This window comes from Fistularia commersonii, chromosome 13 (assembly GCF_037954325.1).
Source record: "Fistularia commersonii isolate RoL2024-O1a breed Wild chromosome 13, RoL_Fcom_v1.0, whole genome shotgun sequence".
NCBI classification, from domain to species: Eukaryota; Metazoa; Chordata; class Actinopteri; order Syngnathiformes; family Fistulariidae; genus Fistularia; species Fistularia commersonii.
The window spans coordinates 14,046,918-14,191,096 of record NC_141296.1 but is presented as its reverse complement, the minus strand read 5'-3'; the positions used below and the strand labels follow the sequence as shown (position 1 = coordinate 14,191,096).

At 41.6% G+C, this 144,179-nt stretch overlaps 1 protein-coding gene and 1 non-coding gene across 2 annotated transcripts; both read left to right on the top strand.

Moving 5' to 3' along the window:
• Window positions 1-45,312: 45,312 nt before the first annotated feature.
• On the top strand, window positions 45,313-98,054 carry ankrd50 (ankyrin repeat domain 50). The gene is made up of 4 exons (XM_086158245.1): window positions 45,313-45,606; window positions 47,352-48,404; window positions 67,375-67,607; window positions 92,949-98,054. The coding sequence occupies exons 2-4, from the start codon at window positions 47,899-47,901 to the stop codon at window positions 96,488-96,490; spliced, it is 4,281 nt and encodes a 1,426-aa protein (XP_086014371.1). The 5' UTR covers window positions 45,313-45,606; window positions 47,352-47,898; the 3' UTR covers window positions 96,491-98,054.
• On the top strand, window positions 51,942-52,056 carry LOC147227963 (U6atac minor spliceosomal RNA). Its single transcript, XR_015107065.1, has one exon. It is a non-coding gene; the product is annotated as a U6atac minor spliceosomal RNA (small nuclear RNA).
• Window positions 98,055-144,179: the final 46,125 nt, after the last annotated feature.

The following is a 144,179-nucleotide window of genomic DNA, read 5'->3' as shown; positions in this document are numbered from 1 at the left end:
AGCGTCTTCGAATTGCCCGGCAGGAGAAATAAGGATTTGAACCGCCAATCTTCTAATTGGAGGGAAATCCGTGCTTCCATCTGAGCCGCCCCGAAACTTACTTGTCCTCTGTCATTTGGAAAATAGAAAAAAAAAAAAATATGAGGTATTATCATCACCGGCGCTCCAAAAGCAGGAAAAAAAAATAGTAGGATTTTTAACTGTTCATTTAATTTATATGTATTCATTATGTCATTATTTTGATTTGATAGATTAATAAAAAAAAGTTTAAAGATACCTGAAAATGAAATGAGAAACAGCCTTAATATTATGAAATCATAAAGTAGTAAAAAATAATCAAAAAAATAGTTGGATTGATAACTGTCTACATATTTAATTTGTATTTATTATTTATTTATTTTGATTTGATAGATAAAAAAATAAAGGGATATATGAAAATGAAAATAGAAACAGCCTTAATATCAAATAATCATAAAGTATTAAAAAATAACAAAAAAAAGTAGCAGGATTGTTAACCGTTTACATATTTTATTTGTATTTATTGTTATTTATTTTGATTTGATAGATTAAAAAAAAAGTTTAACGATAGTTGAAAATGAAATCAGAAATAGCCTTGATATAAAATAATCATAAAGTATTGAAAAGAAAAATAGCAGGATTGTTAACTGCTTACTCATTTTAATTGCACTTAGGATTTGTTTATTTTGATTTGATAGATTAAAAAAAGATATATCAAAATGAAATTAGAATATAACGTTAAATTAATATTTTTAATATATATTTAATATTATATATTATTAATATTAAATCATCACAAAGTAGTAAAAAATAATCAAAAAAAATTCTCCTGTGGTTTGTTGACATGATCCATGTCAAAGCACAGTATAATCTGACCCCGCCATCAGCATCCCTTCCACTTCTCACTCAACCTTGTATCGAGACGCTGTCATTTGGTCGTTGTTTTGACTAAAGTGGCTCGGATTCCCTCTGAGGAGACATAACTCTCTCTGACATCCTGGAACCTCAAGGGAAAGCCTCGAGTCCGTTCTTTACAAAACAACAACGTCCCGCCTTGCCGGCGATAAACGCAAATGAAAAAAAAAAAAGAAAAGGAAAACTGTTGAGCGTTTGAAAAACAGGGTTATTGATAGTCCTCTCGCACAAACTCCGCCACAAGGGGAGCTTTTGTTTTGCAGCTCGGATCACAACAGCTCAGGAGACGGACCAGCGGGAGGCCTATCAGCACAGAGTGTCAGTTAACACACCGTCATAATAAGAACTCCGACCTTAACAGCCCTCTTTCAGTCGCAGTTCGTGCCGTTGAATCGGTTTCGAGACCTCAATGTTTTCTTTCCGGCGGGTTGGGGTTAAGGGTTTGTTTTTATTTATTTTTTGTTTCAGGGGCGGCGATAAAATAGAGCATCTTCCGCCCCGATCAATACAGATGCTCCTTTTGTTTTGTTTTGTGAAACCTTGTCCAAGTCTGATCCTCCGTTAGCTGGAAATCTACTTCCTGTCACGACAACACTTGTTTCCTCCGTCTTTCATTCATTTCGCCCGTGGTAAAAGCAGCGCACGACATTAAACAAGAGTAATATTTGACTAATTTCACCAGTATAATAATAAAAAAGGACATTTGACTGTATTTGCTTATAATTTGTTCATGATTTTTTGATGTTTTTTTTTTTTTTTTATTACATGATTAAACTCCCTTATACTGCAAGCTTTTCATTGGCTGCCTAACCGCACGTCTTTTGCTGCGTTCACATGAAATCTGTCCTGCAAAAAATGGATGACGCCTTCAGGACAACGTGGGGAAAAAAAGGACTGTGGTAAGGCAGCCGTATAAGAGGAAACCAGCGCAAATAACATAAATGAAGATATTTTGCGATGACAATTCGTCACCTGGCTCCTGGCCACTAAAATGCCACCTGGTTTTTCAACCTTATTACATGTGAATGTGACAGAGAAGATAACTTCCATGTGTTTGACATGAGAAGTAAACAAAATACAAAATGTGATGTAATGGGACATTGTTCAGTACCGCGGTATTTTTACTAATTTCCTTTTTTAGCTAAATGCTGTTCTTATGCTAATTTTTTTCTAGAACTTAAACTACATTCCCCTATGAAACAACTGAAAATGGATTAATTGTTGTGTGGTGGATTTGCAAGAGTTAATCCATTCCTGACTAACCAAAACAAAAGCCTTCAAGTCATTCAATGCTCTGTATAGCCTAGAAACCTTATTTTCTCTACTGAGGACTCTTGTCTTTTCTAAAAATCAACCGATATTCCGAAAATTTTGCAGGAAAACCATGACTTTTGCATGTTTTTTTTTTTTACAGAAGACAGCTGTTACTAAAGTGAACCACCGTTATGTATAAGATTAGAATATAATCTCCTGAGTAACACAAAAGTATGTCTATAGATTGTCTGAAAGAACAACATGACCTTCAGCTGCATCACTATTGGTTTGTCAGAAAATTAAGTAAAAAAAAAGAAATCTCTTGGACGTCATAGATTTTGACAGAAGTGCATGCTATCCACTTTGAGCTGCGGTGGAATTTTACAGAATTTCCACCAGAGCTGTGTTTAGTATAAAGACGGAGCTTTGTCCGGGGCGGCGGGTGGGAGTCCTTTTCCACCACATATGCTCATATTTCTCCTTGGGCTGCAGAAAATGATTCCAAGGTGGAGAGTCTTAGAGTAATTTCGCTGCAACATGCCGAGGATTTGAATATGAAACGGAGACTGATGCGCAAAATCAGTCGCTTATTACCGAGCTTCGCACCAATAGATGCTTTCGTACATTATAGAATTTCCCCGACATTCTCCTACTTCTTTTCCAAAGATGTTCCTCCCTCACTTTCCGGCAGTTCAGCCAGAGTTGCACGTGCTCTCTTCGGGCCTTCGCAGTCCGGAGAGACCGTAAAAATAGAAACTGCGCAGCCTGCAATTATACTATCTAAAGCATTGAAATATGGGCATCAGGAGAGACGGGTGAGACCGATCGCAATCTGCATAAACAGGCATGAAAGCGAGGCGGCGACTTGTATGCTCTCAGCGAGATCCGACAGAAAGCGAGGGGCGATTTCGTTCGGTCGGGAAAGAAAATGTTTGTTTGGAGTAAACAGGGAGAGACAAAGCACACTCAACCGACGTATCACCTTTCAATCTATCACTTTGCATTTCAGGAAAAAAAAAAAAACATACGTCTTCATTCCTTGAGGTAGTGGTGTCATATTCATTTTATTCATTTTATATACCGAAACTGCTTCTTCGTGTTCCATTGTCTCCCGACCGCGAAAAAAAAAAAAAAAAAAAAACATAACCATAAATACATAAATACAGGCTGAAGCTGCGACGAGCGTCCGGCTTGTGCGTAACCGCCGTGTCCCGGGTCAAGCGGAGGAGCATTTCACGCCGCAGCGGCACATCAGGTCACCGCAAGGGAGGATTTCAGACACATAATTGTGGAAAGGACATTTTGAGCGAGAAAGAAAAAGAAAACCCCTCGTGCGATATAAATACAAGGTTTAAATTATCACAACCTCAGTCCTAAAATTGCAACTTTTTTGAGTTTATATATCATCATGTAAGCTGGGTTGTAATTTTGACTTTGCCATGTTTTTTTTTTGTTTGTTTTTTTTCATTGAATTTTAGTTCTGCATTTGATCATTTTAACCCCCCCTCCACACACATACTCAAAAAAAAAAAAAGAAAAGAGGATTCCAGCTGGTGAATTAGCGGTCATTATGTCATATCCAATTTAAAAAGATAAAAAGTGCAGGACATGACGGCGTCCTGTCTGCATGCATTCCAGATCCAGAATATTTCCAGCTTCACTAATGTGACACATGTTTCTTTTAAGGTCAATTGTCACGGGATCTTGTTGCGCTAATATGAAAATGTCACTTCAGTCAGGAAGCAGATTCAGAAAGCTGCCATTTACAATCACGACAGTGTGTCAATTATGGGAAAATATGAAGTATAAGTTCCTGTAAGGGTTGCACGGCTTGCTAGCAAATGCTAGTAAAAGGCTTTTACCTGCTCCCCGTTTCACTCTGAAAGCTGGAAGGAGAAAGTGACGTCATCCTCTTCTCACAGCTTGTTCACGACACGTCATCTGCGCTGAACTTTTAATATTTTCGCAAGGTGTGTGTGAACTTTATTTTTTTGTCGAAATCTTCTCTTAGCTCTGGACGTCATTTTCTTACCTTGAAGATTCGCAAGTCTTATCGATTCGAACTGAAGAAGCCTCTCGGACGTGGGTGACCGGTGATGCAATTAAAAAAAACAAAAACGTCTTTTTCATGATATTCTAATATTTTGAGATAGGATTTTTGACTTTACTTAAGATGTAAGCCATAATCAGCAATATTAAAATAATTCAAGGCTTGCAATATTTCAGTAAATTTGTATTGAATCCAGAATGTATGACATTTTTGTTTTTGTAATTGCATTACAGAAGATAAAGAACTTTATCACAATATTCTAATTTTCTGAGACAGTCCTGTATAAGTATATAAGGTAAATGTAAATAGATCAAAATAAAGTGAAGCAGCAATAAGGCACCAGCAATAAGGCACCTTAAATAATTTTTATTATTATTATTATTATTACTATCAATACTTTTGGTTGATATGGTACGAGCTGGGGTGTTTTGCCCACAGCTCCACCATCCATTCCTCTTTCTTGGCGCTGCAAACTGATCAGGATGTTCTTCGCTGTTCCCGTTCATGTAAACAAAAACCGGCAAAGCTGGCAATATCTCTCTGGTGATTGTTTGTCAACAAGATTTCCTTTCCGGTTTTGTCGAAGGCAACTGTTGGTTGTTGATTCAGTATTCGGGGTGACGTAACGCTAAGACTTGCAATTTTGTCAAATACGTTAGATATTGTTGCAAGCCCTAAGACTTGAGCTACAACTGCGTTAGGACTTAAGACCACACTACAAGCTCACACTTGACTACAATGACATGCCCTACAACTCTTTCCTTACTTTTTCCTTCAGATTGCCAGTTTTAAGTCTGCGACTGGAAAATTATAAGGTGTAAGCCCAGCATTCAGATGGCTTCCCGGCTCTTTTAAGATGAGAAAAACTAAATAAGCGCCACATCATATCTTAATAGTCAAAATATTGTCAGACTAAAATGGTCCACAGTTAATCCCACATAAGTGTTACTTGCTTTGAATACTACATTTTTCTGACTACTTTAACTTTTATTCTCTGTTTAACATAAAATCCATTTGAGCTAGCCAACATGCTTGTTACACATTGTAACATTGACATTACATTTTTAATGAAACAATCAGAAAATACTCTTCAATTTGACCAATTAGCCTGACATGCTTATTTCATAAAAGATTTGTCCTTGCAAAATTAGCTCAACAGGATATATAATTGCAATCAAACATTAATACAATAACAATGCAGAAGTGCCGGCACACTAACTCTGACTCTTACAAATGAATTCCAGCAATCTGGCATCTTTGGCCAAGATGAGACGCGAGAAACTTTTAAAATGGTTACTTTTTTGAATTGAGTTTGGTTGAGACGGCCCTGCAGAGGCGAACAGGTACGAACATAAGTGCGCCCCTTCTTTGAGGTGGTTCCGTGTACTTTCGTAAACATCTTTGCAGAATGTACAGAACGTCTCATCTGTCAGTTCCTGTCAGAGCACATGTCGTCTGTTTCGCAATCGGAAAACAGACGACAGAAATCCTGGAGGAAGCGAAAGCAGCGGCTTCAGCTGCACCAGTTGACCTCAGTCTGCTGCCCAGCCTCCTCTCTTTCGGTCTCTCTCTCTAATGGAGACTCTTGGCACCTCTCCTTCCTCCCCTGCACATTATTTTTCCACACTCTCTTGTGTTTGCGGTCGCTATGAAGAAAAAAAAAACAACCTACATCTCCCCGACGTCAAGTTATCGGGCTTTAACGAATTACAGACTTGTTCTGAAATTACATCTTGGAGTTTAAAACATAAACAGGGGGCGACGGAAGCCCATTGGAGGCCTAATTCAATTAGGAAATACACATATGGAAATTAAAATGTAATTACGCAACGGCATTTTATTTTTCCGCTCGTGTATGCATTAATTTTAAATACTACTAAATTAAAGAAAGGAATGAAAGTGCAATCCTCCAGGTTCATTCTTAGTTTGACAGCCACAGCTGGGTTTTACAGACTTATAATCTTCATTCCAATATGCAAATCAAAACATTAATTAATCAATGCGCGATTAATTTTAAATGATTTAGCGACATAATTGAAGTGAAACCCCAATTCTCAAGATGTAGTTTACATAATCCTACAAATAGCAGTTGACTCACATTTTTATATGCTTCACTTGCTCATTACTTGGGACTGTTTGTTTATTTATATATATATATATATATATATATATTTTTTAATGTTGTCCTAAAATGCTAATTGTGGCAGCAAATTAAATAAATGTCAAAGGCCACTTCATTTATTATTCTGTGATTTTCTGTAAACTTTCCATCTTCATTTTTATTTGAATTTAAATCTAATTCACTGTTAATGAAAATGATTGTAACACGGCTTTCATCATGTTTAATTTTCTTTCATCTAAGTTAAAATCTAAATATTGTCCCCAGATACAGCTCAGCGAGATTTTCAGATAAACTGAATCAATTGTCAAACAAGTTTTTGACTTTCATTTCAGCTTATTCACAGAATGCTCCAATAACTCCATTAAAATGCAAATATAGAAATTAAAACAGTGCTGATTTACATTCCAATTTGTATTCATTTAGCACTGGTCCCCTTTAGGGCCTCTTCAACTTTTAATACGATGGCAAAAATTAAACAGGCAACAAATGAAAGCAAAAAACAACATTAAGTAGTTCAATAACAAACCGGTGATAACATCCCAAATATTAGAGCACGCCAGAGACAATCAACTGGTTTTAAGGGGGTATACGTCATTAAAATGACGAGCATGTTCAAAATGAAATGAATTTCCATCTTTATGTTTACTTTAACAACACACAAACTCCAATGTGAAAATGAAAAAGTGTGTCAATGTGGACACTTACTGCCTTTGGACCTAAAAAGGTCCACTCTTCCTTTCCGGCAGCCGTGAATGCTGACAAAATAATCTCAAATTGACAAGTAAGAAGTTCTGGAAAAGGTGGATGTATACGTGTTATGAGCTGAAACCCATAAAATGGTCAATTTTTCACATTTATAGTGTGTTTTATTTGATCTAGCATTATCTTTGAATGTCTACATGAGCCACAATCCTGCAGGATGTTAACGCCACAAATGTATCCAATCAATTCTGTTGTGTCATGTGACACTGACCAGCTTTCAGACAGCAAAGTGATTGCTGTATTTCTGCTCGCATGGCAGTAACTCTGCTATAGAGGGCAGTACCTCTGCTTGCGATTGGCAGTAGCTTGGCTACCGAGGGCAGTAGGCGTTTGAAAGGGCAGAGGCTCTACTTGTGTAGCAAGTAGCCATGGTACCGGGGCAATGGCCTCGGTACGGACAATACTACCTCTACTAACAGCAACTTTGATAGCGAGAGCATTACCTTTGCCAGCAAGGACAGGAGTTCTGCAAGAGAGCGAGTATCCACTAGAGAGGACAATAGCTCTGCTAGCAAAAGTAGGAGCTCGGCTAGAGAGGGAGCACCGCCCTAGAAAGGGCAGTAGCTCTGCTAGCGAGGGCAGTAGCTCTGCTAGTAAGGGCAGGAGCTCTGCCAGAGAGGTAGTACCTCCACTAGAGAGGACAACAGCTCTGCTAGCAAGAGTGGGAGCTCTGCTGGAGAGGGAGTACCTCCACTTGAGAGGAGAGTAAGTCTGCTAGCGAGGGCAGTAGCTTTGGTAGCAAGGGCAGGAGCTCTGCTAGAGCGGGAGTACCTCCACTAGAGAGGTCAGTAACTCATTTAGAGATGGCGGTAGCTCTGCTAGCAAGGGCAGGAGCTGTGCTAGAGAGGGACTAGCTCCACCAGAGAGGACAGTAGCTCTGACAGTGAGGGCAGTAGCTTTGCTAGCAAGGGCTGGAGCTCTGCTAGAGAGGGAGTAACTCTGCTAGCGAGGGCAGTAACTCATCTAGATGGCAGTAGCTCTGCTAGCAAGGGCAGGAGCTGTGCTAGAGAGGGAGTAACTCCGCTAGCGAGGGCAGTATCTTGGCTAGGAAGGACAGTAGCTTTGCATTTGCACATTTACATGATCAGGATTCAATATTTTACCACATCCTTTTATCTTGGAGTGTCCCATTTTCTATCGTCTCCCCGTATTTGAGAAAATGTCTATAGATGCTTTTCTCGGGTCACCGACTCTCGGTCTTAGTGGTCCAGAAGTTCATGACCTCTTAATCAAAGAGTCCACCAGACGGGATCCTGCATTCAAAGCACACAATAACAACCCATCTCTGAGAGGAACATTTCTATGGACGTTCCTCCAATTAACTTATTTATGAGCAAGACAGTCTCTTTCCTCAGGCACCTGCGATGCCGTTCCAGACTGTGACTGTCAGCCTGAGTGGCCTCCATTCCAGCCTGCTGTGAGCGTGCATGAGAAACACTTGTAAATTTTCACAGCATCATTTCTGAAACGTCCCCTGGCCTTGGAGTCCAGACAACCCTTCAGCACTGGGGGGGCACAAGAGTCGAGCTAGACAAGGTTTTTTTTGTTTGTTTCCAAGAAGTTTTCTCAGGATGTTGATATTCCCCTTATCAACACTCGTTCTCAGAGAAAAAAAAACAAAAAAACATAACAAACAAACTGGAAAAAGTAAAAGTTTTCACGAAGCTCCAGTCAGCAAAACTTTGCTGACAAGTTTCAGAAGGATTTCTTTGTCAGATTCTTCGTTCCTTTCACATATATAACGCTAGTACATTTAAATAAAATTCGGAACTTGTCGTCGAACTCCAAGCTATATAAAGTAAAACTCTCCATGTCCTGCTATTGTAGTGCTGAAAATATGCAACTGGCTGCAAGTTAGAAATAAGAATACTGTTTGTTTCTTACTGGAAAGAAACAGAGAAAGAAAAATAAGGCAGTATATGTGACAGCAACTGCTCAAACTTATATCGGATGAAGTTCAGAGTTTGGAGGAATTTTAATCACAAGAGGTTCAGCCCAAATCTGTATGCTGTAAGTTGAGGAGTCAAGAAAAACATGCTAACAAACAAACAATCACAATAACATTTAAAATAGAAAAACAAATGCATTAAAGGAAATAGTATTCACTGATTATAACTGTTTCTTCAAAATGCGTCTGATAGAAATTATTATTATTATAGATGCTGTTCTTGTTTTAAATGAGTGCACTTATTATTTACCTTATTTTGAAATTTCTAGACATATTTTTTTAACATTTCTTGATGATTTGAAAATTAATATCTTTTTTGTTTATAATTTCTTGCTGATTTATTTATGTATTTATTCATTTATGTTTTTTTTTTGTTTGTTTTTTTTACAGACAGGGGTCAACTTTTCAACATTTTATGATCCAATCTTAACTATTCCCAACATTTTTCATTTTTCCTTTTCTTCCTGCAGTCTGAAAATTACACACACACACACACACACACACACACGCACACGTGCGCACACACACCCATATATAAACTACAGGTGTGCCCAAACTTTCGCTGACATGTCTTGTCAGCAGAAATAAGGTTGTTTTTTTTTCTTTTTTCAGGATATCTTCACTACCCATAAATAAAATACACAGATTGTATAACTCCACACCACATGCACTAATGCCCCCTTCGTTCTGTCGCAGAAAATACTCGATGGCAAAAACAAAAAGCAGCGGCGGCGGCGGCAGCGGCGGCGGCGGCAGCGGCGACGTGTTCTTCTTTTTCCGGGAAGTAAGTGCCAAGACAAATTTGTTCCCACTCTGCAGCGGGACACGCTGTGAATCTGGCATTCACTCCTGGCCCAGAAAACACACACAGGGAGATGCATCGCTTCACATTTTTCAGCAACCCGACCAGAGACATAACTGTTGGCACGTACATATGCGCGTGTGTGTGTGTGTGCGTGCATTCATTTGTGTATGTGTGTGTGTGTGTTTGCGTGTGTGTTCCAAACATCCTTTTCTGAAAAATGTTGTGTCTCTTCCTGTTGCCCTACTTCTGTCGAGAGGGTTAGCAAACGGGCAGAATACACACACACACACACACACACACACAGGCCTGTTGCTTGCTGTCCACATCCAACTTTCAAACAAGAATGTCAGATTATAAACAGCATCCTGGATCCATATTAAAAATCTCCCTAAAGTTTTTTCCAAACGCCTTGGATTCACCACGTAGCGCGATCGGCGCGCGGGCCAAGCAGAGATTTCCACAGGCCTGGCGATGATGTCACGGAATGTGCTAGATTTCTGGATAAATGCTGTTTTTGTTCATATTTACGTGGTATCGTTCTTTACGGGATCATCTCGGATTTATTTTGTTTATTGTGGTGTTTATGAAAGGCTGCTACGCAGTCCAAATGAGTGAAGTAGGTAAAGAAAAATGCCAAGAAGTTTGGGGGGAAAAGGAAAAATCATTCTCATTCTGCTGTTTCTCTAAAGTATATTTCCCCGAGGAGAGTTTCCAGTTGACCCTCATGACCTTCAAGACCACTTGACATGGGAACCATGTTTCAGTCCAAGCCTCCTCAAATGGGCTCTTTAAATTTCCTTTTTTTCACTTGGTTTTGTCAAATACATACATAAAATTTCAACTAGAAACCCTATGAATCATTTAAAAAATGTTGATTTTTTTATATATAGACACTTTTCACACTGAGGGCAGTTTTCAAGTAGGACTTATTTTTTTATTTTTATTTTTTTACTGTTTATACAATTTTCAACTATCATTTATTATTGTTAAGTTTTACTTGTAACTCTGGCACAACAATTTCCTTTGGGATAAATAAAGTTGTTCTTATTCTTATTCTTATTCTTATTCTTATTCTTATTCTTATTCTTATTCTTATTCTTATTCTTATTCTTATTCTTATTCTTATTCTTATTCTTATTCTTATTCTTATTCTTATTCTTATTCTTATTCTTATTCTTATTATTCTTATTCTTATTCTTATAAGATATAGAGAACTCAAATTATGATGTCTTTCGACAACATCTCAGGGTCACAAGGGAGGACACACAAATCAGTGATCTGTTCTGTCGGTTCCAAATACGAGACACACACACACACACACACATACACACACACACACACACGACAACACACACTCTGCTGTGACAACAAACAGAAATGACATTCATGTATGTGCAGAACCGACGTACAAGGTGAACAGAGGCCTGATGTAACGTCCCCGCGTGAGGACAGTGGAATTCATCCGATTCATCTCAACTAATAGTAATTGGTTTTGTTTGCTTTGCTTTCACTCTGCATTTTGTCAAAAAGAAAAAAATCCTCCCAATAATATCATGTGGTTGCAACAGTTACTGGCCTGTAGCGGCAGAGCATCTCCAAGCATCTCTAAGCGAGAAAACAAAAGAGAGAACTGTTGGTCTATTGGACAGTAAAAAGTAGGGAAATGTCTTTTACTTGCTTTTTCAATGAGTTTTAAAACCTTAAGGCAGCACTGTTCATTAAACATTAAAACCACAACTGCAGCTGAACACACAGGACGAACAAAAGATCGGCTTAAAGCAGCAATTTTCATTTTGTCCTCGCACGCCAGTGGCGGAAGACGCCATGTTAGCGGCTTGATACGCGAGGGGGACGCTAAATAAAATGAGCCGGATGAAATGAAGGCAGGATGCAGCCTGTGGCGTCGCCTACCGAGCTGCCGTGATCAGTTTTGGTGTGACCGTTACACAAATCGTCCCCTACTGAAGACTTTGTCAGATAAAAGATAACCGGAAGCTAAAAAAACCCCGGTTTCCCTGGAGGGTAATTCCACCCCACACCTGAAGACATTCCTCAGGTAATCCTGGTTCTATTAAGCCGGCAAAAAAATCCTTTGTGATACAACTTTAAAACTCCTTGTCTCAATCACTTGCGCGATGGGTTTTTGTTTTCACGCGTCGCTGCTTTTTAAAGCCAACATTTGCGAAGCCCCCCCCCGTTGCCGAGACGATTTTTTTTTTTTTTTTTTTTTTTTTTTTGCTCCGACTGAACGATAAGGGCTTCACTCCCACATTTGTTTTGCAGCCTGAGATATTTTGGCTGCCGTTGCGACAAATCAGCGTTTGCTGCGGGAGTTCGGCGCATCATTATCAGTACTTTCCCCAACACAGATTTGTTTCGGGTCGGGTTTCTTTCGCCCCGGTCTGAAACGGTTTTAAAAGAAAAGGAAATGAGGATGAAGTAGCAGCATAAACCCCCTCTTGGACTCCAACCCCTCCTCTGACACTCCAGCTTGCCTTGCAGGACCCCGGTTGAAAACCTAATTACTCATGTCTGTGGGAGACGGACACATTTGGCCGGTCAGCAACAAACAGGAGGAGATTTCGAGGCTCTGCAGACCGAACTGCAAAGCATCCTGGGACAAAATTGCACCTGTCATGGGACCCCCTAACGGCTTGTCCTGCTCTTGTTATACAGCAATGCGAGACTCCGCCCATTAGCAGGCCAATGACACAGTTGACTTGCCAGTGTATGCCGAAGACTCAAGGGGGGGTTTGTGTGTGTGTGTGTGTGTGTGTGTGTGTGTGTGTGATCTTACCAAGCGTCATGCTTCTGTTTAGAGCATTAAAGCTGTCACTTCAACCTGCTGCACCCTTTGAGCCTGAAACTCATTTATGTGCTTCTCCTCCTTCCCTCCACCTGTCTTTTCATTTAACCTCATGTTGCCGTAGTTACTTTCCCAACAGTGCATCCAATAATATTCTTGAAATAATTTTAAAAATGATGGCGATAAATTGCTTAATGTTAACTTAATGAGGAACAACGTGGAAAATATTTGAATACATATACAGGAATGTCTCAGAAAATTAGAATATTGTGATAAAGTTTTTTATCTTCTGTAATGCAATTAAAAAAACAAAAATTTCTTTTTCATGATATTCTAATATTTTGAGATAGGATTTTTGGGTTTTCTTAAGCCATAATCAGCAATATTAAAATAATAAAAGGCTTGCAATATTTCAGTTGATTTGTAATGAATCCAGAATGTGTGACATTTTTGTTTTTGTAATTGCATTACAGAAGATAAAGAACTTTATCACAATATTCTAATTTTCTCAGACAGTTGTGTAAATGTCTAAAATGTTACTGAGGAAGGCAATGAAAAGGAAATGGTCTAAAAAGAAATAAAAAATCAAAAATAAAATAAAAAGCAGCAAGAAAATACCAAAGATGTCATTTGAAATAGTTCTCCAGAAACATCTACAGCACATTAGAAAAATCAAACTATTATTTCAGACCACAAAAAACATTAAATTAAACAGGAATTAGGAAAAAAAATAATGATGATGTGGATGAAGAAATAACAATAATAATAATATTTTTAAAGAATCTAATCCTTTTACGATATTTGAGATCACAAATAAATACATTTTCCCCGCGTAGCACGAACAGCCACTTTGTCGAATCTAATTGAAAGTGAGCCCAGCTTGAACATAAATTTACAAAATGTGACATCTTGCAGCCGCTGCCGAAGCGGTTGTTATGCCCAGTGTAAATTTCCAGTGTCAACACGTGGATTAACGAGAAATCTGAGGACTATATATTCAAATATATATACACACATATATATATATATATATATATATTGGTAGAATGTACTAGTAAAGTTCCAGAATCAGCATCAACCCTACTTGCAGGGTTGCCAGATTAGCGTGCCAATTTCCAGTCTTTCTGTATTCGGTTTCGAGACAACCTATTTTCTTTAGACCGAACTACAACCCAACTGTCTACATTAATCTGCTCACGACGAGATCTGCGGATTATCTGGATCCACCCAGGCTGTAACTTTTGGGGAAGAAAAATTTTCTGTTGAGTGTCTGACACTTCTGGAATTTGACTGCAAATATCGTTCCATATCTACATATAGATGTTATAGAAGGTAATTCTGGAGTATGAAGTTTCAAGAGGATTTGCAAAAAAAAGGTCATCCTTGAAAATAAAATGCAAAAAAAGGGGGAAATGGGATCAGAGTTGACAAATATCTGGAAAAAATTTTACTTACCCATGAGATCAAAATTGTGCATGTACTGTATGTGGATGACACCCTCACAAATTAGGCTATTTTACAAATACGCATCTTTAATCCCTTTTTTTTTGGTTTATTTGTTTCCCTTTTTAATCTTGTTCTCTGTCCATATATATTTGTTCCAACTGCCCATCAAAAATTGTGTCTATGGTGTTCTCTCTGGTGAAGTAGTCACAAAAAAATATATATAATTTCTAAATTTGGTTGGCTGTCCAACTCATTTTTATCATACATTTTTCAATGACATCATCCATAATACAAAATCATTTAACCATCATTCAGCTGGATAGAAACGGTTGATGTTTCTGCCCCATAATGTCAAGTTGACCGGACAGGAGATTTCAGAATTCTTTATCTCGTGTGCAGAGGTATTTGACTTCTTGTTAAATGTTGCTCAAAATATCGGCAATTCTCCCTTTGATTTCCTCATCACATCTTTTCTGTGAAGGCTCTCCTCTCTTATGCAGATAAACAAGGTTATCTGGCTGGTTATCTTGGCTTCCGTTTCCATGCTGAACTCCTTCCATGTGAACTTTGTTCACGATCTTTTTCACTTTCCACGAGGAGAACCACGTCATCAGCATACAGCAAGTTCCCGCTGATGTTGATGCCTTTGAAATTGTACGGGTTTCTAAAGATCTTTTTGTCAACAATCGTCTGTCAAGCAGCACAGCGGCTCTTTGTGTCAGGTTAATTTTCAAATCAGCTTCAGATCTCTCCTAATTTATCCAATGTACCTCATGCACCCTTGTGTGATCGAGCCGGTAAATGCTCTCTTACAATCAATGAAACGTGTACACATGTTTAGTCCCATACATACTTGACATTTTGGTCACAGATTGAACAACTAGCCCTCATTTTTACCATCGTAGATCAGCCCAACTTTTTTCTCTGTTTACTCTTCAATCTCTTTTTTCATGTCATTAATGTAATTTTTAATTTTTAATTTTTAATTTTTAATTTTTAATTTTTAATTTTTAATTTTTAATTTTTAATTTTTAATTTTTAATTTTTAATTTTGATTTAATTTTGATTTAATTTTTTTTTTATTTTTTATTTTTTTTTATTTTTATTCGCAAGTCTACTACTTTGTCAGTCAGGTAGCCCAGTGATGCAAGAAGGTTCCCAGGTTCGAGTCCAACGAGGGGTCGTTCTGTGTGGAGTTTGTATGTTCTTCCTGTGTTTGCATGGGTCTCCAATGGCGCCGATGGGTTCATCGGAGAGCCTAAATTGCCCAGACATATGAAAGCATGCTTAAAGGCTGCTCGTCTCTACATGCGGATCCCGTGATCAACTGCCGACCGGTCTGGGGTGAACTGGTCTGGACCGATAACAGCTGGAACAGGCTCAAGCCACCCCACGACCCGGACTGCGGGATAAATGCTATACATAATGGATGAATGTTTGGTCAGCCATCTTTCCTTCCACCGACGCCTGTTGACATTTAAAGCAGATTTTTGTATTAATGTAACATTTACTACTAAAGCGCTGAAAAACAAGCCTGTCTTTGTCAGTAATCTTCCACCGAGTTTGGACCACATGAACACTCCCACCCCCTGAAACCCTTTCCATATTGTAGGAAACTGGGTCAAACTACTTTTCCCAGTTTTTGTTTTCTTTTATTGCAAACCTGACAACCATGTATTTAATGCAGGTACTGGCATAGCACTGCAAACTCTCATTCTTTCAGAATTTGTGTGTTCTCTGGCAAAAAATAATACTGAGGACGGGAGGTGGAGCCAAATGGTCCCGGTTCGCCTCTTTGGCAAGTTATTTCGCCACTAACTGCTCCATTGGATGAGACGCTCAGGATTTTGCAGCAGGGTTTTCTGCGTCTGCGAGATTGAGACAAATTTTGACTGGTGTCTGGGATTTGTCTTTGTCATTATTGTTAGCAACATTACTCGTTTGCTACCCGCAGGCCTCATTCGAGGATGTGACAGAAAGTAGCAGGAAAAGACATTTAATTACAGTATAATGAGGAGTCTCTCTGCAGCAGGTCCTGATACTAAAGCGGACAATCTCAGAGACTTTATTTTTTTGAATAAATTAACTTGCTCAGTTTGAGATACAATCTTAAGGGGACACCGCCAATGAGGAAATACCCATTTGAGGGCATCGGAATCCGCTTTGTTTACCCCACACAGAGAACACCAGTGATGCTGAGGTCGTCCATCCCAGAACTCCATGTCGTAACAACCCGAAAAAGTTAAAAAAAAAACTTCCCGGGATGATGTCAATTATTTTCACAAGTACATCTTGTTTGGGTCAATTGAATCAATAGGTCTCCCCTCATGTGGCCGTCCTTGTCTACTCAACATACCATGTAGACTCCACCTTCCCAGGGGTAAACAAACATACATGCAACCCACTCCACAAAAAAAATGTCTGAAATGGTTTGGGTTAAAATTGAAGTCAATGCAATTATTCTTTTACTCGTGTGGTTTCGCTCAAAATCTAAATCTTTTCATCACTAAATCACCAGAATCACCGTTTTTTGTTGTTGTTGTTTTTTTTTTTGTAAGAGGTGTAACAATAATTGTTATCATTTAATTACAAAAGTTTGATTTCAAGATACTTCTGAATGGGGATAAGAAACTCAAAACGTGATAGATCTGATGGTTGGACCAATTATGAAAATTAGTTTTCGCTCTTAGGGAAGAATGAAGCCAAATAACAAGCATTTGAATAATTGACTTCAAATTTTGCACAACATCCATTGATGAAAAGACACACCTGAAGACGGGGACAGTTCTCACCCCTTTTCGATCAGTTCCATGACAATGAAGCAAACACAATTGGTGACGTCAATGTCCAAATAAAATCTAATTTCCCCTGCTTTGGTTTGATTCCACCTCCGTGGACCATGTGATGTTCAAGCCGCATCATCTTGGGACATTGTTTTTTGAGAACATATACAACTACAGCTATTCTTTGCTTTTTTTTTAATGGATTTCATCATCGGTCGGTTGATACTCCCACTGCTTCCAGTCGGGAGTTTGAGGAATTTCTACATTTTCAGCAGCAGTAAGCTCTCGTTTTTTCCCGATCTAATTTGTTCTCAGTGTCTCTAGATGTCTTTCAGCAAAACTTCATGTCAACACTGTGTTAGAGGGTGTGAATTGATTCACACAGACACACATACACACACCCCTGCATACACACACTCACACACAAACACACACACACTGATAGCCTAACATTGTTTGTCTCCGGCGTCCAACAATGACGTCTTTATAACCGTCAGATAGTCCACATGCCTTGCAGGGCAGCAATATTTCATATTCCAAGTGAGTCACATGACCTCCCGCCCTGTTCTCGCGGCTCCAAACCGACCTACTGGGAACGTCTCACAAGAATCTCATCTTTTTTTTTGTCCTTTGTGTTCCATTTGGTTTAAATTTTAAATCCTGCTTAGAATGCCCACATTAATGTTTCAAGTTGTGTTTTCCTCCTGATTATTAACAAAGGAAAATGCTGAACGATTAGTTTTGACAGTTGCGTGGCCTAAATAAATGATTCTGATTCTGATTCTGAGGTGTGTAATCGTGCATATGTGTGTGTGTGTGTGTGTGTGTGTGTGTGTGTGTGTGTGTGTTTGTATGTGGAAGGGTAGTTATCATTAGGCAGGTTATATAATCATAAGTCATCCAGGTGGCGAAACCTTCATATAAATTTATTGTCATTTGAAATTTAATATCATTTAAAAATAGTCTTTTTGCAAAAATATCTAAAAATGTCAAACATGACATTTTATCAGCTGACTATATTATTTATCTCAATTTATATTCATGTTTATTTATTGACAGCATTCTTTGATATCTCTTAAAAATAATAAAAATGCAAAAATGATTAATATTAAGAAAATTGCATCATTTATTTTCTGCAGTGTATCTATACAGTATAATATATAAACAGTTTGTCCAAGTCGACAAAATATATTTCTCATATGATGGACTGAGTTACATTTTCAGATTTATTTCTGTTGTCTCTTTTTTGTGAAGTGATAAACAGCTGATTAGTTATTTGATTAATTGAATTTGAAGTCACGATTCCAATCAGGACTTTTCTTTACCAGCCTCTGGAGCAGTATAAGTTTCTTAGAAATCCTTTACCGAGCAATGATTTCAATCAAGTATGCAATTAGACTATATTGATTACCAAAGTCCCTTCCTTATTTCTATTGATCCATTAATCACTTTGTCTATTAGAGATCCAAACGACAAATGGAGTTATTTTTAACTCACACACCAGTTTTATCTTTCACAATGGATGCTTTGATCGTTCACATGTCCAGAAGAACTTATTATTCTAAGAATCACGGAGGATAAAACGCTGTTCTTGGAAACATTCTGCACCATCCCAGCTGCTACCATCTTTAAAAGCCATAAACCGATAAGCATGAATGCAGCTGGCGTCAGAGTTTCGCACAGGAAATAAAAAAAAAAAAAATCCAAAAAAATCCCACACAAAAATCTTTTGATTGTGAAAACCCAAGGCAAAATGCCAGCTTGGCGAGGGGGGGCACAGATGGCTCCTTTGGCTCGGGGTCGCGACACGGATTATATTCGCTAATCTTGTTAAGATTCAAATAAAAAGTTTGTATTACTCTTTTTTTCCCCCCCCCAAAAAAAGCTGTTTTTGACCAGAGGGCCGTTTCCAAGCTTTCCAGCCAAGGGGTTCATTTTTGAAATAAACAAAAATCATGTTAAATTGCTGAGAAACACTGTATGTATACTTTTACATGTCAGGCTAATTTAATCCAGACAGAATTTGATTTCTGTCTCCTTCTTTGATAACTTTTGATGCACAGAGATCTAATGGGTGTCGCCCAGCGCGACAAGCTAATGCTCCGCTACTTGGTACTTTTTGTAGTATCTTCTCCGGTGAGGTTCCAAGAGAGCAAAGCAGTTACTAAAACACAAAACACCAAACTACCAGACACTCATTGGTCAGGGAATGTGGTCACTGAGCGCTGCACTTTACACAAGAATCACAACCACCGTTCTCAAATTAAAAAGTCCTGCAAGAGCGCTACATATTAGCGTGGCTGATGTCACATCTCGTCACCTTTCGTGGCTCTTTGCTTGCATTGTGCGACAAAAGCCAGAGTCCGAGCAGCGAGGAATCCATCTCTTCCATGTCTACTGTGTTGTGTTGTGTTTAAATCATGTTATGTTTAAATGACGTTGCATTTAGATGTTGTCACGGCAGGTGATGTGAAGTTTAGTGAGGCAATAAGTAACGGAGAAACATCCAAGCCCCGTTGAGTCGAGTCGTGTCTGTGCTGTGTGATTTAAAAAAAATATGTTATAAAAGACATGGGAAAAAAAAACAAAATGAAAAAAAAAAAAAAAATGGAAAAATAACCTGTGACAGAACGAATCAGAATGAGGAACAAATGACCCAACAACCATTCAGTCGAACACCACTTTGGAGATCAACTGTTCAAAGTTCAAGAACACATGATGACGAGTGAATCAGAGAAAAGGAACCAGAAAGAGGAAAAAACATTTAGAATAAGGGAACAAATGGCAAATCAGAATAAAAGAAGATGTCACAGAGGAACTGTTTTTCCCAGCATTGGAACATTTGACAGAACAACAAGTTGAGTAAGGAAAAGGTGGACGACCAGCCAAATCATAGAAATAGAACCCATGAAAGGAACAAATGACACAACAACCAATCAGGGTAAAGGAACGGAATACAGAATAGCCAATCAGAGAAAAATAACCTCAAGAGTGACAACGGTTTTTCACAATTAAAGGTTTAAGCTTGGGCTTGTTCATCTATTGAGTCAATAAACGTCACTGGCAGCCATCTTGTGTTTGTAAAGATCCATTAGAGAAGGGAGGTTGGTCAATGCCATGTCGAGCTTTCGGGAGACTCTTTTTGGCAAAAGAGAGAGACGGAAAGCACTGTAGATGGAAATCAAGCTGACATCAACAAGACAGAAGACTTCCTGGGGACAAAACAGGAAAAAACAGGTCCTGAGATTGTCGGTTAGTCGCAAGAAAGGTGATGCAGGGAACAAAAAGTTCTGTGTTCTCCATCTCGGTTCACTTCCTATCAAAAAATAAAAAAAAGGAGAGGATTGAGAGTCAATGCAGATCCTTCCGGTGCATCATTTATTTCCCAAGGAATCAGCCTTCTAACACGGGGAGGCGGGAGAGGGGGATTCGTTGAGAGTTTTAAATCACCTCTGACGCCTCCGCTCTTTTTGCTGTTATCTTTTGAGTTATCATGACTTTTCAACAGACTTGAACATTTATCACTGCTCCAAAAAAAAAAAAAAAAAAAAAAAAAATGAAAGGAAACCTTCTTCTCGGCTGCATTGCTCATATTGTACTTACTTTTCATCTGAAAATGAGAGTCAGTCACAAACACACACACACTCATCCATGCTACATTAGCAGATGGTGTATTGATAAAGGCCAGAAATGGCTCTGTATCCTTCTGTTCAGCTTCCAAATTTCCAAATTTGTCTGGACACTTTAGGTGTGTTTTGTCACTCAGTTGAGATCTTTTCTTGAAGGATTGTAATGTTTGTGAAAAAAGGTAAAACTGTTGGTTGAAAAAAAGTCTTCCAATTGCTTGTTCAGCTTTTATTGACTGATTGTGTTCCCTTTTGCAGACGATGTCATTTTGTTAGCGTAATCACCATTCTAAATATTTTTGCAGGAAATGGGGTGATGGTGGGGCTGGTTATGGTTGAGGATGCAAAGTAGTCAGGATATGAGTAAATCAGTGCTCTGTCCTCCACGGGTTGGACGCCAATCGATGTTCAGACCCCTTTGAACTTGGGGTTGCACGACTAAAAGATATCGGTGGCGAACATGAGCTTCTCCTCCGGTGACTTGAGCTTAGCATTGACAATATAGGTAGAAATACATGGAAAGGAGTCATCTAAGGTGGTCCCTGGTAAAGAACCACTTGGGGATCCTATGTTAGTTGATTAGCCACCAGGAGGTGCCATGGTCCACCCAGAAGAGGCTGATGGGATTGTAAATCCCACCTGACCTGGGTTCACCAGGAGTAGCTTGTTCGAGGTCACTGGGGTCTGAGCACATCGATTCAAACCTCCTGCCACCGCAGCCCAATGATTCAACAATGATTCAATTTATTCATCCATGATCCTTCATCGACAGTCTCAGTCAAAGGATAATGTTCAAAAATTCAATAAATAGAAATCTCCAGGTATTTATTTTACCTTCAATATCTCAGGTTTTGTAGGTTTTACCGAAATCTCAGTTTATCTTCTGATTATTCTCCTCTATTGTTAAATCTAGAAAGTCTTTAGCTGTCAAACCATCTCGAGTTGCATCTCCACAGTGTGTTAACCGTGTCGGGGGAAACATGGAAATCAAACCTGATAATCTCATACCAGATCGGTCGGGGCTCGGGTTAACGACCGCCATTGGTACTCGTGACCTACAGGGTACCAATGGAAACTGGGCTACTGTAGGTCAAAGAAGGAAAGGAAGAAGGCGTGTTCAGAAGCAGAGAGAGAAGAGGAAAGGCAAAAGTCTGTGACTGAGAGCAGGGACTTTGAATATAGGGATGATGACAGAAAAAGGTAGAGTTGGTTGACATGATGCAGGGGAAGGAAAGTGGATATACTGTGTGTCCAGGAGACCAGGTGGAAAGGTAGTAAGTCTAGAAGTTTAGGAGCAGGATTTAAGTTGTGCTATCATAGCACTGACATGAAGTGAAATGAAGTTGGAGTTATCTTGAAGAAGGAGTTTGTTAGGAATGTTCTGGAGGTGAAAAGAATGTCAGATAGACTTATGAGTCTTAAACTGGAAATTGAAGATGTGAGGCTCAATGTTGTTAGTGGCTATCAATGTTGTTAGTGGCTATGCCCCGCAGGTGGGATGTGAGTTAGAGGAGAAGAAATTCTGGAATGAGTTAGAGGAAGTGTGGAATACCACCAGAGATGAGGGTGGTAATTGGTGCAGACTTCAATGGGCATGTTGGTGAAGGCAATAGAGGGGGATGAAGAAGTGATTGGCAGATTTGGTATACAGGATATGAACCCAGAGGGACAGATGGTGGTAGACTTTGCAAAAAGGATGGAAATGGCTGTAATGAGCCCTTTTATCCAGAAAAGACAAGTACATACTTATAAGAGTGGAGGTAGGAGCATGCCATCTTGTATCGACGAGGTAACCTGAAAGAGATCAGTGACTGCAAAGTAGTTGTAGGTGAGAGTGTAGCCAGACAGCATAGGATGGTGGTTTGTAGGATGACTCTGATGACAAAGCAGATCAAGAGGACAAAGGCAGAGCAGAGGACAAAGCGGTGGAAGCTGAAAAGGAAGGAGTGTTGCATGGTTTTCAGGAAAGAGTTGAGAAAGGCTCTGGGTTGTCAGGGAGAGCTTCCAGATGACTGGAGAACTACAGTTAATATTATGGAGGTGAAAGGAAGGAGAGTACTCCGTGTATCATCTGGAAGGAAAGTAGATAACGAGACTTGTTGGTGGAATGAGGTAGTGTAGGAGTATAAACAGAGAAAGCGAAGAAGAAGTGGTACACTGAGGGGACTGAAGATAACAGACAGGAATACAGGGAGATACAACGTAAGGTAAAGATAGAGGTAGCAAAGGCAAAACAAAGGGTGTACAATGACTTGTATGCTCGGTTGGACAGTAAGGAGGTAGAGAATGATCTATACAGGTTGGCGAAACAGAGAGATAAAGCTGGACATGATGTACAACAGGTCCGGGTGATTAAGGATACAGAGGGAAATGTATTGACAGATGATAGAAGAGTGATGAGAAGATTGGAAGGGTGCTTTGAAGAACTGAATGTTGAGAACAATGAAAGAGAAGGAAGGATAGAAGAGGGGACTATTGTAGACCACAAAGGAGCAGAGATTAGTAAAAGCGAATTGAGGAAGGCATTGAAGAGATTGAAGAGTGGAAAGGCAACTGGTCCTGATGATATACCCGTGAAGGTGTTGAAGTGTCGAGGAGTGGCAGCAGTAGTGTTTCTGACTAGATTATTCAACAGGATCTTAGAGAGTGAGAAGTTGCCTTCAGATTGGAGACGAAGCAGTATGGCTTCATGCCTAGAAAGAGTACTGCAGATGCAGTATTTGCATTGAGAACGGTAATAGAGAAGTACAGAGAAGGCCAGAGGGAGCTGCATTGTGTTTTTGTAGACTTAGAAAAAGCATATGACAGGGTGCCAAGAGCGGAACTCTGGTTTTGTATGAGGAAGTCTGGAGTAGCAGAGAAGTATGTTAGACTGGTGCAGGACATGTATGCTAGCTGTGAGACAGTGGTCCGGTGTGCTGTAGGAGTAACAGAGAAGTTCAAGGTGGAGGTGGTACTCCATCAGGGATCGGCTCTGGGTCTCGTCTTGTTTGCAGTTGTAATGGACAGGCTGATGGATGAGGTTAGACAGGAACCTCCATGGACCACGATGTTTGCTCATGACATTGTGATCTGCAGTGAGAGCAGAGAACAGGTTGAGGAAACTCTAGAAAGTTGGAGGTATGCTCTGGAAAGGAGAGGAATTAAAGCTCCTCTCCAAGACAGAAAATATGTGTGTGAATGAGAGGAACCCGGGTGGTACCGTAAGGCAGGTACAGGGAGTGGAGATCAAGAAGCTAGATGATTTCAGGTACATGGGGTCAACAGTCCAGAGCAACGGAGAGTGTGGAAGAGAGGGAAAGAGACGGGTTCAAGCAGGTTGGAATGGGTGGAGAAATGTGTCAAGAGTACTATGCGATCAGCTAGAATGAAAGGAAAGGTGTGCAAGACACTGGTGAGACCAGTGATACTGTGTGGTCTGGAAAGAGTAACGATGAAAAGACAGGAAGCAGAGATAGATATGATGAGGTTCTTTTTGGAAGTGAAGAGGATGGATAGGATCAGGAATGGAAAATCAGACTAACGGCACATGTTAGGTGTTTTGGAGGGAAGGTCAGTGAAGCCAGACTGAGATGGTTTGGACATGTACAGAGGAGGGATGGAGAATATATTGGTAGACGGATGCTGGAATTGGAGCTGCTAGGCAGGAGGTCTCCAGGAAGACCAAAGAGAAGATTTATGGACATAGTGAGGGAGGAGGATACAGAGAATAGGTCTCGATGGAGAAGGTTGATTCGCTGTGGAGACCCCTGAAGGTAAAAGCCGAAAGGAGAAGACAATTTCAAAGGTGCATGTGATGTAGACTATTACTGATGAGGTCATTTAAGGTAAGCTTTTCACAGGCCCAATCATTAACTGCAGCTCCACATGAGGTATGATTACATATTCAATCATCAATGGGCCAATAACTAAGTAATAAAACCTTCATACGAAAAAAGACAATGTCAGAGTTTAATTTATCATGGTCAGTTTCAACTGCACTCTTCTGTCTTTTCAGTTTAGGATGCAAAAATGTTCTCCATCCGCTAAAGAACAACGCAGCCTTATCTTTACCGCTTCGTAAAAAAGGGCACCTTATTATTGAAACCTTCTCTTCGCTTGAGCTCCCATCCTTTATCAATTTGAAAACGGATAGAAAGCTTGTGCCAAAAATACAACTGGATTAGTAAATGTATATGACCTTTCAGCGAACAAAAGGGTTTGAGCAGAAAATGCCCAAAATTCTGATTGCAATGAACTCTTTGGACTGCGACATCATATATTCTCTGAAACACTGGGCACAGACCTGAATGCAATGCTGAGTGTACAAGTCCTGTGGTGGATCCCCATCCCTCCACTGATGACCAGTTCTTGCTCGGGGCGGCCCTTGAGCCCGAGGACCTGAATATCCATTGATGTATTGACTGATTGAGCTATTGTTATTGATCAGGCCATAGGTCATATACTCAATTGCTCAATGCAGATGATAAACTCATTTTTGGTTATGTTTTTTTTTTTATGTATTCGGAGTGCCAGTGTAACATATCTGGGTCTCTCCTTGTCCTTTTTTGCCTTTAAGAAGAGTTTGCCCTGAAAAATATGAATTCAGTCATTATTAGTTGACAAACTCTGTGAGAAAAAGTAAACTTTTTCTTTCTTTCTTCTTTTTTTTTTCTTTCCACAAACACTCCTGGAGTTTTACAGCAAAACATTTTGGCAGCTCCCTGCAAATCCAATACCATGAGACTGCAAAAAAAATAATAATCATCTAATTGATGCATTTCACCTCAGACAGAACTGACATGTGAAGGCATTTTTTTTTGCCAAGCCACTGGCTCCCTGTGAAAACAATGAGATCACATCATATCTTGGATTATTATAATCTGCTGTACCTTGTATTTCTCCGTGTTTCATTATATACTTGGACTGATGCACCGTAGAGAGTACAAGTCTGGCTCTACACAAGTAAAAAAGCTTATTTTTGAGAACAGCAGAAATGTCTGAGCTGCAAACCTCCACGCTACAAATAATGCATTTTGATAGTTGAAATGAACGGCACTCATGGCCTGTTTGGTCTTCTGGTGACTAATAGATAAGCGATAGAAAGAAGAATTGCTATATTTGTGCATGTTTACCCGCCAATTAAGGAAAAGAGCATTATATTCCAAGCTTTTTGTGGTCAGATAAACATGAACTCAGAATCATGGCGAGAAAATGTCATGTTTTTCGCTAGCTTCACCCTTAATAGGCACCAATATGAGGGTAAGATGCAGGAATTGCTATAAAACAGATAATGCACCCAATCTCTTGACACTGCCGCTCCCTCCTGGAACCACCAACAGCCAAGATGATAGTGATCGGTTTCAGGGAACAAACAAGCTTGGTGGAGGTAAATGCTAAAAAAAAAACGTGGACTATCGTATTAAACTTCAGTGTAATTTAGTGCTATTTGTTTTAAAATGGCCCGGTCTTGGACCCGATTGGTTACAATTTTGCATTTTCCCCATGCTTGCGACGGTTGTCTCCAGGTTCTTCCTCCCACAGTCCATACCAGCCCATACCAGTCACAACGTTGGTGGGGATGAGAGAGTGAGTGGTCTCTTTATTTAACTCAGTGGTCGACAGGTGACCAGTCCAGGTTAAAACCCGCCTCTTACCCAGTGACAGCTGGGATTAACCCCCCATGACCCTGTGAGAGGGACAATGAATAACTGTGTCTCAATCCAGGGCACAGAGCTACTCAAGAAGTTCAATCTAAGTTAATACAGTATTATTGAATTTTTAGAACACCTTGGCTATATATTTTTTTATTTTTCTGAAGGTCGATGCAATATTTTTTTTTAAATCACCAAAAATGGTATTTCATTTGATTATCTCAAGCCAAGGTGTCCCCGAAGAACATTGCATCCGGGTTCTTTTCCCTCCCGCAGCCCTTAGCCCCTGAGATTTACGGGAACTGGAAATCGATCCTTGGATTCCGAGCCACATTGAGCGAGATCTCATGGAAGTGACACACCGAATTAAAACATTGATGCCACAGTTTCCACAAGAAATCTTGGGTTCCACGCGAGGCGTCAGCGCAATAACTAACGCCCAAATTAATCTGTAAAGGAGAAGCTGTACTGTCTGGATTTATTCGGCGGAGTGAAATCAATCTTGTAGATTAACCCCAGGACTTATTGTCAGGCACTAGAAGACTCTGAATTTACCTCCTGGGAGGAAATAAGACACTCTTTATGTGAATGTCCATCGGTGTCGACAGTGAGCGTAGTAAAATGAAACAAAATCCCCTCGCTGTCATCTGGAGCTAAGATTAATGGAAATTATCATTACAGATTATTCTATTAAAAAGACCACGCTGGAGTTGCAGGAAGTACCAGACTGCTGTGGATCTTGGTGCAGAGGTTCCAGAATCTCAGGATTACCTTTCCTTGACCATGTTTACACAGTTTGCGCTAACCAACGACTTGAGTTTCGTTTCACACTGGCAATGTGGACTCCGATATTTGCTGGAATCTCGATACATTTTTAAACAAATGTAACCGTGATTATCATTCTCCAGTTTTTATTGTCAGCACTGTGATGCAGAAACTCAAAAAAATGTGAATTGACTTCTGTTTTAACTATAAAAAGACATTAAAATGATAAAAAAAGCCTGTTTTTCTGCTTTGTTGTTCAAATATTGATGAGGAATTGCTGGGATATCAGAATGAAGCCAGGCATCACATCTTTATTACTGTTGAAGACACTACGTTTATTTTCACCGATATATCATAAGACAGCTTAAAAGCTAGAAGCGAGGAATTAAAAATGTAACTTTATCATTCTAAATTTCCTTTAAGCATTCCGTCTCACACACTTTGTCGGGAAAAGCTTTAAAATTCAAGCTCGGCTCAGTGGCAGGGGGGCTACTGAACCGTTTTTTCATATGCTGACGCCACGGATCCCGCCGCCCGTCGGCCGGCTCATCGGCCTCAGCAGCGTGAAGAGGCCCTTGATTTGTTCAGCGCTTCTTCTTCTGCGACGCGGAGTCTTTACGAGGCGTTTTACAGCGTCCGTATACTTAACTCGGCCTCCACTTGCCCCCCGTCTGAACCTCCTGCAAGTTGCTGGTCATTAAGTCACAAAATTAGTCCGAGTGGAAGCGAAAGAGAGGGAAAAAAAAAGTTTAACAGCCTCCGAACAGAGCGCGATGACCTCTGAACTCCCGTTGCCGCAGCACACTTGAGTGCGTGTGTGTGTGAGAGTGTGTGACAGCCAGGGGTTAACCAAAGAATGTGCGCGGGCCTACTGGAACCCGGGATAATTGAGCCATTTGTTGCAAGGTCACCGCAGAGCAAACCCCGCCCCCGAAAACCCCCCCCCGAAAAAAACCCATGTCACCGGCAGCCTTGACCAGCAGACTGAGAGCAGCTTTATAGAAAAAAAGCCAAAACCGCTGTTTATTATCCAGGTTTAACTTATTTTAATCATCTATTCCCGATTTTTCCAGCTGATCAATAAGCCGATCGATCCGTGAAGACCTGCGGATATTTCACTTTTCTTTATTTTGATGCAAAAGTAGAGCAACAGCATATTAGGAAGAAATAATGACATGTTGTTACTTGAATGGCGTTGTTCAATAATTAAAAATAAGTGTCAATTATGATTATGAATGCTTCTTTTTGATCCTTTCCTTTCCATTTCAACATGTTAGTAAACACCGTTCAGTTTAGGATTTTTCCAGGCATAATTACAAATAAATTCCTGTTTCCCACCAGAATTTTTTTATCAGTATTTTTTCATGATAGTTTATGTCTATGAATATGTCTATGTCTATGTCTATGTCTATGTCTATGTCTATGTCTATGTATATGTATATGTATATGTATATGTATATGTATATGTATATGTATATGTATATGTATATGTATATGTATATGTATATGTATTGAATGGAATTTGATTTTTTTTTGTCACAACTTAATTTCTTAGCTGTATTATAGCACATCAGTAAAATAATGAATATAGCATTTTATCTCATTTATCAAAATCCTGGTCTGCTTGCTTTTATTCTGAAATTCCAGCCACCATTTGTACAATGGAGCAGAAGATTAGACTATTAATCTTTTTTTTTTTTTTTTTTTTTGCGGCAAAACCAAATAATGACAATTGTTTTAAGAATCTTTTGTGAAAAGATGATAATTAGTCACTCAGCAGCAGATCCTGACACCAAGGTGGATAAAGGTACATATCGTGCTTCAACATCTGAACCCTATTGAAGCCATTTGGGCTTTGTGACCCTACTCATTATTCATTTAAAAAATGTGTTTTTTATTAAATGGACCTTCACTCAAATGAATAATAAAACCACTAGCCAAAAGCTTAATTTGGATCATATATGTTTCCTTATGCATTAATATCAGTAGAGTTCAGTCGTATCCCACCAAACTGTACTTTTGTTTTTATCCAATTGAATCACTTTGGTACGCTCCATTCTGCAGCTGCAAGGCATTATTATATTCATTTATTTGTGTATTTTAAACACCTACCATTTGAAAGAGAGAAAATTTCAACGGTAAAAATGCAAATGTCATTTGTGAGTTCCGTGCAAAGACGACAGAAGGGTTCAGTCGGATACTGTTGTGCAAAGAGGAAGTGGTGGGACATCACACTAATTGACTTTACGGCCTCTTCCGAACACAAAGTGGAGCTCCAGCTGAGAGTGTGTGTCCTCCAAACAACAAATTCCACGCTCGTAAACACACACACTGGACAGCTCCATCCAAACACGGCAAGAAATGTGTATTGGAGGCCAATAAAACGATAGAACCGGACGACTGGAAAGAATGAGAGTTCCTTCATTTCTAAAGATAATTTTTGATTTGACTTTATTATTTTTTGTTTGTGAAGGAGTTCCATATTTTGACCTCAGCGAGACGCTATAATCTAAAACAAGATTATTACACTCGGACAAGGATGCAGCAAGTTTTCAAGACGTTTCAAAACAAAATATTTTCTTTTTAGTATCCAGAGGTAAAAAAGGTCCGCCATCGGATGTGAACATTCTCGGCAACGAAACGTTTTTATTGTATAAATACCTTTGAATGTCGACAAAGTGAAAACATAATGTGAAGTGTGTCATGTTTTGATAATATGTTTCTTTGGAAATGGGCCTGGTTCGAGTCTGTTAACATTTTATTTTCCATTTTTTGATCCACTTTTTTTTTTTTTTTTGGGCCTTGGGATTCCAACTTTAGTTTCTTTTTTTTTTCTTTTTTCGTCCGGGAGCTTTGTCTCAAATCTCCCCTTCCTCCGTCAAGCATTAGGACAGCTGGCATCTCTCAGGTTCCACATTTTCTTCAGCATTCCAACTTCAATATAAATTAAAAGTGACAAAAAAAGGAAAATCCTCCAAATGACTGTTCACATCTGTCCACAGTTAACCTCAGTACATTTTACCAGGCGATACTGATCTACTGTAACCACAGCGGCACGGTGCCGCTGCAGCGTTACGCGTTTACTCACAATTCCAACACAGATAAACCAGAGTTCTAACAAAAAACTTAATTTTTTTCGGTATTTGATATTTGAGACCAAGATTTAAGTTTCCATTTAAACATGTGAGTTAGTAAACACCGTTCAGTTTAGGATTTTTCCTGGCATCATTACAAATAAACTTCCTGTTTCTCACCAGAATTTTTTATCAGTATTTTTTCATGATAGTTTATGTATATGTATATGTATATGTATATGTATATGTATATGTATATGTATATGTATATGTATATGTATATGTATATGTATATGTATATGTATATGTATATGTATTGAATGGAATTTGAATTTTTTTTGTCACATCTTTTAATTTCTTAGTTGTATTATAGTGCATCAGTAAAATAATTGATATAGCGTTTTATCTCATTTATCAATATCCTGGGCTGCTTGCTTTTATTCTGAAATTCCAGCCACCATTTGCACAATGGAGCAGAAGATTTGACTGTTTATCTTTTTTTTTTTTTTTTTTTTTTTTTTTGCAGCAAAACCAAATAACGGTAATTGTTTTAATAATCTTTTATGACAAGATGATAAGTAGTCACTCAGCAGCAGAGCCTGACACCAAGGTGGATAAAGGTACATATCGTGCTTCAACATCTGAACCCCATTGAAGCCATTTGGGCTTTATGACCCTACTCATCATTCATTTAAAAAGTGTTTTTTTATTTAATGGGCCTTCACTCAAACAAATAGTAAAATCACAAGCCAAATGCTTAATTTGGATCATATATGTTGATTCTTTCTATAAAACCAGCTCAATTCAGAGGAGTCGTTAGCCAAGCAAGCTACATATAGGGGGATTATTGGATTCGGAGCAGATGAACAGATTCCAGGAAATAATTCCCAACTAATAATATTCTGAATGTTGCTATGCTGAGTGAATGAAATAGCTCTGCATAGTCCCAAACCTAACGACGGATTAGTTACTCAGACACAGATCAAACCTAATCCTGCGCAAAACAGAAATTTGTATGAAGATTCTCCGTTTGATATTCCACTTAATCTGGGATCAGGATTATATCGCATCTGGGAAACAACAAACTGCAGTGACCCTAGAACTAAGCCAATAAGAGGCGGCCAGCTAATAGTCTTAGCCAAATAGTTAATGTTCAGCGACTGAAACGGGACAGACTTACAACTCCAGCCCAACTGGAAGGAGTTGTGTTGAGTAACTTTGGTTCTATTATGATGGAATGCCATCATAGTAGGAATACCGGAATACCAGAAACAACACTTTTTCATTACTTGGTCAAAAACCAACATCTAACAGATGTCTTGGAGCATCATGTGTGCACATCCCTGACCCTCCATTATTTCATGTTTGTTTTTGGGGGGGGGGCTTGTTTCTGGTACTCCAGTGGTTGGAAATGAATATGAATATCAATATTTATATGCTTGACAATATTTATATGCTTGACAAGTGTTTTTGTTCATTTTCAGTACTTTTACCTTCTTTACTTAAAAAGGCTTGGATAATCTGGTTAAACTGCATTAATCCAGACCCATCAGTGCATATCCTCGTATCTTCAGCCTGTGTTTTTGGTCTTGTCGCACTTTTTCTTGCAGCAGGGATATTCTCAATCTCATTCGGGGCCGGAAAACAAATTCGTCTTGAATACCCTTAAACAAATGAAAAAAAAAAAAAATCACAGCAAAGACAAAAAAAAAAAAATCCTTCGAATATCCATGACAAAACATTCAAAATGGGTCTTTTTTTTCTTTTAATACGGACAACAAATGTAGGCGTCAAGGTATCGCTGGCAGTGAAGTCAGTGACGGATCAAGAATCAGCCCTGAGAAGAAAAAAAATGGTTATGCAGTGTATACATGGGATGTTGTGTTACGCCACCTCTCTTTCTACACACACACACACACACACACCCCATCCCCAGGGACATAAATTTTTCAGTGTGTTGTTGTTAGTTCCAGTCTGCTGGGTCGTGGCTCAGCACACGCACGCACTGGTTTCTCTACTAGACACACGGGATCATGACCTGAGTGGAAAAAAGTCAATATAAGCAAACTGGATTAATGATCTTATAACTGTGCCCAAGTGTCTTTTTGGGGTGAATTAAAATTTGGAAAATAGTAGTGTTGAAAAGAGTTGTGTGTTTTCCTTTGACCCATTCCAAAAGCAGGAGCACTTTGACCTCTAACGCCCCTCTGATCGATTCATCCTGTCAGGCGGCAGATGTTTGTGCACGATGGTTTCGACCGTCACTCCCAATAACCAACCATCTTCGTTCGTTGCCGCAAAGCAGAAAATAGTGGTTTAGTCTCTTTGTTCCAGCCAAAGTTGGACATTCTTGAGTTTATAAACAAGTAAATACACCAACTGCGTGTTCATAATGCCATGAACATGTTTTGATTTGTAAGTGATCTCTCTTTTGTCACCCTCCAGAAGGGCTATCGACCTTTTTTGAAACCCAACTTCATGTTTATTCATTCATTCTCGGTAGCGGCGGCCGATCCCGGCTGACATTTGGCCGAGAGACAGGGCTTAACTGTCAATCACAGGGCCGCATACAGAGTTATCCAATCGATGGCATTCTTCTTCCTGTTTACATCTGCGTGAAAATGGGCTCAAGGTCATGTGATGGGCTCCTTGACACATATCTGTATACATATAATATAATAAGTCTGATATTTCATTGGAATGTAATCAGAGAGTTCCAGACAATGATATTTTTTAGCAACTCGTGAGTACAAGACGTTGCAGAAATTGGAGGGTTGGCAGTTCAAGTCCCAGCTCACGGTTCAATCTACAGATCTTGTCTGGATGCTTAAGTGTCGTTCTGGAAGACACCGAATTGCCCAATTGCTCCTACTAGGGTGAATTGGTGAATATGATCCAGTGTAAAGCGCTTTGAAACTGCAAAGTGTGTGATTTACGTCTTAGTCTTTGGCAGGGGTCTCAAACTCATTTTGGTCCGGGGGCCTAATTTGATGTCCAGGGGGCCAGAGCAGTAAAATCATTACCTAGAAGTTCAAAGTTTTCCTTTATTTTAGTGTAAAGGAGATCAATAAGTAAATTCTAAAAATATTTATATGTAATGAACTGTTCAATAAAAAAATACATGGCGAATTAATATTAAAAATGAATATTAAAAAAAAAGAAATTGATGAAATTACACCTTGAAACTATTGTTGAGCTAAAAGAGAAAATCTTGTCACGGTGGGAAAATTTGCTGCTAGAATTTCTTAGAAAATTGACTGGTAGCATGTATAAGAGGAGGTATAATGTTTACAAGGTTAACCCTCTCAGGCTCAAATTAAGTTGTAGTTGCAGGAAAAATCTGATATTTGGCTGTCGCAAATCTGCAACATCTGCCTGGAGAGGGTTATTAATGATGGCTATTCTGGTTGATAAATCAATCTTTTTAATTTTGGCCATTTTTGGGGGGGTATCGTTTTTGTAGTTTTTATAGAAATAAGAAAAGATCCTTCACCAGATGTTTTTTCAATAAAAAATCATTTCATTTTCAAATTTTGAAGGAAAAAATACATTGCTAAATTTTAATTTTTTCTTTGCCTTTTTTTTTTCTTTTTTTTTTTTTGTGAGAAAAAACGCACGAGCTGCACTAACACAAAGATATGATTTCAGGCAGGGGGCCACAAAATATTGTTCCAAGGGCCGCAAATTGGCCCGCCGGCTGCGAGTCTGAGACCCCTGGTCTATGGTAAATTTTTCACCTTCCATATGCAATTGTTGGATTTATACTCTTCGATTACAACAAGAAGTACTCCACACCACTGGGCCGTGCCTGGCAGCTTAATAAACACCAACATGACACACAAATGGCGCAGAACACCCGGCACTTCTGCTGAAGTTCATGTTCTTAGAAGTCCCAGCTATATGTGATAACGTAATATCGATTCCAACCAAAATAAAAATGCACTGTCACTAGCTGGCGGCTAATGTTAGCATCTGCCATCCTGCAATTCTGCGAAGTTCACCGCAACCCAGAAACTCCTATATTTATCATCACCTTCATTTGAACGCACACAACTGTGTTGTCCACTGTTCGCTGTCATGGTTAAACCAAGAGCTCAGGAATCGAACCACTTTGTAATCATGTAGGACTTTTTTTGTTTTGTTGTACGGTACAAAACCGTCATCATTGCACAATTACATGGTCGTTCAGATCATTTGTGGGGTTTTTTTTCCTTCTCCGAAGCATTTTGGCGTCAAGCCGGTTTGAAACGACCCCAGTTAAAAGAAAAAAGAAAGAGAGAAGCAATTTTATTTTATTTTGAAATTCAAAACTCAGCAGAGCGGGAAACCCGTCTTCCTCATCTTTCCAGAATTGACATCCAATTGACAAAAACCAGGTCACTCAGCAGTGGTGAGATTTTGTAAATAACTCCGGTTTATCTTTTTTAACAAGGAGTAACGCCCAACAAGATATGTTATAAATTGTTTTAATTTTTTAGGAGGCTGGATTTAATTGCTTCTCCAAAACACAGCCCTACCAACATTTCATCCATATGTGCTTGTTTTTTGCTTCTTAAGCATTAAACATCTTGAATAAATTAGAGGCTTTACAGCAGATGTATTTCCTGCAGTCAGTGGAACCAGAAGTTAAGAGCTTCTCTCTTTGTCTGCACACACGTCATGTTTCCCCCCTTAAACCCGAAGATATGCCACCGAATGCCTGACATATTTAGCGCCATCTGACTCTGATATTAAGAGACCTGTGATATTACAAAACAATTTTCCGCTTTCGAATCCCACACGGTCCCGGTAGCCTTGAAAATGCCAGGTGGCTTCGGGCCTCTCTGCCACCACAGAACGACGGGGTGGTTTGAAAATCGACACGTACCGGAAAAAAAAAAGAAAGCTGAAACAAAGATACGTTTCGGGGCTGGTACAATTTTTAACGGAAAGAATGATCCAATGGTGTGCCCACGCCGGAGGACGGCGGCGACTGAAGAGCGAGACTTGTCTCACACAGAACTAGCCTTATGAATAAAGCTAAATCAAATCATAGACGTAATCAGTTGTGTCCTATTTTTTTTTCTTTTGTGAAAAGTTGGTTTTTACCCACGTCATTTGTCTCTGGAACGGATTACAAAGAGATATTGTAAAAAAAAAAAGGAAGATTAACTGATTAAAAGCCTTTGGCAAAAGCTTCTGTTCCTCAGTCTGTCAAGTAAAATTGGCTTGTTATCTTTTTTTAAGTAAAGTCAGAATAGCGTAGATGTTTGTTTTAGCATTCATGTTTTTGTAAAATATATTCTAAACTAATAAATGGATATGAAGTTCTTACAGTTCTTTAAGACACACGCTAACCCATATGAGTGTTTTAAATCGCAAAACATCAGTTTTGTGTTTCCGGGAAACCCTTAATTTCAAGCCCTTTTCTTGCTGTTGCTCCATCTGAGGTTACCAGGGTGATATTTCCAGAAAATCTGGAGGAGAGTCTGGCGGTGGCCGATCAGCTCTCGGCGGCATTTTTCCCCCCCTCACTCTTTGGTCTTTTATAGAAAACTTGGAGTTCATTTTCTGAACTGGCAGCCTCTCTTTTGACTCGCTTGGTATTTTTAATAGGGGTTGTTATCTCATTTTTTTTTTTCTTAAACAGCTTTGCAGAGCTGAACAGCAAAAATGGAGCACATTTCTCAAGGCGATACTCATTCATTCATCCAATATCTATATACCACTGATTCTGCAAGTCGGGGTTGCGGGGTCACTGAAGCCTATCCCGGCTGCCACTGGGGCAGAGGCGAGGTCCACCTAGTCAATCATACGGTCACGTGTAGAGATATACAACCGTTCGTGCACATCTGGGCAGAAAGGCTCTTGGATGGAATCAAACGAGGGACCAAAGAAATATTCTCAAAAATAAATATGCCCACTAAACAGTGGCAAGCACGACCAAAAGCTGCAGGCTAGGTTTAATCACTCGGCATATCGCCACAGAAACTTATCACGCGTTTGAATTATCGCTGCACTCCGTGACCCTGAACATGCACGCATTCATGAGAAATACTCTCATATGTCCAGATGGTGCAACACACACACACACACACACACACACACACACTCACTCAGAGAATATTCATGCACCAACAGCGCTGTCCGATCGTGTGATTGCAAATTAATGCTTTCAGGCCCGTGGCTTTGGGTTCCATGATTACCAATTACGTTTCACTCAGCCTCCATTCAGAGTCCAAGTAGAGTGCGGCTGCATGAGTTATCAGAGTCGGTGTCTCCGTTGTTCATTATTACCACATTATCATTCTGGACGCTGAAATATTGATTCTGCATGTCGCTGCGCACAAGTCGCACCAATCACGTGACGCTAGATTTGGGATTTAAAGATGCGCATGGACATTGTAAAGGGCAGCGGCTGATCTTTTTTTGGGTTTCTTGACAGCATTGTGTGGATCGTCACTCTGCATGACAAACTGTACCCTTTTAGGACAAACTCAGACGTTCGCCTTTCAGATGTATCTGCGCGTGCACACATACTGGACTGTCTCAGAAAATTAGAATATTATGATAAAGTTCTTTATCTTTTGTGATGCGATCACAAAAACAAAAATGTCCTACATTCTGGAGTCATTACAAATCAACTGAAATATTTCAAGCCTTTTAGTATTTTAATATCGCTGATGATGGCTTACATCTTAGAAAACTCAAAAATCCTATCTCAAAATATTAGAATATCATGAAAAAGTAATTTTAGTTTTTTTTAATTGCATTACAGAAGATAAAGAACTTTATCACAATATTCTAATTTTCTGAGACAGTCCTGTACACACACACACACACACACACACACACACACACACACACACACACACACACACACACATTCATTTACCTCTGTGATACGGAATACAAGGGAACAAAACTGCCCCCAGTATTCGGAGATGCTTGCGTGTGTTAAGCTACAAGCTGGAGGCTATTTCACCATTAAAGATAAACATATCTATATATTTTCCATTGTCCATTTCCTTCCTTGAGTGATAGAGTGAACTACCTAAGGTGTTCTTGACGCGGTACAGATTTATCCTGGTGATCTTCTCCGGCTCGGCAGCAACAGGTAGTTAAGAAACACCCTCGGGCTCAAAGTTCCGGCACGCATGGTCCCAACTTGGCGGGGCAGTGTCGAATGTTTGAAACAGAGCTTGGTCAGCTTCAGGCACTTTGAAAAGAGAACATGCAATTGTGTACCGGCGCATAAAGTGTTTTGATTTACACGCTTGCGACTAGAGAACATGTATCATTCACACATGTATGACTAACGGTTTACTTTCCCACTGCTATATATCAGACAACACCCTGGACCAGTCACCCGTCAATCACAGAGCCACATATAGAGACATTCGACCAACACAGACTGGAACATATACGGACTACGGAAATCGGACCGGGGTCCATCCAGCTGTAAGGCGGAAGTGCGAACCACTGCGCCCTGCGAAGAAATTCTGAAAAAGTGACCTCGGGATAAAAGTTTTCCAGGCCAGAGGGTGGCGGTGGTTTGTATCTGTAATTTCCCCAATGACTACAAACTGGGTGTGAAAAAAATAAATTTCATGACATCCTTGAAACTGGTGCGTGTAATGGAGAATATAGCAGACGAACAACAACAGGGAAACACATTTTCACACTGTAAATATGACAACAAGCACTTTGAATCTTGAATCTTGAAAAGAAAATGGGGCTAGGGTTGGTAGGATCAGACAAAGATGACGCTGATCTCTAGTGGTGCACCTCTAATGAAATGATCCGCCTCCTTTCTCATTTTTGTTTCTCTCCGCGTGCACCGCCGGCCTCACCGAGGCATATCAGCCGACTGTTGATTCCTTCAATCGGCCGGAAAAGCCGCCATCATGGGGCCGGCCTGCAAGACACATAGCAAGCAGAAGCAAGAACAGCAATAAAACACCGTCATAATCTGCGTGTCCATTTGAAACCAATCTGATGGTTACTCAACACAGAACCTGTCTATAGGTACTTAACGTCCGGGACATTTTATCCCACGACAGCAGGGAGGTAGATCTAATCCGGTTGCCACCTGGGCTGTCTCTGAGTTCTCTACCGGACCTGCCTGGATTCTTGGTCGTTCCCAGACGGTCCAAAAATAATCTGCAGGTTCATTTAAGACTCTGAATACTGGATGTCTTTATACGTGCCATTGTGACGATCCAGGTTCTCACCCAGTGTTAACTGGTACTGGCTCAAGCCCCAATAGCTGCACAAATTCAGCACAGCTGTCAGTGGGGAAGTGAATCAACCTCCTCCATCTAACCGTATTCTCTGTATTCTCTACACCAATTTAATACACGTCCTCTTTCATTGCATCTATAAATCTTCTCTTTAGCCTTCCTCTAGGCCTCCTACCTGGTAGCTCCAACCTCAGCATCCCTCTACCAATATATTCACTATCCCTCTTCTGTACATGACGAACCACCTCAGTCTGACTCCGCTGATCGTCTCTCCAAAACATCTAACTTATGCTGTCCCTCTGATCTTATCCATCCTCGTCGCTCCCAAAGAGAACCCAAACATCTTCATCTCCGCTACTTCATGTTTCCATCTTCCCTCAATGCAACTTTCCCTAAACCGTACAGCATCATTGGCCCATTGGTCCTTGTATACAGTTTATACAGTACCTTGTTTACTTTTCACGGTTTCGCTACTTCACGGATTTGCATCGTGCCTTGTGTTCTGCATTCTGATTGGCTAAAAAGTCACTTCGCTTCTTCTCTACCTGTGCGTCAATAACATTGCAGTTTACGTAAAACAGCTTGCCAAATTTACATTACGTACGTGCAAATTATCTTGCAATTTCCAGTTTCTCTAAAACCCATAACGTTGACAAAACGCTCCGGACCGACAAAAGCCCCTGCGGCAGGGCCCAAAAGGCAGCGGAAGATGCTATCTATCGCAGATAAAGTTAAACTTCCGGACATGCTAAGGGAAGGTAAAAGCTATGCGGCTGTAGGTCGGCATTACGGAATTAATGAATCTTCCGTTCGTTCCATAAAGAAGGAAGAAAAAAACATAAGGACGACAGCAGCGATAAGTTTCGCAGCAGCAATGAGGTCGCGGTGGGCGTTGCTAATCTTCGCAATTTGAAGCCTTCTGTTCACATCGATGATTAAAATTATTATTTGACAGTACAGCACAGAAGTTATTTGTTGAAAAAAACGTTTCTAAAGTACAGCACTTTTATTTGTGAAACAAATGATTGAGCTTGTAAAATGGTTTGTTCTTCCTTTTCAATGTATAATAGAGTATTTAATTGTATAATAATTGTAAAAAAAATAAAGGTTTCTACTTCACGGATTTTGCCTATCACGGGTTCTTTTTGGAACGTAACCCCCGCGAAAAACAAGGTATACTGTACCTTTTCCTTTTGGCAAGTGCGCTCAAGAGTAAATTCACCTTAAAAACGTTGAGTTACTGCTTATTTATAGCTCTAAGGTTTGCCTCTCGTTTGAGCTTTGATATATTTATAATTTTATTGTGTCAGAATAGGACAGGAGATCCATGATGATGATATGCTGGATTCCATTCTGAACAGTCACGCCGAGTGGATATAGAGGAAAATCCAACTATCGCCTTTCAGCTTGATTTGAATTTGGATTGGATTTTGAGACTTTTTCTTGACATTTGAAATGAAATTTGTCCATTAGGTCAGAAATGTTTACAAATGTTGACTCTGGGCAGGTTGAGTTGTAAACATTTTCTGCCAAAATCGGAATCCAAGGAGGTAAATAGAAAACAATCTGGAGCAGCTTCATGATAATAAAACTATAGCGTGTATAAGAAGTGACTGCAGGCCAGGACTTAATATCTTACTGGCTGCTGCTCTCCGGTTTAACTAAACACTTAAAACTGTTCCCTCAAAGGATTCTACGTTCCTCTTGATGGAAACAGTGGTGTCAGCATTATGCAAAACCTAGCCCTACATTTGCACAGACATGCTAGCTCATGATTGTCAGCTAGCTAAAATGCTATGGGTCTTAACATTGGGAGTGAATACATGAATCTAAAGATGCAGCGAGCGTGCCAAAATGAAAGCCGGTTTAAAACATCCGACTATTCTTAAAGTTGATTTTCTTTGGTTTTTTTTTTAACTGTCACCTCCAGTCAGCACTGTGAGCGATATGCCTCGGTTTCCACCAAAACACTGGTCAGAAGTTAACAGCTAACTAATATGTAAGTGGCTCCAAAAATGGAAAATGATCGGAGGCGTAAACACCGGGGTGTAAAGACACACTGTAAACAATCATGTCTAACGTTATAATGTGACCAGTCAGTCAATTGAAATTTCAAGTGTGCTACAAGAAGAGCCTCCATTTTCTTTTCTCTCATGTTACTCCGGAGCCGAGGCAGACTTAGGGGGGGAAAAAAGGAGACGACACGGGCCAGTCCAGCTCAATTTTCTCTAAAGTGCACCCCGGCCAAACCCCAATCACCCGACGTGCGTCACTGCAGTCTTAATAACACGTGTGGAGAATATTTTTGAATGTTCATAAAAGAATAATCACATTCGTCCCCCCGATTCCAACCCCAACCTTGGAGGACTCCGACTTGGACCGCTCGCATCCAGACGAGCTGCAGAGGCAGAACAGCTCGCTGTCAGTTGGACGGACCCCCGACCCATCCGATGTGAAAGGTAGGCGTAAACGACAACACGTAGCGCTGTGGCCTTCCGGAGGGAGGTTTGGGGGGCCGCTAACTCAGACGATCGTCGATGCTGCAACCGACGGCCGCTTGAGAGTCCGTGCACATGAAGAAGAACAAGAAGGTGAGGTGCAGGAACAGCTGGAGAACATTAGAGCGTCAAGATATAAATCATGGCTCTTTCCTTAAAGAGCATGTGATTTTATTACATTTTTTTACTATCCATCTTCAGCCACAGTGCGGGTAGATTTATAGATAAGAAATACTTGTGCAAAGAGATGGGTGAGAGATTTTACCAACATGCGTGTTTCATTTGTTGATCGAGGATCTGACAGTGCTTTGATTGCTTCTGTGTTATCAAACACCAATCCATCAATATAAATTTCTGCTGGTTGTATTGCGTCGAAGATAAAGCTCTCGGCCGATGGTTAGCAGGTTCCCCGGTTGGATCGGACTGGGTTTGTTTGTGCGGGATCTCCGAGTTCTCCGCCCGGCCACCCGAGTTCTCTTCAGGTTCTCCGTCTTCCCCTCCCTGTTCAAGCAGTCCCTGGGTTCATTGAGGATACTAAATTGTCTGTAGGTTTGAATGAGAGGGCAGACGGTTTGACGTCTCTGTTTGTGGCCCTGTGATTGACAAGTGACCCCTCAAGGTCAAACCATCTCACCCAAATGTCAGCTTGAATTGGCTCCTGCTGCATTGGGACTGGTTGATAGAGAATGAATGAATAAACATAAAGTCAAATAAATGGCATTCAGTGTTTCTGCCACGCTAAGCTAACGCCCTCCAAACTATGCAGGCTTGAGTAAAAAATATTTTTCCCGTTAACATTTCCCAGTGGTGACCATACAACCTCAGTTGATTTTGATATGACTGTTTATTTGTGCATCCGGCTTTCATTCTCCCGAGAAGGTAAGAGAGAAAATACAAAACCAGCAGAACGAGAACAATAAATTCCTCAAATTACTCCTCTTTTCTGATGCCGTTCATCGGTAAAATAATATTTTTTGGATATTTTTCCATCTCTATCTCAACGTTTTAGTTTTGTTTTCTTTCCTATTAGAACTTCTTTGTAGAGCTCTGAGAAGAGGTTAATTGGAGTCGAAAGACATTACATTTTGGAAAGAGTCAGAATATCCTTTTTTTTTATCATTAGCATTAATTTCTCAGAAATTATTAGTCACATTGCTTCACAAAATCATCAACAGAGTTGACATCTCTTAATATATAGAGGGTTTTTTAACTGTTTGTGTCTCAGTGGCCATCTGAGTTCTAACAGTATGCCTCCAGCTAATATATATATATTTTTTTTAATTTGTTTTCTCAGAAACATATTGGGAGATGGAAGGAGGATGAAGTATGCAGGGGGGAAGTCTTTCAATCAGTATTGTTGTAATTACTCCGGAAGGCTGGTCGCTATATAGATAAGTTTATCTCTTCTCTGCGTTTGAAGACTTCACCTCTGCAGCCCGCCACTCCCCTCCACACACACACACACACACACACACACACACACACCTCCAACTTCGAGCCACTCCCCTGCTTCTATCTGTGGACATCGGCAACACACTGGACTCGATGAAGCTGCTTCTGATTCAAGGTGACAGTGACTGCTGGTTGCGTCTGGTGTTTTGGTTCCCATTCCTTTCGCTTCCATTACAGCAGCCTTTGATAAACATCTGTCACAGTTATTCTTCTGGAATATCTCAAATGGATCTCATTTGTTTGTGTAACAGTATAATGAAGAAGGTGGGAGCCTTTTGCCTGAATAAAAACTATAACTGACTCTTGTTTCTGAACCCCTTCCCCCTGAGACCATGCCACTCTGTATTTAATTCATTTATAATTTATAAATACATATTTGAATAAATACACAAAAATACATAAGAAAACGTGTACAGATACAAGCAGAAACAAGTACTAAACCTTTTTTCGCTGAATAGTTTTCTCTATCACACAATTTTAACCTGTGAGGAGAGACAAGGCATAAAGTGTTGAGTTGTAATATCTGAGCCCAAAGTACTAAAATTACTAGAATAAATTTGTATTCTGCAAGAACATTGTAATATTTCAATGAAAGAATACAAGTAGCCGGAAGACTTCTTGTTACGAAAATACTGGACAGCATCTTGGAATTTTATGTAAATACTAATTCAATCCAAATACATTATTTTAGTTATATTTACTGAATTTGATAGATTATTTGTAATTTGAAATACAAAAAAAACATATAATTTCATCAAAATAAAATAATAGGTCAAGAAAAAAATATATCAAATTATCATTCATTGAATGGAAAAGCTCAGTATGACTACTCATGTTGTTAAAAGGATAAAACATGAATAAAAATGATAAGGGGTTTCACAGAAGTTTCAAGTTTTTTTGTGGAAAAAAAAAAAATCCTTATATTGACTCTTTAGGGTCACTGACATTCTGTCTTGACCGATTATCGTTCAATGAAATAGTCTTCAATAACCTGAAATAACGCTTGATTATACTATATGACAACATCTAAGTGAGGCGACTATACAAGCTTTTCCCTCCAGTAAAAAAACACAATGCTGCGCAGGACGGCCTCTGCGGTGTCTAGGACGAAGAAGGAGAAACGTCAGCAGCACTGCCACTCATCTCCACCTGCTGAGGAGGAGCTCCTCGGGGGGATGATGAAGAAGCTGTTTGGCCAGCAGCTTCTGGTTTGATCAAACAGCATCAACCACCAAGACAAAAAATAAAAAAATAAAATGCCTCTAGGCCTGGAGGCAGAAGGAAAAAAAAGGAAATAAAATATAAAAGACACCCTCAAGGAACCGGCAATTCTAAAAAATGCTATTTTTACTTTTTCTGCTTCTGTACTTTTTTCCCTCCTGTAAGACTTTTACTGATGAATGTCACATCAAACCGGGTTTTTACTCTGAGCTCAACTGCATTTCAAACAGGCTGAGAAATTTTCAAAAATGCCAAGAGACACCCAAGACTAAATATTTTTTTTTCCCTGTGTAACTTACTTATTTTCGAAAGCTTTCAAAAATTCCACCGTATTATCAGCTAAATAACTGAAGATGCCTATTTCTGATGACATGTTCTCTCTTCATCTGGAGGAGTGAGATGAGGTGGCTCGGGCATCTGGTTAGAAAGCCTCCCCGCTGAGGTCGTGCGGGCTTTTCCTATGAAAAAGAGACCATATCTGCAAAAATAATAATAATATCCATCCGTCGTCTGCCGCTTATCCTGCACTCAGGGTTGCAGGGGATGCTGGACAAGAGACGGGGTACACACTGGACTGGTTGCATGTCAATCGCGGGGCTACATATACAGAAAACCATTTCCTCACTCACTCGAGGCAATTTTCCCATTTTTTTTCCAATTAACCTGCTGCATTTGGACTGTGGCAGGGGAAACCGGAGGAAACCCACACAGACAAGGAGAAATCTCCACACAGAAAGGTCCACTTGTTGTAATCGAACCATCGTGCTGTGAGGCCGAAGCAACCACTGCCCCGTCGTGCCACGCAATAATATAATAAATATTCATATATACCGGTATATTGTATATTGTAAATATTGTGGTGTTTTTAGTCAGGGAAACACCTGGGTAACGGTGGGTAAACGTGTGCTCAATGAGCAATAGCTGTTGTTGGTCACAGCCACGCCGAACAAGCCTGCAATATAACTAACTGTTCCTGCACAATTCCAGGTAAAAAAAAATACAGAATTCAATGTACCGAAAACCACACCCACATCATTCCCAGCGACCCCAAAATCACACAGAAAACAAGCATCAACATAACCCCCAACATCCGTGACTCTCTACAATATATATCTTTTACTATGCATTGTAATCTTGGATTACCCGTGTAAAACCACTTTTTTCTAATTTTATTTTAAAACTGGGTCAAAAACTGAAGGGTACAAGAGGTGATAATAATATTATAGTCATAATAATGAGGGTATTAATAGAGTGCTTTCCATCACAGTGCTGTATAAGAAAGAAAAATACAAAAGAGAGATAATAAAATAATAATAAAAAATACTCAGTCATTGTCTGATCCGCTTATCTTGCAGTCAGCGCCGTGAATGGAGGAATATATTAATGTAACTTTTGTTATTCATCATAGTGGCGGTAGAGATAACAACAACAACAACAACAACAACAACAAAGGTTCTGCTTAACGGCGTGAAGGATCCGGTTGGAATCCACCAGGGAGACTTTCTGCGTGGTTTTCCTCCCACAGTCCAAAGATCACGCAAAAGATGAAGTGACAAAAATGGGAAAATTAACCTTGTGACTGAACGTTTTTGTCTCCATATGTGGTCCCGGCGACCTGCTCCAGGATGAACCCCGTCTCTCGCTCGATGGCAGCCGGGATAGGCCTCATCATTCCCCGCGACCCAGAGCGGGGGATAAGCGGTGGATAAAAACAACTTCGACAGATCGGCGGGATCAGTTCCACGCATTTCGGCTTCACAACTTCATTTCCCAGCAACCCCCGCATCTCTCTTTGCCGTGTGCTCCCGCATGCAGCTGGAGGTGGGAGTGGGAGTGGGAGTGGGTGTGGGAGCGGGGAGGGGGGGGATCTCCAGCTCCGGGAGGCGGTGAGAGTCAGTCGGCTTCACCGCGGAGCAGTGAGCGCGTCGGGCGACAGGCGGAGCCGAAGGCGACCGAGGACCAACCTCGACTCAAAGAAAATACATGAGCGAAACTCGGACGCCGAATTTCGAGTGAGGACCGGCGCCGGTCGAAACGGTCGACGGTGGTTTAAAACGCAACAAACCTTTGTCAATATTATACATTTTTTCAACAACTTGGGACCGAGAAAGGGTGTGTTGACCGGGGGGGACTCGGCGACCACCGACCCCCTTCCTCTTCTTTTTCGTCTCCTAAAACAACAAACACCAAGACGAATCCAAAAGAGGTGAGTAAATCGTTTGGAGAAAAACCTTGTATGAAATAGCAGAACCTTCTTAAATTCACCCAATTGAAGTTGAAGGAACAGTTGTGTTAGCTTGACATGCTACATTTGTTTTGAAGCCAAATGCGTGCGGTTGTTAGCTTCTCCGCACGGAGGGTTTATTTTCAAAATACAAGAAGCCGCCGGTTGGTGCACCATTGAAATGGGTGAGGTTTGTTTGGACGCACAAAAGACTTCTCAGTCGTTTATTCGTCCCCCCTCACACGAACACATGCTGACCCTTTACGGATCGGGCGTTTAAAATGCAAAACCCCGTGTAGAGAGGAAGGGGAAACCACGGTGGAAATGAAGCGTTGCTTCTGCAAAGGCTTGCACAAAGTAACAAGACAGCCGTATATGTGTGTGTATGTATGTGTGTGTGTGTGTGTTTCTCCTGGCTGCGTTTGGTTTGCGCCACGCAGGGGTTAAATGTGATAAAACTGCAGTTGGAAAAAAAAAAATTAAAATTCAAAAAGGGGGCTTGAATCCAAATTGAGGTCCCTGAATGGCACATTCGGTAGGGCAGTTAGATTCAGTTTAAAAAAAAAAAAATAAGACCTTTCCATGCAAATGAGTCCTTTGAGGGCAGGAAGGGGTTTCCTCCGATCCCCCCCTGCAACACACACACACACACACACACACACACACACACACACAAATACACACTTCTCTGCAGCTCAGGACGGATGTGAACTGTTAGATTTAAAGCCGCATAGGAAGGATGTGTAGCTTGGGGGGGGCATCAGTGTGATGGACTAGAGAATCAGGAGGATGCGTTGCCAGCAATGTCGTCGCAAGGGAAGGTACCTGATACAGTCTGTGCAGGATAAGATTAGCTTAGGCCAACAATTGTGGGCTGGTAACATTTGAAAAAGATTGAAGAAGAAGGGGGCAGCATGCATCAAGAACTGTAGCGGTGAAGAAGCGACTCCTCTTCATGTGGGCGGATGTGTTACACTTATATCATCCCGCCAGTTTCTGTCCTGCAGTATTTCAGCGTCTCCAGTTTTGCTGAAAAACTCCCAAATCCATTTCCTTGTTCTCTTGATACATTTTTCATATGCAATATTACATTTCGACAAATTGACTCAATCATGACTGATGCTGATGAAATATCACAACGTAAAATGCTACTGACAACATCCAGATCATTTTATTTTTCTTTTTTCTGTGTGTATTTTAAAAACTGTGTTAATATACTCTACAATCAGTGGATTGACACGGTCATCTTTGTAGGTGAAAAAAACAAAAACAAAACAAAGAATCAGCAAAATATTTCCAAAAATCTGTTTAAAAGAAACACCAATAATTAAAATACAACTGGAAGGTCCAAAATCTACCCCCTTCCCCCTAAAATATTGAAAAAAAAATGGTGCGGACAGTAATAAATAAAATAGCATGGAATTGAAGGAAATTCCCCAATAAATGGGATAAAAAAATGTTAGAATTAAAAGTTTGATCAAGGCTGCATTCATCTTTATTTGTTTTTTTAATTTTTTGAATTTCAACAATTTGTTTGGTTTTACTTGTACTTGCAAGTGTTGTCTATGGATACCAGGCCTCTGCCCAGTGTAATGTAATATATATGTGTAATATATATATATATATATATATATATATATATATATATATAATTAGCCAGCAGTTGAGCAGTTTGAAGTTGCATGTTCTACCCCACCTGGGCTCTCATGTCTGTTTCTGTTTTTCAGGGGAAACGCCATGCTGTGAATCGTATTAGTGGAGATATTGACTCCATGCTGGCGACCGTGCCCGTGTAATGGAAACACGCCTCGGTCGCCCCCGGTAGTGTCTCAAATGCATCGGTCGAAATATATCAGCAGCGCCCATGGCTAATTGCAATGAGCGGGGTCTCGCCGGTGGGCACGCTCCAGAGTCAGTCGCCCTGCCGCTCCAAGAGCCATGCTAAAGCAGTGCACGGGCAACAGCGAGGGGCACTGGGTTCATGCAAAGGGAAAACCGTGGACATAAGCTGGAAAATCTGTGGTGTGGGCCTCATTTTAGATTCCCCCTCATTTTTCTGAATTTTGACCTAGATACTCGCCCTGCACCTTCTCCTTTTTTTTAAGCTTTTGTTTTTCTGAAGCGGAAGTGCAGCCTGTCTTCTGAGAGGGCGCTGCCGCCATCTGACATCATGGATGTTTGAAATTTATTGCCCCGGCCCTCGTTGGAGTTGAAAAATGTGAGCGATGAAGGGACCCGTGTGAAGAGGAGGAACAGGTGGAAGAGCAGATCAAAATGGCACAAACCAGTTTGCTGCAAGGAAAGCGCTTTTACTGTCGGGAATGGGTCTTCCATAAGATCCAGCACTGCCTGCAGGAGAAAACCAACAGCTTGAGCGGAGTCACCGGCACTCCCAGCAAGCAGCCCCCGCCGCTGCCTGCGGGGGGAGCATCAAACCCGGGCGGCCTTACAACGGGCTCTGCCAAAACGGGGAGCTCCTGGGGTGTGCTTCTGGTAGGAGGTCCAGGGAGCGGGAAAACAGCCCTTTGCTCTGAGCTGCTGTGGCCCACGTCCACGCAGGGGGCCCACCGGGGTCTGCCCCAGCAGAGCCTGGCCTTCCATTTCTGCCGCGCCGACGACTCGGACACGCTGTGCGCCGGCGGCTTCATCCGAGGACTGGTGGCTCAGATCTGCCGCAGCGGGCTGCTGCCCGGGTACGAGGAGAAGGTGCGCGACCCAGCTGTGCAGGGAGCTCTGCAGCCCGGCGAGTGTGAGAGGAACCCCAACGAGGCTTTCAAGAGGTAGGCGCACACACACACACACACACACACGCAAATGCACGTCCTTCATACATCCGCAGGATTTCACCTCCAGAGTTACCCGCCTATCAGTCTCTGAACAATCACCGGAGTGACAGGAAATTAATCCACACTTGTGTCTCTTAATTAAATGCTTTTTAATTATTAAAATTAACCCTTGCATTTGGGGGCCATTCAGTCAGCCAGTAAACCATAAGCAACACAAATAAGAGGAAACTAATCAAAATGCCAATAATATATATCCATCTGTCTCTGCACAAAAAGTATTCTTGCATTCTTTCCGGTCCAATTTAACACAGTGCGTGCGTGCGCGGGCGAACGTTCGCGCGTGCCTTTGTTTGTGTGGTTAAAATAATAGTGTTGGCTTTGAAAAAACATGATGTTCTCAAATCTGCTCATTGAGAAGGGTTTGTGTTTCCGCAGCTCTTGGCTTCGGTTGTAAAATCACGCGGTTTTTGCCTTTTATTATCCACCTTTCAGGTGGGTCCAGAAACTGCCTGAAATATAGGAATTTGCTCTGCCTGCAAGAATAAAATGCAAAAAGCCATCCCCCTCTCCGCTCCACCTCCTGACCCTGAATCACCCCTCCCCCATTTTTTTTTTTTTTTTTTTTTACTGCTGCTCACACTCATTGCACAGCCCCACCTCAGCAGCGTCGCTATTTATTTGATGTCATGCTTGTGTTGGTTTTCCCCCCTGGTGTGGCATCCTGGGTGGGAATGTCCCCACGTGCCTTCCGATACATGAAACATCTTGATATTTTTTTGAGCTACTGTTGAGCTCCTATGGTTAGAACCAGTTAAAGTGCGCATGCATGTGAACGCATGTAATATGTATCTAATATCTTTTTGCTTGTTTTGATTTGAAAAGTCTTACACTCCACTTCTCACATTTCCTTGAAAAAAAATACCCGGTGGTTTTAAAGGAGGGTAAAGTTCAGTAAAAAAATCTACCTGAAAGAGGTGGCTTAAAACCAATTTGTAAACCTATCTAAAAATCAGCCATGAACTATGAAACAAATAAAACATCAAAACACCCCAACCCAAAAGACATGATCAGAAATTTTGAAATCAAAAACTGAAAATCCATCCAAAAACCGAAGCTCAAAAAAAGCAGGGAATGACTTACTTTTGAGAAACATTAAAATGAGAGAAAAATAGCCCCCTTGGATGAACTGTGAGTTTCCCCCGTGTATTTCATCAGAGATGCAGGCATGGCGCTACGCAACACGGTGAAATGGAAATTAAAATGTCTGTATTTGTGTTTTTACCGGGGTGAGGCTCCGCCCTCCCGTGAACTGCATCTGACTCAGCAGCTGACCTGAGTGACTCCGCCGCAGAGCGATAAAGTTGACATGTGAAAAGAGGGCTCGGCAGGCTTGTGGATGTACAGCGCCCTGCCCGGGCATGCTACGCGATCAAGATGGACTGTTATTATAGGCACAGGCACTAAAAGGCGTGCGTGTGTGTGTGTATGTGGATGACTCGCATGGCTCATCTGTGCAGGCCAGGTCAACCAGTTCTGTGCGACGCAGTCAGGAATGCTGTGCCGAACGCACGCACGTTTTCCCGTTCGGCCATCTGGTGACGCTTATTGCACCATCTCCACATCACACTCGAGAGGGAGAGAGGCGGAGAGGAGGAGGGAGAGGGAGGCGGAGACGGAGGGGGGTGCGAAAGTAGGTCAAACGTTCAGCAAGGTAAATCATTTTTTAAACACTCGCCAGAGTCAACAGCTCAAGCCCTGTTCCTTCCCCGAGGAAGCCAGCGCCAGTCATGTCATCTGCTGGCAATCGTGCGGCCGCCACCGACGACTGCGGATTGACCCTCTCAGATAAAAAAGCGGGTTATCGCAGAGACGCGAACGACGACTGAACCCGACAAGGACGCCCTGCTCGCTTCAGCTCCGCTGTGTCACACAAAATGCTTCGATGATTATTTTTTTCTTCCGCGTCAACTTTGCCTCACCGGAGCGTCCCGTCGTGCCGGGGAACCTCGGGCCTTCAGTCTCCGAGCGACGAGGACGCGAGGCCTTCTCCCGATTGAGGTGTTTTTTTTTTTTTTTGTTTCGGAGCCGGGTGAGCGCTCCGCTGGATGCCTTATCGCCATCCCAGGTGTAAACGCACCCTGGCCGCCGATGCACACAAGTAATCTCTGCGGCTCCTCCGATGTCCTAGATGCTATCTTGTTTCAGGAAGCAGAGTGTGCCGGCTGGTTCTGGCAGTGACATGAAAGGAATACAGCTTTTGTTATTTTTCCAATGTTCTAAGACCCAATTTATATCAGACATAAAAAAATTCAGAGTGGGCGGGCTTAGCTTTGCTGGAAGACTTTAAGGCCCAAGCTTGGTTTTATTTAGTAAAGAATTATGTTCGACACATTTTGGGGAGCTTTTGACCCCCCCGCACCCCGCACCCCCGTCCAGCTGCGCCTCTTAAATGTTAGCTAGTGAGTGCATGCAAGAGGCCCTGCCAAATTCTTTAGTCAAAGACAAACAACTGTGTTTGCTGATAGTAATCGCGGGTCGTGTGTTAATACAGAGAAACTGGTTCAGACGCAGGTTTACGTACAACTGGATCTGAACCTCACCATCAAGAAAACCTTGTCTTTACCTAATTTTTTTTTTTTTTGAATGTACAATCTTTCAGGGATTTTAGTTTGATTTTTTTTTTTTTTTCCTCCCTTTGTGTTTTAAACCTAACCTTTTTTTAACCACACACAGTAGATAAAGCTCAATGTGGTTTGTAAAAAAAAGGTTCATATGCATATATTTATAAATGTGTATATATACACACGTGTATATATATATATATATATATATATATATGTACACGTGTGTATATATACACACACACACACACACACGAGAGAGAGAGAAAGAGAGAGATTGTTAAACAGGGGAAATACAACATTAAATATGGTAGTTATACATTTTTAGCTTTCTTCTAATAGTATTTGTATAGCTTCCGTTGGGCCAGCACGGCTCCCTCAATGATTTCAAAGGGTGCGTTATTGATTTTCTTCTGTTTCCTGAACACTCCCAATAATTTTTTTACCTCCGCTTTGTGATATAAGTTTTAAGAAAGGGACCATAAAACCACTTGAAATATCTCTGCGGCTTCTGGCCAGTGCAGGAGTTGGACTTATAGAGCTTGAATGTGACAGCTCAACTCTCCTCTGCGGCTTTTGGATTCCGGGAGTGAATTTCCCCTTTGTTTTCTCTGCACCCCATACTGGTATAGAGCAACCACCAGCCAAAAGATGAGCCAAGACCATAAAGAATTAGATTTGGAAAAAGAAAACGGAAACTGAGATTATGGTAAAGATACAAGGATGCAGATAATTAGTTCAATAGTGGAGGCATTATAATCCCATAAACCACCATGAATTGCACGATCCACCCCTTAATCTTTTGCAAAAGATACCTTTTCTCTAATTTCAATTTCCAATACAAACTTATTGTCTAATACTAGTCGCTTCACAAGTTTATGTGATGTAAACGTTTGCAAAGATTTTCTATTTTTTTTTCGAATAGCGTGAAGATTACCATTTCCCTTGGCAGGGATGGAGGCGTTTCTGGACTCCCAACACATATAGTAAAGTTAATGCATTGCCACGGACTTCAGGGTATTTTTGACAGAAAAAAAGAGAAAAAATTGGCGGCACAGTGTCATGGTGGTTAGCACTTAAACCTCAGAGCACAAAGGCCCATGGTTTGAATCTCCATGTTCTCCTCCTGCCTGCTTAGGTTCTCTCCGGGTTCTCTGTCCATCGACCAAAAAAGTCATAAGGTTCATTAAGGCTCTAAATTGTGTCTTTATGTGTGAATGAGAGAGTGAAGAGTGAGATGTCTCTGCATGTGGGGCCGTGATTGACAGCTGAGCGGTCCAGGCTGTCCATAGTCCGCTGGCTAGCGTCAGGCTCTTTGTTTATCCATGAAGAATGAATGAAATTTACTGCCTGCATGCTAGCTGATGTTTGCAGCGGTTGGAGACGCTGCCGTTAGTCTTTTGGATTGTGGCTAATGTGTTTCTTCTGTGACATCACTCAAGCCTGAGGCCTTAGTATTCCATTATTTACATTTTTTCAGCTTGTGGAAAGACTGCCGTGGACAGTCTTTATAGCTAAAAATGGTAGTCTCGATTCATAAAAGTAATTCAGTGTCTCAGAACCTCTTTTTAAAACAAATTGTGCAATTATTGTTAAAATTTCAGTGCCAGATAACAAGACAACATGTGATAAATGTGTGCCCGGAGCATTTCGGAGATGTCCACCTGGCTAAAACTGATGGGCCTTTGCTCTGCAGGCGGCCATTTGCTCTGCTGTTATAGCAACGCATCACCTATCTTTACTTTGAAGAAGTGTCTCGCAAGGTCAATTTAATTTAGAAGTGATAAGACGGTTTCTTCGGTCCTGAAGGAGCTGACTGAATGTGTTAGAAAACACGTTGTTGGAGTTAACGTAAGGGGCTCCCGGTGTAATTTGCCGATGATGCAATCCATCTGGTGGCTTATCCACTTACAGTTCCTTTCTTCTACAAGCTAAATTCCTCCACAAATCCAAAATGAATAAATGAATTTACCTATTTATTTTCATTTTTAAATTGACTAGCAAGCCCCACTCGACAGGAGGTCACCCCAGCAGTGCCCTCTTTTGTTCTCCTGGGTTCAATATAATTTACCTCCTTTTGTCCTGTGCCACAGTGTATCAAACAGTTTTTATGACTAATTTTATGACTAAATATTTCCAACACCTGATGAGTAAATATTATTGCAGCAGTATCCATCCATGATTGGATGAACTCTCTGTGACTTCCTCCTCCTTTTTGTCAGTTATCCATGCGATAGTAAATATGTTGATTATGTATATTTTTTACGTGAAGAGAAAATGGTTTCCATAACTAGTTTCCATTAAATTTCACAGAAATGTTTGTAGAGCCTCCCATCTAGCTCACCCCCCCACAAAGGAGTAAGTTGCATTAGGAATAGATGCATTCTGGGTCCTGGCAGTTCCTGGCAAAACTTTTGAGCTTCTCCCTGGAGCGAGACAGCTTGAATTTTTACCGGTAATGTTTGGAGATCATAAAGACCCTAAGAACAGAGCACTGGTCTGAAGAGAAAAGTCTACAGTAAAGTAACATTACGACATTTCCAGGGCCACATATTGGCCAAGGTTGATTTGGCTCATAGCTGCACTTTTTAAGATTGTTAAAAAAAAAAGCTTGACTCTGTTGTTTGTTTAAACCTTTAAACATTCAGTTTTACCAACTGCAAAAAAATGAAAAGGAAAACTTAATCCAAAAAAGAGAGAGGCAGTGCTCTACAGTTTTAGACGTTCTTGTCACTTCAGGTTGACCGCATTATACTCAAATTTAGCTCAATATCTCTGAAAGAATAATACATAATACAGTGTAATACATTAATTTGTTCATTTAACCGACTTTTTTTTCCCTCGTTTAACATTTATGTTACAGTGTCCAAAGGGATTGTACAATTTCTGTGGTGGATTACAATGCCGATAGCTTTCTCTACTGTTGTGCTGTTTGATCTTTACAAATCCTGGGTTTTACAAGCTTAACTGTCATTTAAAGTCCCAGTTACAACCTTACAAGCCCTGCATTCGGTTACTCTTTATGGTTCAGTCTTGACACTGGAGGAGGGGCTTCCTAGTTGTGACATCACAGGGAATCTAAAAAACTGAATAGCTTGGGAAATGGCACAATTTCAAAACATCCAGCTCCCAGAAAACAGAATGGATTGGCTTATTTACCTATTTGTATAGAGCACGGATTGCCTAATGCCCAAATATGGACTTGATACTTTGGAATTGGCAAAATAAATTGCACATCTCCTTGCAACATGGTTCATCGTCGTCATAGCCAATATTTCCATCCCCCCACTCCAACTCAAGGTTGTTTTCCTTCTTACACTGCGGTAGTACTTTCTCAAAGTATGTAACTGTATAACAGTAAGTTGGGATGCCAGACCACATAAGGCCATGAGCCACACTTCCCCAGATAAAAAGACGCTCTCAGTATCTTTATATACAAGCAGACAAACGCGATACTTAGACTCTTCAGTGTCACAGCTATTAGTTATCTTAAGGACTCTAATGCCTCAGTGACTCTGAGGCTTTTTTATTACTTATAAAACCAATACACACCACCCTAGCATTTGTCACATCTGCATTGTCTCGCCTTCATCGAAGGCCACCGCGCTGTTTTGACTGGAGCTCCCCAGTTTTTAATGATTCATTGTGTTTCGAGCAGCCAGCCTCCAGCCTTCAAACACGCCTCATTCTTTTTCCTTCAGGACAAAAGGGTTGGCTTCGAATAGGTGGAATTAACCCGCCCGGGTGGGTCAAACAAATTCCAGCAGGTTTGTTTTTGCTGATGGGACTAAAAAAGTGCATTTAGTGAAGGTGCTATTTTATGCCGTTCTGCTGTTTGGGCTATGCTGCGCAGAGCAGCTTCAGTTTCAGCCAGACAACTTACTGCTGCATTTTGGAGTCGTGGCCTTGGTCACAGATTTAAATCTGACAACACGTGTAGGTATGACATGGGAGGGAATGATGGATCTGACCACAGAGATCCTTCAAGAAAAGACCGTCGCCTTTAGCGGCATCTGCACCGAATAGTTCAGTCAAAAACCTTTTCTGTTGCCTTGTTAAAGAGGATTGTTGATAATTCAGATAAACAGTCACCAGAACAGAAGTCTTGTCATAGTTTGGTCTGATTGTCCTTCAGTAAACATAAATCCTAATGCTGGTTTCCAGTGTCTGGCTTCAGGTCAGAATCTGGATAAACTTTATTTATCCCCCGAGGGGCAATTGGGGAAATTGAGTCTGCAGGGAGTTCTAAATTGCAAAGCAGAACATTTAAAAAAAAAAAGAAAAAGAAAAAGAAAAATTGAACTGAAAAGCAGAGGTGTCGTTAACCTTTTAAAGAGAACAACTATTGTTACTTTGGCAGTAAAACTATAATTTAACCTTTTGTTTAACCTCTTTTATTTGCTTATTTATTGATTTATTTCTGATTCTGGCCAGAATTCAAACCTATGCATGATTCATTTTTAACCAAATGAGATTTTTTTTTTCCTTTCCATTTTTTTTTAGAAGGTTGGTCAGGGAGGTCCTGGTCTCATTTTCTCTTTCTTTTGACTTTGACTGTTACTCAGAGGGCGGCCCGAGTTATTGGGGTTAAGGGACTCCAAATGAAAGCTGCCTGTACCTTTCATGTGGTGCACAACAGTGGAAAGCTTGCTGAAGATTAGGGCCCATGTTTATTAAAAAAAGGGTTCAGAGTATGACGCATCAACTCCAATTGAGCAAATGAGGAGAAGCAGCAGCTCTGGTGCCGCTGCAGCGATGACTCAGCACTCTGAGGCTAGTCTCCTGTCTCCATTCTGCTGGGGAATGGTGTGTGTGTGTGTGTGTGTGTGTGTGTGTGTGTGTGTGTGTGTGTGTGTGTGTGTGTGTGTGTGTGTGTGTGTGTGTGTGTGTGTGTGTGTGTGCGCGCGCGCTTGTTTCTCTATGAACATGCATGCCTATGTTATTTCCCCATCTAATAAATTGAGCATTGTAACGTGGCCATTTTTACTTTCAGAACATTGAGTCAGTGTTTAGGATGTAATAAAATAACACATTAATGAGTGTGTGGTTCTGCAAAGTCTGAAATAGAAGCGATTCAGTCATTTGAGATAGTAAACTATGTTTGGTGAATGTTTGGTTAGAGATCCATTACTTAAGCATAAAAAAACCAAAAGGGTCAAATTGTTACCAGTCTTCTGTGATAATTAATAGACCACAATCAAATAACGGGTTTAGATATCAGAAGTGACGCACCAACAGCAGTTCTCCTGGTTAGCTGACTGCAGCCCAGCTGTGCTGATTTTTTTTTATTTTATTATTTATTTATTTTTTTCAAATTATCGTCATTTCCGGGCTCTTTGGCGCACCTGAATATAAGCAGCACTGGCTAAAAATAAACAAATATAGTACACATATAAAGGCTACATTTGTCTATAAGCCACAGGTGTCCATGTTGAACATGAGGTTTACACGGAAAGATGTTACACAGACATATTTTTTAACTTTTCGTGATATTACATACCGGTAACATCCAATTATAAGTACTGGAAATACTTTTCTCCGAACAGTGCCTGTAACACTGCTGACGAAAATGATGAATAATAAATAACACAAGGAAAAGTCCATCCATCCATTTTCTATCCCTGCCTAATCCTACTCCAGCTGATCTTCCTCCTGCTCTCTAAAACCATTAAAATCAGTGCGGGATTGAACAGCCTCAGAATTTCACCATAATGGTATTGGTCCAATGTTACGAAGCAAAATGTTTTGGCAGCATGAACCTCGTTCGCCCCCCAAAAATCCATAAATTAGCTGCATCATTGTTTAAACACTAGTGTTCAAAGCGTGTGAAAAAAGTAGCGGCTTGCAGTCTGGAATTTCCGGTATTTGCAATTGCCTGTTTTTCTGCAAGATTTCTTTAATGGACAAAGGACTATGGTCTGTTACTGTTTGTAAAAGGTGGTGCTAAACTGCTCTAGTGCTAAAAATCAAGCCTTAGATGCTATGCCGCTTACTTGAGAGAAAACACCAATCGATTTGTTTTGGATTTGTTTTTTTTTTTTTCGGAGCAAGACGGTTGAGCTGGATGCTTTGTGATTTCTATTCTTAGTCCCAAGTAGTAATGACCTTAAAAGTGGTGAGCTGATTTGGTGGAGCCAGATGGTTAAAGAGTGTAAAGTGGCTGCTGCAGAATCCAGTCTTGAAATGTTGTCTCTTAACTCCAACTCTGTTCGCGTTTCTAACATTGGATACCGGAGGTTGCAGGAAAAGAAGCAGAAAAGAAAGGGTTTCCCGGATAGGACATCTTTTTGGTTTGTTGACTGGCAGACAGGCATTGATAGTGTTGATACTGCTGCCTGTTGTTAATGTTGCTCCGATATAACATAAAGAATAAATCAACGCCGCTAACCTGCTCCACTGGGCCTATGCACTCATATCATGATTAAAGTACTTCCCGTTGCTGACTGCTGCAATTAATTTTTCAACAGTCTATTTGTGCCTAAGATTTAATGCCGAAAAAACCGATCACACTTTGGCAGCAGTGTTTCCCTCTACACGGGAATCGAGCATCCACGGCAAAACTTGACTCCCCCCCCCCCCCCCCCCCCCCCTCCCCCGATCTCTTTTTTTTCCAACATGCAAACAAATAGAGCCGCGCTGCACAATGCTTTCTTTGTTCACACAAATCTTTTGAATTGGACTAAAGCGGGATACATAATCCTGTTTGGCAGCCAAAAGACACCTCGCAGGTTTACCAGTCAGCATTGGAAGCGATGACAAAACCCTTTGTGTTTTTGTGTGTATAACTCTGTATCTTGAGGTTCATGAGCACGTGGGCAGACAGCAGTATGTCTGGCGTCCAGGGTGTGAGGAGCCGTGAGTGTGCTCTTTAAGACAAACTGCGGCGGTGGGGCTGGGATGGGGGGGAGGGGGGTGAAATTTCAGATTCCCTTGACAGTATTGGGTGGCAGGCCAGGAATGCTCACCTCGTCTGGGCCGGGAAGAGCCCCAGGGATTTGGAATAGTTATCCGAGGTATGCGTGCTGGCCAAAGATGAAGCGTGCGACGTGTTTACACTTTTTGCAGGTTTCATTAGCATGGTAAACACTTGATTGATGAGTGAAAAAAATAGCTGGCTATGATACACAGAAATACCAGGCTCCAGCTTGATAAATTGTTGAGAGGTTATTCAAATATTTTCTGATTTACTTAACAGACAATCTGAATATGTCATGTACATTTGAGCCCCACCAGTTCTGGATATCAGGTATACCTTTATACTGTATAATAAATAAAAGGACATTGGTACTATGGGTGTAATTTACATGGCAAGATTTAATTGCGTCTTCTGTCGGACTCATTGATGCCGACCAAATGTAGCCCCTTTCGCAAAGAAGGAACCTTAGACAGTTCGTAGAACCCTTTCAGGAAGTAGGTTGTTTCTTCGTGCATTTGGACAGCGAGGGGGCCAGGGACCCTGGACCCATATTTCTATTGTTCCATAGTTAACGCACATGACGTAGCTACTTGGTAATTGACTATAAGGCCATAATGAGAAACTTCTTGCAGCCCGCCATTTTTAAAAACTACCATTGTACTTGTGAAAATGGACTTCTTCTTCATACTGGCTTTTTTTAGCATGTGGCTTTAGCTTAAGATACACATCACAGATGCTTGTCACACTCGTATCTACTATTGTCCCTCGCTGCTTGTGTGAATGCATAACTGAAAAGTTCCCCTGGCTGTGGACATTGCCCCAGAGAGAATTTTGAACTGGGCAGTTCTTAGAACTTTTCCGTTTGAAAGCAACTAAGGAGTTGGCTTTAAATGGTTTTCTTACCTGAGATTTTCCATACAATGTAAAATCAGTATTTTCCAATATGATTAGAATTTGTAATCAGTAAGCTGCACTCATCTACACCCAACGTCATAATAACTTCAGGGTCTGCAGGGCACCTGATGAAATAAATGCAACAATAAGTGAAAAGGTAATTTAGACAAACAAGCATCTTCGAAAGGTTATCAGTATTACTTTGGTACTGAAGTGATCACCGGGCATCCCAGCAGCGGCTATCCGGTGGAGATGACAGGGGAAGGTTGGACCCGCCAGCTGCAGGCCACACCTCCAGCCCCAAAACAATATAATGACTGTATGTTCCCAATCCCATGACAGTGTCCGTTGTCGCACAGCATCACAAGACTCAGCTGGAGTTGTTGTTTGCCGCTCATTACTCCGATCAAAGGGAAAACAAAGGGTTGCTTTTATGTGGAGGTCACTTTGAATCGTTCCTTTCGCCCTCTCGACCACCTTCAGATAGGGCCGGCGATGTCTCGCAGGCGAACAGGGGGTTATCTGCCCGGGATCTTGTGCAGAATCGATCGCGCCAATCCATTAAGTGAAGATCCGATTCTCATCGTCTGGCGCTACCAGACAATGTTTTTGCCGGCCTGTTATGCCACGGTAAGCATGTTGGCATCAGTGGCCGGACTAAGATCTGGTTGCAGTTGTACCGTGGTGCAGTTTAAAACAGTAAACCGGCACTTATGACTTACTGTGGTGCCACAAGCAGAGTGATTCATCGTTTTTATACGCCAAACAAATGTATTCCTTACGTGCAGAACAAAATTTTAAAATCACACAGAAACTGAAAGCAAACATAATTCTTAAGTCGTGTGACACTCCAGCTTCAAGACGACCAGAGAAACCATTAACATGAGCGAAAAAGAAGAGAAAAATGAGGACCAGATGAAGATTACATGAAGGATTTGGCGGAGCAATATTGTGGAAAATATTTTGCAACTTCTAAGCCTTCACATTTAAACATTAGATAATTTCTCAAGCATTTCTTTATGGTTTAATATCCTTAATGTACTTTGAAATAGATACATTCTACAGATAGATAGTTCAACAGAACTCTGAAAAAAGAATATGTATTTAAAGAGTATAAAAAGACCACAAAAAGCTGAACGTTTCCTTCAAATCATTTTCAAAGAAAAAAAAATGGCTTTTCATTTTTGCTAGTTCCCAGGAAAACTAAGCATATGGGTGCTTTTTAGAAAATATCTCTAAATGATTCTGAGAAAGGATTGTGATATGTCTTCATTAAAAGACAACCCCCCTCAGCCTTATTGCACAACTGCTATCTTTAAACAATAATAATCATTTGGTGTTGATTTTATGCTCCTCCTTAGGGAAATAAAAGTGATGTCTGGCCGACTCAAGTCATTTCATTAAATTCATTTAAAACCCCATTTCTGCATTTTGAAAAGAACCCCTTATTCTCCAATGCATGGCTGCCATCCAAGGCGGGGTGTTATTATTATTATTATTGATGATAGCACCCCGCCTATTATTATTATTATTGAAAATAATAATAATAATGATAATATTAACTGTTATTAGTATTGTTTAAAAAAAGAAGAAACATGCCCTTGGCACAGCATTCGTTTTCTGTGTCAAATTCAAACATTTTAAAAAGGGTTACACCCTGAGCTTGATTAAGGCTCACAGAAGCCTTACTAATGATTTTATTTATTTATTGATTTTTATAAACTGTCAGATACATTTGGGAGGAACTGAGAAAAAGCTGCCTATCTCACCCCGGACGAGCCAGTGCATGAGTCAGCTGTTTGCAACAAGATGCTGAAAAAGCTTTCTCCCAGCCAAATGAAAAGACAGGTGTCTTCTAATAAAAGGGGCTATTTGTTTTTGGCGGAGAGATTCCTTAGTGTCAATCTTTGCAACAAAGATGTCTGACTGTCAGGGAGAATATAGAGGTGGAGAAAAAGAGAAAAACATCCAGAAACCTGATTTTGATGTCATTCACAAGACTTCTTGTTCGTGATACCACGTAAATACTGATACATCAAATTTGATACGCAAATTTTAATCTCATTTATATGATGGGACTGAAATAATACAAAAAAAAATCTTTTTAATATAATATAGTATACAGTGATCCCTCTCTATAACGCGGTTTACTTTTCACGGTTTTGCTACTTCACGGATTTGCATCGTGCATCGTGCTCTGCATTCTGATTGGCTAAAAAGTCACTCCGCTTCTTCTCTACCTGTGCGTCAATAACATTGCAGTTTAATATGTCCACGTACGTAAAACAGCTTGCCAAATTCACATTACGTACGTGCAAATTCTCTTGCAATACGAGTTTCTCTGAAACCCATAATGTTGACAAAACGCTCTGGACCGACAAAAGCACCTGCGGCAGGGCCCAAAAGGCAGCGGAAGATGCTATCTATCGCAGATAAAGTTAAACTTCCGGACATGCTAAGGGAAGGTAAAAGCTATGCGGCTGTAGGTCGGCATTACGGAATTAATGAATCTTCCGTTCGTTCCATAAAGAAGGAAGAAAAAAACATAAAGACGACAGCAGCAATGTATAATAGAGTATTATATTGAATAATAATTCCCCCCAAAAATTAAGGTTTCTACTTCACGGATTTTGCCTATCACCGGTTCTTTTTGTAACATAACCCCCCCCGAAAAACAAGGGTATACCGTATACTATATAATATATAACCTAATCCTTTTCACTCATTAATCATCAGTTGGAGTGAGTTTGCCACTCATTGAACTTCGTACATTAATAGAATTGCTGAGGATGAAGAACTATGTTTTTGTAGCCCCTGCTGTATTTTGGACAGTTTGGATATTTGGCTTGAATTCCAGGCCCCTGTTCCCACTGTTTTGTAAATTTGTAACTACCTGGCCCGGTTCCCAGCGCTGCCCTTTCACTTTCTGACATCTTCACCAAAACGTCACGATGAACGCCTCCCGCTGCATGCCATGGCAACGCCGATGTTCGCTGTGGTGGCACACAACAGATGGGGAGTGTATGACTTGCGTTTCCCACCCCGCCCCTCTTCCTTCTTCAAGTCTTACATAGCAGTTGGTGCTAACCTGGGCATATGTTGATGTACTTGGACAAAAATCAAAAAGCCAGTCCTGATACCTTGGATCGCTGTGTGTCGTCCAATTGCATTTTCCCTGTGACAAAAGCCTCTTCTTCTTGCGCCAATTTCTTCTACATCTTCCATCACCCCTCGTTGGTGGGCCTTGTCTTTTGACTCAGTGGTAGCCCCTTAACGGGACAAGTTGTTGAGAAGAGTGGCTCTTTGTTTTGCTCGCTTGATGCCATCAAGGGTTTTTACCGCGGCCTCAGATGCAGACCTTCACACAGAGCCGCCCCTTCCTTTTAGCAAAGCTCCTGGACGGTGTGGGCTTTGGGTGACAGAGGGGATCATGGAAGGCTTCATGAGGAAGAGTAGCTCGGTAATTATTGGAACGCAGTTTGTAGGGATTTGGCCACCTGGTATGGCTGAGTAAGATTGAATACTAGTAGGTAGCTGGGTTGTGGTCTTAGAAAAAGATTACATCATGATTTTTAGAACACGGTCTGGACCTATGGAGCTGTAGGACTGTTTCTTTTGAACATAATATCCCAAGTCATGCTCCTTGAAAAAAAATGAATAGATATCTATTGTTGCAGCTTTTTTTTGTTTCCGTTTATCTTTCATTCTTTTCTTGTTTTGTTCCCCAACTAATTTTCTTGTTCCTACTTAAAATTTTGCGCACCAGTGGGGTCATTGATTGTAGTAAATATCACAGTGATATTTTTGGCCATTAATCCCAGGAACTGGATGGAGAATTTAGTGTTCATTTTTAGGTAATGCCTTGCCACTTTTAAGGGGTTGTGGATTCTTCAGCTAAATTGTGATACGTTGAAATTCTTCTTCTTCTTCCTCTTTCGGCTTTTCCCTTCAGGGGTCACCACAGCGATCAACTTTCTCCATCTAACCCTATTCTCTGTATCCTCCTCTCTCACACCAACTACCTTCATATCTTCTCTCACTACGTCCATAAATCTTCTCTTTGGTCTCCTCCAGACCTCTTGCCTGGCAGCTCCAATTCCAGCACCCGTCTACCAATATATTCTCTATCCCTCCTCTGTACATGACCGAACCATCTCAGTCTGGCTTCTCTGACCTTCTCTCCAAAACATCTAACATGTGCTGTTCCTCTGATAGACTCATTCCTGATTCTATCCATCCTGGTCACTCCCAAAGAGAACCTTAACATCTTCATCTCTGAAACCTCTGGTTCTGCCTCCTGTCTCTTCGTCAGTGTAACAGTTTCTTGTCCATACATCATCGCTGGTCTCGCCACTGTCTTGTACACCTTTCCTTTCATTCTGGACGATAGTCTTCTATCACATAGTACCCCTAACACTTTTCTCCACCCATTCCAACCTGTTTGGACCCGTCTCTTCACCTCTTTTCCAAACTCTCCGTTGCTCTCAATTGTTGACCCCAAGTACCTGAAATCCTCCAGCTTCTTGATCTCCACTCCCTATAGCCTCACCGTTCCACCCAGGTTCCTCTCATTCACACACATATATTCTGTCTTGCGGCGACTAACTTTCATTCCTCTCCTTTCCAGAGCATACCTCCACCTCTCTAGATTTTCCTCTACCTGTTGTCTGCTCTCACTACAGATCACAATGTCATCTGCAAACATCATGGTCCATGGAGATTCCTGTCTCACCTTATCTGTCAGCCTGTCCATCACCATTGCGAACAAGAAGGGGCTCAGAGCTGATCCCTGATGGAGTCCCACCTCCACCTTGAACTTCTCTGTTACCCCTACAGCACACCGTACCAGTGTCTCACAGCTAGCATACATGTCCTGCACCAGTGTAACATATTTCTCTGCCACTCCATACTTCCCCATACAATACCAGAGCTCCTCTCTTGGCACCCTGTCATATGCTTTTTCTAGGTCTACAAAAACACAATGCAGCTCCCTCCGTACTTCTCTGTTCGCAATCTTAATGCAAATTCTGCATCTATAGTACCCTTTCTTGGCTTGAAGTTGAGTTCTGCTCTCAGTCTAGTGTCTGCTACTCCTTCCACCTGTTGAAATATAGGAGAAAAAATGCATCGGAATATTCTTATATTCATTTCCCTACATGTAACACATTTTTAGTTTCAAGGTTTTTAAAAAATACAGTTTAAAATTCTATTTCTCTATCCAGAGCTAGACCAAAGTAAACATTGTTATGTAAAATGTGCAAACCAGCCTCCTTCAAACAGGAGACTTTGTGGGAAGGCTTTAGGTATCCAGCAGAGATCTTGTCTGTGTGTTTCGTCTCAGCTCCTTCTCCTCCTCCTGAGCCATTAGCTCAAGGATATTGAACTCGGAGTAACATGCAAGAATAAATGGAGGATGTTGGGGGGGAAAAAAAAAAAAAAGGTTTGGGAGCCACAGGGTTAGTGACAGGCTGTTGAGCATCCAAAGAAAGTCTCATTAAAAAAGCATTTTAGTGTTTCATGACAAAGCTTACAAGCAATGTCAGTTCCATTAAGGAAGAGCGGTAATTAAAGAGCCTATCCCATCATCCGGAAGGTGACCGATTTTATCTGCACCACAGTTACTCTGGAAGGGATCCCGTCTCTTGAACCAAGTTTTCATATCGATTAATTGATTCATTCAACCTCCTTTGTAAATGCTTAATTAACCCTGAGCCCCCTATTAAAACGTCACTGACCGAATATCTCTTGATCCATTATCCTTGGAAGTTTAGCAGGCGCAGATTTCAAGAATCGCAATGGCATTTTCCCCTCCATCTGACGGCCGATGTCACATGATCGGCAGCGTCACAGCTGAGCCAGGACTCCACAGAATATGAATGGAAGTCGTGTCAGACCAGCACTTTACCATTAGCAGAAGTTAGCGCCGGCGTGGCGCAAGAGGTAGAGCAGCTTTCTTTGGAACTGAACAAGTATCGCTGAGGAGGAAAAATGAACCGCTAGCTGCTGCGCTGGTGGACGCTCATGGGTCATCCATGATGGGTTAATTGCAGAGAACATATTTCCCCACAAGGAATTAATAAAGGCTAAATCATTATTATTATTGTTTTTTATTAAAAGTATTGCTCATTGAGTATGTGTTTTGTTTTCTTTTTTTTCTTTTTAAACTTGATCCCAGGTGTTTAATGTGATTAGATAGCAGTCCCTTTTTTTTCTTTCAGTTCTATTAGAGCGAACCAAAGCTATCAAAATATAGCTGAAATCGTATTGTTGCACAGATGCAAAAACAACTGCGGACTACAAGTCCTACATTATGATAAGTCAAAAAGATTTAACCACAAGTGGCTGTGCCTGTTCAATAAAAGATAACTAAAATATTTTTCGATCATTTTATATTTTCAATATTATTTATACTCAGCATAATGTTGTTTTGAAGTATTGAGTTCATGATGATGACTTGCTATTTGCTATCAAGTTATTTTCTTGATCGCATTCCATCACATTTTGACATTGTGGTATCCTGTCAGTTGTGCTTGATGCAGTCTGTTAAACAACCTATCTAGATCATCACATGGTGCTTCTGTAAATATTTGTTTCTTTTAAATCATTGAAACTGATGCTGCAGAATAATGTCTTCATTTCTTAATATATTTTTTTTTTTTTTTGTTAATTCATATTTTTTGTTCTGATCTCAGCACAAATAATGATCCCGTTGAATTATTATCTATGTCTGTATCTGCTCCTGATATTTTCACGGGTGCAGATAATTTGCAGCCGGCCCTGTGAATGGATGCAATTTGGGCTGGATAGAATCTTATTTAAAAAATGCCCGCTCTTTCCTCCGATTGAGACCGATGAGCGGAGAATGGTCCATCCTGAGGAAATCTCCGTTAACAATGACCGTGTGTCCATGCAGCTCATCAAACAAACCGTTAAATCAGATTAATCCTGGAGTAGAGCCGTGCCACATGAAGGGTGACATTTGAAAACTCTGTCATGGCAATCATGCTTTGGTTAGCTTCATTAGCCGTTGAATATCTGCACCATTACAAAGCAGAAACTCCTGTGAATTGAATGGAGCTTAATCACATGCGAAAGCGTTATTTTGATATGTATATTGTTAGCTAGCAAATCTCAATTTATCTCGTTAGGTAAAATAGGCCTCAGAATTCCACTGAGAAATACAAGTAAACGGCTCCTCCGTTTCACTTTCTTAAAAAGAGGCATTTGGAGATAATTCCTGCTCTGCTGCCTGAAATGTAAAATAAAGCATCGGCACGTTTTTTTTTTCTTTTAGAGTTTTAACAACTATTCTCAGTGATCTGTTTTCGTTAAAGATTTAAAAAGAATTTAGAGATGGAGGAGTGTATAACAAACACTGACCATTAATTCAGCGGAGGTGACAGTCAGCGCTGTGGGATGTCAGACGACAAATATTGAGCGTGAATAAATTCCACTCAAAATCTCCTGTCTCTCATCTTCCCACATGAAAGATATAGCGGAACCTGTCACACCTTCTATATGCCAAAAAATTCGTTTCATGGCAGTATTCCAAGCTTACTTGGATCTATGACAGGTCGGAATTATTATTGCTAAAAAGATTTGAGGTCCTTGGTCTATTTAGTTTTACTTCACAGCAAGTCGGAAATCTTAGAGCTTTGAAACTGAGACCATGATTTTTGGCTTTGAGAAACACTGCTCAGCATTTTTGGTTTTATTTATGTTACTAATGCATTCTTTATTTTATAAATTTATGACAAGTGTAGCAAAAGGCCTTTTTTCTTGTTTCTTCAATTTTGACCTGAGGAAGATCCAGATATATTTAGCAATAAACCTGGTTTTCAAATAGTGGGCAGGCTTTGCCTCTTTTAATAGCAACTGTGTTTGATGTTCTTTCATTTTCTGTCTGTCTGTCTGACTGTGTTTTTATTCAATCTCTTATTCTCACAGATGCAAGACAGATAACAAATTTACTTGTTCATGACTTCATCATGTGTTTATTACGTAAAAGCTCCAATTAAGAGGGGAGCGTCAGGTCAGGCCAGTGTTTAATAGGTTTAAAGTATTGATTAGACTATGATTGCATGATAGTGCGACCGGTAGGTTATTTCTGCTGCTGTGATGAGGTGAACTATAGAGATGTAACTGGAGCTGAACACCGGAGTAATCGCCCTCTTTCAAGGAATCAATAAGTTAATCAACGGCAGATCAATGGCTCGTCACAAAGAAACGAAACACCTGTCGGACACTAGAAAGTGCACTTGTGTTTTATTTGGGAGGACTCGACCATCCTACCCTGCATTTTGTCAGCAGTTCTCATCTGCTTTGAAGCACCGAGTTAGCTTGACCTTTAAAGGCCAAATGCCTCATTACGAAAATCATCAAACAATTTGGGAAATGAGCCCTGGGTGGCAGGATGACAGAGGTTTCTGTTTTTTGAATAATGCTGTTTCCTTTGAATATGTCCGAAGCTGCGCCGCGCCTTCAGACCGGCCGTTTGTGTTTCAGTGCGCTTGTCCTCCATCTGTCCCGCCAGGTGTGTCCTGCTGCCCCTTCTGAGCGTGAAGCCTCCCCACCAAGCTCTTTTCCTGCTGGTGGACTCCATCGATGAGGGGTGCCAGCTGGGCGAGGGGGAGCAAAGGTCCTCCCCCGGCTCCCCCAGGACCATCGCCGAGCTCCTGGCCAGCCATCATGAGTTCCTGCCTCCTTGGCTGCTGCTCATCTGCTCGGCCCGAAGGCAGAACAAGGCCATCACCAAACTCTTCACAGGTGAGCTTCATGAAGAACATCAGACTTGCAATTCATTAGGCTGTAACTTTATTTTACCCTCTGATATTATCTTCCGTACCTCCAAGGGAATTCATTTATTTATTCGTTTTTTTATTGATTGGTTGATTGGTAAGCCAGATATTCATCCAGATACAGAATGTTACAATGTAACAGGTAACACGCACACATTAATACACAAATTAAAGAAACACAGACAGACTGAGACAGACTTACTTGTTTACATTATTTGAAGCCCCAACTATCCATGAGGGTTTGGCACTAGCCAGGTGTTGCGATCGCTGAAGCACATGCAGAGGAATTCCCAACTAACATGTGCATCATGTTGATGTGTAGGAATTGGGAAGGGCTTTGGGAATCAAAACAGAGAGTGGCAAGTAGAAGCGTCTCTATAGTGACTATTCCAATGAAGGCAACAGCACTAGCTAGCGACATGAACATCAATGAATTTAGAGGCAGTCCTTCTTGATGATTTTGTCTTATGAAAAGCTTTGAACCTTGACAAATGGAGTTGAAAAAACATTGTTTTCAACTAAGGCGGCACAAATACCGGTAAGAGCTACCGGTACATAGGGTACCTTATTGTGAATGCACTATGTTTTGGGAGTGAATGGAGTTGTCAGGGCGTTGGTTTTTATTCTATTAATGTAGTTTGATTGACTGACTTATCTGACTGTAATGTTGACATTCCCTTTAGCGCAGCTTCATCTCGTGCATGCATAACGCAACCCAAGCCACTCCAGTAGTTTCTATTCTATGCGCCTTATAATGCGGTGCACCTTATATATGAACACAGTTTTAAAACAGGCCATTCATTGAAGGTGCGCCTTATAATCCAATGCGCTTTATAGTGCGGAAAATACGGCATATATGTGTGTATGTGTACATAAATTTAGATATGTGTGTGTGTGTGTGTGTGTGTGTGTGTGTGTGTGTGTGTGTGCGTCTCTCGATTCATTGGAAGTAAAGATTTGTCCTGTGTCAACAGTTTATGGCATTAATATATGGTATAATTATCCAATTACCAAATACGCCTACGAAACTGTCTGGCAGGTTTAATTTGCCAGCACCTAGCAAAAACATCAACAACCCAATTGCTTTACTATGTTTCCGGGAGGCATTTTCTGTAAAACGAATCAGTTTTTATCAAAAATAATTTGGACGTCGTTTTCATACCAGAGCTGACTGACGTGAGAAGACAGTTTGACGTATAAGGCAGTGTTTGCTCTTGTCAGCCGAGCTCTGTGCTCATTTCACTCGCTGACATGGCTCCCTTTTCTGTCAAGGCCGCTGGAATACTACAGAGGCGAGAGCCTGCAAACATCAAGACATGCCTGAAGAGATTAAACTCACTACTGCAGACCCCTGTAATCGCTGCAGCGCCTCCTGTGACATCGTGCCGTACCAGCTGCTATTATCTCCCTGTCAGGCCAGGAGCCCACTTTGTGGTGATGAGCTGGCGTTGCATTAATCAAGGACCAACGCAATGGGAGGAGTTCTCCTCTGTGGCCCGCGCTGCTCTCCGTGTACGTCTGCCATTCCAAAACCACGGAATGCGGGAGCTTGTCGTGGCATCCGCTTTTCGTGTAGTCTTTACGTAATATCATTTTGTTTCTGTATTGCCAAGGGTCTACTTTCATCTAGCTTCTAATGCATTGACCAAACTGGTTGATCGGATTTAACCCATCAACCTATGATAGATTTTTTTTTTTCTGCACTCTGAACAAGACATTCGTTAATTCTCAGTTGGATTTAGAGCTTGCTGAAGGTGGATTTTTTTGGGGGGTGGAGTTTGGAGGTAAAAAGGGCAAAATCAAATATTTGCTCTTCTTACAGCTACATTCTCTGGCGCTGATTTCGTTAAGCTAATAGTTTTGAATTGTTGAATAGTCTGTTGCAATGGACAGCCAATTCAGAAACCAGACTTTCAGGTGGTATGGTTGTTTGGAACACATTTGCGTCAGAAACAGTCAATGTCGTAAGAACGATGTTAGTCAGAAGACTGAAATCACTCACAACCGTTGAGTGACGATCAATATCGAGACGTCTTCTGTCCCCATGGGAACGTAACAACAAAGTGATCAGGTACATCACGTCTAAACTGTTAACCAGGAGCATTTTAACAATACCCAACTATATGCTGTTAGTTACATAGCTAAAAGGCTTATTGTCTACGTATATCATTATGGGATCTGTTAGGGCTCAATTTGAAATTTATAGCAAAATAAGACATAATCAGATTGTAAAAAGTAAATGTTCTATATTTCCTTCTTTGCAATTTCTCTCTGCTGCTCTTGTGAATTTAACCAGAATCGTTGTTGGGTTTCTCTCCCTTCTCTCTGAGGGAGACAGGCACTCACTCCATATCAAAGTATATTCATTAGCAGAGTCTCACTCCCAGAATACTGATTGGGTATTATTTTGTTCTTCAAAGACGACCTAAAGATCCTGCTTTTGTGCAAATCAATCATCACACATAGCGGTTTCTGTCCTGATGTTGAAGTATTACACAAGTCTCCCTCAGCTCATAGCCTACTCCCTGCATGACCTCCCTGGAAGTTCCTTTTTTTAAACTACATCTAACTCATTTATGAAAGGTGATTCCATCTACTATGCAATACGTTCAAATTATTTTTATATTTTCCACAGTTTGCAATTCAACTAGTCCCCACATTGTCAATTAATTAATCATAAAGTTTAGATGATAATGTTGAGGCAGTCGGCCCTCAACTCAAATCAAGTTTTTTTTTGTTTTTTTTTTAATCTGTTAAGTGTTTTGCATTACTGTTGGCGTCAAGTAGTAATGCACAAGGGTATCACCTGAACTTTGTAAAAGTGATAGGACCTTAAAGAAGCGCTAAATGGATAAAAGGATTTTGTGTCAAGAAAACTATACCATCACATGTATTTGATAAGCAAAAGAAACAAAACCAGTCCTTCCAATGGAATATGCCTCCCAATGTGGCTGGACTTTGTGACATATAACACAAACGTGGTGTTCTTTGCACTGACAGGCTTCAGAGGCAGTGTTTGGCATTCATTGGTTATTTCGCACTCTGGTGTTTGTTCAGTAGTTTCCCCACGATGTTCTGCAGGTGTGCTAAAATGAAGTCAAAGTGCGTGGGCACTCTTTTTTTTTTTTGTTTTGTTTTACACGGGGCGGCTTTCAAATGCAAATGAAGAAGTTTGTCAGTGCACTCATCTAGAATAGCCCTTGGATGAGTTGGGTCTGTTACCATCCAGTGTGTTTATATGTGAGTCATTTAGGTTGTTGGTTGAACTCCAAACGTGTAAAAAAATTGACAACTCCAGCCGGATACAGATTACTGCTTTAGAGAAAGCAAAAATCAATTGTATGCAAGGCACAGATCTTATTTAGTGAGTTCATGCATTTTTTTTTTTTTTTTTCTTTTTCCAGATTAAAGCAACTCAATGTTCGGTCGCTTGTAAAGCAAGAACTAACCTCTGTTACCTCTTTGAATAATTGCATGCTTGGTTATTCATACTGCTGGATATATTTGTGGGTGTTGAAATATTATAAAATGAAGTAAGTTGAAAAAAGGGGGAAACAGCTTAGACTGCAGTTGAAATGATGGTGTAGTATATAAGTCGATCATTTGGTTTGGATTGGAAAGCAAACTGAAATATGTTATCGTGGTGTGGATCATTATTTCTGTCTCATAACTGTTGGTTGAAAGTGTTCTTCACAAAATACATTTGCAAAGAATGTATAAGGTTGATTCCTTGAGGACTTGATGCCCAGTAAGCCTGACTTAGTCATTGCAGAGACCTAATGAGCCTTTTCAAGATATAACATGAGTCCTGGATTCAGTTATTTAAAATTGCATGGGCCACAAAGTCTTTGCGTTTTAGCATTGATTAGCTTGCAGATTATATCTCTTCAGACTTTATCGTTTATAGTTTTGCTCAATACTAAGTCTCTTTTTCTGTCAAACAGCAAAAAAGCTAACACCAGTCTTAAAGGGCCAAAAGATCCGTCTTTGTCAGATTAGTTAGGTTCAACCTCTTGGATCCACTTAGTTATTGAAGACCCTCAGGGGCTTCATGGACCACGAGTGGAGCTTTTAGTCTCAAGCGCTCTCCTGAATTGGGTGCCGTTTGTTTATCGACAATGTGTGATTTCACAAAGCAGTTGAGTGTCCGTATTATCAGAGCAGCTGTGTCCAGTTAGAAGAGTCGCCATGTGTTCACGCCTCAATCCAACCCTGCGCCCGAAAAGTAGGTTGTAAATGATTGTTTGCTGTGTTTGGGACTGAGCAGGCCTTAACGTGTAGGTGTCACGGCGCTGTAAGTGTCGTCGGGATGAGTGATTTGCATCGGAGGTGGGGGGAGATCAGGACTTTCAGTCTTTTGTGGGTGTCATCCAATTTAACAAACCAACTGCGATGCAAGCTGCCCATTTCATAATCACAAAGACAAGCCAACCCACGCTTTCCTCCGACATCAAACCACCCCCACGTGCGCGCCCATCATTGATGAAAGGTGCTGAATCACCCATGACGGTACCGCGTGAAACATCCCCATTGTGCTTTCCAAAAACTTTTAGCCCACCAGAATCACAGATACGTTTTATATTTGATTTCCTGTCTGCGGTAAATTGCATGAACTCACATTATATTGTCATGGTACATTCTGGTGTGCAGCATCTGTTGGTTTGTCTGGTTCTGAGCAGAACGATGCCAGTTGTGATGAGCAAATTTCACGAAAGTTGGTAAAGTGTTACCAGTGTAAACAAGAGCCAAATCTGGACTACAATAGCTGGAACCTGTATTGATGTAGACACTATAGCCTGTTGTAGTTGTCCGTGTATGTCATGCTTTTATAAGTATTGCTGTGTTGTATGTTTACATTTTATTACGCCGATAGGAAATATCAAGAAAATCTGTAGATATTACGCAGACATTCCCATATGTCAGCATGGACGTCAGGGTCACAGATCTGAATGGGTGAGGTTTTGGTGTACCGTCGTCTCAGCGCCCCTCTGCTTTACTCTTTGAGCATCATTCTCTTTATACTAGAATGGGCAAACAGTAGCTATTTTCCCTTGTTTTTTACTGCTTCGCATCAGGTTTCCTTCTTCAAACCTCTTTGATGGTAGCACAGCTTTTGACATGCTGATATTCCAATCAACCACCAGATATGGGAGGGGATGAGTCTCCTCTTTTCAACGGGGGAACGCGGCCAAGAAAACAAGCCTCCTTCTGAACAGAGCAGCAACCCAAATCATATATCAGATGTGATGCCACCATTAGAAAGAACTGAAGGGCATATGGTAATTGTTGTTTTTTTTTTTTTTTTCTTTTGGCGGAATTGCCTGTGTGGCCCTCTCTGTGAACATACTGTTCTAGATTTTATTCTTTGTGTCGCGGCATTTCACTGGATGCCTTTGAGTTTGTTCATTGAAATGCATCCACGGGCCTACAATAAGCCTTTTTCCTTTGCCAAAGCTTTTAGCCACAACTGTTTTGTCTAGTTTCAGACTTCCTCTTTTAGTCCAACACTGGAAATTCTTCAACAATACTAGCTTTTTGTCCCGCTCAGTGACTGATGGAGATGTGCACACAAACGCACTCACCCACTTACGGTGCCCACCATTAGGTCGCATGGTGTTTTAGGAGTATACCACTATGTGAATGCTCCTTATTCATACTGCAATGGACCTAAAATAGACCAAAGGATTTCGGAGTATCACACTGAGGCCAAGAGTCCTCTAAAAATACCCTCCATGTTGTTTACAAGTCTGAGATGGCAATGACCTGCCAAGTGACTCCACTTTCATGCTGTATTAGAGGCCAACTCCTTTTTTTATACAAGTGGCCTATTTCTTTTGGGGTGGAGGTTGTGTGGCTTTCCAAGTCAAAATTGGTCTGGGAGGATGTGAAGTTTGTGGTTCTATGAATATAATGTTGATAAACTTAGAGGAATAACCTTTTTTGGATAAAGGTAGAGAGGAAGCAAAGTGTCTGCATACCAAACCTGTGCAAAAACAAAAGCCCAACTAAGACTCCAATTTTTAGAATTGAAATCCTCATATTTGGTGAAGTTCTTTGTTCTGTAAAGTAGAAAAGCAAAAGTCATTAGACTGCACTGAACAGTAGAACAAATATTCAGAGTCTGAGATCCCAGTGGCTGATACATGCGGCTGGAACTGTAACACACAAAAAAAGCATCATAGGCCTCGATCAACATTTGAGTAGTTCATTAAATACACACATTACAAATAGTAACTAAGTTAATTTAAAAAAAAAAAAGGACAAACATGACTTTCCATAGACCATTTGCCACAGGTAAACCTCTCCCGCGCACTCTGTGGTCGGCCATTGTTATAGACAGACTTTGCTTTGGCGACCAAATAATAAGCAATGAAAACACAGAGAATAATGAGAATCAAAAGACAATTATGATCTGTTGCTGAAAAGTACTCATGGAGCAAAATGGCAGGATAAAGGTTTGATTTTATCACCTACATTTCTGCATTGACATTTGAGCTGCACTGATATGTCATTGCAGTGCAGCTACTTTCTCTAAGGACCAGACGCAACCAGATATCAGGTATCAAGTCCACGGGATGTCGCACAGATGTCATATTTTAGCTTGAGTTGCACGTTTTTGTTTGAGGTCAAATCTTGCATCTGAACATGGCGTTTTCAAACCGTACACTCCGTCGATGTTTAAACGGTGTTCCCTTGAACATCGTCGACACTGGAATGTCTTATGTTCGTGAAGGCCAATATTCTATATCCGTATACAATCAGTTTCAGTCTCCGTATTGCCACATATTTACTGAGGTAAACCTATTTGGCTGTATCTGCGAAAGCCTTTCTAAACACACTGATGCATTAAAGAGGCTCTTTAAAGGATCCTTTTTGTTGTGATTAAGTGACCAAAGTATGTGTTGTCTCAGCTTCGTGTTTACTTCTACTAGCCGACTCTGATATGTCACATCTGTGTTAGTTGTAATGTTTCTTTCCCTTTAAAAGAGATTACATTTCCCCCCACAGGAGTAAAAAGCCTGAATTCCTCTTTTCTTGTACAACTGTTATTCATTGTGTCTGTCTCGGGCTGGAATGTGCTTTGGGAAGTTTTCAACACCTCTGAGACCGAGCAGGAAGAAGGAGGCATTCTGACTTTTGCAGCCTCACTCGCATCCGCTTGGCTCAGGGCCTCACGGACAAAGACCGTTCTGTTAGAATGCAGAACCTTTTTTATTTTTTTTCCTCTCTTAACTGCAGAGTATCTCGCTGGCTGACTCACATTATATGATCACTCGGTTCTGATTAAGCCTCGGTGTTTCCTGTAGTCAATTGGACCTGGTCCGATTCTGTCTCGAGATCTAAATAAGCGCCAGAGCTGCGCTGAAAACGGAGTCAGCCGGTAGCGGCGCCGCCTCCTTGTGCCCCGAGTGGCAAAAGATCTATGGAGAAAATGTTGCTTTCCCTCTGCTCACCGCCTCTTTCTGCTGTGCTACTGTAAGGCCATGATAGGGGTAGCAGAGTGGAAACACTTAGGCAGCGATTTTGGTCGGGAGCTGGGCAGACTGTGTGCCAATTTAACAAGGCCGCCGGCAGAGCAGTGGGAAGGGGAAAGAGAGGGCGGTATGGAGGTGGGAGATGGGGGTTGGGCTTTCAAATAGAAACAGCCTTCCAGACAAGTGTTATTTTTTTTTTTTATCTAGCCTCATTCCTCTGCCTCATCGCTCAGCATGGAACACGTACACACTGGCAACGAAGGTGATCGTTTCTCAACTGATTACATGACCAGTGATGAACAGACCCCGCAGTTGCATCCACTGTTGTGGTTTTGAGACTCTTTGTTCTTTTGTTGCCTTTATTAAAAGCGACTGTATTACCATGCCCTCATCAGTAGTCCCTTTAAAGAAAGAAGAAAAAAAAAAAAGACTCATTTGAATCAGAAGTCCCACGCAACAATTGATGCAGACAATTAGTTTTTTTTCCATCCCCTGTAGGCATCACTGAACTGTAAATAGCCTTCATCTGCCCAATGATGTTCATAGCGTACAGTTGTCAAATTCATTGTTTTTCCAGTATAAACAATGTGATGTCTCTCCTAGGGGCAGCGTAGTGTACTACACCGAGTATATCAGCCTGTCAGAAACGTCCAACAGGGTTTTTTTTTTTTGTCTTCATATAATAAAATCCTTGTATGGACAGGCTGAACTGGGGTTTGGTTGAAGCATCAGTAACACATTCGCACTCCCGTGCCAGCTGAATGGACACACTGAGAGACCTTGGCTCTGGTGATTATGCGCCGGCAAAACACAAGATGCAGGCGGTACACTTTATACTAATGAAAAATGACACAGTATGTAGGGTTCCCATCCTTGAAACCAGTGGACCAATTTTCTAGTCATGGAAAACACATGGAAAATGACATTTCCAAAAAAAATTAACAAAAGCTTAATGTCCTGAAAAATTTAGTGTTGTCCAAGAAATTATTTAAACATTGTCCAATTTTCCTACGAGAGTTTCCGTAGCTGATGACATTGCCATTTGAAAGGCCACATTTTTGTGAGGGATCATATTAACATTCCAGTGTTAACTTTTATGGCAAGGGGGATTTGAATACTACTTACGGGGAGGAAAAGGAAATCAGTGTATAACTCACTTTGAGAAATAAGTATTCATTTTCACAAAGTTCCCCAGGACAACCAGTGTTCTTCAAATTCTCATGACAGAATGGCCAGACTTCTTTCGAGAAAGACCTTTGGAACGATAGATTCTGGAAACATTTAGCTCTCGCAAAAAGTGCGAGAACCTCGGAATCTGATCCGGTCCTTTTAAATTCGGATTTTATCATGTTTCTGTTTTTTTTATACAGTCAGTTTGGGCAGGGCCAGGCCTTGTTCTGGGTTTGTTTTTTTTTTTGCATCATGGTGAGCGCCCCCTCCTGCAAAATAGGACAAACAAGCACTGACAGGCTACAGAATAACAAGAAGTCTCTGTATTAGTTCTCAGTGGTTGAAGGCCAAAGTTTCTTTTATTTAGTAGGTGCAACAAAAAAAGAGAGTTGTTGAGCTTTTTGTGTGAGTGACAGCAAGTGGGTTGTGAAAAACGTTGTGTCAAATCAACGTCTTTCACTTTGAAGCAGCAGGACGAAAATAAGAGAAAACCCGATCGTGTTCCACTAACTGAGGATTGAGTAGAATAGATTTTCACCTCCCACCGATCGACAAAGTTACACTTCATAGTCTGCCTTTGCCCGAGGAAGATCCCGTTGGAGTCCGTAAAATATTTGAATCCGAAATCTATTCACTTTGATGCTCACTTGTATCCAGCCTATTTTTTGTCAGGATGTACAGCTTCAGGGTCTCTTATCTTACCAACTTTCTCGGCAAAATCTTCGGATGCTACAGTTTGTGTCTTGATCGGGCAGTAGGATGGCTCTCTCCTGTTTGTCTTTGAAAAGTTGTGAGTTGAGGGTATCCTAAGAATGTTTAGATGTTTTTTTTTATTATTAGTTGGAATATTTAATTCATTTTGTCCTCTCACAAGTCTGAGTCTACCTCGATTTTGGATTAGTTTTGTCTCTGCTTATAAGTGCGGAGAAAACACATTTTTTCAGACCGGTTAATATCTCTTGTTGGCATTATGGCTGATGCAATATGTGGACATGTTGCTCAATCAAATCATTTGTCTTATTTATACTTGATTTTATATATACTACTCTATAATCAATCCTACTCCATAATCTTTCCATGGGTTCCCAGGCAATTGCAGTATCACTGGTTGGGAATCGGTTTAGTGGTTAAAACATGACTATTATGTACTCGGTTCACATCTGGAACCTTTGTTATATGTCGCTCTCCATCGTTTTTATTTCCTCTCATCTCTTTACTGTTGACTGTAAAATGAAGACATAAAACATGGAGGGAAAAATAATTATTAACCTCGGAAGAAAGAGAGGACTAAAGATTATATCAGTCTATATGCACGCTTTCAGATCTAGCTGTTTTACAAGCAAGACCTTGATCTTAAAGAGATCTCTGCAGAGCTAAAAGACATTTGTAGCGATGGAAGATAATCTGATTCTGCGGTATATTATAATTCTTGTATCTCTCCCCCCTCTGTGGTTGAATCTCAATATTCATCTGCCGATACTTGAGGGATATACGTACAACGATACATGCCAAATTATTGCACAACGGGAAAAATAAACCTCATGCAAGCAATACCCATGTGGTTATGAGGCTATAAGTTCTGTGTTCCAGCCTCAATTGTGAGTCAGAGATTCGCTGGTAAAAAGTGATAATCATACAAAACAGACTTAAAACACCTCTCTGGCAGAGGTCGTCTCTACCGAGCCCATTTGTCTTTTTAGAATGACAATTGACATAACAAATGAATGCAGCGGTTGCCATTGGCAATAATTGATTGATCTGTAATGGCTTGAGTTGATACTCACTGTTGCTGGTTGGTGCCTCCCCAAAGACTGCAGTTCCAGGACTGCAGTCCTTAGACCACAATTCTGTCATGACATGTGACCCTTCTTTGTTCTCAAGTTGTGACGCTTTGTCAAAAAATGCCCCCCGGTGAGTAACGGTTGTTCTATTTTAGGCAACCGAGTAGTTTTATCGCCCCCTAAACCTCAGCCAAGAACTTGGCTTACACCAAACTTGAGTGAATTAAAGTAGTTCTGTCGCGCAAAACTGCGAAGTAGCAATTATTAGTCAGTCGTACGTCTCGTCACAGCACCGGTCTACCGGACTAACTACTGTTTCTGGTCGTCTTGGACCCTTCAGCAAGCTATTATTGGATCTGTAACCGTTTACAAGTTGCAGTAGAGTCGGCTCAACAAATTTTGAACTCCGTGTTAATAAGTGAAAGTCAACAGCTGTCATTGTCTTCGAGAACCTCAATGTCAGCTTTTGAGGGGCTCAGCGACGCGTTTATCATACGTTACATTCGCTGACACATCGTTCTTGTGAAGCGGGGTTTGTTTGCTGAGTGAACACGATGAATCCTTCCTTCTGCGTTGGTCTAAAATGTCTTTTACAGACAGGCTTTGTGGTGTCCGCATGCTTCCCGTTGCCTCTGGCTGTGACGCGAAATGACACCACATCTCACTTTGTGCTGCTGCTTCATCACCGGCAAGCCATGAACTGTCAGCAACTGCCTTTCCCATAAAATCAGCAGCAGGAGAGAGTGGAAACTGCACACACAAACTGCCCCACTGTCACGCAACACGGGAAATGAGGCTCCCCTCTCGACCGATCATAATATCGAGAAATGGGTTTTAAATTTCCGATGACTGACGTCTTTTTTTGCGTCGGGAAATAATCTCCCGAGAAAGAATAATGATGACTGGCTTTCTGCGCCAGGTTCCCGCACTTTGGACGCCGAGCAAAAAGCAAACAGGAGAAGGAGGTGAATGGAGGATGGAGCGGTCGTCCATTTTTTAACTGCAAGTCGATGTAGCTATTGTAGCGGTCTGTAACCAGAGCTGCGAAAGATAAGAACTCCCTTAAATCACCTTCATGCCACAGGAGCTTGTAATAGATTAATTTGTTCAATTAAAACCTGCGTTATTTATCTTTATAGTCTTAGCTCTCCTTCTTGGTCGCAAACAGTATCGGGCAGTTAGTGGAAAGAAAAAAATCAGGTTATATAAATAGCTGCACACACACACACACACACACACACACACACTCACTAGACATAGAGGCCAATCAGTAATGAGTCACAGCTGTAATTAAGATGCTAATATGCCCCTCCTCTCCCCCAGTGAGGGAAATGTTACAAAAGCGTGTGGCCACTTAGAGAACCGGCACATACTGCAAGGCTTTTTCGGCCACAAATACGATTCTTCCACTTTCTGATTAGATCTGACCAGTTCTGGGCTTCTGGAGATGTTTCTGGTAGGAAAGGAAAAAGGGTTTTGATATTGATGGAGGAACTGATATTCTTGATGCACTGAGCACGCAGTTTCTGTCAGCGAGATGTTTCATAAGCACAAGTTGTCATTGCGTGAAATGTTCCAGTAACTATCTTCTATTTCTGTCTCTGCTGATATTTTCAGCCTTATTAAAAGTTGTCATTGTGGACTTAATAGCAGCATATCGAAAAATCTATACACAAGATGTTAGTGCAATGGAAAAACAATGTTTGGATTTTATGATGTGTCCAGTTTTACATGCCGTTGTTTTTGAGGATGTGAGTTTTTCAACAACACACCCCCAAACTGTGCCGAATCAAATATTAATATACCAAAAAAAGGTGGTCATCCAGGTTGGTACTTAATGAGATGTGCCCAAATATAAATGATAGCTCTCTAAAGTTTTCTCTTTGGTCTGCACAGCTGCTGGTATCACATTGATGTGCTTTCCTCGCACGTGTATCTCTACATAAATAATTTTGTCTTTGCAAATGTCACAACATGTTGTTGGATCGACACGAGACCGCTAGTTGATCGCGTGACTCTGAATTCCGTGTTTTCCTTTCCTATCGTCGGGGAGAGTTTGGCCCGCCCCAGAAAAGACCCCGACCGCATCCTCCGCTGCCCCTTGCCCGTCTTGAATGAGGCTTTCTTCGCCCGAACTGTCAAGACACAGACCTGATTTACCGGCAGCCGTCACAAAGGCAAAAGATTTGGCCCGTTCCACAGTGCGCGCCCTCCTCCCGCACTCAAAGTGACTCTTTGTGCCGGGGCCCGCCAGTGAATCTCAGTCGCGGCACCCCCTTAAAAGGTCAACAAATCTCCTTACATCCCCCTGCGCAGGTTTTATTTTATTTACCTTTGTAGGCGATTTCTTTGCCGCAGCTGTGAGACCCGTGAGATCTTCTGGCCAGCTGACAAGACAAACAGTCGTAAAGCAGCCAGGTCGGTTTATATCTGCTGGATGGTGGAATGTTACCCCACTGGTGACAAAAATGGCTCGGCAGACTGAGGCCCACCTGTGTGTCCCTTCCCGCTGGCCAAAGTTGATGTCAAATGGGGGATTTTTTTTCTCCATGTCTATTTTTTCTGATTATTTTGAAAATTAATATGAATTACAAGGAAATACAGTATTGAGGCTTATTGAAAACCAATTTTCATCTTTAATATCTTCAAGAGTAGCAATGCAACTGAAGACCTGGGAAATCACTGGAAACCGTTAAATGGTAAATGGTCTCAAAATGCACTATAAGACACTTTGCGCAAGTAGGCATTCAAACATTCACTCACACACACACACACACACACACACACACACACACACACACACACACGGCTGCCAGCAGAGCTGACATGCAAGGGGTTACCCAGGTTCACTGTCTTGTCCAAGACTGGTGGAGCTGGGGATTGAACCACCAACCTTCAGATTGGAAGGACACCCACTCCATCAACAAGTCACAGCGACCCGATATAGAATTTAACAATTGATTTAACCTCAAAATTAGCAGGAATTTTTCAAATAGTTTGTCTGAAATTTGTCTGAAGAATTCCACATGAAAACACCTTCAAGAGAATCAGCAAAACTGGATTTTTAAAATTAAATTTTCACATTTAGAATTAATATATTTTAGAGGTCAGATCAGTGATCTTGTGTCAGATTTCAATAAATATTTATTAGAGCAGCTGCGCCTTTCACTTCATCAAGGTGATGAAGTGAAAGTCAAGATTAAACCGCTCCGCATTATGCTGGAAATTCCATATTGTGATTTGTATCTATCAAAAATCAAAGTTCCGAATGGGTTAGGCTTTGGCATTGCATTCATATTTTCCGCCTCACCACCCAACTTTTATCTCAAAACCCAAAATAATGAAACCCTTGAAATCTTAATTTTATTGCGAAACAACTTAATGAAATCCCGTGTCCTCTCTTTGCTTTCACCACAGATGATGTCACTGCCTCTGTAACAAAAGCTTTATTTAATCGTCCTCCAGACCCCCGTCTACGCTGATAGAAACACAGACGAGTTGATTTATGTCCGTACTCATGGATGAGATGTCGTCTGCCGGGCTGCACGTCGAGCCGCACTTAAAGACGAGCCGGAGACCGTAATCCTTCGTCGAAATGCTGTAATTTACCAGCATGCAGTCTGACAGCCAGTCAAATTACAGGCCTGCCACGTCTGCATCACCAACACTTTGGTTGTTGCTGCACTGCAGCAACATGATTCACAACATGCTTCGCTGCCTTCGTGCCTCGCGAGGTGATGCCTGGCGGAATGCGGCGCGCCTCGATCGAGCTTTTCACGGCTGCGGCGGTTACGAATTTAGACTTGTCAGTTTTGAGCTTTAATTGAAGGGTGCTTTAACTACCTCTTAATTCGAATTTGCTAGAAGAATTGCCGTGGAATGCTTAGGATGGTTTTGTTGCCCCAGTAAATGCTTCCAAAGTAAAGACTCCCCCCCGACTCCACCAAATGGCTTTTATAGCACTCAGCCTCTTGACCCGAATGCCAAGGATAACGTTCAAGTACCTGACTCCACGGCAAATTGCTGAAGCTTTACTTGATGCCGACTCTGTTTGCTGGACATCTTCCCCGCACCAAAGTGCTTCCAGACCTTTCCTGGCAGCGCGTGTTGATAGCAGATAATGGTTTGTTTGAATTGATGGCTAATAAAAGATGACTGACGTGCCGGCGCGAAGCACGTGGCCTTAAGCCTCAATGGGAGGTTGGCAGGTTGTGCAGCCCGACGCGGACGCGGGCATGCAGGGGGAATTTGATCCGGAGTTACAGTTTCACGGCAGCTCTTTTTCAGCCTTGCAGGCAAAATCAGGAAAACAGAAATGTTTATTTAAAGCAAAGTAATGGAGTTCAACATGATATGGAGTAGGAGCTGTTTGATTCCCATTCATTTATATAAGGGACTGATAAATTGCTATTTTAAATCATTATTTGCTGTGAGGTTCATTTCATTTATTGATTCATTCACAGACTTTGTTTGTAGTTTTAGTAGTAACAAAAAGGTTAGATTTCCACCAGCGGCTGTCCTGACAATATTAGTCACATTTCAATGATGCCTCAAAATGCCACACATACTCAGTCACCTTTTTGTTTGAACCATGAAATAGTAACTTGAGTGTGTGAGTGTTTCTTCAAAATTTCCATAGAAACAGAAGAAAAAAAAAATTCAAATTACTTTGCGATGTGTGATAACGTTTAGCAGGAGCAGAAACTCATTTTTAAAAAAAAAAAAAAAGAAAGCGGCATCTACAAACAGATTATTTTGGTCCTTTTTGATCTGTTTATTCCAGGCAGGGGGTAGAAAATCTCAGCGCAGGGTTATTTCCCTACTTTATTTTAATTTTTCGCTCGGATGAAGTCTGCTGTCACCTGCGCAGCTGCCTCCATGATATATAGCAATGGGCTTTAGAGAAGAAGAAATCCTTGAGAGGATCCGCGGAACGGAGGCACACACACACACACACACACATTCGCGACCAGGTGCGCTGCCTTCCACTTGAAGCGCCCTGTCACTGTCCTAATGAGCTCCTGCCAATCAAAACCCCCCACTGCCACTGCACCCTTTTATGTGGAATGGTTGGAGACATAAAATGGGGCTGCCTTTTTTTTTTTTTAATGTGTCTTCAGCACAGGTGATGTTTTTTTTTATGTGTGTGTGTGTGTGTGTGTGTGTGCGCAGTTGAACACTGCTATAGGATTGACAGGAAAGCCCTCCCTCTCTGGTTCCCTTTTGAAGCTCAGTGGGAGGCATGTTTGGGCAGGAGCCTTTCTCAGCTGCTCTTGGCCTCCGGGGAAATACAAATTAATCGTTACAGAAATTATTTCAGTGTCTCGCCCGGTGGCCGCTTAGTAAGTTGGGCGGAGGGGGGATTACGCTGCAAATAAAGATTTTCTTCTCCAACAATTAGTTTTATTGCATTTGAATAAATTCCCTATCTGAGGCGGAGAAGAAGAGCCTTCTCAATATTTCCCCTCTTAACTACCGTCTTGGTGACGCCCAACATTTAGGGTTAACAATAGCAGACGCCTGTCTGGAGTCTCCCAACTAATTTGGTTACCTGAGCTTAAAATGTTGCTCCAAAATAGGGCGCAGACTCATCCCTCCCTCCCGGCTATACCAGGGCTTTATATGTGGTATCCCGAGTGGGACAGCTAACGCCTTTATCTGGTCCAATACAGTTACCATAAAACCAAAAATGACATTCCTTTTCTATTAAAATGATCTGAAATCTGAAGTTAGAAAAAAAATTGCTCAGGGAACAGAATATAAAACAAAGGTACAGCTAAACAGCTATAATGAATTCAAAATAAGAACTGCAAAAAAATAATGAAAATGCGCAAGAAAAACTAAAAACTAAGGAAGGAATCACAATTTTTTTTTAAATTAATTTACGCTTTTCATTTGTACTTAAAAAACAAGATTTGAGAAATGACAGAATTAGAGACACCACTGAAGAGGCAGTTTTCCAGGATTAATTGGAGAAACCCTTACTTCACTAAAATGCTTACTGGCAGTCAGCTGGAGAATGTCCGACGCCTGCTGTTCATCATGTGTACCCAATAGAAACCCCATGGAAACATACCCAAGTTTGCGTTTCCCTTTGCAGATCATCTGACAACTCAGGCCAGAAAAAGAGCTATCTAATGAAATTAAACGGATCAAGCCTTGGTGTGATGGAGAAATGAACTGCCTCCCAAATCCCTCCCCCTTCCCCTCTTCCCCCAAATGTGGGCGGAGCCAGTATGAATGGATCCTAACTCAATCCAGGGAGCGATGTAGGTGTTTGTGCAAGTCAAACAACATGTCAGCGCCCACTTTGTGTTTACCCGTCTTCCATCTCAACCTGCTCCAACCTGCCATTATGAACGGTTTAAACCGTCATAAACCGAAAAAAAAAAAACCTGAACCTGAATGTAGTTGGACGGCTAAGCGTCCCTTCAGAGAACACGATTGGCTGTTTGACTGGAGGGGCTGGCGTTTTTCAAAAGTCTACCATTTGAAGTCTGTCAGTGAATCAAGTTGAAATGGATTTAATATTCTTTTGTTAGAGTGAAAACGTGGCTTTGTTTTTCAGAGACCGATTCGCTGGCCTGGTTTCTCGAGAGGACTGCAGTTTTCAGACGGTTAGAGCTGACTGTCACCCACATACTTTTCTTTGGGAGGCAGGCACTCCGGGGTTTCTTGAGCGCCAGGATTGCTGCAGCTGTCGAACAGATGTTTGTCGAGCAAAGGTTTATTGGGGGGGGGGGGGAGCATCAAGTTGTTTTCTTTTTTTTAACAGATCCAATGGCCTTCGATAGCCTGTTTTGGAAGAACGCAACCCGGTCTTGAGATGCCGCCGTTCTTTGCAAATCCCTGGCCGATGAGCTCTTTGCCACTATTTTCCGGTCACACTTCCACACAAACTCTGTCTCACACACACACACACACATAGACCCACGCATATACGGCCTCATTTGTCATCTCAAAAATTAATCTGGATGGCAAACAGTCCCTCTTTTGTGAGAGGGGCTGTGTCTGCAGTGGCTGGGATCCAGCCGAGTAACAAGCAGCAGCTGGCTGGGAGGCCTGAGCTCCACGGCTGCAAATCTTACCCCGATGAAGGTGTCATTTGTCGTTTGTTTATCCATCGCTATTGTTCGGCCCTTTAAACCATCAGCGCACACTCATAAGTCGCACACACACCAAATACTCATGTTACCTTTTTTTTTTTTTTTTTTTGGTCCACTTAGAATGATGGAAAAAAAAAAAAACGAAAAAACTAGCGCTTTGTGGGATTTGGAAAAGAAGAAAATGGTTTAATGGAAGGCTTTTATAACATGTATAATAATGGAAGTTCTTGCATTTTTGAGCCGTATTCGATAGTAGTTCCTGTTACACCACAGTCATCCGATCCCGGGCTGGACGGCTCTCCCGCTGCGGTCTTTCTCTGGGTTTTATCTGCAGGAGCAGGGTAGTAATAACGCCATGACTTCACAGCCGGGGCCGAACGGAGCGATGTCTGCCGATGACTAAAGTGGAAACTTGAGGTCATCTTCTTACATGCACGGCTACCCAGAGAGAGAGAGAAGAGAGAGAGAAAAAAAAAAAAAAACACAAGTGTCACGATGGCCAGGGGCTCTCGCTCCTTATTCTCCATTTTGGACCCACAGAAATTGAAATTGATTTAAGAGACCGATCGAGGCAGTGGGTTGATTTCATGGTGGCTGTAGTCAAATTCCTATCTACTCCTCTGTCTCTGGGCTTTTTCCGTGTGACTGTATCTTCATAATTGATGTGTCACTCGCTGTGGAATGTAGGAGTAAACGGCATCATTTTTCTTCTGATCCCCTAAGAAAAATATTCGTCTCCAGAATTGGGCTGCGGCGCAAACTCCACTTTTATTGGTCCCTCAGTGAATGAAATCAAATCAAAATCAACACCGGGACGAAATATTACACGATGCGCTCGTCCGAAATTGAGAGCGGAGGACTGCTTTTTTTTTTTTTTTTTTTCTTTTTTCATTTTAGTTTCTGTTTGTTCCACTTTTTGTCCTCATTTCCCCCCTTTAATGGCCTCTTCCCCTGTCTCAGCGAGTGCGTTTCCTGTCCCAGCTGGAGCAAACCCAGAATATCCAAAGAAGGATTGGGTTCAGAAGGAGCGGGCAGAATATTCAGTGACGTCACCTGAAAGTCACACGAGCCGACGGCGCAAGACGTCCGATCCCGTAGTGCCTACACAACCGCCTAAAAATACACATCGGCAATGAGACTACCGCCATGTTTTTCAGTTTAATACCTGTACTTGTACAGCTTAACGGCCCCCCTAAACTCAACAAAAGTAGGTAAATAACCAGAAGGGGCTAAACGAAAAGCTAGAGAGAGCGAAGAGAAGACCAGCGAGTGGTCCCTTTCACCGCAACACAAAGTCTGAAATTTGATCTTTTTGAAGGCTCGAAGCCCGAGGAGCGGCGGCTGCATGCGGAACAGGAATGCACATTACTGTCCTGCGGTACTTTGTGCGTCTTTTGATATAAAACAGAGAGGCATAGCATGAAGGACCAATCGCAGTTCATCCCACATTCCTGTATGTCGGCGTTTGAGAGACACGGAGAAAAGAGAAATGAAATCTGCAACGGCTGTCAGGCGGCCGATCCCGGGTTTTGGGAGATATGGTTGCTATGCATGTACTTTAACACACATGGAGATCCTGTGATATAACTCTGGTGCGGAAACAAAAGGTCACGCAGCCAAAGAAAAGAGGGTGATGGGGAGGGAGGAGGGGGAACAAGGAACACAGCGCAGCGGAACAATGACAGACTGGGACGGGTCGGGGTCATTGGGTTGTTGAAATTAAAGGGCAGTTGCAGCCTTTTACGCTGAACGGAGATACCGCGGAGTTTTACTCGGCAAAATTGCACAGCTGTGTCATGTGAAGTTATGGATGTGGATCCTAGTAAATATATACGTAGATATTTAGAAATCAAATCTGCATGTTGTAACCATTCGTACATTTTTTTTTGGTACCACAACCTCACTACCTCACCCATTCGCATGCCATGCGCTAACTACTATCTTCTTTTTATCCTTGTTGGTTCCAACCCGCAAGAATCCTGCCTATTTTTGTTTATTTTTTATTCTTGTCACTCTTTTTATATTGTTGTTTAGTTTCGGTTGTCTATTTTTCACCCTTACTGTTCCATTCTGTTGTCCATTCTTACCCTCATGTTGTTGGTGTTGTTGTTGTTTTCCCGCTGTCTATTTATTTGTGGATGTAGATACTATTTTCTGTCTCTATATATTTATACTCATATTTATTTTCAACACTATAACTGGGATGCTGAGCTGAAAACGTACCTCTTCACCAAGCACTACCCGACTAATCGCACTTAGCGTACTTTGGATCTTCGGTTATTGAATTGCAATTTTTGTAAGTCGCTTTGTATAAAGGCGTCTGCTGAATGACTGTAATAGAAATGGAGCCTATCCCAATTGCCAGTCAATCGCAGGGCCACATACAAGGTCAGACAACATTCACTCGCTCACTTATTCGGAGCAACTTTCCCCCATTTTTTTTTTTCCCAATTGACCTTCTGCATGTTTTTGGAATTTGGAAGGAAACCGGAGAAAACCCACGTAGAATTGAAACAGGGTCCTTCGTGCTGTGAGGCCGCAGCGCTAATCCCTGCGCTACCGTGCTGCCACGTCGTAACCGGGAGGATCATTTTGTGTCAGTGTTTACAGTTGGATTGTTGTACGTGGCGGCTGGACCTGCGTCAGGATTTATCCTCTAGAGATTGGTATTCCATGCTAAAATTACATTTTTTTTTTCTTTTAATTTTCCACGGTCATATTCAGTACAATTAGGTGTCAGTAACATTGATGTTAAAACACTGAAGTGCTACAAAAACTGACGTATGATCAATGAGTCATACATTTGATTATTTTGTATGATGAATACCTATACTTTCTTTCTCTTTATATTGTGTTCATGTTCTTTTTACCTAATATATGAAATATATTATCTGAAAAGTTAAAGCCATGACTCAAATTGCCATTCGCTATTTTGATGATAAGAAATAATCCGATTTAGTCACAGTTCTACTCCAGGTCACAAAATGTGAATTATTTTCAGTGCTGTAAAATCCTTTCTTTGATACTTTTAGGGCAGAAATCTTGGATATTGTGCAATGCGGACTTGTTTTCTTTCAAAAAAGTATTATAGTCCAGTTGATTAATATCAGTATAAATGGATCATGAAACCAATCATCATCAGATATTTTTTTGCTTTCTTTATACCCCTAAGTATTTTTTCACTCTCCAGTTAATATTCAAACTCAGTTATGATCCTAGTCACTGAACACAAACCTGGCCAGCTGCTTCCACTGAGGTAACAGCTGCTTTACACGCAAAGTTGTGCATATATTTTATAGGGTGCTTTTTAGTAGCACAAAGTAGAATTAAGCTTTAAATTAAACATTTTAGGTTTTTTAATTGTGGTATGTAGAAAGCTGAAAAAAAGTTATCACACATACATAGTGTGAACACTTTGCACACTTTTATCAATGTTTACAAAACAACAAAATCCTCAAGGCTCCTGGTCACGACTTATCGGCCTTCGCTTCTGTTGCAGGTCACTTTATCGTAAAACAAATTCAGAGCCGACGATAACAACCCGTCTCTCGTACGGCTACTCTTCAATCCGGCTCGAGAAAAAATCCTCCATGTTTGATTACCCACCTTCCAGGTGTGGCTCCTCCAGCCGCCGGTCGGAATAAGACTGCGGTGTCTTTTCTCTTTCCACACAACGAACAGAGCGCTTCCTAGTCCTCAGTGTTAATCAGGAAGGAATTGCTTTATATAACGAAAGCAGTCAGGGTTACAGATGAATGTAGTGGTGTTAAAATTAGTGTTTTTTTTTTTTTTTTAAACTAGTCATCTCTTAATTGTTTAGTCAATTATGAGACCTTTTCCTCCAATTAAAGGCGTGCTACTTCAAGAAATGTAGAATGCCAGTAAAACTGACAAAGCTCTTATTTTGCCTTTCATCCATGGAAATTGTACATAAACACAATGGTTTCTTTGACCCACAGGCGACAGACTACAAAGATTATGAACAGATTTATTTAACATGGAGGAAAGTTCACATTGCGCTCGTTTCTGGGTGGGCAATTATTGAGCATTTCTGAGAAAAAAATTCCTATTGAGCACCGTTCATTAAGACACGCTGCTGTGTCTTTTTCATTCAAGGCGGTCTGAAGGTCTAGGCAGGGAGCATGAACCGTGAAAATTAGTGATTCAGTGGTTGGATGTTTACGGGCCACTGATGCGCTACAGGCAAGAAACGGATGCCTCTGCTGCTTTTCTGCACGAGAATTTCGAGACATCGGTTGCCCTCTCCGAGGCTCCCGCCGCTGCCAATGACACACCAATAACCTTTACAGTGAAATGAGACTTCGATTTGCCAAATGAGTGGGCTTTTAGATGAATTATGTATTTACTCCAAGGGATCTTAGATGTACTTGCTAGGAATGATTGTGGAGTCCAACTAATATCGAATTTAAACCCTCTGATTTGGCGTCTTGCAATACAAAAAAAACCCTGCTTTCTAAACTGTTAACCGTTTTGTGTCTCAGCGCTTTTTCACATTATTTATGAGCACTGCTCCAGATATATTTATCACAAAATTATTGTTTTTTTCCTTGCTTCACTTTTTGCTTTTCCCTTCGGAGGTCGCCACAGCGAATCAGCCTCCTCCAACTAGCCCTATACATTGTATCTTCTTCTCCCACACCAGTTAACTTCAAGTCCTCTTGCACTACATCCATCAGGTTTTTCTTTGGTGTTCCCCTCAACGTCCGTCCTGGCAGTTCCAGCATTCTTCTGCCAATATATTCACTACCCCTCCTCATGACATAATGTACATGACCAGTACATGACGGAACCGTCTCAGACTTCTCTGACCTTCTCTCCAAAACATCGAACATGTGCTATCCCTCTGGTAGACTCATTCCTGATCTATCCATCCTTGTAACTCCCAAAGAGAACCTCAACATTGTCATCTCTACTACCCTCAGCTCTGCTTCCTGTGTTCTCTTCAGTGCCACCGTCTCTAAACTATACGGCATCGCAGGTCTCACAACTCCTTTGTACACCTTTCCTCCCGGCACTTTTCTCCTCCTGTTCCAACCTGCTTGAACTCCTCTTTCCACACACCATCCTCTCAGCAACTTGTCCAATGCGTCACCTCTTTTCAACACTCTCTTGCCCTGGACTGTTGACCCTAACTACTTAAAATCTTCCACCTTCCCTATCTCTACTCCCTGTAGCCTCATTGTTCCACCATGGTCTTTCTCACACATTTGAAACACACACATATAATCTGTCTTGCTGTGACTAACCCTCTTCTTTCCAGACCACATCCCAAGCGCTCTAGATTTTCATGCTCCCTGGTCTCACTGCAGACCGTAATGTCATCTGCAAAAATCACAGTCCATGGAGATTCCTTTCAAACGTCATCTGTCAGCCTCTCCATCACCTGTGCTAACAAGACAGGCTACACAGCTGATCTGTGACGTAGTCCCACCTCAACCGTTAACTTCTCTGTCACACCTACAGCACCCCTCATCACTATCTCACATCTTGCATACATGTCCTGCACCAGTCTAGCATACTTCTATGCCAGCCTTATTAAAAAAAAATAGGCACCATTACAAATTTTCTCCATTCCTCAGACAACTTCTCACTCTCTAAACTCCTGTTGAGCAATCTAACCAGACACTCGACTGCTGCCTCTACTACATACTACGATTCTTCTTCAATGGCCTCCTCACCTGACCTTTACTAATCTGTACTACTTTGTGGTATACAATTCATTTTCCTCATACGGCAGTTCCTCAAAGTACTCTTCTCGTCTTCCTGTCACTCTTCTCGCATCTGTCAATGCATCCATCTCTATCCCGTATCACCCAAACCTTTCTATCTATATCTCTTTGTTTTGCAAACCTGTGTAAATCATTCTCTCCCCACTTACTCGATGACCTATCATGCAAGTGATCATATACCTTTTGTTTGGTCTTTGCTACCTTTTCCTTGCGTTGCATCACCCTGTTTGTTCTATTCAGTCACCTCACTGTCCCTCTTCTCCTTTGCGAACCACTTTCTCGGTATCTACTTCTGCATTTTCTCATTCCACCACGTAGTCTTCTCATCTACTTTCCTTCCAGACGACCCAGCAAGTAGCCTTCCAACTGTCTCCCTGATGATATTAGCTGTAGTTGCCCAGTCATCTTATAGCTCTCCCTGACTACCCAGAGCCTTCATCATCTCCTCCCTGAAAACCATCCAGCACTCCACCCTTTTCAGCTTCCACCACTTCGTCCTCTGCTCTGCTTTTGTCCTCTTTGTCTTTCTTGTCACCTGATCCATCCTACAATCCACCATCCTATGTGTTCCTACACCAATTAGCACTCTCTCACCTCTGCACCTCTGGATATTCTGCATCACTTCATCGAACTCACTCCGGGAATTCTCCTCCTCTAACTCACGTCCCAACTTTGGAGCATTGCTACATTGAGCATCAGAATTAGAAAGTCTTTATTCTCTGCATCTTTTTTCCAATACAAGGATTTTGCTGTGGTTTGTCAGTGCTTAGCAGACAACTTGGAATAATCATTAAATTTAAAAGAAGAATCAGGACAAGTGTAATTGGTTATGCCAGTTTCAGACTCATAAGTCAAACACTCTTTTCACCTTTAAAACATTCTGAACAAACTCTTCCTTGAACTCATACACCCTTTCTCTTCCTGTCAATACCATGATAGTACAACTTAAACCCTGCTCCAAAGCTTTTCACCTTGCTGCCTGTCAGCCTAGTCTCCAAGACATGCAACCTTCCTTCTCTGCATCATGTCAACCAACCGCAGAGCTTTTCCTGTTATCATCCCAATATCCAAAGTCCCTACACTCAATTCCTAGACTCTTGCCTTTTCTCTTCTCTCTCTGCCTCCCAACACGGCTTCCTAATCTCCTCTATGACCCACAATAGTCCAATATCCACTGGTACCCTGTAGGATGTCGTTACCAATGGCAGCCATGACCGATTTGTTAGATTCGTAGATTTGATTGGCATATTTGGTTTTGGCTCGTGTTTTACGCCGGATGCCCTTCCTGAAGCAACCCTCTGTATCCAGTCTTTGGACCAGCTCATAAAGACACTGGCTCATGCCTCCCAAAGCTGTATTATCACAAAATAATTGCACCTTTTAAAAATGTGAATGCATCAAGTCATCAAAAAGCTCACATTGGCAGATTCTAGTTTATGGATCCTTGTTCGACCTCATCGGTCATCTATTTTTTTTTTTATATTTACCAAGCTACGGTGCATACATCAATTTCTTTTCAAAAGGGTCTTGGCTCCATTGGAAATGTGTATAAATATTTCCACTCTGGCAAGCTCTGTTATAGTTGAAGTTCCCTTTCCAATTACACACAGCTTTGATTTTTTTTTTTTTTTTTTTTTTTTTTTACTCTGAGCTTTATAGGCTTATCTCTGCAAATTTCTGCTCATCATGTCTGTTTGCAACAGCCAGAAGGGTTATGCTTGCAATTCGTCTTTAAGGTTTTCGTTTCACAACATGTCTTTGCTGTTAATTATATTTTGGCCTTGCAAATCAAAGATGAGCTTAACCTAATTATCCAAAAGTATAGGATCAGAAGATAAATACTGAGTATGATCTCAATGGCAGATTTAAGATAATGATTAAGTGGTCACTGTAGGGAAAATAGCATTGTTTGTCTCGATCAAATATTTTTATTACCACAAATGTACAGTATATTCCCAATGTCTATGTTTGAAATCTGAGGGTCATTTTTTTCAAGGTTGCATCTAATGTCCATTTATTCCTTCCAGGATTCCGCAAAATCAGCCTGGACGATCTGCGTAAGGCCTACATCGTCAAGGACGTGCAGCAGTATATCCTTCACAGGCTGGATCAGGAGGAGGCCCTAAGGCAGCACCTCACCAAGGAGACCGCTGAGATGCTCAACCAACTGCACATCAAAAGCAGCGGCTGCTTCCTGTACCTGGAGCGAGTGCTAGATGGTGTGGTGGAGAATTTCATCATGCTACGTGAGATCCGAGACATCCCTGGCACTCTCAATGGCCTCTACCTATGGCTCTGCCAGAGGCTCTTTGTTCGAAAGCAGTTTGCCAAAGTGCAGCCCATCCTCAATGTGATCCTGGCAACATGCAGGCCACTCACAGTCAAAGAACTTTACCATGCTGTCTGGACCAAAAACATGACGCTGACCATGGAGGATTTTCAGAAGAAGATGGACATTCTCTCTAAATTGTTGGTGGATGGTCTTGGGAGTACTAAGATCCTTTTCCACTACAGTTTTGCTGAATGGCTTCTGGATGTAAAGCACTGCACCCAGAAGTATTTGTGCAACGCGGCAGAGGGGCACCGAATGTTGGCAATGAGTTACACTTGCCGGGCGAAGCAGCTCAAACCACTTGAAGTGCAGGAGTTTGCGCTTCACCTCATAAATTCCAACCTGCAGATCGAACCGTACAACCTGGCTCTTTGGATGGTCTGGAATGGAACTCCTGCGAAAGACTCTCTGACCACCTCAATACCAAGAGAGCAGGAGGTCCTGCAACTTCTCGTGAAAGCCGGAGCGCATGTTAACAACGAAGATGACCACGCTTCGTGCATCGTCCAACAGGCCCTGGAAAGAGAAGATTCAATACGGACGTTACTTGACAACGGGGCCTCCGTCAACCAGTGCGACTCGAGCGGAAGAACTCTATTATCCAACGCTGCCTACAGTGGAAACCTCGACGTCGTCAACTTGCTCATATCGAGAGGTGCCAACATGGAGCTGGAAGACAACCACGGTCAAACGGCACTTACTCTCGCCGCCAGGCAAGGCCACACCAAGGTGGTCAACTGTCTGATCGGCTGTGAGGCCAACATAAACCACACGGACCACGACGGGTGGACCGCGCTCCGCTCCGCAGCTTGGGGCGGGCATTCTGAGGTTGTATCGGCGCTGCTCTACGCCGGCGCGAAAGTGGACTGTGCCGATGCGGACGGCCGAACCGCCTTGAGAGCCGCTGCATGGGGAGGTCACGAGGACATAGTGTTGAACCTCCTTCAGCACGGAGCCGAGGTCAACAAGGCAGACAATGAAGGAAGGACCGCTCTCATTGCAGCCGCGTACATGGGGCACAGAGAGATCGTCGAGCATCTTCTCGACCACGGGGCCGAAGTCAATCACGAAGACGTCGACGGTAGGACCGCCCTCTCGGTCGCCGCTCTCTGCGTTCCAGCCAGTAAAGGCCATGCTTCTGTCGTGAGCCTACTCATTGACAGGGGGGCCGAAGTTGACCACTGTGACAAAGACTGCATGACCCCACTTCTTGTGGCGGGCTATGAAGGACACGTTGACGTTGTCGATCTACTCCTGGAGGGTGGTGCCGATGTGGACCACACGGACAACAACGGACGTACCCCTCTACTCGCTGCTGCATCCATGGGCCACGCCTCCGTCGTCAACACCTTGCTTTTCTGGGGGGCCGCCGTCGACAGCATCGACAGCGAGGGAAGGACCGTGCTGAGTATCGCATCCGCTCAGGGTAACGTGGAAGTGGTGCGGACTCTGCTGGACAGAGGTCTGGACGAGAATCACCGGGACGATGCAGGCTGGACCCCACTGCACATGGCGGCGTTCGAGGGCCACCGGCAAGTATGCGATGCCCTCATCGAGCAAGGCGCTCGCTGTACGGAGGTAGATAACGATGGTAGGATACAACTGATTCTGGCCGCACAGGAGGGACATTACGACTGTGTGCAAATTCTTCTGGAAAACAAGTCGTGCATCGACCAGAGGGGATACGATGGGAGGAATGCGCTCAGGGTGGCTGCTCTGGAAGGCCACAGGGACATTGTGGAACTGCTACTGAGCCACGGTGCTGATATCGATTACAAAGACGCGGACGGACGGCCGACGCTCTACATATTGGCGCTCGAAAACCAGCTGGCCATGACAGAGTATTTCCTTGAGAACGGAGCGAATGCGGAAGCCTGCGACACCGAGGGCAGGACCGCCCTCCACGTGTCCTGCTGGCAAGGGCATGCGGAGATGGTGAGGCTGCTGATAAACTACCACGCCGACGTCAACGCCTGCGACAACGAGAAGCGATCGGCCCTCCAGTCGGCCGCCTGGCAGGGCCACACCAAAGTCGTGCAGATTTTGATAGAGAACGGCACGCACGTCGACCACACCTGCAACCAGGGGGCGACGGCACTCGGCATCGCTGCCCAGGAGGGCCACATCGACGTTGTGCAAATACTTCTCGAAAACAGCGCCGACCCGAACCACGCCGACCAGTTCGGGCGCACGGCTATGAGAGTGGCGGCAAAAGGCGGACATTCGACGATCATAAAGCTCCTAGAAAAGTACGGGGCCACGACGCTCAACGGCTGCAATCCGTCCCCGGTTCACACTCTCGAGGAAAAAGCGCCGCTCGCCGTGGCGGGTAAGATGCAGTCGCTCACCATCAAGTCAAGTAGCTCGGGCAGCACGGGCGCGGGAGAGCTGCAGTCGTCCGGCCGCGGCCTGACCAACGGGCCCGTCCACGCTTTCAGTTCTCCGTCGGAATCCCCCGACTCCACGGTAGACAGGCAGAAATCCTCGCTCTCGAATAATTCCCTCAAGAGTTCGAAGAATTCCTCGCTGAGAACCACCTCGTCCACAGCCACGGCGCAGACCGTGCCCATCGACAGCTTTCACGGTCTGACGTTCACCGAGCAAATCCAGCAGCACTCGCTGCCCCGCAGCCGCAGCAGACAGTCAATCGTGTCGCCCTCCTCCACCACCAAGTCCGCGGGCCATCAGCCGCCGTCGCCGTCCAGCGACTTCGACTGGTCTCTGCTGAAACCGGGCCTCAAGTCGTCGAAGGGAACCAAGACCGGGAACGGAACGACGAACAGCAAGAGGGCGTCGGGAGACAAGAAAAAAATGAAAAACAGCGCTTCCACCCAAGGTCAGGTCCTGGAGTACGAGATGACGCAGTTCGACAAGAGGATGGCTCTCAATAAATCGGTGGCGAACATCGCCGTGAAGGACCCCCACTGTAAGATCATGATCGGGGGCCACATCCACCTGGAAAAGGGTCAAAGCCAGGAGCAGTTCTTCATCCAGCAGCAGGGCTGTTCTGAGAAAAAGAGGAACGGCATCATGACCAACCCCAACTATCACCTACAGGGTAATCAGGTTTTTCTGGGAAGGGTATCAGTTCCTCGGACTGTACAGAGCAGAGGCCACCAGGATGTTCTGGAGAACTATCCCATCGGGGAGACGGAGCTAAGCCTTAAACAAGCCCTGAAACTGCAGATCGAAGGCTCCGATCCCGGGTTTAACTACAAAAAAGAAACCCCTTTGTAGCCAGTAAGCGATACGTCGAAATAACCCTCCGATATGTTTGTGCTTGTCAGAGAAAAAAATAAATAAATAAAAATTGAAATTAAGGGTGAAAGCGACAGCACAAACGCTTCATTTTTATTTTCTGTTCAACTGCAACGGCAAGTATAGAATAACGGACTTAGTCCTTTCCGGATTGCACTCGACAGAACCGCCATCGTTAGCTGGATCCAATCAGACCTGCATGTAGAACGCCTCGAATTTTCCCTCGCGGACAAAAAAAAAAAAAAAAATCAGAAACCAGATCATTCTTGTGCTGTTGTCTTGAATGCAACATTAATCATGCGGACATTAATTAGAAAAAAAAAAAAAAAAAAAACAAAGGATGGAGGGGGAGGTTGGATGTGCCAAAGTAACTGTTTTCATCTGCATTGAAGAAAACAACCCTTCATTTTGTCCTCGCCGGCGGGTAATCTCAAAATACACACCGCCAGGGAAGATTGTCCATCGCTGCCTAAGGCTTTGCGTGAACTGATACTCGACGTGCCTACATCTGTTACAGCCTTCTTTGTGTACTCATGCAAACTACCATTTTAATTTAATATAATGCTATTTAATGAAACAGTGTATGCACTTTTTAAGAGTAAAATGACAGACGTGCATTTGTTCTTATTTACTTTGTATCCCATCCGTGTTTTATCAGCGATTGTCTGACTGAAAAATACCAATGTTTCCTTTTTTTTTTTTTTTAATTATTTTATATAATATTTGTCCTGTCTTACTTTTCTTTATTTTTTATTTTTTATTTTGTTCTCTCCCTCCACACTGACACCAATGTATCGCCGAGTACATTGTCACGAAACCCAAGGACGTGGCGGTGAGCAACGCCGCGCTGTCAATCTAAACAAACTGGATCGTCCACCTCCCTAAATAACCCGGATAATCTGCTAACCTCGACCGGCGTGCTAAAACCCTCATCTGTGTGTAACATGTCGATCGCTTCAGCAGTTTACTTCACCAGTATATAAAAGTGTATTTATTTCGAATTTTTGGAAGAAAGCCACTTTTGCTGCACTTTGTGTTGCATCACGCGCTACCATGGTGCTGTTATCAAAAGTTGCCTGCCGTTATAATTATAATTTTTTTTTTTTTTTTTTTCTTCTTTTAGACTCCCTAATTTGTTTGCTTTGTGCGTCGTGTATTGTTACAGGTATCTAAGAAAGAGGGAGCTTTGTTGAAAATGGAAAAAAAATTGTCCCTATGGGATTTTTTTTTTTTCAGTTTGTGTGTTATGTTTGTGTGTGTGCATTAAAAATATATATTTAAATATATTCTTTTGTGTACCGTCAGCAAATGTTTGGTGCTACATGCAGCAATTCCAAGAGGAAGCAATTATTTAAAAAGAAGAAAAAAAAAGTCAAAGCATTTGTCTGTCACGTGTACCCGGCCGCAATGCAAGAAACAAAATGTAACGCTTTGTTTCCTTATCGTCAAGTGGTTGATTTTTCAGTGATTTCTGCTGGATTTTCTTCAGGGGGGCATGACTCCAGAAAACCGAATAAAAACGACAGCGGAAAAAAAAAACAAACATGACAAGATCGATCACGCAAGACGCTTGTCTAATAGTTGCTTGTCTAAAATCAGGAAAGTCGTAAAGCCAAAGTTGAAACGACGCTAGCGGTCGCGCCTCCTCTCCGCGACGAACCGGCTTTCGGACGCGAGGGGCTTGAAACTGAAGCGGCGAGGGAGGGAGGGACGGAGGGAGAGGCGGCGCCGGATCGTGATGCGGGTCGGGTCGGTGGGAGGGTGGGAGGGTCGGGGTGAAAACATCTGTTTCTCATGAAGCACAGAGCTGCGTTAGCATTTACAGGCTGTCATATTTCTGCAGGCTTTTTCTTAATGTTAACGGCGAGCTATTTTTCGCCAAGAACCGGCGGTTGGTTGGTTCGGGGGGAGGCGGGGGGCAAAGGAGGACGCAGAGGTCGGGGTGGGAGTTGGCAGGGAGGTTGAAACCCATTGCACGTACAAACACTTCTAAACCTCGCAAAAAGTTCCCGGTTCGACTGTACGACAGTAGCTCAGCAGAAACGCCATGAAGGAATGGGGGGGTCTGGAAAACAAACTGTATAGTCTTATTAAGCAGTTCTATCATTCATCTCCACTGTGTTCTCCTTTTTTATCTTATTTTATTTTTTAAGTTGTCTGTCACCTTTGATTTTTTTTTTTTTTTTTTTTTTTTTTCCCCACTTTCAGTGGTTGGATTTGTAAATAGCTTCCAATGTACATTTGACTCATTTTAAAAAAGGAAAGGAGAAAAAAAAAGAATTCCTGTATTATATGAAGTGGAATTTTCTGATGTATATTAAAATGCTTAATAAACATTTGCTTTACTGCTGGAACAGTCTAGAAGTTTTATTGTTTGACGGTTAAATGACCTTTACATGACACTGAATTCATTACAGTAGGGGCCATTAAAATGTGTAGATTTTTTTTTCCAGTTTTTCCTGATTTGTTCACCATAAAATGTCCTTAATTTTAACAATTTTAGTCGACTCCGGTCATTGAGAGGTTTGGTTTGTTATCCAAAAATGCTAACTAGCTGGGAGTCCTCATCCCGTAGAACATTTGATCAATGTTACGATTCAGGGGAAAATCTTGGGGAAAAAAGATAAAAAACAAACGTCTGGAGATGCGATTTTGTATCCGCTAAGAAGGTTTCTCAGACGTGTTCCATCAGATCTCCTTCATGAGGAACAGTTACGTCACTTACTGACGGTAACGTTCGATTTTCACTTAGAAACAAAGAAGAACTTCATCCTTACTTATTGAGACGACCGTTCTCCGATCGGCAGGGTAATCGGAGCTGGATTACATAACTCTGGTTGGATGGTGAGGGGGGTTCCTGACGCCACAACATCCCCGTGGCGCCGGGCCATCGGGTTTCACCGAGTTCATCCGAGTCCAAAATGTTTCATCTCCACGTCGACAGATGAATCACAGACGAGGAGGGTTTGGACCAGAACCTGCGACCTGGATCTGGACTTACACCGCGGTTCAACTCCGTACAGGAAAGACCCGACTGAGACCGTAGAGTCAAATGTGTCTCAACTCTGTTTCATTGAAGGACAAACCGCTGTCACCAGGCAACCTCCTGTGAGGGCGCTGCTTCCTCGCCTCCAAGAGGACACAGATTTGAATATCAAATAGCGTTTATTCATTATTAACCGCTTGTTCAGCACCTGGGGTCGCAGGGATGCCGGATCCGATCCCAGCTTTGTGGTTGACTGGCGACCTGTCCGGGGTTCGCCCAATGACAGTTGGGATGGGCTCCAGCATGTGGTATAGATAACGCACAATCGGATATTTTCAATTGACTCTGTGACTTTCGGCCGAATTTCAAGGCTTGTTTTTTTTTTTTTTTTTTTTTGCCGGTTTCTGTTTTTGATCTCCGCCTCTTTTCTGTGACCTTTAGAATAGTCTGTTTGTTTTCTGTGATTTTGGCTCTGGGGGCTGAAGTCGTCCTGATCTAATCAATATTTTTGCACATTATAAAAGCACTCACCCCAGCGACATCACAACAAGTCAAACTCACGTCGAGGAGTGAAAGTCTGACATCCGGCGCTGCCTACTTCTCTTTCTCAGCTTGATCAAGGCACTCGCAAATGAACAAGCTACCAGAGGCAGGTTTCTGTTTATTTATTTTTTCCTGCTCTCAGTTGAACCACAAACCACAAGCGTGTTCTCGAACCCCCTCCCCCTCCAGTTCACTCAGTTCATGTCTAAAAAAAATTTCGAAAAAATATATCAATAAATACATTCGTGTTTACTAAACAAGTCTCGTCCTGTGCCGCCCCCCCCCTTCCTGTCAATCATCCCAAACCTCCTCTTCCATGCAAAAGGGGCGCCTTCAAAGTGTGGTTAGATTTAAAAGGCGTTCAAGTGATCTATCAGGATATGGTGAAGAAAACAGTCCGTTCATGTGCATATATATGTGTATATGTGTGTGTGTGTGTGTGTTAATGAGTGGACCATCTGGCCTGGTGATGTCATGTAACATGTGACATCCAAACCTGGAGGATCCCCCTCGTGAGGAATCTGCCAGTAACCACATCTGGTTCCTCTCCACCCATTTCTCTGCTGTGGAGACCAAACAACATGGCGACCGGAGAATCCAACCAGTCCGACTGCCTCGGTCCGTTGGCCTGCAGGCCGGCTCGGCCCGGGATTGGGGGGGAAATTACATGCAGAGACTGTAATTTTCTTCAAAGCTAGTTTAAAAGGATCCAATGAGCTCTCAGGTCATTTTTACCATGGCTTCCAGATTATCGTTATTGTTATTATATGTCTTTATTGTTATACATTATCATCATCATTATTATTATTATTATTATTATTATTATTGTTATTGCTATTTAGTGTTTATTCATTCATTTATTCACTGTCTGTCTTTTTGGTGTTTGGCCATTTTCTATTTTTCTCTTCATTTTTTGCTAATTAGCAGTTTTTGTTGGATTGTTTTATTTGCTGATATTTTCCTATGTAGGTTTATTTGGGTTATTTTATTAGTTGATAATTTGTGTTTTTTTTCCAGAGTTTTCTGTCACTTGTCTTACTATAGTTTATTTATTCATTTATTTATTTATTTAAGAATAAGAATAAGAACAACTTTATTTATCCCGAAAGAAATTATAGTGCCAGAGTTTCAAGTAAAGTATAACAATAATAAATAATAGTAGGAAGAAAGGAGAAAATTCATTATTTTAGTCATTAACAATTAATCATTTATTTATTTTTATCGTTCCCAGGGATTTTAGTCCAGGGGATTTATCCTCAATCTAAAATCTCCAACCCCACCCCTTAAAAAAAAAAAAAAAAAAAAAAAAAAAAAAAAATCTAAAAAGGCAGCTGATTCCTGTGTCCTGTGTAATTTTCCCAGGAGTGAAGCTTGAAAGAATGCAAACAGTTACAATATTTGCGTGTGTGTGTGTGTGTGTGTCGCAGTTTTATAAGCTGTAACTTTGACCATCTCCTGCTCCCAGGCTGCAGGAGAGGGACGGTTGGAAATGCTTATTGCTGGGAACTTGGCATCTTCACGTCGCAGTCGCAGCCGCGTGGATCGGTGCCACCGGCGACTCGGCCATGAAGCGGCCAAATGGCTCATGGAGGACTTTTCACAAAGGGGTATTTAAAGGAGTCTCTCCGTTCTGTAACGACACTGGCGCCGCCGTGCAGAACCCGTCCTCACACCCAGGCCTGATAAAGGCCTCGTCTCCTTAGAGCTCGGGCAGACGGATGATTCATTCCTACCCAACTCGCACAAATGGAATGACAAATGACGCCCCCAGACACAAACATACACACACAAAAACAAAATTCTACTGCAAAAAAGAAAGTCGACACAAGCGGACTCGAAACTTTTATACTAAAACGGCTATTGTGGTTAAAGAGGCTTTCACAACAAGGCACAGATATTGACGTTATGTCAACGAATGCATCTCGGTCGCCCATCGATGCCCGTCTGTGTTTTCGTCCTCCTGGAGGCTACGCTTGACTTTTACGTGGTGCTGGAAGTGTTTCCAAAAATCCCCAAATAAGAAGCTGTAGCCAAAAACAAACATGCTGCGCTCTATGCCATCGGTTTTATGCATCACCGTATTTTGCACATGGGGTGGTGAAGGGTGAGGGTTGTTGAGCGGCGTTGCAAGTATCTGCACACAACTAAAAGAAAACGTAGCCGCCATAACTCAAGAACACACACAATCACTCCTCTTCATGTAGGTTAGATTTATTGTCATAAAGAAAAAAGAAAAGAAAGAAGATCATGATGTTTTAGAGCATCAATCACGCTGCTCTGTTCGTGTCACGCAAACGCACCAGCGAGTCAACGGCGTCGCCGTTTGTGTATTTGTTAGAAAGCTAGAAGTTAGAAATTTCTACATTATTTTGGCTGCTTTTATTTTGAAAACTGGAAATAAGAGGGTAGTTTCAGTGGCGAGCACATTTGAGTTTGAGAGGAGATACAAGACGTACTTACACCAGAGGCACAATCTGAAATTATGGGGAAGATGTTCCAGTTTTTAGTTGTACGGTTTTATTTTTTTTTTCTACATCGAGTGTGTCTACGGACGTGGACGGTGTACAAACAGACCACACATGGCTTGGACCACAATCTATTTCCTGCAGAAGCTCAGAATGTCACGTTGCGCTCATCTCACCGTCCAATCAAAACCATCTACCTTGGCTTCCTGAGATGCTGATCCTTCATCTGAATGTAGGACTCGTCCTCAATTTTAGCCGCCGAAATGACCGGTTGCCGCGGCGATTCCCCCCGCAGCATCTCATCAGGGTGCCCGGAGGGAGCGTCATGAAATCCAGCGTGAAATCCGCTTGGACTCAGACATGGGTGAATTTAGCCTCCCTGGCCCCGGGTCAAGGTCGACGCGGCCACGGGAAAACACAGTTTTAGCATCAGACCTTTTTCACCTACCGCAAATTTACCGCCAAAGTTCACTCGGACAGAATCAGAGAGTTGTTTACCGGGATTTCCAGCGAATCCGAAGGGCGTGAAACTACCGCGAACATTGCAAGCGGAAACATACCGGAGGAGGAGAGCGTGCGCCCTGGAAATGTCATAGACATGTTTGCAATCAGGATACCCAGATCTCAACTATATCTCCAGCGATATTAAAATGAATTATACAAGATGCCGCATTCTGACTTATTTCTGGCCTTCCCATCGCTCTTGGAGAATCACATCCCATAACCACTAACCACCTTAACTTTCGACAACCGTGACGTTTTCGGAGTTTCCTTGTTGCCGCCGACCCGATCCCGCTGCTACGAATGCATGGTGATGAAGCTCTGAGAACATAAATCTGAGTTACAACTCAAATGAAAATTAAAGAAATTAAAAAAAAAAAAAAAAGAAATAATCTCTTGTCTCCCGCGGTAAGGATCTGGTTTCAGATGCTGGAGTGACAGATGGCCTGCGGAGGGATTTATGTGCTCTGCTGGCAGGGCCGGGCAGAGCCAGGTGGCCGAGGTTAGACGGCTCCCATACATGCGTTCGTATGTGACCTACGCACTGTATAATATCTGTTGAGTGAATGGTTATTTTGGTTTTAAAGTGAGTGCAGCCCGACGGTCTTTCAGCGTTTCGACGGGCCGATGTCAATGTGATGATGTCATTCATTCGCGATCGTGTCGAAATCTTCTTTTCGTGGCAACCGGACTTGTATTTCTTCATTTCAAGACGTTTCAACCCCTCATCTGAGAGGCTTCTTCAGTCGTTTGAACCGACGAGCCTCTCGGACGAGGGGGTGAAACGTCTTTATGTGAAGAAATTCAAGTCGAGTTGTTACAACAAGATGACAAAGAACCTCCTCGTCTTGCTCTCATGGACGGGGAGGCGGAGCCTTTCCCAGCTGTCGTCGGGAGAAATGATAATAATAATAATAAGAGTTTGAGTTTGAAAATTCCCTTTATGCGATTTGACAGGAATACGAGAACGCATAAAGATACTCAGCATAGCTCAGTGGCTCGACTCAGAATGTCAACATCAACTCGCCACGGTTGTTTACAGAACACAAAAAAACTCCCATCGCCTGAGTAGAAATAAAGTTGCCGGTTAAAGAAAAGAAATCAAATTTCACTTTTAGGCCAGTTTTAATCAGTGCTTTTAAGACCGACACCGGACTCTCGTTCCCTTGATCACGGGCCTTCTTTTTACAGTTCAACCAAATTTATGTGGTTGGGAAAGGAAATGTATTTATCTGGTTGGGACAGTGTGTGTTTATAAACACACATGAGACATCCGTGTAAACACACCACTCCGGATTGTAGCCGTGGGCTAATTTGCATCGGTACATGTTTTTAGTGGTAGAAGAAACCGGAGTACACTTACGCAAACATGCAAACTCCACACAGCAAGGCCCCGTCAGGAATCGAACCCGGGACTTTCTAGCTGTGAAGCAGGAGCTACCGTGCCGCCCAAATGGTAAATTTGGAAGAGCCTGACAAAAAGCTTAGCACAACTCATACCCTCGTGTTGTGCTTTGAATAATTTGGCCCAGAAACAAATAAACGTTAGGTAAAGGTAGCCCTCAAACCAAGAAATGAACCCTCAAGAAACAAAACAGTGGCAGCAACCTGGGCATTCAATTAACAAATGGGGCAGTGCAAGAGAGACTGGACATGATACACAACAGGGGAATTGAACTTTTACTTTTTAATCCTTCTCCTTGCTTGTTTTTGATTTTCGCCTGCCTCAGAAGACTGATCTGTTTTTGCAGGTGTGATCCAAAGGGTGCAGATCTTGCATTTTGTTAACGGCGCCGATCGTTTTGTTAAACTAATCAGTGTCACGAAAGTAGTCGGAGACGTCAACTTTCTTATAGAAGATATTATCTAAGAAGACATTAATGTCCTCTAAGGAGTAAAGATCTGCGCCTCATTGCGTCCGCTGACTGAAACGCTGTCCGACTGAACCTATTTCCATGCCTTCGCCCTCACGTCCACAAAATTTGACACAACGCCGCCCCACCTCCTCTTAAGACCTACATCAAGCCTCGCTCCCAACTCGCAAGTCGGTGTCTAGAGGAGACTGCAATGTTCTTAAAAGAAAGTCTGCCTTTTCTCGATCTGCCTTTTCCTATAAAGCCATCAGAGAATGGAATGGGCTTCCAGACAATCTAAAGAACATGACTGATTTTTACACCTTTACACGGGACGCGAAAAATTGGATTCCGGAGCACCAAACATGCTCACACTAACAATGCCAGACGGGTATTTTGCCATCAGATGTTACCCTTCTGGGTAAATAACCACTTAAATAACCACCCTTCTGGGTAACATCTGATAGCCCCCAGATGACCAAAGTAGTAATATCACAACAATATCACTTTCAACTTGCAAAATACATATTTTATTGCCTGTTTATATATTGTATAGTTATTTTATTGCCTATCTGTATATTTTATATATATTGTCTATTTTGTACAGTTTTGTATTTGTATTGTCCAGGACTACAGACAGAAATTAGCTATGAGCTACAATCTGGTACAAACATCTCTGCCTCTGTGCTTAATGTCATTGTACACTGTCCTAATAAACTTCTAAACAAACAAACGTAACTGTCTTCCCACCTATAACTGCAGTAAAGCTTGGCAGTTCACCTGTCCCTGCTGTCATCACGGAGGAGGCAGCCTCGATTCCAGCTCCGACCCGTTCAGCGACAAAAAACAGGGGTTTGCAGTGCGCGCCCCGTCTGCACCGGGTCCTCATTTATGTGCAAAGAGGTCGGGTTGACCAGACTCGCGGCACCGGTGGATGAAACCGCACCTGGCGCTGATACATCGGCAGGCGCTTGTAAGGCCGCGACGCCATCATTAACCGAATCGCTCTCCGATTCTGGCTTCCTGTGCGGACAAGCAAGCCGTTTGTGGCTCCACATTCAAAACATTTCCTCTGCCCTGAACTGACAAACACCATATAAGATAAGATAAGATAAGATAAGATAAGATAAGATAAGATAAGATAAGATAAGATAAGATAAGATAAGATAAGATAAGAACAACTTTGTTAATCCCGAAGGAAATTGTTGTGACAGAGTTACAGAAAATATAACAGTAATAAATAATAAAAAGAAAAAGGCAGAATTAGAAATAAAAATAAACTATAAACTATAAAGTGTCTCAGTGAAACTATAAAGTGTCTTAGTAAACAAGTGATAAAACTATAAGTGTCTTAGTAAAAAGGGAGGTAAGGAGTGCACAATAGTATGATAAAAGGAAAAATTGTAGTGTAGCTGTTATGAAATGAAATATTGCACAGTTCTGAATATTGCACAGTGAAATGAAATATTGCACAGTTTTTTGTTTTTTTTTAATAGTACATAGCATATATGAGGCATCTCAGTGCTTCACCCAGCAGGAGATCTTCAGGGTTTGTGACAACGCCTCCAAAAACATGAAAACCTTCCTCCTCAGAGACTGAACATGCTTCAGCCCTGGATCCTTGCACCTCAGGCGCACCGTTTTAAAGCCACCGGCGAACTTCCCAAACCTTTTGAGCTCATTTTCCGACAGTAAGTTTGGAAAGAACACAATACGCCGGAGACGGTGATCCGCGTCGAGGGTGCGGACATTGGGGACGCCTGCGCAAAGGTATCGCCGATGACCGCGCCATTAGCAATCAGCTTGTGGATGAGCGCCTCTGACTTCAGGAAGGCAACGACAGCTCGGTTTGTTCTCAACGCGCACGTCAGATTTTCATGTCCCGCCTGACTGCAAGCGGTATTCCCTCCACGGACACCGTGCTGTCAGGAGGCATTATCAGAGGACGCCATGTCTCCGATTAGAAGGAGCACGGGCGCACATCCCGGACCAAACAATCGAACGAAGCAATCAAAAAATCGCAAATATGAACAGAGAAGTGGGCCAAACGGCCCAAAAAGAGGCTTTCAATCTCTGCTTCCCTCTCGCACACCCGAATCGGAATAATAATAAGAACTCATTTATTCATTCAATCATTTATTCATTCAATTTTTATGTATCCCGCATCTTCTGCTCTTCTTCTGTCATAGGAGTTCACTGGTATTCAGTCAGTCACAAGGCCCACTATTATTATTAACATTAATCACTGTTTTTTTCATGATTATTATTACTGTAATTTCCATAGCTATAATTCATTTTTGTTTTATTTATTTACTGTAATTTCCGGACTATTGAGGACACCTCAATATAAGTCGCAGTATAGGCTGGCTGATCACTATCTCGGGCTTCCTCCTGCGCACTTAAACCGTCAAAGTCGTCTTCTTGGGTGTCAGAGTTGAACAGCCTCTAATTTCATCGATCCGATGTGACGAGGATAAATGTTTTAGCGGCTTGAAGCTCATTAGCCCCCCAAAAAACATCCATAAATTAGCTGCATCGTTGTTTAAGCCGTAGTGTTCGAAGCATGTGAAAAAAGTTGCGGCTTATCGTCCGGAATTTACGGCATTTTATTTTATTTTAATTTTATTTTATTTTATTTTATTTTATTTTATTTTATTTTATTTTATTTTATTTTATTTTATTTTATGTATATATTAATTATTTGTTTATTTCTTTATTTAATATTTTCATTATTTTATTATTATTATTTATCACAACCCCACCCAGGCTGGTATTTGAGGATGACAAACCATAGGGGTTTGGTTAGGAACTTCAACACATCGTTTGCATGAACTTTCAAATTAATGAGATTTGAATGCAGGGATGCAGATTTGAATAGAGCTATTATCGAACAGTAAACACTCGCCGCAAATACATATTTTCTGAAGAAAGGCTCTCTTTTCAAGAAGAAAAAAAAGAGTCTTTTAAAGCGGCGTCCAGTATAGCCGCCGATGGTGGATGAAGCTGCAAAGAGCGATTATTCATGGTGTGTTTACATAATCCTTCCAGTCTCTCATCAAGAAGCTCGGATGAAACGCTTTTCAACAACTCTCTGCGGAGACCCCTTGTTTTGTTCTTTGAAGATCAGCACGGCAGCCCGCTCTGCACACAGGTGTTCCACTTTCACTCGTGGTGCAGCACAGAAAACTAAACAAAACAAAAAAAACCTGACAAGAATATCTAAAGGCAGAACGTACGTCCCGGACATCGCACCATCGTGAATAATTACGGCTGAAGTCCAGAAGGACGGCATGTCCTGTCGGATGAAAGCGCGGCTGCACGACCTGAGGGCCGGAGGATCCATGGCGACTCTTTTTGTGTGTCCGTAACGCTCAAGGCACGTTGCACGGCGACCTCTCCCTGAAAAAATTGGGCAAGGCCTGTGTTCAGCATATAAGCCTTTTTGCAATAAATCATCTGTGACTTTATCCGAGTCTTTATTGTACGCATATGAGGACAAAGTTGCTGCATGGTTTAAAAATATTTGTCTTTTAATGATCTCAAAATAGTGAAGAGGAATTAACTTCACATACCTGGAGGCTTAGCTTTGAACTACTTTGCTTCCCTCCTGACTTGAAAGGTCACGTGACCCACTGATTGGGTCACATGATCATCGTGTCCTTTTATTAATGAAGGACTGTGCAAAGTTGATTTTGTTGCGCTAAGCAGCGTGCTAGAATGCGACAACAAAACTCCAAACTGTTTGTTTTGAGTTTCACAAAGTAGTCATTGAAATGCTAATGCTGCTGTTATCCACTTGTTACTTTGGTAGCTGCTCACGTTAGCATCAGTATGTCACATGTGTTATTAGCCACAGCAATAGTTCCTTGATATTAATTTATCTATCCATTTTAGTTAGTCGATAAGTTAGTCAGTTATTTTGCATGGACCCTTGTCAAGGGTACTGGTCTGCACAACTGTCACGCTAATTTCAACATTTTTTCATCTCGCCGCTCTGACTTGGCTAGTTTGCCTCCAGTGATGGAGGGATCCATTCCTTCCTGCAGGGAACTTGCTGTATCACCCGTTTTTTTACAAAACGCTGAATTGTAATTGTAAATACAGGATTTCTGAATGGTTGCTGATGACATCAGACTTCAGAAAAAAATGGAGCCTCGCTCTTTAAATTGCTCTGCGGTTCTCAGGATGTTGGTGTCAACAAGTTTGAACCAAGCCAAGTTGCCTCACTTTGCACACTCCAGCAAAGTAGGACACACTCAACTTCCTGCCAGTGAAGGCCAAAATCTCAGATAAATAATAAGATCGGGTAGATGTTTGGTGTTGTTCTTGCTATGAAGCAACCTCTGAACTAAAGTGCAGCGATGTGAAGATGTTAATCCACAAGCTGCTGTCCTGGATCTGGTCTCCATATCTGAATGGCTTTGGCCTACTTGGCTTGTACAATTGTTTCAACGATTGCCCAGTGGATGAGAGAGGGAAGCTGAAGTGTCTCCATCTAAGGAAAAGAAAACAAACTACATGCTAACTTTGCCAGTGGTCTCTTTTTGAGAGAGGCCACTCAGTACAGGATCCCCCGATGGTGCTGATGTCGACTTAGACAACTTATTTAACAGCTTTGCTACCTTCTAGGTCAGACCTGGGCATTTTACGGCCTGCGGGCCACATCTGGCCCCTTTTGCATTTTTATGCAAACAATTTTCTTTGAATATCTTAACAAGTATTTCTGTATTTCTGTTCTGTACATTGCCTGTGCATCGTGTATTTGCAAGTGTATTTGCAGTCCCTATGTCCTCTATTGTAAGTCGCTTTGGATAAAAGCGTCTGCCAAATGCAATGTAATGTAATGTAATGTAATTTTCAATCAATATTGAGTGAAGGTAGTTGGTGTGAGAGAGGAAGATACAGAGAATAGGGTTAGATGGAGAAAGTTGACTCGCTGTGGCGACCCCTGACGGGAAAAGCCGAAAGAAGAAGAAGAAGAAGAAGAAGATTGAATTTAGAAACTTATTTTTTCCTTATAATTTTTTTTTCTAAATATAATGATTTTATTGATGATTTTAAAATTGAAATAAAATTCCCCCAAATTAAAATTTTTAAATTGCAATTTTCATTTTGTTCACCTAGTCTGGCCGTAAATAAAAATCAAATAAGAAATGTGGCCCGCCAGCCAAAATATTGCCCACCCCTGTTCGAGGTGGATCTTTGAGGACTTTCCAATCAGCTGCAGCAGATCCATCGTTATTTGTGTCTCAATTGCATATATATATATATATATATATATATATATTTATATTATAGCTAAATGCAGATCCGACCAAGTGTTGTGTGCTTGTGGTCCAAATGAACTGGAACTTTGGGATTAGCCAGCCACGTGTGCACAAGCATCGGGTGTTTGGGGTCACAGCCGGGATGTAGAAGAGGTTGCTGTGAACCCTGTTTTGGCATCAGAAGCTCCATATGGACCGTGGACGCTTTTGTCCGTCAAACACCGGAGGTTCCACACAAACGTACTTTAAGACACATTTTCCAATCAGAACAGTCATTGTAGGTGGAACGTGCCGCCGACTTATTACACCATTATCAATTAGTCGTGGAGTTGGCGAACCCCCCCCCACCCCTCCAGACCCAGGCAGCCTCTCATTACCGCCTCGCTCATCCCTGCTCTCCTTCTTCATCTCGTCTCCTGCTTCGCCTCCCCGCCCCGCTCGTCGCTACGCTTTCCGCCGTTCCGCGTCTTTTGTCTGCGCTTTTAACCGCCTTGTTCTCCCTCGCCCACCGTGTGAGGTTTTTGATTGATCTCTCTTTTCCTGCTCCGTCTGCACCCTCCTTTTTCTGTTTCGCGCCTTCTTCCATTAGCCGTCACCATTCGTCCCTCTCGCCGTCATTTTCCGTCACTCTTGACTCACCTGTCTTCTTCCCTCTCTTCTTTTTTTTCTTCTCTTTTTTTGATCCCCCCTGTTTTCTCCTCGCCCGGTTTCTCTCCCCGCCAGTGTCTCTCCGTCTTGTGCTCTCGGATTTTGGCTCTTTTGAGATTCTTCTTTCCCTTTCTCTCTATCGGCCCCAGCCGTTGCAGATGGCTGCTGAGTTCACGCAGGGACAAAAGCCCCACCACTGCTGTTCCACCGTTTATTGACTGAACGGATATCCCTTGGATGAGGGTGCCCAGGGACAGATGGAGAACCGTGGAGAACAAACGGAGATGTTCTCCGAGTTAAAGAGGTGGCACGCGGGTGCCAGAGTTTGCAACCACGCGGAGCGCCAATAGGATGTCATATGATCTCGCGTGTCGACCAGGAGGATAATGAAAAAAACAAAAAAAAAATAGAGGAACAGACGGCCGTCTTTGGCTCCAGTGCTGTGTTTTGGCCAGTTTTAAAACCGGGTTCGTCCAAAACCGGAACAGAACTTTTTTTCTTTTTGCACCCTTTTTTTTCACTCCATATGTTAATATGTTAAACAGCATGCGGACCAGTTCTGTCACAGGCTCAGCAGAACCGTCACCAGGAAAGGAGTAAATGGAAAGTGTAGCAGGGGGACGTACCGCTCTAATGGCAGCTCTGTGTTCATGTTTGTGTGTGTGTGTGTGTGTGTGTGTGTGTGTCAGTGTGAGTGAGAGTGTGCCCACAATTGTCTTTGCAAGTGTTTGCTTAGACTGCAGGATTTTTTTTATTTTTTATTTTTCATGGCTCCATTTGTTTAAGCTTGATGAAAATAGTGAAAATTGGGAGCAAATTATGGATGAAAACAGAAAAAAAAAATTGAAAATAAGAACAGACATGTATTTTTTATTTATTTTATAATCAATATTAATTTGTCTGTCAATCTACAGTTTTGATTAAAAACATTAAAATCAGTTTTTATTTGTTTAGTTGTTTTCACGATCATTGTGATTTGTGTCTTGCTATAGTTCAACATAAATGCTTCTAAATATCTGTGATTAAATTGAAAAAAAAAAAAATATATATATATATATATTTATGGTCAAAGGAATGCTTCAGGTCATTTAGAAAGTATTAGTAAAATAAATAAATAAAAGCTAAACAGCAACAAAAAATACATGGAAATGGTCAATATGACCTGAAAGTTCATTGGATCCTTTCACACTAGCTTTTAAAAAATGTCAGATTCTCCATATAAACCTCCCCATCCTCAGCCGCCTGCAGATGTGCCTTTATATGATGTGTGAATGAGTGAGTAAATGCTTGTATGTCTCTATATGTCTATATTTGCTCTACTATGACAGGTGGGAGAGGCTCTCGTCTCCCCCAACACTGTGTGCGGGATATAGATAATGGTTATTTTCAGTTCAGGTTGTTTATATTCTGACCTGGCTGGTCCAGATTAAGTTTGGGGTCAGACAGTAAAAACCTAATTTCTAATCCAAACTTTAGTTCTATTTATGGTGATGATGACAGGGAGAAAAGGTAAGAAAAGGAGGTTTCTTTCTAAATGATATGTACAAAATGTTTTTTTCATTGTGTGAGTTTGCTCCTGTTTCACCATCAAGAAGGTGCAAACAGTAGGATCTCACACACACACACACACACACACACACACACACACACATTCAAACCTGTGACGTTGGTGATCCTAGCTGTAAACCTGGACCGCCCCCACCCCACCCCGTTAAACATGTATTAGCTCTGACCTGGTAACCCTTTTTAACCCCCCACACACACACACACACACACACACACACTCACACACACACACAGACTCTCAATTAGCAGTAGCCTTTTTCCAGGTCACCACGTAGACACACACTCCAACATACACAAACACCCACAATAACTCAAATAGTCGCACACAGTGTTTTTCTAAGAGTTTCTGTTTGTTTTCCTTACAATGTTCACATTTAAACACACTAATTTACACACACACACACACAGACATACACTTATACCTGCACAGTCATTGCATGCACATACACACACACTCACACCAACACACATAATAGTAGTGGCAGTGGAACAAGCTGGAGTCTGACCTGGTTAGGAAACATGGCCGCCGGCCAGCGGCGAGCTGATGAGTGAGCGAGGGGATGGACCCAACTCCTTCCTGACCCGGTGAGAATCAGCAAGACTTTGTAAGCCAGACGTTCCTAAAACGGGAGAAGGAATGTCGCTGAAGGTCCTCCTGACACAGTTAATGTATCTGGAATCCAAACGCAAATTACAGATCCAAGCAACAAGATGGCGGTGTGTATAATTTTATTTGTTCCAGGGATTAAAACACAGAGGAGGAAGCAGAAAGCACACAAAGCCATATGGTGCTAAAGCTCACCTCCGCTCAGTTTACATTAAATAATACATTACAAATGTTAAACAAAAAAGAATGAACATGAACAATGTGAGAAATGTACTCATTTTTTTATTTTTTATTTTTTTTATTAACAACAGGTCTAGTCATGTCATAACATTGAGCTTAATTTCAATGGGCCAAGAACACACACACACACTCACAAAGACACTACACAGCTATTCTGTGTCTTTCAACTGCACGAACTGCAGTGGAAATATTAATGTGCACGAAATAACAAGAGAGCATGGTTTTCGAAGACATGTCCTCATATGGGGACAGTGGGCTTCTTCTATCGTGCGACTAAAAATGTTGGTCTAGTGTTATTATTAGTTGTTATTATTGGTTGTTCGCAAACGTTATCTTCTTCTTCCCGTACCTTTTGGCTTTCCCTTCAGGGGTCGCGACATCAAATCAACCTTCTCTAATCTCACACTATTCTCTGTATCCTCCTCTCTCACACCAACTACGGTCATGTCTTCTCTCGCTACGTCCATAAATCTTCTCTTTGGTCTTACTCTAAACCTCCTGTCTGGCAGCTCCAATTCCAGCATCCATCTACCAACATATTCACGATCCCTCCTCTGTACATGACTGAACCATCTCGATCTGGCTTCTCTGACCCTCTCTCCAAAACATCTAACATGTGCTGTTCCTCTGATTGACTCATTCCTGATGCTATCCATCTTCATCACTCCCAAAGAGAAGCTCAGCATTTTCATCTCTGCAACCTCTAGCTCTGCCTCTTGTCTTTTTGTCATTGTTACTTTTTCTAGACCATACAGCATGGCTGGTCTCACCACTGTCTTGCTCAACCACACTTCAACACACCAGGAGGAGCCAGGAATCGAACCAGGAATCCCTGTGGAAGTTCCACCTTGAACTTCTCTGTTACCCCTTGAGCACACCTTACCACTGTCTCACAGCAAGCATACAAGTCCTGCACCAGTCAAACATACTTATCTGCTACTCCAGACTTCCTCATACAATACCAAACTTCCTCTCTTGGCACCCTGTTGTATGGTTTTTCCAGGTCTACAAAAATGCAATGCAGCTCCCTCTGGCCTTCTCTGTACTCCTCTATTGCATTTTCAAAGTAAATACTGTATCTGTAGTACTCTTTCTAGGCATGAAGCCATACTTCTGTTCACAAATGCTGAGTTCGCTAAGTTTAGTTTCCACTACTCTTTCCTATAATTTCGTTGTATGGTTTATCAACTTTATCCCTCCATAGTTGCCACAATTATGGAGGGATATGGAGGACACCATCACACTTCTTCGCCTTCCCTCAGGCATCCTCTCACTCTTTGAGATCCTGTTGAATAATCTAGCCAGAAACTCTACCGCTGCTACTCTTAGACACTTCCACACTTCCACAGGTATATCATCAGGCCCAACTGCCTTTCCACTCGTCATCCTCTTCAATGCCTTCCTCACCTCCCTTTTACTAATCTCTACTACTTTGTGGTCTACAATAGTCATGCTTCTCTTTCATTTTCCTCATTCATCAGCTCTTCAAAGTGTTCTTTCCATCTTCCCATCACTCCTCTAGCATCTATCAATACATTTCCCTATTTTTTCTTAATCACCCAGAGCTGCTGTACATCCTTTCCATCTCTATCTCTCTGTTTCAGCAGCCTGTATAGATAATTCTCTCCCCTCCTTACTCCAACTGAGCATACAAGTCATTTGTGCCAAACCGTTATATTAGTGCAAAACTAGTATTTATTTTTGCTGCCTACCTGCTTTTCCACCCCCACATAACTAGACCTCTGGTTAGATGAGTCAGACCCAGCGTGCATGTGTGTGTGTGTGTGTGTGTGTGTGTGTGTGTGTGTGTAAAGTCTTTTGTATATAAAAGAGTATAACCAATTATCCTAGCTTGTCTGTAACATTATTTATTCCTAATTTTGTTCACACACAAAAGCACAATTTTATTAAATAGAAGTAAACAAAACCTGTAAAGCATTGTTTCAATCTATATATTGTATCTATTTATTTAATTATTTTATTTATTTTTCATTATTTGTTCATGTTTTCCTTGTTCAGATGAGGTATAATGTGTTGAAACATGACAGGGTTATGTTCATATGTGGGAAATTAACAATTATGTTGTAAAATGTAGTTTCTTGTTGATCAAAATAACTCATTACTTATGAGAGGTAATTAGCATGTTAAAATGTGTCGCTAATGTCACAAACGCCATCTGCCTCGGTATGAATCTGTTCTGCTGACGTCTAGTCTTGTCTCAAAGCAGGGTTAGTTTGTTATTCTTTGAAAAATATGCACAGAGATACTGAAGAAATACAACATTAAAAACAGGCTTCTTTTTTATCAGCCAGCACTGAACTGTTTCTAAAATGCACTGCATTTTCTCTCCTCCAGATGAACAATAGCTCCCATCCATCATACAACTCCTCCGGCGGCATTTGGAACAGTTGGTGGTGGGAAAACGCCCCCATCCTCCCGCCTCTTTCTTTCAACTGCATCAGAACAAAAACACAGAAAAAAATAAAACCATAAATACAGCAAAGTCCATCACGCGCGCTTTGTCTTCTGGATTAATAGCGCTCATTACAACCGAGCACCGAGGTGTTCCTTATGGAACATTTTGCAGGTCTTCCTTCAAAAAATAAATGAAACACCATGGAGTCTGAAAGAGCCGACAATACTGGTGCCATGATCGATTGTTTCCGCGGCCCTGCCATCTGAACGTAGTGTAGTGGAACCTTCGCGCTGGAAAATCCGTCCAATCTCAACCAAGGTCCACCTGTGGATTAACATTTAAATGAAAGTGCAAACCAAACCCTGGCCTTCATTTACCTGCGTGTTTATGCTGATGATATGTCACGAACGAGTGGGTTTGGACCCAAAAGCAGGCAGGGAAAACAGAGTGTGATTTACTTTGGAGGTAAGCGAGGGGTGGATCAGGCCCAGTTCCAGGACGCTGATGAACAGGAATTCCAGCGGTGAGGAACATTTCATCAGGAAAAGGTGCACAAAGGATCTTCTCATGGTGGGTCTCAGAAAGCCTGAACAATCTGGCAGCGAATAAACTGACCTTGTCAGCTTAAATGCTAGTCCAAATGAACATAGGGGACAGGTTTGCCAGAACAGTACGCATAAATAGAGGTACAAGTCACAAAGGAGAATATTTTGCTTCCATCTGAGGACGAAGGAAGCAGCCAATTGATGATTGTTGTGAGGAAACCTTGGACAGATCCAAGCTCAAAGCGAGCGGCTTTCTGTCTCGACCGGTTGCGGTAGAAAAAGAAAGCAAGAATGTGATAGAAATGGGGAGTGGAGGAGCACTGAGTTAGTGACGATGATCTTTTACCCATGAAAACAGTGGCGCCAACAGTTACATAGTATGATTCATGATTCAATAATAGCTTCAATATACCTCTGGCACTCTTGTCATTCTGTCTCTTGCCATCGCTCCGATCACGCCTTCTTTAACTGTCCTCCGACTGAAACTGCGGGAAGAATATTGCCTTAAGAACTGCAGCTCCTTAGCAGCAACGGATCTGTTGTTACTGCGTTTTAAAATTGTCGTATCACTATTTGACTGATAGCAATGCAACTGACGGCTTTTAAAGATAACACCTAACACTTGAACAATCTAATGCAAATGGCCAATGTGTTATTATGTGGGGTTTTGTGTCTGTGTGTTTGTATTCAAGCCAATTTCTTAAAACACTTCTTGACTGTGTTTGGCAAGGGAACGCATGCAAACAATCAACAATAAGAAAATTGGAGCCATAATTAATATTCTCCAGGATGAACTTTTGAAATAAACCGTGTCATCTGAGGTTGCCAGTTAGCCTCAATGTTATTGAACACCCCGAAATGTCACAAGAATGAGACAATCCAAAACTCTCTTCAGAAATGTCCACGATAATGTCATTAATTGATGTCTCTTACTAAAAATCCAAATCTATCTTGGCTATCTCTTGGCTTCACGTTGCTCTCTTAAACAACCCAACATCCTAAGCCTCTGAAAGCAAGAAGTAACTGACAATGATAAAAGCTATTGCACATCACACGAAGAGGGCTGGTGTCGTTTTTGGGTGCCTTCACTAGGGCTAGCAGAACGCCATGCTGCAAAGCCTTCATGCGCAAGGTTTTAATGACGTCTGACTTGCACGCACTCTCGCAGAAGTGACCGCTACTCAGAAATACAACCAAGCATTGGTAGGACAGTCACATATTGGGTGTCGAGAGAGTCTAGTATTTTATAGACTCTGGTATTGTATGAGGAAGTCTGGAGTGGCAGTGAGGTATGTTAGACTGGTGCAGGACATGTATGCTAGCTGTGAGACAGTGGTGCGGTGTGCTGTAAGGGTAACAGAGAAGTTCAAGGTGGAGATGGGACTTCATCAGGGATCAGCTCTGGGGCCGCTCTAGTTTGCAGTAGGACAGGACAGGCTGACAGATGAGGCTAGACAGGAATCTCCAAGGACCGTGATTTTTGCAGATTGTTATCTGCAGTGAGAGCAGAGAACATGTTTGAGGAAAATCTAGAGAGGTGGAGGTATGAAGTTGGAGGATTTCAGGTGCTTGGGGTCAACAGTCCAGAGCAGCGGAGAGTGCGGAAAAGAGGTGAAGAGACGGGTTCAAGGTGGTGGGAATGGGTGGAGAAAAGTGTCAGGGGTACTATGTGACAGAAGACTATCAGCCGGAATGGAAGGAAAGGTGTACAGCGGTGAGACCAACCACGTTGTTTGGCCTAGTGAAATTTACAATGACGAAAAGACAGGAGGCAGAGCCAGAGGTTGCAGAGATGAAGATGTTAGATGTTTTCGAGAGATTGTCAGACTGAAGCCAGACTGAGATGGTTGGGTCATGTGCAGAGGAGGGATAGTGGCTATATTGGTAGACGGATGCTGCCAGACAGGAGGTCGAGACAAAGACCAAAGAGAAGATTTATGGACGTAGAGAGAGAAGATATGAAGTTAGTTGGTGTGAGAGAGGAAGATACAGAGAATAAGGTCAGATGGAGAATGCTGATACGCTGTGGTGACCCCTGAAGGGAAAAGCCGAAAGGAAAAAAGAGAAGAAGAAGAAGACGTGTCAGTACTGGAGAGAGACAGGAACCGATACTGTAGTTGGTTACAAATGCTTATTTTTTAGGATTCGAAAGAATGTTCAATGTTCAGTCTACTGGTGATTCATCATAAAGTCTCATCTGACAGGGATCATCAACTCAGCAATCAGATGATGTTTTCATTCACAACACCAGAGACGTGACAACACCATTTTATTTATTTTTAATTTGAGAAAAAAAAAAAATCAAAGAAGCTGCAACTGAGACACAAGCTATGGTTATAAATATCCGAGGAGCCACAAGTCATGCTGTTTGGTGTCTTAAAACGCTGCCCGACGCTAGAAGGCACCGCGATACGTAACGACGATCAACCCACTTGAAGCTTTTCAAAACCCCGCAGGCTTATCATGTAAGCAACAGCCACCCAATTGGGAAAAGACACTCGAAAAAAACAACATTCAGACTCTTTTCCTGCGCGTCTCACCGCCGCAAACGAAATCAGTGCAGTGATTAGTCACACCGGCGAGGCGGCGGGGGAAGGCAGACAAGACCCTCGGATTGCCAGACGCCCACTCGTGTCACCTGCATATCGGTGCCTCACATTCATCCTGGAGGCTGAATTGATGGCGAGGGAGGGCTGGTGATCTAATGAAACATCTGAGATGTAAAAAAAAAAAAAAAAAACCTTCTTGTCCATTTTCTTTTAATTTGGATTGACGTTATATCATGGAGACCTTGGGAAAAGACATCATTTTCAGCCTTTGTTTAATGATAAACCACAAAATATTTATGCGGAGCTGCACACAAGCAAAAAGCAAATGTGCTTTTGAAAGAAAATAAATCAGTCAATTGATAAATAAATCGAAACGCAGTGTATTACGTTTCATTAAACGTGTTTGATGTCAAGTCAGAATGAGTAAGATAAAATATGGAATACTACATGAAGACACAATAAAAATAAAGTATTGGAAAATAAGAACGTCTTTAAAATTACCAAGCGAATTGTTGTTCGTCCGTTTAAACGGCCATGCGATTGGCTGGGACCTTCTCTCCTGACGGCAGCTGGAAAGGCTTCGACATTCCTCAACCCCAAGTTGGATAAGTGATAGATAATGGATGGAGGGATGGAGGGATGGTTGTGTAAAACAAAGAATTAAACAAACGTACCTTTTTATTGTCCTTTGTCCTCATATGAGGACATTGCATTTGGGGTTCCAAGTAGCAAACTTCACTATTATGCTTCCTGCCATCATTTAGAAAAAAAAAAAAAAAAACAATGATTGAATTTAAAATTATTTGAATTTCTTGATTTTTTTCATGTTTGTATCAGGACATGCCTATTCAAAATTAGTCTTAACAAAACACAGCACTGCTGAACAGCAGGTGCCAACTTGATGACATTGGGACCTTTGACTTTTCAGGGTAGTGGCTTAACTTTTGTAAAAAAAAAACAACAAAATCTTACATCATAATAGAACATTATTGACTGAAAATGCTCATTGAAAGTCCAATTACAAATTGATGATATATTTTTTTAAATGTATTTATTTGTTATTTAATTCATTTATTTTTCAATGAGTTAACACATTCCTGCCCGATGTTTTGTATTCAGTGATTGGCCAACGTGAATTAGATAAATCAACGTTGCCGATGTTGTTCCGCACCACTGATGGGAGTCATTTCTGTATCCATGGAGAAAAAAATAAAAAAACAAACACATTCCTCGCTTGCATTGTTCCTTGCGGTCAATGATCTGCTCAGTGGCAGCGTTCCCGCTGCCTGCTGCCACACTTATTGCGCCTTCGCATTTGCGATTTCCAAGCATAAGGTCACTTAACGGCAGCAGGTAAGAAAGGATTTAGGGTCACATGTTTCCAGAGGGCTGAGCTGGTTGGACCTCCTTCACGGTTGTCATGGTGACCTTCCCCTTGCCCCTGTTGAACAATCTAACACCGCTGCAGAGGCCGCAACCCTCGCTTGCAGGTACGACATGACCAGTTCCCTTTGTGGAAACAGCGACCGCTTTATCAGAATTGCGAGTCCTCTGCAGAAACCTCGTATAGAAACTTTTCTCAGGAGTGCTGGTGGTGGCAAAGGTGAAATTACGGGGTTAATTAGGAAGTAACAGTTTTAGAACGCCACATAGAGAATTGCCCAGATGTGAATGAAAGAGTGAAAGGTTATATGTTTCTGTATGTGGTATTGTGATTGACCAGTCCAAGGCAAATCCTGCATCTCGTCCAATCACAGCAAGGATATAAGAATAAGAATAAGAATAAGAATAAGAATAAGAATAAGAATAAGAATAAGAATAAGAATAAGAATAAGAATAAGAATAAGAATAAGAATAAGAATAAGAATAAGAATAAGAATAAGAATAAAAATAAGAATAAGAATACAAATTAGAATAAGAACAACTTTATTTATCCCAAAGTTAATTGTTGTGCCAGAGTTTCGAGTAAAACATAACAATAGTAAATAATAGTAGGAATAAGAAATACAAATAAAACTATAAAGTGTCAAAGTCAAGGCTATAAAGTGTTTTTTTTAAGTACAAATTAATGAATGAATGAAGGAATGAGAATAAAAGAATATGTTAAAAAATTAGTCCAAAATGCTGTAAAAGTTCGTCAAATTGCCCAGAATTATATATTACCAAAAAAAAAAAAATTATTTCCTATATTCAGAGATACTTTCCGACACCTTCAGCCTTCTTGATGTATTTATCCATTTATTTATCTATATTTCAGAAATTACAGTGCATTCACTTGGAAAAAAAGCCTGTTTCTCAAATTAGAAGCGAAGCTGCATTCAGGTCAGGTTAGAAACGGGGTGTAGCTGGAATATTGTTCTCCACGGCATAAGGTTTTTGGACATCATGTAGTGTTTAAAAAGAAAACAGAAAAAAAATGGCGCCTTGACAAGTGGCTGGAAACCTGACAAAAAGGCTCAGGTCTGTTATTTGCTTCCCCCGACCAGCTATGTTGTCTAATCATAATCATTATCATCATCACAATTTTAATTCCCATCATCATCATAATTATAATTATAATTATTATTTTACAAAACAAAAAGCACCAGAGAACACATTAAGAAGTCCGACTGACATAGTCTTCTTTGGTGTATAAATCTTGACTGTGCCTTCATATTTTTTTTGGGTCGTTCCTGCCGCTCGCATTTGCAACCTCTGCAAGACTTGAGGTGTTATTGAGAGTGTTTGCACAAGCTGCGCACGTGAGAGGTGGCGGGACCAGCAGTGGGATGACCGCATCTCGTTTTTTTAAACCGCCACTCCTTGCACACACAGGGAATTCATTAATCAGATTAACAAAACAGTAAAATTAGATGTTCCATAAATACTACACTTATTTTCCCAATTATATTCATATATGTGTTATATCTACATATATAGTTATACATAGTTTTAGTTGGCTTATTTTCAAAGATTGTTCAATCTTACGGGGGATTTAAATTTCAGTTTTAATCTTATCTGTCATTACCCGGAGTGAAGTTTAAACAACAAATGTTATCAGTCCTATTTAGGTGTAAACTTACCGAATGTATACTCTGAAAATCCTGTCACTGTTTTTTTTGGTGCGGAAAAAAAAGACATGCGTCAAACAGGCTTAAAGTTTTTAGAATGTGCGTGATACACTTCTGTTCTACCCAGACATTTAAATTTAAAATCCCTCACTCCTCTTGAAGAACGTCTGGTACGTGCCCCATACCATTGGGCTGAATATTAACGGGAACTTAAGGGTTTGAATTCGTAATAGTTTAAATAAAATTTTTATGAACACCGCCGCTTTGCTGGGGCTCTGGCGGAATACTGATTCTCTCATCTTGATTGGCGATATCATTGCTTTCTCCGCGCGGACGCAACTTCCGTCGACAGATCCCAACACGAGCATACAAGTCACAGCTCTGAGCGCACCCCTCCCGTAATGAGGTTACAACGGGCCGGCGAGTTCATGCAGAGATCCAAAGGGTGAAGGAGATGAGAGGTGGGATGTGCAGGGAGAAAAAAAAATCCAAAACAAAGGGAAGCAAAAGGCCAGCGGAGCCAAAGGCGGGAGGCCGCCATACTTTGAGGGGGGTGATTCACGCAGGGGACATGTCAAAAACAGGAAAATGAGGCTTTGCATGGAACGTAGAAGGCAGGAAGAAAGAGGGTGAGATTTCTGTTAAAAGCCAAGAACAACATGCCAAAGTATCCAAGTTGGATGGGTCTTTTGAAAATTGTATAAGTAGCATTGAGAGTAATTCTGAAAAAAAAAAAAAAGAAAAAAAATGAACAATGATGACTTGGCACATTTTGGGTTTGAGTCCTCCAATTATGTGAACTATCATCGGTGACGTACGTTTGAAGATACTTGTCATGGTTGGTCAGATACCATGAGAAGATCCTTTGTGCACCTTTTTCTGAAGAAATGTTCCTCGCCGCTGGAATCGTCCCCCCGGACCAATGCTGAGACGTACACCGGCATCTAAAGTCATCTGTGCTCTCAGTTTCTGGACTCATAATGTAGAAGACTTTAGAAAGCATGCGAGCATCGTTGCATCCGTTTTGTTTGTTTGTTTGTTAATTAAAATCATTTGCTGCTTGATTTCCATGTGCTTGAATGCACAATCTTGTTTTCAGGCCCTAAATAACTAAAGACAGGCCTGTTGTGGATGTCGTAAATATGTAATTATTGTCTCTTAAGGGACAAAACTCAACTCAAACAAAGCTCTTTGTCTTTGAAAAGAAAAACATTTAAAGGTGATTCCTCATGATTTAACTGTCAATCTGCTTCCAAATGCACGTAACTCAGTTATGACCTGATGTAAAACTTGGCTCCGGCTGCTTCCAAATGATTTGGGATTCGTCTAAAAGCTAAAAACAATCAGTCGTCTGCCTTTGCAGTCTGACACAACGCTTTTCTAAATCTACCACTTCCTGCCAAAGGCATTCAGCGACGTTTATACGTTTCGTTTACACGAATTGGTCAAGTGTCCGATAGCTCGCGCGTACCTTGAACGTTTTTGCGCGTCGGCCGTGGGCTGCCAGATTCCGCTTTCGGTTCAGTGAGTTCAAATGTATCGGCCTGCCAGGTCGATATTAATTAATGACTTAAATATTGCAAGCGACGGGAAGGAAGCGGAACGCCTCCTTTAGTTCTACTTCGCGTCGGTTTAGAAAGGGCTGTTGCCGAGACGAGTGGAGGCGGAGTGGCAAATTTTTAAAATGATGTCTGACCCTGAAAATGGTTGTCGTCTGTCAAATTTGGCTTTTTGTCAAGATATCCTTGTTAAGTACAACCTTGTTCTCTTTTTGACATCTTTACTGAATTACGCCTTTCTGCTCTCAATAACATTTCAGGTGGGTTGCTAAAGGTTTCACATCTCTGGGCTTGGAAAGGATTTTAGAAAACGATGCTTTCAGGTTAAGTACAAAACATTGGTAGGCAGTCGCCGAGGGCGTGCTTCACTTTTTTCTTCGCTTCCGGTCCCCGTGAAAGGTTTGCTTCGCTGTCTGACGCAGCGACGGACACCCCACGTCTTCCTCCGAGGGTTAAGAAACATGTTTTTTCATCCATTAAGAGTTGTTTTACTGTAACCAAACTTGCGTCAATTTGCTTTGTTGTCATATCATCCATTCTTTCCCGGGATGTGCCGAAGGTCTTTCAAATTGTGTCTGCAGCCGCCGGAAATACAGAAGCCTTTCAAAGTGAGATTTGAAAATGCGAGGTCCCTTTTCTGGGATTTCCTGAAATTGCCCTGAAGTCTCCCACTCTCCCAAGTCCCATTTGTAAAATCCGGACTAACGAGTTGTAAAAGTTAATGTGGCGTTCCCCAGGGCTCGACTCGCGGGCTTCAACTATTCTATGTCATCGTTTTGATGAAGACCAAAGCGTAGATTTATGGATGTCATGAAGGAGGACATTAAGTCTGTTGGTATGAGAGATGTAACCAAAAGGAAAAGGAAAAACGAGAATAAAATCTTGATCCTTAGCTGTCCAATGACAACCAGGATATGTATTAAACAAGATTGACATCTCACAGCAGGATAGCTTTTGTTTGTTTAAACAAGATAGAGAAAACAGCAGGGTAGACTGTAATAACATATTTGAGAATTTTAACAGAAGTGAGGAGCTCACCGGGAATGGCCAAGTGGGGAACTTAAGAACATCACACCCGGCTATTAAATCACAGCGACGGCTTCCTGTGCGTCAAAGGATGGAGTTTAAAAGCTTTGACTTTTCAGGGAGGCTCTCAGCGCTCGGGCTTTGGTCCTCTGATTTACTCGTCCGTCAACAAGGACCGCGACCTTTCGGGTCATCCAGGACGGGTTCACTCTGTGTTCAACGATCAGAACCAGACTATGTTATTATATTTAAGGCCTTTCGACATATCTATTATATCTGTGATCAATGCTGTTAGCAAACGTTTACTTTGGTCCTTTTACATGGGACTCCGGCAAACTTTTAGAACGTGGTGAACCATTGTCTCTTGGTTGGTTTTTGAATCGGTAATTGCTGCAAAAAGGCCCAGGGGGGCAGCGCCACTGCTAAGTGCTAACATGTGCACAAATTTAAAGATGTAGCCTCCTCCAGGTGACGTGCTCTTTAATCACGCTTGTCTTCAAAGCAAAACCGGACGCCAGCGGCACTGAAACGCTTTCATTTCCTGGTTTTGGGCAGAGGAACAGTAAGGGAGCCCTCTTTGTTTGGTGATTTTTTTTTGTCACTTTGTCTTCATGCTGCTAAATGCTGATTCTCTGGATTTTTCCTCAAACGGTTACTTCCCTGCAAATGTGGGTTTTTGTGGTTCATCTCTTCCATTGAACGGCTTACGGCCGGAAGGAAGGGCAGCGAAGTGGTCAGCTGGTCGACATAAAGCAAGACTTAAATCGTAGACAAATGAGAGTGGTGATTGAAAGCGCACGTCATTAATCTGGCGACAGAGGCCCCCGAGTGGATTTTAAAGAGGTCAAAAGGTCGGGAGCACTTGGCTGAGTCTCGGACTTGGCTCTGATTAATTGCATCACTTGGATTTATTTCTTGGGCTCGGTATTTCTTCTTTTATCCGGCAGGTATCAGAATTGCTGCATCCTTGTGAATCTTTAGGGTCTTTAAAAGTACTTTGAAGTTTTAGTTTTTCTGAACGGTGGGACTCGGAACTGAAATGAATTAGTTTAGAGAATGAATAATTCAGTTGCCCAGATCCGGTCAGACACACCATCTCCTGTCCATCTGACACAGATCAGAAGCGAATTATGTAGGAGAAGAAAAGACGCTCAGATGTATTTACGGCCTCGCTCCATCATGGGAATACGCCCAGGTATTTGTGATTATTAAATAGCCCCAGCTATTTCTTTCCATCTGTTGCACTAAGAGCATGTTTACTGTCAGACACACAAACCTCAGCGCTTCTTCCTGCACGTAAAAATCACAATCTTTTTTACACGTAAAAAAGAAAATAACCTTAATCAACGGCAGGGGTGTCAAACTCATTTTGGTCCGGGGGCCACGGGACCTAAAATCATTAAGATTGTTTTCTAAAAGTAACACTAAGTCCAAATTTTTCCTTTGTTTTAGTGTAAAGGACGTAAACAGGTACATTAGAATTTTTTTTTTATACGCAATGAACTGTTCCTCTAAAAACTACATGGCCAAATGAATATTAAAAAAGAATTGATGAAATTACACCCTAAAAATAAAGAAAAAATAGAAAAAATCCTGTCACTGTGGCGACTAGAATTTATCAAAAAATGGATTGTTCGCATGTAAAAGAGGAGGTATCATGTTTACAAGGCTAATGGCGGCTATTCTGGTTATTAAATCAATCTATTTAATTTTGCCCGTGTATGTTTTGCTACAGATTTGTGTTTTTTACAGAAATAAGAAGAAATTGTTTTAACAATGTCACCGGACGCTTTTTCATCAAAAAATCTTTTTTTTGTTCAAATTTTGAAGCAAAAAAAAAATCTGTAAACACACCATAACTCCAGATACATGTGAGAAAAAACGCGCGTACACAAAGATTTGATTTCAGGCATAAAATATTGTTCCGAGGGCCGGGAGTCTAATTTACCGGGATACAAATACCAGGTTATGCAGAGGAGCGGTTGCCAGAACCGGATACACACTACACAACTGTCGCCATGGACACTGATGTAGAAAAGACATGGAATTCACACCGGCCTATGATGAGGGATTGCACTGATTGGTGAAACTAACTCAAACCAAATGAATGCGTCAAACACGCATGTCAGCGACAGTAAACAGCTGGTTATCGCGACAGTTAGCGCAGAAATCTGGTTGTTCACATTGGCCTTGTCGGTCCTTCCCACCTTTGTTTTGATATTCAACCTCAGTCCTGTCGTCCTCCGCCACTATTTTTCGCACTTTCCATTGGCTGTTTGTGTATCGATTACGTACTCTGACGAGTACGTAATCGATACACCCGACCAAACATGTCGATTGAGATCGACTGCGGTCTGGTCGGTTCAGTCGCCGCGCCCATTGTCGCCAACGAGCCATGACCAGTGTCCCATAGCGGCACTGGCTGAACACGGCTAGATATGTAGAAAGAAAACCGATCAAATGGTGCTGATTGATCCGCGTCTTACCCGAGGAACATGGTGTTTAATCAAATGACATAATCAGTGTCTGGGACGCCCCCGGCAACGGCGATACAATGGTGGCATTTCTCACGACCTGATATTAATGATGAACCCGGCTCATCCAGAGTCTCCTGACAAGAGAAAACGCTTCTTTCGGCTCCTGGGGGTTTAATAATTTCCGAGTCAATCAATACCCTTTCAGCGGCTGTCCAGACGTGTTGCGCACGCATGCACGCATACACACACACACACACACACACACACACGCACACTCATATACATCTGATTTGACAGGCGACAGGTGATGTGCTCGGTAGGATGGACGTCGATTGGGTAGATTAGCAAAGAAAAGGAGCAATTCTTCCTTTGTGGAGTGAAGGGAGGATTTAGGATTAATTTCGGAGGAGATTTAATGACGGGCCATCAGACCGTCCGTTTTAAATTATAGCTTCAATAAATTTGTTTGAAATATCCTGTGTGAAAGGGTATGCTAGGACATCTATTATAAAGGTGTAAACAGGATGAAATTTATGCAGCACACTGGATTTGTATCTTATTACGTTTATGAAGGATGTTTATGAAGGATGTTATTGAAAAGGGAGCTTTTTGTTTAATGATATGAAAATGAATTATTAATCACAGCTGAAAATGTCACTATTGTGGTTTCCAGGGTGAATTATTCAGCGAATGTTGTTAATTCCACACTGCTCCTACATTAAGAATTCAAAAGCAATGAAGAAACCAATTTTTTTGTTTTTAACCTTATAATTCAATAACTGCAATTTTGATAGTAATATTATTATTAATATTTAATATATCATAGCATCACTCTATTCTTTTTCTGATAATATCATCCCTTTATTTTTTCAGTATTACTACTTTTCCCAAAACTTCAACTTTTCATCATCGTAATAATTTAACATTTTCATTTTGTTTCATACTATTACTACTGATCTTTCATTTTGTCTTGGAGACATTATTGTAACAAATAGTTTAATCATGTTATTTTGAATTGTAATATTTTGTCGCTTTTATTTTCCATTTTGATGACAATATTCTTGTTTTTTTTTTTTCCTCATAATATTATTGCTTATTTATTATCCATTATCAATTTATCATTTTTTTTTTCCGGTAATTTACTTACATAAGAACAATCGCATTTTCCTCCATGAAACCAGATTAACCGTGATGTTTGCCGGGTCTGCCTTCAATGCCCGCAGATTGAAGTTCCCCTCAGGACCGCAGCCGGTTGTGCACCGTGCACATCACTGATGTGACCGTGCACGTCATTGATTTCAGCTATTCTGTTCTACCGAGGCCTCGTCCATCGTTGAAATTGCCCAACGTGAAGTAATCCATACTGTAACACTGGCACGCTGCTGACGGGCGCACAGAACCAGATTACTTTATTGGCCTTTAAACCCTTTAACACTTTGTTTTGTGTGTGTGTTGTTTTCTTTAGCTCGTTTTTCTTTCTTTTGGTTAAAAAAAAAAACGTATAAACACTTCTCAAATTCGAGGAGATGCCGATAATTGACGGCAGAGTTGTCAGCAAAGCATGACATTGACCTCGCGCGGCTCATATGAGGATGTTCCTCTTGGATTGTGGTTACATTTATTTTATGATACAGAAGAATCATTCTTGAAATGGAAATACCATAGAATAATTCCTCTTCCTTAAGCCGGAGGGAATATTCAAATCTTTGTACTTTTTAAGACCTTAAAACACTTTATAGCCTTAACTTTGACACTTTATATTTTATTTGTATTTCTTATTCTCCCTCCTTCCTACTATTATCTATTATTGTTGTTTTACTTGAAACTCTGACACAACGATTTCCTTCGGGATAAATAAAGTTGTTCTTATTCTTATTATTCTTATTATAAGGATTTTATTCTCACAGTGCACATTTATTCCCATTCTGTGATTGCTTTGCCGTGGTGACATGATTCTATCCTCTTCCTAATTCTACTGATTTATTTGCCATTGATTTTCTTAAAAAAATATTATTATCATCTGCATAATAGATAATATACTGATAGTTCGGTTTGATTCTAACTAAATTAAATTAAATACGTTCCTATTTTAAGAGACTATTCTACAAGCAGTAAAACAGCAGTTTTAAAAATATTTTTCGGTCATTTTTTTTTTTTGTTTTCAAAGGTTAATTATGCTTTTCTGGCAGCAGGCGCTCGTGGAAACAGATATGAAGTTCCCAAAAGCTCTGCCGCCGGTGTTCCCGCGACAACTGACCGTGGAGAGAAAAATGGCTGATAAATGAACCTGTTAGTGTTTTCATTTCCTGGCACGGTGCATCGCTGCTAGCCATGCACACCGGAAAATACGTTCTCAGAGAGGTTCATTTAAGGAATTCCTGATTGTGCCGTCGGGCACCTGGTAGATCATCCAATATTTACCCTCCTCCTGCCGACGGCGCCTCACCGCGTGCGACGATATCCTAATGACAGAGAGCTAACATTAATGGAAAATGATTATGACCGAGCTGCTGGGTGTGTCTCGTCCATTCATCTCTCCTCCTTTCTCTCTCCGCTTGTTAAAAATAAGGTTTAGGATGGGGGTTGGAGACGGCGGTGGGGGAAAGGGGTCCCAGGTGCAACCATATGGGGGTCGTGCCGAGCAATAATGGCGTCCTCTGATCAATTACGCCCCGGCTGAGGCTCGGTGTTTATACATATTTCATGATGACCCGGCGGATACGAGCTTGAACCTCTCGGTAACCCCTTAACACACACAAGCACGCATACACACACACACACACACACAACATCATCTTCTCTCCGCGTGATCAAATCCACCGGTGCTTCCCAACTCTGCACCCCCTCCTCCGCCGTCGCCTCCTCCGGGGAGGAGATGAAAGGGAGGCTCAACTTAAGAACGCTCGCTCCGATTGGCCCCCGGACGCGAAGGTGGGGCGCCGTGGCAGGGGGGCCCGGCTAGCTGCGCTCAGGGATGGGGGAAGCTCTAATTATGTCTTTGTCTGCAGACTCCTGCACCTTGTGTGTGTGTGTGTGTGTGTGTGTGTGTGCATGCACGCACATGTGTGTTTCCTAGAATGACTCTATCAATAGATGTATAGAAGAACCATAGCAGAGATTCTTTAAGGTATTGGCTGGTTAAAATGTAAATGATAACTTTAGTTTTTTTCATTTATTTCTCAGCTTGTTTCCTTATTAAATTATGAATTGAAAGCGACCTTTCTATGAACAATAAACCTTCGTTTAGCATCCAAGCGCCGCATTTCCCGAGCAAAGAGCATCATCATTGACTCCACCATCCTCACCGTGGACCATCTCCCTGCCGGCCTCTGGAAAGAGGATCTGCAGCATCTGATGCAGGAACCACCAGGCTCTTCTACCTGCCCTTCCCTTCCCAGACTATCGAATTGTAAATGAAAAAATGCTGCAAATACCGGATGTTTTCGTCCTGGATGTCACATTATGTTAGTCATTCCGAACATCACGTCTCTGAACTCTTATCTACATATCGTCCTTTTCGATACTTTCTATTTATACCGACACTTTTTGAATTTCTGGACAACAACAAGAGTCACTTTCACCGTTGTACTTGGTCATATTTTTCTGCAAAGTAGTTTTTTGATATTTTGATGTTTTTCATGCGCCTCCAGACTTGGATTGGCAAGGGTGGGATTACGTTCTGATCATGTTTGAGTTGTTATTATTCATACTATTATTGTTATTTTGAACTACTTTAATTAAGCATATGGCAACGACCAGTAGCTAGTTTCGTTATTTCACTGTAAATGTTTGTACTTTTGTCTTCATTTCCAATCATGTATCTTTGTGATCACAAATCCCTGATGTTCACGTCATTTCAGACAACAGATACTTGATTTTGGTCTTTGTCCAATGCAACTTTATTAAAAGTCTGATGCAAATTTAAAAGGGCACAGGATGTGCCATTGAGGCAGGAAGGACTTGCCGTTAAAGAGCAAGATCTTAAATCCTCCCAGGTAAACACAAAGGAATGGAAAAAAAAAAAAAACTATCTTTTGTTTTTTTAAGAGGCACGTCCTCCTTTGAGGACGTGAGAATGGCCAAGCGACTCAGAAGTTGCTTCTGTTTTAAACCTAGCAGTCGTGCCTGACAATGCTTTTATTTTCCCTAAAGGGAAAAATTACCTCGCTTACCCTTTACCTTGGTATTTCTCCGAGCCGTCGCCTTCGTTCCAGCTGCCCGTCGGCTCGCTGTCTGTTTGAACCGTTTGTTCAAAGGACTTTGTGTGAAATGTTGCTTTTTAACGGTCAAAATGACATAAAGTAATATTCATGCAGAGCAATGGGGGGCTTTTTCTCTTCCAAATGAGAGAAAAATATATTATCAGGTATTGATCCGTATGGAGTATCTGCTCAAGAATGGAAAATCTGTCATGTCTAAATATTAGTGAAAGGTGCTGTTCAATCAGATACCTTCACCCAAACATTCTCCCTGATTATCATCGTATCAAAGTGGATTTGAATGCAATTATTGTTAAAATTAATTTTAGTGTTTTGTTTTTTTTTCTCTAGGATTTTCACTGACATTATTTTGTTTGGCAACTATTTTATTTCTATTCAGTTTTGTTTTTTTCTGGCTACTTTCAGTTCAGTTCTTGGTAATATTTTGTTAATTTCTCCTACATTTGCAGATATTTCAAACTTTTAGTTTCATTTTCTCAAGGATTTTTTTTGTAATTGACTTGTTGACATCCCAACTCTGGTGGACGGAAAGGTCATTTTCATCCTCAAGCCGATCCGTAGAATCATGTTGATATATAAATATAATCATTCCAACAACGGTCTATTTTATTTGCGCATTTTATTGCTCATGGTTTGGTTTTACACAACTGTTTCTTTCACTGCTTCACTTTTATGAAGCGCTGCTCGTCCCAGAGCCGTCCCTGTGTTTTTACTGACCCGTAACAGCATCTATTAACGTTTTATAACGTTGTGTATGGGGTTGACGCTGCTGGGCTTGTCGAGGGCCTGGGGGGAAGACAAGCATCGGCGTTTGTACTCAATGCCAATTTCAACAAATTTATGTGCGAAAAAATGGCGCTTGCTCTGTCTTGAGCCTTGTCCCATTTCAATACCCTTTTTCTGCAACAAAGTTGTGCCATATTACTTTAAATGGTAACACTTGCACATAAAAAGCTTGTCTGTTGCTTAATCACGGTTTTCTTTACTGATAAAGAAATTCGATTTATTTATTTATTTGTTTGTTTCCTTTATTTAATTACAGACATATGATAAAGAATGTATATACCTGAATAAGTATAGTTTCCCTTGGTTAATCATAGTTAACTTTCATGAGCCATGTAATCAATTAATACAAATACCCATATTGACTGCAAGAGGGGATAATACACATTAGGTTTAATGTAAAACAACAACAAATGCAGTTTTTTAAAATATTTATTCATATTTTTTTTCGCATTTGATGTTTGTTTTTCTTCCTTGTGTCAGCAGTGAAGAATGTCATAAGTACTTAAAATGAAATGAGCATGATTAAAAGAAATAAAAATCAGTGTAATATAAAAATAAATCTATCTATCTATCTATCTATCTATCTATCTATCTATCTATCTATCTATCTATCTATCTATCTATCTATCTATCTATCTATCTATCTATCTATCTATCTATCTATCTATCTATCTATCTATCTATCTATCTATCTATCTATCTATCCACCTTTGTCTGTCTGGGCACGTAGATGCGCGATCAGACATTTTTTAATTTTTTTTTATTCCCAAAAACATCTGCCTGCTACAAAGGGACAGACTTTGTTGCTTTAACTTTCTCTGACAATCCACGAGGAGATAATTTTGGCTTTATCATTTTGTCTTTTCTTGATCCTAAAACACATTTGATATCCATGTCTTTAGGAGGTGCACAAGCAGGTCAAAATATCTGCCTTCCTGGCACTGAATGAGCAAGCACATTTTTCGGTGCCATTCAACTCAATTGATTTCATGGGACTTCAGAATCAAAATAAATGGGTCACGTAAGGTAACTACAAGAACAGAAAAAAGACTACACTATATATGTGCCGTATATATAAATAATTTTTATTTCAGACAGCGATACACCTGTAACATAGCAACAAAAAATTATCTTCACATTGATGTAGAAAAAATATACGACAGGGTGCCAAGAGAGGACTTATGGTACCATATGAGGACGTCTAGAGTGGCAGACTTTGTTTTTTTTTTTTTTTTTTTTTCTCACTTATTTTATTGTGAATTTATTTTGCCATTTATCTTTTGTTTACTTCCTGATTTTCACGGTCTGTTTCGTGAATTTCTAAGACAGTTTCCCTCAGGCAATTTTCTGATAATTTTGAAAAAGATAATGGAAAAATAATACCAGCACAAATATACTGAAAACAAATAATTAAGCCCCTAAATCCCTTTTTTAACCAGAGGACGTTTGTTTTTGGAGCGCGTAAACAATTCTATAAACATATAGCATATAAAATGGTTAGGAGAACTATTATTGTCGGATCAACTTGATGGATTTAGCATTGATCTACAAATAAATAAGAAAGAGAGGAAACAAGGAAAGTTGGATGATAAATAAGATAAAAAAAAACATGTATAAAACCTGACCAGAAATTAAAAAGCATAAATTCTGCAGAGCCAACAGGCATCAACAGAGGAGCGTCTTTTTAATTTCCAGAGAATGACAGCTGAGCGAGCACACATGTGGACTAACAGTATGTCCAGCTGTTGGTGTGTGCACACACACACACACACACACACGAGTGTCTATGTGTGTGTTTGTGTCACACGGGGTTGTGGATGAATGTTGGCAAAGTATAGAAAACGCTTCATGGGAAAAGTAGAATGTGTTTATCCTGGTTTGGATGGAAAAAAGCAACATCTTGTCAACAGCTGCTACATTCTCCAATACACAGATGCACTGAACAAGTGTCTGTGTGTGTTTCTGTAACCTACTGTCATTGCCGTATGCTGGCAGGCTACAGGAGCAAATGGACTAAATGACACACAGCCAATGGGGTGACTCGGCAGACCACCCTAGCAGAGGCCGAGGCAGGACGAAGACCTTGAACGGCCGACATGCAGTCGAGACAAAGACCTTGAGGGACTGAGACTGAGTCAAGACCATACACACACACACACACACACACACACACACACACACACACACAATTGGTAGTTATTTATTGTCCCAGATCCTCAAAAAAGTGGTCTCCACCCCACCTGCCTGTACATTGTCACTGAGCCATTTCCTTGGTATGTCTGTTCATGGAACAAAATAGAAAGTGGAAATGATATAAAAACAGCAAACCAATTTTGTTTGACTTTTTGCTAAAATCTAATTTATTTTTTTAAAGTTCTTACCCTCGTTTGTAATTTTACTTTGTATCTCTCTAACCATAACAATCAGGTCTGCAAACTGTGCATATATATTTTACAAAACAATACTGACAACAAATTATCAAGGTCTTTGCCCCGGACAAGTTGGCTGAAATATGACACAATCGCTCTCTCCTAAAAAAAAACAAAACAAAAAAAAAAACAGAGATAGAGTCACATGAAATACTAAAAGGATTTAGAATTTGAACTATTAATTCACCCTTTATTTGGAGCGTGCAATGCACTCTAGGTGTGACTTGATCTGATGGTGCTGAGCTTATTTGTTGTCACAGCCCGAAAAAAGAATACGGTCGCAATATCAAGTCCAAAGGCAAGAAGGAAACCAATGTGAGCCTTCATTGTTTCCCTCATGATAGAAAAAGAAAACAATCGGTGGACGAGTCCAACTCCCTAAAGACCCGCAACTGTGTTCCTGCCACTTTGGCCCCAATGTGTTTTAGACAATCGGTCATCACACCTGCAAAGACCTCAAAGGTGCTGGTTATTAGATTAAAATCAAATGTTGTGCCCAAAATTTTCCTTCAAAAGGTATCTACACACCTGCTGCCTGCATTGTTACCAACATAAAATTTCCATTAATATGCTTTTTGCACTGCTAACTCCAGAGGTCACCTTCGGTATTGCGCATTATAATACTTTGCTGCTTTATCTTGTTTGCATTTTTGACATATTGTGTATGTAAATCTGTGCTGAGCCTCTCACAATGAAATGTAAATGAGTTCTACATTTGCTGTGCACCAAATGACGATAAAGTCTATTTAAGTTTAAGTCGATTTTGAGAGCTTTTAGAAAACAGTTAATATTTTTAGGCAAAAGTTTTTTTTTGCCTACAATCAAGCCTACATTTAACCAATGTAGGCCGGTGAATACCTAGAAGAGAAAAAGTTGTAGAATCAGATGGAAAACATAATAATTTGTCAAACCGCTGCAGCCAGTCATCATAAAGTCTTAAGTTTTTAATCTTTTATCATTTTCTAATGATTTGGGTTTTCGCACACATTTAGATGACCCCCCCTCTGTTATCTGGGCATTTAAGCCAGGTTCTCAGGTTGGTCATCTTCAATGTTTTGGTCTATTAATGGGATAAGTGTAAATTATTTGACCTCTAGAGCCGAAGTATTCCTAAGTATCCTCATTTAAAATACAGTTAACTTTTCAGTTTTTCAAGACAACTATTGCATTCTGCGTGGCATTGGTATTTTCTCCCCATGTCTGAGTGTGTCACAGTGACAGCTGGGATTTGCTCCAGCGCAACCGTGATCCTGAAGGCCAGATGTGAAGTATAGATAATGAAGGAATGAGTGGAGACTTTTTTATGGTGAAAATTATTTATCTATTTAGTTTAAGAGTTTAATATATTTCACTTTATTTAATTTAATTGCAAGCATGATATCCTATTTTGCTTTATAAAACCTGACATTTCTTTTCTTTTACATTTTGCAGTTATTGAGTCCTTCAAAATGCATTTATAGATTTCAGACAAATCGATGTTGATAAAATTGAAAAAAATAAATAAATAAATAAATTAAATGTGTCCTTGTCTCTCAGATGAAAGTGTTTTTATCATTGCTGTCTGCATCTCTGATTGAATTCATGTATTAAATCAGTAGTGGGCAATTATTTTGGCTGGCGGGCCACATTTGTTATTTAATTTTTATGCGCGGGGCAATCATGTAAATTCAACAAAATGAAAATTGCAGTTTAGATTTTTTGACATTTTATATTTCAACTTTAAAATCATCAATGATCATATGAATGTACTGACATTATTTTATATGTAATCATCCATATAAATTTAACAAAAGGTAAAAAGTAAGGAGTTTCTAAATTCAATATTGATTGAAAAAACTTATCAAAATATTTAAGGAAATAGTTTGGCGGGACAGATAAAAAAGCAAAATGGGCCGGATGTGACCTGCGGGCCGTAAAATGCCCAAGTCTGAATTTTATGAATTTACACACACACACACACACGCAAAGTCTCGTTATGGGAGGAAAACAAATCAAAGGTAGAATTTTTATTTTATTTATTTTTTTTTTCAAATCATAAACTCCTTTAACAAATGGATAACGGTGGAGGTTCCAGCCCTGTCATTAAATCGCCATCGGTCTCCGCGGGGAGACTCCTTGCTCATCTCTCTCGACCGACTTATTTTCTTCCCATCCCGTCGGCCAGAACTGAGAGCGGATCGGCTCGTACGAGAAAAAAAAAAAATCAAATTCTCCTCTTCGGGCGCGTCAGCGTAGCTCCTCGCTAAGACCTTAAATATACTTCCCATGAACCCGAGGCGGAGGTGAAAGGCAGGCCAGGCCAGAGGAAATCCTCTGAAGTCAGACAAGATAAATACAGACAAGAAGTGAAGTGGAAAACTGGAGGAGAATTTTGTTAATTTATTTGCTTCTTGGTGTGGAGATGCATAGAAAAGCACAGAGGAGTGCGCAGTTGATGACATTCTGCTTTGAAAATGATCGTCCAGCAAGTTCGGAAAACACGCGAAAGGGTTTTCTGAGAATTCCGACAGGGTTTTTTTTTTCAGCTTTCAATGTGAAAAATAAATAAGAAAATTAAATACATTTGATCTATTTTCTGACCTCTTCTCATCCTCACCCTAAAACACTTTATTTGCAATTCACTCATTTTTTTAACATTATATTAAAACAGGAGGTCAGTTAGAAATATTAAGTAAATCAGGGTTGGAGTCATTGCGGTCCTATATGTGACAATAAAAGTATTTCTTTATCTAAATCTGAAAAAAATAGAGATGCATGAAATACATTTAAATGGCTTTGAGTAGACAGAGTAGTAGACCTACTTTCAGTTTAACACTGATATTCTCATAAAATCATAAATTCAATTTTCAAGATAATTGCATCTGTGGCAGCCATTTAGATCTACTTATCTGTACATATATCTTTAAAAAATGTATGAATATGTAAATGGAGATGTACATATATTTTTTGTTATGTTTCCTCAGTTCATGAATTTTGTTTTTTGGCGTCGCTGTAAATATACATTTCCGGGATGAATCACATAAAATAAAGTAAAACTAAATAAAATTTAATTATGACATTATAGAGATGAGGGAAAGAAAGTTTAAACCACAAAATGCCAAGAATCATAGAAAGACATGGAAATTATACCGGTATTGAGTAAATATGAATTTTTATGTATGTGTGTGCTTGTCTTTATGTGTGTATGTGCATTTCTCCCCATCAAAGAAATTAAATATGCACTATTGTCTTCAAGCATAAAAGTAAAAAAATGATATGCTTCTAGTCCGTCTAGCAGTTGAGGTCACTGTAAGGTTACAGTTTGTATTTTCTGCACAGTATCAAATGCAGCAGCCTTTCAGCCCCCTGCCAGGGTGACTTAACGGCTGCCGTCACTGACCTGTCATGCCAACAGATTAGGATTGTCAGCGGTCGCGTCATCAATATGTTGAATGGTGACAGGAGTGTCCTGCCTCCAGATAAGCTGGGTTTCACCGACTGGGTAATTGATTGTATGAGTGACACATCCGTCATAAAGCTAAGCAGAGGGTAATGGTGCGTGATGGTGGGTAGGGGAGGGATGTTGTGGGATGGGGGAAGTGTTTTTTTTTTTTTTTTGGTTTTGTCTGGAGTCAGAAACAGGATAAATGTGATCCATTTATCTATTGCACATCCGTCCCGATGTTTATTCCTCTTTCAGGATGTTTCCGTCTGCCAGTTGAGCCCCTTTCAGGAGCGTTATTCCGTTCAACAGCAGGTGGCGCTTTTGCTACTTTGCCCTTAACGTGGTTTTTTATATGAGCGTCAAGAGCCCACTGGAACTTGGTAGCAAGTCCCGTTGAACCCTTAACCCTCCTTTGTTGCATCCAATGGCTTTTTTATTCCACATATCTCCGATTAAATAAAAAGATGGGGATGCAGGAATCGTTCGGTACAATCGCATTTGCACCTGAATGTAGCACTCGCACAAGAAGGAACAATATAACTGTCATTCTATTTTGAAAAATGACCACTTTTTAGAGGTCATTTAGTTAAGTTTAACTGTTGGCATGGTGAGATGCTGCCCCTGGGTTTCCCCTGTTTGTTGGTGGTGGAAATAAAACCTTCGAAAGAGCATTATCCTATAAGAGATACATCCTTGACTCTGTTCGTCATTTTGCGAAACCTCAGCTCGCCACGTTGGTTTTATAAGTGGGATTACAAAATGACAACCACGTTTGTAGACATGGAGGGTACAACGCTACCGCAAGAACTGAAGTTGGCCCTGCTGAAGTGGAGCATTGACTCCCAGGAGTTCATGAGCGGTAGAAGAACGGCGGCGATCCGAGGATTGCCGGTGGTGGCCCGAGGATCAGCGGTGGCGCGAGGAGCAGCAACCCGTTCCTGGAGGACTATGGGAGAGGCAACCCTTTTCTGGAGGACCACAGGAGTGGCAACCTTTTCCTCCAGGATGGCGGAAACAGCCCCCACAGAGTGGATATTGATCACGGGGTCAATTTTCCCATAACGCCAGGAAAATGCTCCACCAGCCCTTCATCATCATTGGCAGCAGAAATGACCATGTAAGGCCCGCCAAATCCTAACCGGCCTCCACCCACAGGAATGATCCAGTTTCCAGGCCATTGAAAGGGCTCTGCATCAATGGTTTGGTTGCTGTCACTTCTCTGGGGATGCTAGAAACCAGCTCTCCACCTATCAGAGAAGAAGGGGAGGGAACTTGGGGGCTTATGCAACAGATCTCTGGAATTATGCCTGCCAAGGATACCTTACTTTTGACACTATTGGACAGGATGAGCTGTCCTCCACGCCTTTATTCAGGGGCTCCAACCTCCCTGCCTTAAAGAGCATCTCAGCCTACGACCTTGGTGGAAGCTCTAGAGGTAGCAGATCGAGTGGGGCAGATATTGACGGTAGAGAACTCCCTTTTGGGATGGGCAGAGAAAGACCAACTATATGTTGGATGGAAGGCGAAACAAGTGAAGACAAAGGTGCAACTTGCCAGGCTCCAAAGAGAACCCTGCGACCCTCACAATGCAAAACAAAGGGCCAACAGCCAACAGTGCCGGGAGCCAGACCATGTAGCGTTCTGCCTTCTCGCACCAGCAACAAAGAGCCAAGTCCCACAGATGACTTTACACTAAAAAGGACGGCACTATGGGAGGACTGACAACCGAGAACCCAAAGCTCCCCCTCCTCAGGGCAGTGCTGCAGCAAGGTCGTATTGGCCAAGCCCAAGGATTGAACGTTGACTGTCACATCGATGGCGTCCAATGCTGGGCTCTGGTTGACACAGGGTCAACCATCTCACTGATCTGTCCCAAGGTCCTTCCTGGCACTACTGATCTGGGATGCGGGGGCTGGAAACGCACCCTCCACAGTGTTAGCAGTGCCACGGGTTGGCGCACTCGGAGAGAACGTCCTTCCAGTGACTGTTGCCTCTCGCTATGAGAGCACCAGCTTTGACTGGCAAGAACTCAGGATCCCTGTATCATTGGCCTGGACTTTTTAAAAATTGGGGGGGCTGTGTTTGAAAGACTATACCTGGGTGCGGAATCCATTGCACTCCATCCTACTGGTGAAGACAGATTGCGGCAAACCTCACTTCCGGCTTAAAGCGCAACTACGTGTCTGAGGAGGCAATCCAGCACCCCCGGAGCCACCATCCACTGAGACGAGACAAACATTTGATGACTTGTGCTGCCCGAGCTGTGGGGGTTTGGAGATGGGTCAGGAACAGCTGTTGCGGAAACTCCTGGGCACGTTTGTTGATATTTTTGCAGCCAAAGATGAAGACTGTAGCAATTCCAATTTGGTCCAACACGAAATTGACACTGGAGACGGCCATCCAATATGGGCTACGGCTGAACAAAGATAAAGGAAATTTTGGAGACTGGGATTATCGAGCACTCGAGCCAGAGCCAATGAGCGGCTCTGGTGGTTCTCGTCAGGGAAAAGAACGAATCCTGGCGTTATTGTGTAGACTACCGCTTGCTGAAGACAGTCATCCACATGGGCGGACGACACTCGGGACTACATCGCAGCTGGTTCACCTCCCTTGACCTCACGAGTGGCTACTGGTAAGTGGACTTAGTGCCACAGGCACGCCTCAAAATTGTGTTTTCCATCGGCCAAGGAGTGTGGCAGTTCAGGGTGATGCCTTTGGGTCTTTGCAACGCACCGGCCAACTTTGGGCACCTCATGGAGAGGGTCCTGAGCAAGACCTCAAAGTTGATGTGTGGTCGACTTGGATGAGCTCCTTGTCCACTCTATAGAGTGTCTGGGGACAATCTTGATGGGATGTTTCCTGGCCATTCGTCAGGCTGGCCTTCACCTGAACCCAAAGAAGTCCAAAACGTTGTGTCAAGAGACAACCTTTTTTTGGCCACGTGGTGAGTGCAGCTGGAGTTAGTGTCACACATCGAGCACAACATTGTACAACTATTCAAACAACGGAGTTCTCTAACACAGAACCACAAGAAGCTCCCAATAGCCATCATAACTCGTAAAGGATTCTTGGGTTCCGCCAGCCAGTCTACCCACCACACGCTACACCGTTAAAGACCAAAATCTCTTTTCCCCACCTTGTGAATAGTTTCAGGTGATATTTAGTTATACTTCATTTTATTCTTACCAAAGCTCCCTTTGAAGCCCCGCCGCTTGCTCAAGGTGAGCTGTTTTTAGGAGTTGCTTGTCTTAAATCAACTCAAAACATAATTTGTAACTTTTAAATTCTTCCAAACAGCTGGGTTCTATTTCATGATGTAATGAGAAAATAAATAAATAACTACAAGACATTAATTTCCAGTGGAGGAATAAAAAGAAACAAGAGCATATGGAGAACAGATGATGTCACTTGAGAATCCCCTGTTAAATCTTCGTCATTAACTAGATGATAAAACCGTTTGAACTGGAAACAAGACATTTGACATAAATTTGTTTAATGAGTTTCATTAAAAGTTTTTCTTTTTCCTGCAATGAGAAACTTCCAGATTTGGCGAGTGACTTTTGTGGAAAGATTGAAGGGAAGAAAAGGAAAACCTTTTGTGCAACCTTTTTTTTTAATGTCTTCAAGCCGCTTGGAGTTAAAAATGGACTTTCGGATGGGATTTAACCCTTTAACTCCCCTGCTAATCAAAATATTTTTTGTTTTTTCTCCAGGTTCTCAATCATGTTCACTGAGGACTAAATTTTCCATTGGTGTGAATGAAAGGGTGAATGTCAGGATGTCTCAACTAGCCCTTTTCCACAACACAGTTCCAGCACGGCTCGACTCGAATGGGTTATTTTTGCCTGTCCGTCAGGGCCAGGGCCTGGCACTTTTAAGGACCTGCTGTGATGAGGTTGCAAGCGAGCAAAGCCAATAATAAAACATCGTGTAAAAGTCTGCTGGTGACTATTTGTCACGATTTGTCACACTAGTCAGAAAGTGTTGACACAAGAATCAAGGGAGAATGCTATTTGTTGCATTGATTGAAAACAGCGTAATAGCAGTTTGGCCCCGCTATGATGACCCCACCCATTTTGAGGAAGTACCTGGGAAACACTGTCAAACTAGCTGAAAACCGTCAACGTTGAGCCGAGCTGTGCATGTTGATGGCCCTGTGTTTGCCAGGTGACCTGTCCAGGTTAAACCTTGCTTGTGGCGCCAGTGTTGCTGTCATGGTACTCCCACCCCAACTGACTGCAGAATAAGTAGATTTGACAGTGAATCGATGGAAGTCATTTTTTGGCAGATTTTAACAGGAAAGATCATCCAAATATGTGACAAATTACCGTGAAATAATAGCAGATTTAGTGGATTAGCAAATGCTCCGCTGTTTCACATCCAAACGTGAAAGTCGAAACGTGGATCAGTCAATGATAATTTTCCTCTGTCTCTGCTGCAGGATTTATTTTCATTGGTGCTGCTGAGGCCACAATGTGACATCACCTTGCTGCTTGAATCCATCTGATTTCGCTCATTTTCAAGCTTACCGCACGTCCTCAGGGGTGGATGGGGATGGAAGAGCCCTCAAGTGGGATGGAGACCGCTGCTCTTTGATCAAATGACTCATGATCCCCGGAGGGAGCTCCTGATTCAGAGTGGACCTTTAATCAACATCTTTTCTTTTCAGCTTTTCCCTTCAGGGGTTGCCAAAGTGAATCAACCTTCTCCATCTATCCCTATTCTCTGTATCCACCTATCTCCCACAACTAACTTTATATCCTGTCTCACAATGTCCATAAATATTCTCTTTGGTCGTCTTCTAGACCTCCTTCCTGGCAGCTCCAATTCCAGCATCCATCTACCAAAGATTCACTATCCCTCTTCTTTACATGACCAAGCCATCTCTGCCTGGCTTCTCTGACCTTCTCTCAAACATCTAACATGTGCTGTTCCTCTGAGATGCATTCCTGTTACACCTACAGAACACTTCACCACTGTCCCACAGCTAGCATACATCTCCTGCACCAGTCTAACTTACATTTCTCTGATTTTCCATTCCTGATCCTATCCATCCTTGTCACTCCCGAAGAGAACCTTAACATTTTCATCTCTGCAACCTCCAGCTCTGCCTCCTGTCTTTCATCATTCTCACTGTTTGTAGACCACACAGCATCACTGGTCTCACCATTGTCTTTTACATCTTTCATTTCGTTCCGGCTGATAGTCTATCACATAGTACCCCTTACACTTTTCTTCACCGATTCCAACCTGCTTGAACCTGTTTCTATACCTCTCCCACACTCTGGTGCACTGGACTATTGACCCAGAGTACTTAAAATCTTCCAATTTCTTCATCTCCACTCCCTTTAGCCTCACCATTCCACTCACATTCCCCTCATTCATACGAGTATATTCTCTTTTGCAGTAACTAATCTTCATTCATCTCCCTTCCAGAGGATACCCCCACCTCAAGACTTTCCTCTATCTGTTATCTGCTCTCAATACAGATAACATTGTCATCTGCAAACCTCACGGTCCACGGAGATTCACGTCTAACCTCATCTGTCAGCCCATCGCAACGGCTAACAAGAAGGGGCTCGTAGCTATTCTGGTGAGTCCCATCCCCACCTTGAACTTCTCTGTCACCCCTACAGCACACCGTACCACTGTCTCACAGGTAGCATACATGTCATCCTCATGAAATACCAGAGCGCCTCTCTCTGCACCCGGTCTTATGCTTTCTCAAAGCTCCCTCTGACCTTCTCTGTACTTCTTTGTTAGTATTTGTATTGCTCACAAATGCTGACTTGTGCTCTCAGTTTAGTTGCCACTACTCTTTCCCATAACTTCATCGTAAGGTTCATCAGCTATATCCCTCTAATGTTACCACAATTCTGCACATCCCCCTTATTCTTAAAAATGGGCACCACCACACTTTCTCCATTCCTCAGGCGTCTCTTCACTCTAAGATCCTGTTGAATAGTCTGAGCACAGACTCTGCTGCTGTACCGGAGCTGAAGTACATCCTTTCCATCTCTATCTCTCTGTTTTGCCAACCTTTAGAAATCGTTCTCTCCCTCCTTTCTGTCCAACTGAGCATACAAGTCATGCCTTTGTTTTGCCTTTGCTACCTCTGTCTTTACCATATGCTGTATCTCCCTGTACTCATGTCTGTTCTCTTCAGTCCCCTGAGTGTCCAACTTCTTCTTTGCTCATCACTTTCTCTGTATATACCCCCTGCACTTCCTTATTCAGCCACCAAGTCTCCTTATCTACTTTCCTTCTAGATGACACGCCAAGTACTCTTCTACCTGTCTCCCTAATCACATTAGCTGTAGTTGTTTAGTCACCTCGACCCTCTCCCTTACCACCCAGACACTTTCACAATTACTCCCCGAAAACCGTACAATACTCCTGCCTTTTTCAGTTTCAACCACTTTGTCCTCCGCTCTGTCTCTGTCCTCTGGATCTTCCTTTTGTCACCAGTCATCCTAAGGAACCACCATCCTATGCTGTCTAGCTACACTCT

Coding starts and splice junctions, on each gene's coding strand:
- ankrd50 (XM_086158245.1), top strand. CDS start 47,899: ATGGCACAAACCAGTTTGCTGCAAGGAAAGCGCTTTTACTGTCGGGAA. Junction 48,405..67,374: donor CCCAACGAGGCTTTCAAGAG/GTAGGCGCACAC, acceptor CTGTCCCGCCAG/GTGTGTCCTGCTGCCCCTTC. Junction 67,608..92,948: donor CATCACCAAACTCTTCACAG/GTGAGCTTCATG, acceptor TATTCCTTCCAG/GATTCCGCAAAATCAGCCTG.